The 107,035-nt window shown below is 38.4% G+C and overlaps 1 protein-coding gene across 1 annotated transcript; it reads left to right on the forward strand.

Annotated features, from left to right (window-relative positions):
- Positions 1 to 47,933: 47,933 nt before the first annotated feature.
- MEOX2 (mesenchyme homeobox 2) lies at positions 47,934 to 105,755 on the forward strand. The gene is made up of 3 exons (XM_075143650.1): positions 47,934 to 48,902; positions 88,615 to 88,787; positions 101,792 to 105,755. The coding sequence occupies exons 1-3, from the start codon at positions 48,392 to 48,394 to the stop codon at positions 102,014 to 102,016; spliced, it is 909 nt and encodes a 302-aa protein (XP_074999751.1). The 5' UTR covers positions 47,934 to 48,391; the 3' UTR covers positions 102,017 to 105,755.
- The last annotated feature ends 1,280 nt before the right edge of the window (positions 105,756 to 107,035 follow it).

Genomic DNA, 107,035 nt, shown 5'->3' on the forward strand with positions numbered 1-107,035 from the left:
TGACAAATCCCAACTGAAGAAAAAAATTGCTTCTGAATTTTTGTGACTTACTCTCTTGCTGACCAGTCTCCTGCCTAACTTAGCTCTGAGCCTTTGAGAGTGTAAGAAGTGCTAAAGAGCCTGCCTGCACTGGTAACTTATTCTGGAAAGACCCCAAAATGTGTGTGTCTCATTACCCTACACTCTTCTAGCTGAAGTCTTCACTTCTGCTATCTGCATGTAGGCAGTCACATGGTTCAAGCAAAACATGTTTCTTCCCTCCTTTTTTAGAAATAACAAAATGTTGACATTTGACACATAAGTTGTACAAGTAACAAGGAAGCTGGATGTGTGTTTTTGAAAAGCACCAGTTTTGCTTTTCCCTCTCTTTGGGAACCTCCCTGAAAATTTGACTTAGTTCCAACTTCTTCAACAATTGGCCAAGACATAATTCCCAAATTTCCCTTTCCATCTCTCCCCACTGAACAATATCCTACTTCCCCTAACGTGTCTGCTAAGTTTTCTGGGAATCTTTATACAGACCACAATAAGCTCAATATTTTCAAGATGAAAATCCACAGCAGCTTTTCTTCTGCCAGCCTCTGACCATCAGCTCTTTTCTTTTTTCTGTTTAACGCAAATGTTAATGTCAACCTTTCTCTTCCTCTGTCTGCAGCTGAGTTGTTATTTACATGCATCCCACACGTCCAGACCCTTGTGTATTGTTTCCCTCTGCTCAGTCTTCAGTCTGCATCCCTTTCCCTTTGTCCTCTATTGCCAAGATTCTGGTTCATACTGTGCTTATCTCATGTCCTAACTGCATTTCTTTTCCAGTTTACCCCTCCACACTATGCCATGAAATCATTACATATAGCCCCTGAGAAATTCTTCCTGTACTTTTTCCCGACCACTCAGGAGGAGCAGAAATCAGATGAAGATGTAAAATTCAAGCCCTTCTTTTCCATATTCCACATTTCTCTCACTCATTTGTCTTCTCCTTTGCCATATCCCAAAGCCTCTTCTGAGCAATTTTACAGAGGTTACCCTTTTAGTTATTTTGTTTCCATTTTAAAGTATTCTGCTTCACAAAATCTCCAATTATACCGCTGTAAAGGATTAGTGATTTTTCTGCTTATCTTATAGACTTGGCCCTGTTTAAACACTGCTGCTAACTTATTACAGAGATAAGATTTTTATTATATTTTGGCACAGTCAATGATGTACATAGAGAGGTCTATTTATATAGAAATCAAGTGTTTAGCTCTTAATTACCAGAGTGCATCCATCATTCATCCATCTCTGCATCCAGAGACTCCCTGTAGCAAAGTTTTTTACGAATAGGAAACAGTCATTCTCCTTTCTTTATGAATGCTCCAAAAGGAATAAGTGAATTAGCTATACCAAATTCACTTTTTAGAACTGGAATTACATTGTTCTTTAGCTATTACACCATCTGGTAAAATGACATATGAGACTATGTCATTTCATCTCCCCAAAGCAATAATGGTTTATGCCTGCTCAAGTGTTATGCTTCATGGCCTTAATTCCTAGGCAGAACTTCTGGAATCAGCTTTCTGAGATTAGCAGTGCCCTCTTGCCTGATTTTAAACAAAAATAATTGGAAAGGCACATGTACCAGCTTCCAGTTTATAAGAGTTCATTATTTGAAATCCCCTGAGCTCCTCCAATTAGAAAACAACTTTTTGACTTAATATCCTTCAATTGTTAAAAACTTGCGTCACTGAGAGATCACAGTGAAACGTAAAGGTCCCAGCACATTGGCACTTGATTGTGAGGGGATGTGATTGTTCCACATTTAGACTGGAAAGGGTTAGGAACTCCGCTTCCCAATGTGCTTAATGAATGAAAGGAAAATTGGACCCTTGAGCCAGAGGCAATGACCTAACTGAGTGAAAAATGTTTGCAGGTTAACAAGGGCAACTGTTCCTTGCTATAATTCCCACTGGAGGTGAATGACAAAAAAGGCCAATAAACCTCAGACTTCAGATTATTTATTAACCTGTTTTCTTCCTAGAAGAAAAGACCTTACTGTAGATCTTGGAAGACAGAACTGAAAAAAGTGTCCTTTTACAATGGGTAAACTAATGACCAATATGCACTGCTTAAAAAGACTAAGGTGTAATATTTAGTATCGTTGCACTCTCTGTGATCAGTCGGATTTTTAAAAAGGCAACTTCACTGGGACTGAAATGCAAGTATAGCGGAAATAAAATTTTTATTAAATGACACTAATTTAAGCCATATTAGAACAAAATGTAACTGGAAATGACATATAAGCATTGTTGACACTGAATCAGAGAAATATATTTTATATCTTGTCTTTACAAACATTGCTGCCTAACATGCTGACACAGCAAATCTGTAGCTTTCCTACAAGTACTTGGAAACTAGGGTGTGGTGGGGTAGCCAAGTGTCCTGATGCAGACTGGAGCCTCTCTAGTTGGAAGTCATGCAAATCACTTCTCACCCCGGAGGGCAGACTTGGTTTCCAATCTAAATCATTTGTCATGAAGTAATGGAAATATTCCTGTTGTCTTCACTGAGATCAGGTCTGGAGCCTAACACAGAGGCAATGGAAAAAAATTGCAGGGTAAATGCAGAACAATGCAGGAAAAGCCTTAAGACTAGTAATAACCAGTAGAGCAGCTGTCAAACTACCTCTACAAAAAATTCTCAGTGATGCCTTGTCAGGAAACAATGTAGACTAGTCGGGAGAGAATTGAAGGGTATGATCCAAAGTTGAGCTGTTTCAGTGGGCTTTGTATTGTATTAGTCCCTAACAGAACATACAAATAACATATTGCTTCCTGTATTTGAAGTGCCAAAAATGAGACAGTTGCAAGCATTCTGCAAACCATATGTCTGAATCAGTCTGGGACTGAAGCAAAAGGAAGGAATATGCATTTGCATAATGCAACTCTCTCTGCAACATAGATATGATACCCATCATGCATAGATGTATTTTCAGTAACGGGAGCTGCATTTGACTTTCATGTTAAAACAATCTTGTGTTTTTCAAAATGCTCATTCCTTACCCTGTTTTGTACCTGCAAATGAAAAGGTGAATACCGTATTTATCTATTGCTTTCCTCTCTGAATGACAGAGCAGCCTTTGTGCCCAGACCTTTTCCTGAAAATATATTATTAAATTTGTACGGTCTTTAGCTGTGTGTTTGCAAATCTCATTGACTTCAAAATGGCTAGATATTTTACATTTGATTATTAATTCTTAGCTAAATAAATCATAGAATCATAGAATCATAGAATCATTAAGGTTGGAAAAGACCTCTAAGATCCTCGAGTCCAACTGTCAACCCAACACTACCATGCCCACTAAACCATGTCCCTAAGTATCTGAGAGAAGCAGAGGTTTGCTTTCTATCCCAATGACTTTTAAATAATGCAGGTCATGATGCCTTTGTAAGAAGACAAAACTTCAGTTGGAGTTCTTATCTGCTTTCTTGTATGAATACAGAGAGAAATAATATTTTAAAGATGGATTTTTTTCTATGAATTAAAATTAGTTTTAAATACGGTGTGTTCTAGCATTAACAGTGCCTTATTTCTTTCTTTTAAATATTATTTAGCCTACACTATTATCCTTAACTTGATTCTTAAGCTGAATTTGCATTTTGTGCAGTGCCTGTCAGTCAGAAACAAAACGTCCAGTGACATCTCCTATCTGTGAGCACACTGACTTTTGCTTGTTTCGGACTCCGTATGTACTTTTCTGCCCCCTTACCTAAACCAGTAAGCACCTGAATTCTTAATATCCTTTTAAGAATTAAAAAAGGCTGCTGCAGGATTTGAAACAGGACAATCCAAATCACTGAAAACAGTTTTGTAAATAACTGAGCATGTAATAGAAGAGGCAAATATCTGTGGTAGTAACTGGGAAAAATGGATGATTTAGAGCTGGACAAAAATTTGTGTGCGAGAGCTCAAATTTAAATGTGTCTGTAAGGCTAAGATTCAGACACACAAAACAGACCTTGCAAAATGTCAGATATGTTGAGAGGGTATCTGTGGCTGAGTTAGGCCCAGAATGACTGATGAGTCCATGACTCACGTTGTCATCTTCTCCTAGACATCTGTTCTGTTCTGCAGGGTTTCACCTAGAGGAAATTAATTGCTTGCAGGAAGGTGTCATCTGTTTTGCTGTGTTTTTCTTGCCATGGAGAAGGGAAGGCAACAGTCATTAACAGTCTTGGAAGGCTATTGTAGAACCCGAGTACTGTATAACTATAGTATAAAAATTGTTGTTGTCTCTCTTGCAGTCAGTAGAACTGCCCCTGTATACTGCAGGCAGGTAAGAAGTGTGATTTCACAACCGAGCTAAACTGAGGGTCTTCAATAGTGTAATAAGATCTGCTGACTTCAGGATGCAGAGACCAGCTTGATATATAAAGGATGACAGAATCATAGAATCATTTAGGTTGGAAAAGACCTTTAAGATCATCGAGTCCAACTGTAAACCTAGCACTGCCAAGTCCACCACAAAACCATGTCCCTAAGCGCCTTATCCACACGTCTTTTAAATACCTCCAGGGATGGGGACTCAACCACTTCCCTGGGCAGCCTGTTCCAATGCTTGATAACCCTTTTGGAGAAGAAATTTTTCCTAATGTCCAATCCAAATCTCCCCTGGTGCAACCTGAGGCCATTTCCTCTCATCCTATCGCTAATTACTTGGGAAAAGAGACCGACACCCACCTCACTACAACCTCCTTTCAGGTAGTTGTAGAGAGCAATAAGGTCTCCCGTCAGCCTCCTTTTCTCCAGGCTAAACAACCCCAGTTCCCTCAGCCACTCCTCATAAGACTCGTCCTCTAGACCCTTCACCAGCTTTGTTGCTCTTCTCTGGACATGCTCCAGCACCTCAATGTCCTTCTTGTAGTGAGGGGCCCAAAACCGAACACAGTATTCGAGGTGCAGCCTCACCAGTACCGAGTACAGGGGCACGATCACTTCCCTACTCCTGCTGGCCACACTATTTCTGATACAGGCCAGGATGCCGTTGGCCTTCTTGCCACCTGGGCACACTGCTGGCTCATGTTCAGCCAGCTGTCGACCAACACCCCCAGGTCCTTTTCCTCCGGGCAGCTTTCCAGCCACTCTTCCCCAAGCCTGTAGCGTTGCATGGGGTTGTTGTGACCCAAGTGCAGGACCTGGCCTTAGTCTTGTTGAACCTCATACAATTGGTCTCAGCCCATCGATCCAGCCTGTCCATATCCTTCTAGAGCCTTCCTACCCTCGAGCAGATCATCACTCCCGCCCTACTTGGTGTCGTCTGCAAACTTACTGAGGGAGCACTCGATCCCCTCATCCAGATCATTGATAAAGATATTAAACAGAACTGGCCCCAATACTGAGCCCTGGAGAACACACTTGTGACCGGCCACCAACTGGATTTAACTGCGTTCACCACAACTCTTTGGGCCCAGCCATCCAGCCAGTTTTTTACCCAGCGAAGAGCACGCCTGTCCAAGCCATGAGCAGCCAGTTTCTCCAGGAGAATGCTGTGGGAAATGGTGTCAAAAGCTTTACTAAAGTCCAGGTAAACAACATCCACAGCCTTTCCCTCATCCACTAAGCGGGTCATCTTGTCATAGAAAGAGATCAGGTTAGTCAAGCAGGACCTGCCTTTCATAAACCCATGCTGACTGGGCAGCTGCTCTCAAGAAAGCATGGAGATTCCCAGTTCTTAGGTCCAGTCTTCAACATCATCCCTAGCACCACTGAATCAGTAGGTGTTACAGCTGTTTCTCACACCTTGAGGCCTGGTTCCACTGTAGGGAAGTCTTCTCACCATGAAGTTGTAGATACTACAGAACCTTTCTTCTATCCTCTCTTTATGCAGAGCTAGTGTTCCTAAGTTGGGTGCCTAAAGTCTTTATCTTGTGTCTTTATCTAGACAAGCCGGATATGTTTCTGATTTTAAGAGGAAATTAAGTGAAAACTTGCCCATTGTTGCTGGACATTGGCTGCAAAGTTTCATCTCTTGTCTCTTTATTGCATATTCTAGGGAACAGTGAAAGTCTGCATAGTGGATCTTTTTATTAAAAAAGAGGGAAAAAGAAGTAAAAATAATTAAAATGAGAAAATAACAAAGAAGAAAAAAAAAGAAACTGGTGGGTAATATTTAGGTTAGCAGAAAAATGCTTCTTTGGGAAAGTAGCCAAATTACTAACTATAAAAGGTTAGGAATAAAAACTTTTGGTACCATGAAAAATTCATGAGTGAGTAGGAGGTCAGAACTACAGTGACTTGTAATTCAGCTCAGTTTGTATTAAACCTGGATATGAACTTCTGAACTTGATTTTCCACTACCTTTCTAGTTTGGGATATTGGTAAGAAATTATTAATCATGAAATATATCAGTTTCCTTCTGAGTTATATGGGATGATGACTCAGCTGTACTGTTCAGAGATTTTAAAACCTTGCTGCTCTCAGTTATTATTTATAGTTCTTTATACCTATATACTTCTGTTTGTAATTTAGGTTCTTCTATATGTATCGTTTCAGGGTTTAAAAAACATAATTTTCTTCTTTAGAGTCCTTCAAACGTGGATAGACATTTTTCTCTGTTAAATTCTAAACAGGATAATATTACGTTGCAGTAAAAAGCTAAGTTACTTAATAAAATAAAGATTTTGGACACAAAATTTTTGTTTAATTTCTGCATAAACTCTGTTTCATTCTCTAACTCAATTTTTGTAGGCAACCATGCTACCACTTGACTAATGCTTTTGGATGTTCTGCAAGAGAAAACAATTGGGCACATACTTGAGATTCAAAGCCTAATCCATGTGTAGTAAATAAAGTTTTTGTATTTTTTCCAACAAAAATGAAATTTTATTTTCTTTACTGGGTACTTTTCCCAGGCAACTAGTGTGTAAACATGAACAGGCCATGAAAGTTCACTGACAGAATTCCATAAAGGTGTCATAATGACCCTAAAAGTCTACTTATACACCAATTGTTTCATACAATATTTGTAAACCTCACAAATGTTACTATACATGCTTGTATTCATATCATCATTGGCTATGATCTTGTCTCATAAATTAAATAAGGTTGGGTCTTGTCAGTTCTTGGATAGGAGACCTCCAAGGAAAACCCAGATGGTGCAGGCATTGATAGTGATTCTGTGGGAAGACCACCTACTGCGTTAGTACTAATTTTTCTTCTGGAGTGAGAGCATTGTGTTTGGAAGGAGATGCTGTTTTTTTTCTAAGGTTAAAAATTAAGAACCTCACCAAAACTAAGTATTTCAAAGCACGATAATAATAATCCTATCACACCTTGCATAAGAGTACAGAAGTGGTTCAAATATTGCCAGCTGAAATCGGAAAACTATTAGAGTTAATTGAAAATGTATTTTTCTCTTTTTTTTTATTCTCTCTTCATTCTGTGTCTATCCACCCCCTCTGTGAAATATTCGCTGATAACTAACAACTAAAAGCAATTTTTATCTTCATCAGCATTTCCTGTAAGCTTTAGTAAAAAACTCAAAACTCAAAAAGCATGACTGCAACAGAGACTGGGAATTCCCTCAGTTGGGAATTTGTAATTTGGTCCTTACCTTATTATTTCCTTTTGTGGCATAGAACAGATAAAATGTTAAAATGTGATCTGTTTTGCATTATTTCATTGACAAATGACATCTTGTCTTGTGTCTCCATTTCCCTCTATGGGCTAGAATACCTGGTTACACCATACCTCTTCGGTGGAGCGGGGCAGGGTGCAGGCATTAAACGGTGTTGCCTGAAAACTTTGGGCCAGGTGCTCTGCGGCAAGTGAAGCACTATTTACTGTGCGTTGTCTCGGTAGTCTGTATATTCTCCGTATTGCCTCCCAAGTGTTAAATTACTATTACAATGCATCATGGAAATTCTTGGTTTTGGGGATTTTTTCTCCCCTGTTTCCTCTAAAGTTCTTTATAAAAAATGAAATTATTCACTGAATGCAGGCAGTTGTCCTGAAAGAGAGTTTTAAACACAAAAATTGGATGAAAAGCAGTTAAAGTAGAAACAAAGTGTAATCAGTCCTGATACTATTCTTCCCACATGAAATTCTCATTAGACAAGTTCAGATAATTTTGCACAGTGTATTTGTTGAATATTGTCTTTCACCCTAGACAGGACTATGGTTTAAGCAACAGCAGATGTCCTTGTGGGCAAATATAGGCTTCCTCACAGCTAAAATCCGAACGATATAATTGTGAATTTCGTATGCAGTTTGACAAGATTATAACTGTTTTCTAATGCTTAGCACCTAGACTTTTAGCATGGAAAGAGATTTCCAAAACCTAGAAGCTTTCACAGTTTTAGGAAAAATGTCTTTGACATTGACAATTGGCCAATGTATTCATATCTATAAATAATGGATTTTTTTTTCACAGGGGATGTGAAAGACAGAGTTTGCCTTTTACTCTTGGAGCCCAGATGCTGTCAGTGTGATATGTCAGAGAGCGTACAGTGGAGTAAAACTTCATATACAGTTGCAAATATTCCATCTATAGTGGGTTCATTGAACTTGATCTTAAACACAAAATAATTTTTGAGTCAAATGGTATTTTAAGGGAAAGTCACAAGGAAATGACATTTTCTGAAGACACCAACAAAGAATCACAACAAAGTATGGAATAACTGTAGACTTGTAATGTGAAAGTCTCATCCTAAGATTTCTCACTGACTGAGTGTCATGATTTAACCCCAGCCGGCAACTAACCACCATGCAGCCGCTCGCTCATTCCCCCCCGGTGCGATGGGGGAGAGAATCAGAAGAGTAAAAGTGAGAAAACTCGTGGGTTGACATAAAGACAGTTTAATAGGTAAAGCAAAAGCTGCGCACGCAAGCAAAGCAAAACAAGGAATTCATTCACTGCTTCCCATCGGCAGGCAGGTGTTCAGCCATCTCCAGGAAAGCAGGGCTCCATCACGTGTAACAGCTACTTGGGAAGACAAACGCCATCACTCCAAACGTCACCCCCTTCCTTCTTCTTCCCCCAGCTTTATATGTTGAGCATGACGTCATATGGTATGGGATATCCCTTTGGTCAGTTGGGGTCAGCTGTCCCAGCCGTGTCCCCTTCCCACTTCTTGTGCACCCCCAGCCTGCTCGCTGGTGGGGTGGGGTGAGAAGTAGAAAAGGCCTTGACTCTGTGTAAGCCCTGCTCAGCAATAAGAAAACCCCCCCTGTGTTATCAACACTGTTTCCAGCACAAATCCAAAACACAGCCCCATACTAGCTACTGTGAAGAAAATTAACTCTACCCCAGCCAAAACCAGCACACTGGCGGAGGCAAAAGAGGAGGAAAAAGAAGAATAATTAATGAATTTTTCTCATAGTTTCTAAAAGTTAGAGATAGAGGATCTGAAAATATATTTTGATCTTTATGCAGGTGATATGAAAATTTTGCTGTTTGGAATTGACCTGTAGGATCTTTAGGTTCCAAGAATTCATGTTGTTCAAAACTAACCTGGGCTCCTGGAAAGTAAAATGGGAAATCTCATTTACTTTGCTAATGTTTCAGTCTTAGTAACTATCATGACAGGGATGTTAAGAATATGTTTAGTGTAAACACTATTGACAACACTAAACTTGAATAAATTAAACTCTGTCTTTTCACTATATGTCCTCTGAAAATATATCGGTAAAAATACCGAGCTAGACTGGACACTAGGTCTGGGTTTGATGGAGACAACTAAGTAGGGTGTGTTTAGGAATAATACTGGATTTCTGCTCTCCATCAAGAAGAGTGGTCACAGCTGTTGAGCTCAGACATAAGACTACTGCCTATCTTCCACTACAACTTTGTAGGATGCCAGAGGTACTTCAGAGTCAGGGAGAGGACTCAGATGAAGGAACGGAGCAGCATGACAAAGCACCAAGATGAGGGAATGAAGCCTTAAGGGAAAGAAAGGTTTTTTTTTTTTGTGAGAGAACGCTTTCTTCCAGGGTCTTGAATGAGTGTTGAGTTCCTGGGTGTCACCATTTCTTCTCTGACAGCAAACAAAACCTTAACACAAATCCTCCTGTGGCTCTTAGCTCCTCCATTAACTCCCAGTGGCTGAAGTCTGCAAAGGATCTCAGTGTTCCAACCCTGTTGTTAATCATGAGGTTGATAATATGATACCAGCTGACAGATTTTTTTTCTGATTTTCTGGTTTGCATTTTTAAGAGAAAATAACATATACACAAGCAACATAAAATAGTATTTTTGTGGTTCTGAACTTTTCAAAATTTTGGTTGTACCAGAGCTGAGGCTGCAGATAATTTATAGTAATATCTGCTGATTTCAAAGATTTCCTTTGGTGGCGGGAAAATGTGCTTTGATGCTGCTGCATGGTTTTGCTTCCCCATTTTCAGAATGAAATGCTTTGATATTTCTTGTCATCTTGTTTCTTATTTTGAATTAAATACAATATTAAAAACTACAAACTTTTAAAAGTTGAAATCAAAACAAACAGATCACCTTCAGAGAGCTTTCTGTTTTTTATAGATTTGTGGGGCATGTTCAACATTTCTTAACTGCAGAATTTCCTATGGAACACAGAGAGGTAACCTGAATTCTTCTGGCATCTCTAATTATAAAAGTCTTTGCTTACATGTTTTTCTATTATTTTAGCAAGAGAAAATTTCAGCATACAGAGTGAACTCGTTAAGGGGTGAATCAGGATTTTGTAGCAATGGGAGTCATTCTTGCTTGTTGCAGAGGCTGGGAGATGTGCTGAATGAGTCAGGAACTGCAGAAGGTAGAAAGACCATCTTGCACGTACAGCAGCTCCATGGTGCCCTGATGATCTGGGTTCTCCTCCTACCTCTACTTCCTGGGAGGTAGTGCCAGGCCACTCTATTAAAACTGGCTTCTCAAAGGCAGTCAGAAACTGTGTGCTATTTGCTTTCTGGGTGTCTGATGGCAGAGGCTATGGAGGACCAAGCTGCAGAACTACTTAACACTCACAATTGTAGCTAAACCTCATGGGGAAACATGATTTTAAAAGCTATAGAATACTTGCCATGATAGAGTTCTTTAAAAAATCATTCCTACATGTGTGAAATTGGTCTGCCAGCTCTAGCTATGTCTGTTATCTCTGTTACTTCTGAACAAGAATGTTGATGGTGATTTCCCCTGAACTTATAAGGGTATTATCATAATTTGTAGCTGATTGAAACACTATACAAACTAATGCCGTTGTGAAATCTGAGAGAATCAACACAGATTCTTTCTTCAAAGTAAGACTTAACCGTGTACCAAAATGTGACATGAAGTGACACCTTAAATTACATAGATAAAATGGAATATTCACTAGATGCTTACTAAGAATATCCCCAATGAAACAAAGACTCTAAGAAAATACAGTATGGGATCACCTAGTGCAAGACAGTAATTGTCATGTATATATTTAAGCGCACTGAATTAACATTGCTCAGGCAGCAATATTAGAAATTGTGTATTTTGACGGCTTTGCTATGAAACTTCAGTGTGCTTTCACTATAAGGATGTATTTAAGTGCAAGTATGTAATGTGTTGAATAGGATGTTTCGGTAAAAAATAATTATGGTTGGTACAGAGCTTTATTTATATTTCTTAGAAGCTGAATCTAACTGGAGTAAACTTTGTTTCTCCTATGTTGCATGTTTTCCCTTTTTCACTGCTAGTGAGTTTCCTTCTATACTTCAGCCTTATCATCAAACTATGAGGCCATTTAAGGACTGTTGAAGACAGTGTCCAAATGAAGAGTTCTTATTCCACAATCCTAGTAAATTGGGAGTAATCCACTTTTAATTATACTTACAGTCTGCTAAACTGGAATATACAGCTCAAAACCAAGCTTTTCTAGAACTTTGGGTTTTGATTCCAGATTTGTTAAGGCTTACTACCTCTGGGAGATTTTTTAAAAAGAGACTGTCTTTGCAGAGTCAGCAGAGGGGCTTATTCAAATAACACATTGATGTAATAGGAATTAGGATGGATTAAAAGCTTTGATGGCAAGGTATAAGTAGATCCACTGTGTATGATGCTCCCCACATTACCTCTTCCTCTGTTTGGGTTTCTTGGTGAGATGCCCTCTCTACTCTTACCAGAAACAGGTCCATATGACAGCCAGAATTTTCAAAAGTGATTAAAGGCTCTGAATATTGTCAAGTTCTGAGTGTTCAACATGAATTGTTAAAGTTGCCTAGTATTCAGAAAGTGCACAACACCTCTTTTATGAAAATCTGTTTCCTTTGAGCTAGATCCATAAAATTATTGGTCACCTCAGAACATATAGATCAGTCTTCTTCCTCACTAGCAAAAAAACCCCAGCTGGACAAAACTGCTATTACTTCTATAGCTTACCATGAACATCAGAGCTTGGCAGGATTTCACTACCTTCAGTTTCTTCTACCAATGATGCATAACAGCGATTAAATAAGTTCTGTCCTTCTTTGGACTATGGCCACGGTTTAAACTGCTCAGAGGCAACTGAGTCAGATCAGGCTGAGTGCTACCTCCAAGCTCAGCCCCTTTTCTCAAGCCAATGTTCCCTCCTGGCCTCTGTGGTTTCCTCTTTGCAAAAAGCACCTCTCCATATTGCATTGGTTAGCTGCTTCTGAATTTGTATGCAATATGATGTGAGGTAGCAGTTTCCCTGGCTCACAAGTTATGTAATTTTACAACCTTAAAAGGTAAATTATTGATAGATTTCTGGTGCTCCAAAAATAAGTAAGTGGAATATTTACAGAGTAAGATCTGGACATGATCTTTGCTTGAGTTTATTATTCTGCTTCTTGCTTCCCCATGCTTCCCATGCCTCTAGACAGACTCAGTTTAATATTCATCCCAGATATACTGCCATCTCCAAGCTTCTGGCAATCACTGTTATCTGTCACACTGATATGCCACACAGGAAAATTGTTTTGCATTTTTTGGTGGAGATATAAAAAGTTATTGGCATAGGTAGTTTGGAAGACAGAACAGCTTTCTTACCCAGTGAGATATTATTGTGTTCCAGAGGCATCTGAAGGGAGTCAAACCTAGTCCACACATATGTTCTATTTCACATGGTGTGTTGAGGCCAAAATTTGGGGCCAGCTGCTCCTAAGTCTTTGGCATGTGCTTTTCTTTAACCACATTGAGCGTTGCCTGTGTGTATGTGCTTGCACGGTTGTGGCCTCAGCTTCAGAGCCATATATATGTTTCTTAGCCTCTCAGTGTCTTTTTAAAAAAAAAAAAAAAAAAGCAAATACGTCATTTGGAGTTAAGTCTAGAAAAGCAGCTTGCTGTCTTTTGGCTTATTAAAATGCAGTAGTAGTACCAGAAAATATAATGTGACAACAACCGCCTGACTTTTGTGTCTATATGGGATAGACTTTAATATTGTTTTAAAACCTAGACGATATAGGAAATGAAGCCTCAGAACTCATGTATTCTTGTTGCATGTAAACTGGTACTTTTTTGTCACACATGAGGACAGACATTAAAAACAACTTTATAAAGTATTTATGAGGTTTTGATTTACCACAATTATTTTCTCTGGCTTTTAGAGTCTCTGAATAGTATCTTAATGCTAGATCATATTTTCTGACAACAGAACACCAGATACACTGTAATGATTTGGCATTCAGCCTTTTGGAATGAAGGCCAAAACTGGCTAAATAAATCTTTTCCAATAGCAAGGAGCAATGATTGCATTGTAAACTCTGGATAAATCTGTGATATTACAGAAAGCAACTGTTTTGCAATAAATTGACTTGAAAAAAAAAAAATGTATGGAAAAAATTTTCTGTACTGGAAAGATGCCAACATGGCATTATGCTACCAGAGTCTCTTCTATACTGTTGCAACTGAACATTTAATAATGTGACAGAAAGTTTTTTTCTTGATTATTACACTAAAGGTTGGGTGAGAATCCCAGAAGGGAGTAGTATTTAATAGAAATGTTAACTTTATTAATAACATATAAAACACATCGGGATCCCTAGTAGTCAATTCTACACATGCTTAAGAAAAGGCAGGTGTTCTATGAAATAGCTTGCGCTCATGCTTTGCAAGATTTCCATCACGAGAGGCAAAGGTCTGAGTTGCTTTATATTCAACTCAGTGGAGTAAGATATTCTCCGATGTGCAATTATTGCTAGTGGTGTATGACTGTCTTAGAGGCAGTGCAAGAGATCAGGGCTGTTGTGCTAAACACTCTGCAAGTGTGTAGATAGACATCATCTTCACCCAGGAGAGCTTATAATTGAAAATACAGATGCCTCAGACCAGGTCGAAAGTGAAGCAGACGTTTAAGAGAAGCGACCTATGGAAGCCACAAAACTGCCAGTGGCAGCAGAGGAAGGAGGAGAGGTCCCGGAGGCTGAGCCTCATGGTGCGAGCTGTGACTTTCAGTCCACAGGAGGGTGGGTTTGTTTGTTTTCCCTTCAGATTTTCATGCGTGGAAAAACTGTATGGAAACGCAACAGCCGCACATTGACACGACTGTGCAGCTGTACAGGTCCCTCCAGCAGCTTTGTGTGTGTGTTGGACAGGAGAAACAAGAGGGCCCCGTGGTGCTCCTCAGGTCAGGGCCTGGGAGCGGAGGGGCGGGTGCCCTCTGTGACCCCCTGCTGTATCTCTTCTTGAGAAACTTCCCTGGTTTTGCTTTAAAAAGGGCCAGAACCAGCTGAACAAATGTATGGCTATTTGGTGTAGCGTTTCCATGCAGTTCAGGTTAATAGTTCAGCTACAGTGCAAAGTCTAAATCCATGTTCTCCAGATAGGATAGCCTCTACTTCAAAAGAAATAATAATAATAAAAATAGCAACAACAATAATAATAAACATATTTTTACTTTATATTTTATTTATTTTATATTATTTTAAATTATTTTTGTAATAATAATAATAACAATTGTTATTATTATTATTAAACTATCACATTGCCGTTAAAAAAACATCCAGGCAAAGATTGTTAGCCAAAATGGAGAGGGAAGGACAAATCAGGATGCAGAAGGCCATAGTGAAGTGCAATGAAGGCTTTCGACGGCTCATAAAGCCCTGCGAGGGCAGATTTTAACTCCTCGGGCTTTATTATGACCCTTTGCATTACCATTTGGAGCTATTGCAGTAGCTGCAATCAAAATCAGAATGAAACGACGCTTTGCCCGGCCTCCCCGCGCCCCTCCATCGCCGCTGCCGTGGGGCCGTGCCAGCACCGCGCCGGGCGCGCCGTCGGCAGAGGGCAGAGCTCGGCCTCGGCCCCGGCCCCGGCCCCGGCCCCGGCCCCGGCCCCGGCCCCGGCCCCGGCCCCGGCCCGCTGCAAGCGGCAAGGCACCGCCGCCGTGAGCAGGCGGCAGCGGGGAATCTTGCAGACGGTGGCGAGGGAGGGCTGCAGTATGGACAGGCACGCAGGGAGAGGAGCCTTGGGGTCTATCCAGAGCGAAAATCTTAGAGTCTCAGCAGCTGAAAGATGCCCGACGCTCGCCTTAGGCTGCGAAGCGGCTAGCACGCTATGGGGGAGCGTGTCAGGACGAGACTGGCACCGTGGCGCTCCAGGGACCACGCAGAAAACCTTACCCTTACAGCTGTACCTTGGCCACGTCCTGAGTTACCGCCTTCGGTTTCAAACCTCACAACCCATCTGAAATGTAGCGATGTCCCAGCATGATGCACTTAGCACATCTGATTGTTTAATTACTATCCTCCCTTCCACACATGTAGAATCACAGTTTCACCTGCTCATGTGGCACCCACATGTGCTGTCCTGAACATCAGCGTGTGAGCGGCTTGGGATCACTGCCAGTCTGGTATCTTCTTCTCCTGCCTTCGTTCGTGCTCTTCATTCAAACTGCGGCTTCTGCACGCTCCTCTAGGTACCTGAATATAAATGCATTAACAAAATAATTGTGCAACTCCTGTAATACTTAGCAGAATCTTTGTTAACTTCTTTGAAAGTGAAAAGTGCCTCCTAAATAAAAATAGCTAGAAAGAATCCTTGTGCAATAGCTAACTACTTGCCAGGGAAAGTAAATACAGTTTTTGAATTTTACTGTTTTAAAGGCTTCCCATCATTTAAAGCCACATGGACTTTAATTAAGTGCTATCATGATGACTGTTCAATGAATGTATGTTCTCTCAGGACTATGTCAGAAAAGAAAATACATTTTTATTCTGAAAAATACCCACTCCAAGTGTTTTCACTGTCATTATGTAAAGAATACATCCCACTTCCTTATACTATAGCATTGTTTTAAAGTGACTAGGTGTTTAACTGCATTTCCAGTGTAAAAAAGTTGATCTGAAAGAGGCTTCAAGAAAGAGGCAGAGGCAGGAAGATGTAGGCAGAAAAAAGGTTTGAGAAAAGCTGCCAATAAATTTATGTCCAGCAAATGAATGCAGGCAAGAAGAAAAGGAAAATCCCTAGTGGGAAACATGGATAGACTTCCAGGAATCAGGTACTTGCTGTGTATATTAATTAGATTAATTTGGTCCAAACCAAAGTACACTGAACAATAATGAGAGAGGAATCAGTGATATGTTTTTGGTTCCTGTTACGGTCCATTTGCATTGTTTGGGGACTTTATGAAGTGTTTTTGTCGCAGAGGCTGGTTTCCTCCACCAGTCTTGTCCTCCCGCAGGCTGGCAGCATGGTGAAGCATGGATAACATAAGCATTGCTTATGTTCTTGTAGCAAAGGTAGGATTTGGCCTCCGTGTTTGGTGCTGTGGCTCTGGGTTCATGTTATCATTCAGATGTTCAAGGTAAGGGGGCCAGAGGGCAGACAAGCTTTTTTCCCAGCAGCTGTTAACAGGGTTTGCAATGCGTGCTTAAGATGCCACCTGACCAGAGGCAGAGTGATTTAATAAACTGAGAGCTGTCTTGGGACTTTGCATCCTTTCCTGTCTCTGCTGTTGCTCTCCTGCTGAATGACCTTTTCAGCCTAATGCCTCAGTTTCTTCAGCTGTAAAATGGATGCAGAAAGCAAGTGTTTTTCTTTCTATAGGGAAAACATGATGTATAATAACTGGGCATTATTTATTTTTACCTGGGATGTTTTAGAAGAGAGGGCAGGTTTTGTGGGGTCCCATTGTCTCCTCCTTCATCCTTGCAATACTGTAAGGATGGTGTTAGTGTGTTTTTTATGATTTCTGCTTGGATGTTTCAATCAGTTCAGAATAAATGAGTATCCATGTGCTTTTTGTCCAATTTTGAATGCTTCTTCCTTAACATTTTTTCAAAGAAGTTGAACATATATATGAAGTGAAGTGAAGTCCCTGCCAGGGCAGAGAAAGCTGGCTGGTCATAGAGCACCAAAATTAGAGGTAGGGAGTAGGTGAGAAATCTTAAGAGTCACTGTTCGGGAGATTTTTAGATATGCAGAAGAAGGAGGTGTTTAAAAAGCATTCCAAAACTTAAGTGTGCAACATTACACAGATACTTATTTTAGAAAAATAATCTTAGTAGACGGCTCTCTATTTTCATATCAATAGTGTATTCAACATTTTCAAGTGATAGCATGTCAAGAACATCACAAACATCCAGCCACTGTCTAATTGTGCTGACTAGTTATTTCTGATCTGATAATAAGCAGTGAATTGGTTAACAGTGTTGGTACTTAAGTCTGCATGTTTATGCTTCAAGGCTGACACTCCGGTAAGATGAATGGGGGAAGTTAACTTCGCTTGATGCTATTGTTTTAGCTGGTAAGGATGAGGACTCAACAAGATGAAAGTATGTTGGTTTATATTGTCAAGGCTATCTTCACAACCAGAAGCTAGAAACTTCCTTTATTATGAGAAAACAAACACATAAATTCTGGGAAATAGAGTAAAACCCTCCATTAATCTGCATGAAAGCCTTAAATCATTCAGATTCATAGATTTGCTACCTATGGTAATTTTTTTCTTCTGCATTTGGAATAAGAGTTTCTAGTGATCAGACAGCATTGTTGCTTGCATCCATTGATGGGCTAAGAAACGACAGTAATAAAAACAGATACAGCAGGCCTCTGTTTTCTTCGAAATGTAGCTTTTTGGAAATGGCGAAGAAGCAGAAAGAAATACTAATAGAATACTACCCTGTTCTATTGAAATCTGTTCAGAAAAATAAATGAGGTTCTGTTCTTGGCTCCCTTTGTCTTGTTGAACAATATAGGATAACTCATTTGATCTAACTTTACACCAGCTTCCCAACTGCGAAACAAGAATGAATGAGTTATGCATGCTTTCTAAAAATGTTGAGAATTGCAGATGAAAAATTGTTATGTAATCCCTAAGCACCAAATTGGGTGACCTTTATTCATATTGAAATAATGAGACCTATTTATAGAGTAACCTACCATTCACCGTGAGTAAGGATGACAGAATCCAGGCTGGTTTTGTCTTGGCCCAAAGAATACTTCTGAACTGCTGTTTTCGTTAGGTTTTACAGTTCCATTTTCATAAGATTAAAAGGACCTGAAAATGAATAAAATTGCAGGTTAGTGAATGATGCTATATGTTTGAAGATATCCACACTCTAACTTAATCACTGAATATATCTCTGAATACCAGTATCTCATCTGTAATATTACTACTGGGATTTTCAGAAAAATAGCATGTAATGTCAACTCTGTACTTAAACTGTAACCAACAAACCCTGGGGAGCTATCAAGTTATCAGTCTTTAGTACTGAAAACATAACACTGGTTTAAGTACAGCTACTCAAAATGGGTCAAGTTACAGCTGGGTTATGTTTTAGTGAACTAAAATTAATATGGTATTTTCAGCCAAACAGGCAAATTCATAAATGTAGGTATTTGTAACCAAGTTCCTGATTATATAAGTTCATTTTTATTTAACCCTGTGAAAATTGGTTAGGTGTACACACACACACACCCACACATGCCAAACCACCTGTGAACACTGAAGTTCTCAATTCTTTGTGACACAGAACCTCAAGCTGGAATGGAAACACCAGAACTTCCCTATTCAAAATCTGAATTGGATGCTAAGGTTTAAGATGTTTGGGTTTGGAGTTTGAACTTTGCGTACTTTAGAGGTAGATGTTATATACTCTGAGTTGAGATCTGTAGTAATTGGTAGGAAATAAGAAAAAATCTTTCCTTTCAAAACTGAGATGCTTGTGCGTCAGACATCTCCATAAACATTCTGTCTTTCTAAAGGCAAAAAAAAGAAATTAGAGATCATGACATAAGAGCTAAATCTGAGAAAGTCACTTTGAAGCAGCAGTAGAGGAAGCGTCTTTGGTGGCCTGGGTAAAAGAGTTAATGTTTGTCCTATGTACATTTTAACTAAACATGTAAAGACAACTAAAATTGAGAATTTGAAGGCTCGTGGCAGCCAGTATTTCACATTTACATTCACCGTTTTTCTGTGATTCTGTAAAGGTTATGTCTCTCTATTTTCTCTCCAGTTCCACTGGTGAATCTCCAAGAGACAGTATGGGTTTGGCCCCAAGGGATTAGGTCTTTTTTTTCAAAAAACATAAATTATTTCTGGTCCATTAATTCTGGGAAAATCTAATTCCAGTTCACTGTTGATTTTGGAAGGAATAAGTTATGCTCCTCAACCTGTTTAGCAAGGTTGTCACATGTCTAGCTATATGGACTCTTTAACACATGCTTCAGTTAAATTAAAGAACCAGACAACAAACTCTAACCTTGCTTTTTGTGACACCCATTGAAAAGTCAAAGAATTCACAGATGCATAAATTAATTACAGTGCTACTAATACAACCTTTTAAAAAACTGTAGAATATATTAATCCAGTTTTTCATAATGTTTTGAGATCTTCATACATAAGGAAAGGAAATAAAATAATCCTTAGTACTATTGGCTTTACTCATGTGTATGCAATATTTAATTCTGAAATTAAGAAGTTCAGAACTTCCGAAGTGGAACAAAGACACAACTGTCCTTTCCAAACTGTACTTTCCAAAATGCAACTAACAAAAGAACACTAGAGCCAGTTTTACGATGTTTCTGCACTTAGTCTTATGATGGATACAGATCCATTTAGTGGGTTTGGTTTTTAATCAGAGATACTTATATACTTTTCTCAGCATACTTTCCTGGTCATTGAATAATTTTGTGCATACATACATAATACCTATCTATATTAGAAAACTGTTATTTCAGTTTTCCTGATGGGAAATCAAGGCACGGAGAGACTAAGGGACTTTTTCCAGATACAGAGGACATGAGTCAGAGCAGGCTAAATGATCTTGCATTTAGGGTTAATTGCTAAATTACTATATATCTTTCCTTAGGACAAATCAGTGCAAGCAATGAATTAAACTGCTAAATGTTTGTTTGAAAACCAAACAAAACATTACTAATTTAATTTGGTGAGAAAAAAAAAACCAACAACCTGGAATATTTCTACAGTTAGCCTTATTTTGATATGTATTTTGGGGAAGGGAAAAGTGAGATTGTTATTTTTTTCCCATCAGAAATATCTATGTAGTTTGCCAATATCTGCCTTGGCAATACGTTACTAGTAATGTATATATTTTGCCTTTTAGGAAACTGGTTTCCCAAGATTGAGAAAAACCCTGAGCAAAATTATGTGGCAGGAAACATTTAAACATGAAAATATGAAATATAATTCAGATTTGATAAATTCAGTGTCAAAAGACACACTACTTTGCAATACTTAAAAGACAACTTCAGCCTAAAAATATACTATTGATTGAGAAGAAAATGAAGGCAGCAATAAAAATTCACAAAACTAAACCCAAGAGTAATAGCAGTGAGTTTAAAACTGACTCTGGGGAAATATGGACAATTGATACAGGAAGCTGAAAGTATCTTTGAAAAACTCTGTAGAAGACAGAGGAAAATAAGAAACAATACTTTAAGTATATAAAGAAAAAGTGAGATCTTAGTAATGGTTTAAATCCAGTACTCAGCAAGGATAGTAAAAACATGGATCATGATGTGCAAAAGGCAGATGTGCTCATACACATCTGTTTTTCTAGAAAAAGACAGGAAGATCTATTTCTACCTTGAAGCTAATGAAAAGTACTTTCAATCCCATCAGTAGCTAGAAACAATGCTGAACATTTTTTTTTCCAAATTGGCAGGATTAGATAATAGCCTTGATGCAAGCTAAGGTGGTTTATTTCAGTGTAGTGATCATTTTTTAATTACAGAATGCTGGGGAAATTGCAGAAGACTTAATTAATGCTGAGATTTTCAATTAAAAATCTGTTCAAAATCATACAAAAGACTGACTAGAATGAAGGTAGTAAAGAAATAAGTATAGATGTAGAATAGTCATGCAGGGAAAAATATTTGTAGTGTGGTCCTGTGAGGATCTGTTCTTTCTCCAATGCTATTCAATATCTTTAGCGAAGTCTGGAAAATGTGAAATTGTCAACAGCAAAATGAGATGACAAAATAATTTGACAATTAATGATGATGAAAGGGGGATGAGCTAATCTGGAGTGCTCATTAAGATAGATTCATTAAAACAAGATAGTTTTGCATAGCCAAACCTGAGGCCAAAGAACAAAGAATTTATATAACACTTATTATTGGGGAACTGAATCCTCCAGAGCAGATACTCTAGAAAAGACTTAAATAATTATTTGAAAGTAAGCTACCAGAATGATGCTGTGATTAAAATGTCAGATGCAATCCTTTCGTGTCTAAGCAAGGGAATACGGATGGAGAGGGTGATACTCCCTCTGTGTATGTCATTAGTGAGAGCATTCCTGGAATATTCTGTCCAGTTCTAACATTTACACTTTGAGAAGGACATTGACAAACTGGAATGGGCTCAGAAGAAAACTGCAAGAAAGGTATGAAGTCTGGGAAATGTGCCTTATGCTGAGACACTAGAGAAGCTCGATTTACTCAAAGTTAGAAGGAGACTTTATCACAGTCTGTAAGACCTTTCATGGAAAAGATGTTCTTGACCAGTTCTGTTTAGTTAACTAATAAAGTCCTTTAAATTAATTGTTAGTTTTTAATTATTGTTGTTACTTGATTGATATCCAATTAATAATAAAGATGGAACTACTGGAAATTTAATTTTGACAATTCTGAGCTGGGAACAGAGCACAAATATCGAGTGAGAGTAATTAATGTTTGGAACAAATTCCGACATAGTAATGTGCTGGATTTTCCATCTGTTGCAGTTCTTAAATTGAGCTGTAACATATCTCTCAGAAAGACACCCAGCCTAGAGCAGATATTATGGCTGATGCAGAAATTGCTGGGTCCTGTTCTCTAATTTATATAGCAGGTCAAGTTAGAAGACCAAAAGGTATCTCCTGGCTATAAAATCAGTCAGGAAAAAGTAACTAAGGTACACTGTGGTAAAAAAGACTGCATATATGTACTCCAAATACCACTATCACAATAAAAAATACAGTGGAAAGGGAAAATTATGTTAAATGACAGAAGAAGGATGACTGTTTTTAATGCATAGCTGACAATTAAAAGACCATATTTCTGATACTGAGCCTGCCTCTAACTTCCTTGCTTTGTCCAGTTCGAATAATTTTTGCTCAGTACAGTTTTTTTTAATTTGCCTTGTAATTTCTACTGATGAGTCTGAATTAATTTTAGAGCATGCAAATGAAACACAGTGACCACTGCAAAACATACTGGATTTGATATACGGTTGTTGTATGGGCCAAGGAGGCATGGAGAGTTTTTCTTCAGTTATTCTAAAAAGAGCTGGAGTGCAGATGGGTCTGACTGAAAAAAGTATACAAATATATCACATGTGTGTTTATGGTCTTCTGTCCTTCTTAAATCAGGTTCTCCACTGGCACTTCATTCTACTCCATTGTTAAATGGGTGTCTTAATGGCTACAATATTTTGCAAGGAAAGGCTAAAGGCATTAAGACTTTGGGGTTCTTTTGTTTGTTTTTTTTTTCCCTAAGAGAAAGCGTTAAGGTCTGTGATGAGAAAGTGCTTTATAGCGGCAATGGCATGTGTATTCATTTAAGAAACATAAGTCCTCTAGTGTCATCTAGTAATCTTTGGGAAGGCCCATAGATTCAAATGTGCATTATATTTTGTGTTCTATACCAATGGGCCAAAACGCAAATCTTTTGGCTCAAGTTCGTATATAATGTTATCTAATGTATTGTTCTTTCATTTCTACTGTAACAGGCAGACTTCTCTTTAGTGACCAAAACGTACATGTTTTTATGCTCTACTTCATTTTGAGACTATGCCCCTGTTTATACTCCAAGCCCTCTTATTAAAACACATATGTCCTTCTTGGGCTGGTTACCAAAACGACTTCTTAACAATCTTAGTTACAGACAATAGTCTTAGTTTACAACTTTAACAAAAAGATAGTGTTAAAATTGGAAGCTTCTTCAAATAGGCAACCACTTCACAACTCTTTACTTGAGAGCTTTTATCACTTACATTGCTTGGTCTTTTCTCTGCTTCCTCTTACGCTTCTTCTGCCAGTGTTTGGTATTTGTTAAACTTTCTCCTCTATTTAGAATATTTCTTGAGCTTGGAAACTTTCCAGGGGAAAAAAAAAAGGCTTTCCGTGAACTTTGATAAATTATTCTATTAACAGTGAAAATTTAGTAATTTCAGTTCTAAATACAGGGACTATGTGATTTTGGTTTTTTTGTTTGTTTACTTGTTCTGTTTTTACATCCCAGTAAATTATTCTGCACAGGTTTTGCTCATTTCTGAACAGATTTGGCCGCATACAGAAAGTCTTTAAGGATTCCATCTATATCATTAGAAAATACTCTGAGGGTGGGAACATCTGGAAATAAACTGTATGACCCACTTTAGCATACTTTGCACCATGAAAACTTGTATATTATTTCAGTGGCCCCTGGAGCTGCTGTTCTGGAGAGTTTTGCTCGGCCTGGACCTTGAAATGACTCATCTCTTCTACCCCTTGCTCCCCCAAAATAAATACATAACATTCAAGACGCGAGGGAGGATTGTGAGCATGTTAATATATAGATCACTTTTGGTTAAAGAATACTTTGCCCAGTATAGCCTGTATTCTTCCATTTCAAGGCTTCTGCCTCCCAGTGCAGCCATGAAGAAATTGCTTCTTCGTCTCACCAGGAGAGTCATGATGGCAAGTACCTTGCTTGTTACTTACTGCTGTATGGTGCATTAAAGGCATCTGTATTGAATCATTCATTTGTGCAGCAAATGAATGCACAGCTTAGTGAATGAAGCAGTGAGCTAATGAATGAACATTCCTACTTAAAACAGACATATATATCTTTCAAGTTATATTCCTTCATCTCGATGGTATACCTCAGCCCATTGGCTCAGTCCAAAGTAAATCCATAACATGTCATAGCTGGACAGACCTCTGATGAGATTCTTTTCAACAAGTTAGCATACTGTTAAGTCATTATTTTCAAGGTCTCTAACACAGGAGTCCCTTGTTGAACAACTTTGCTTTATTTGGCCCACTGTGTGAAGGCACGTTTGAGTGAGATTTTTAATTCCCAATTCATGAATATTATTCCAACACAAATGTAAATCTTTGTAAGCATTGGACTACTACTGTGCATTCTAATAACATATGGAAGATAATACTGTTCCCATTCTTAATCACTTAATTAAAATAATTGCTGGAACAACTTTATTAGCAATATGTAGGTCGTCTTTTCTGATAAATTTGTGTGGTTAGAATAAGTCATAGGGAGGGATTTTTACTGACTTGTCAATGGTGGTGAGTCTTAAAGCAATTACTTTAGTAACAAGACACTATATTCATTCCCAGTTGGACAGAGTCTTGAAGAAGCCAGAGTGGAGCAGTGGTGCAAGCTGCTGGCAGGGCTTGTCTAGGGATCTCCTGGCTCCACGCTGGAGAGGAAACCAAGGAGAGAGTGTTGGTTGGCGCCCTGAGCCTCCTGGTTGAATCTAACCTGTTGTATTTTTAAAACATCCAAGCGACTGTGGGTGTCTTTTGGAGGAAGTAATTGCTTTTAGCATTCTTTTCCTATTGCTTTCTGACCATCTCAGGACTTTCTTAAGGTGTTGCCATTTGTAACAGGAATGTGAACTGTACATAGGCTAAATGAAAATTACATCGCTTGTTCTTTTCTCCGCTTCCTCTTACGCTTCTTCTGCCAGTGTTTGGTATTTGTTAAACTTTCTCCTCTATTTAGAATATTTCTTGAGCTTGGAAACTTTTCAGGGGAAAAAAAAAGGCTTTCCGTGAACTTTGATAAATTATTTTATTAACAGTGACTCGGAAAATGAAAATTATCTGGAAAAACCACATTCCTCAGGAATACAGTATCATAGAGACTTGATTATTTCTTCTTGTGGAAGGGGCCAAGGTGTTTTATGATACCATACAGTTGTAGCTGAGATTGGCCTGTAGCCCAATCAACTAGTCATTCCTTTCTGGTGTATTTCTGTATTGGACTTATGCTGAAATGCCCACAGGAGATTTGGGTAACTCTCTACAAATGCTTTTGCAGGTAGTGAGTGTTAATATAATTTAAAAAATCTGTTGTTTTCCCACCCCTCTCCTACTCTTCACCTCTCTTTGTGAAAAAGGTAAATCATTCAGAGGGTGCTTTCAGCAAATACCAGTTTGTTGAATGTAGAGGAAGGGCTGCAGTTCCTCTATGCACATGATGCTTTCTAACACATCACAGGCATCTTAAATAAAAACCATAAAAAACACACATGAAAACAAACAAATTCCTTTCTTCCCAAAATATCCACACAGGAAAATGCTATGTAGCTAAGTTTGCTAAATACAACTCTACCAGTAGCTTGTGTACCAAATTATGCTCACTGAATTGTGGATATCCTTTTTGAAAATGAGGGCATAAGACTCCTTCTTTTTTCTACCAGCACAAGTTGAAAAAAACAGACATATTTAGCTGTCAGCTGCCTAAGGAAATGTCACTTACCAATGTTTAGGATGATAGATTGCGTCCTTTAGATGTACCATTCTCTCTCCTTCCTCTCCAAGGAGATCCATTCTCAATTTTTTACCCTTAAAACCTAAAAGAATCATAACAAAAGCTTCTCACTTAATTCATCACTTCCACTTCCTCCATTTTGTGAGCATTTGCATGGCATAAAATGTGGTGCTTGGGGCACTCTGCTCTTTGCCCACATGTCAGCTTAGGAGCAGCTACGCTGGTCAAACAAGCAGAACTGCTTTTTAAAAAAATTTTAAAAATAAAACCCTGCCTCAATTGCTCTTAGAAGTATGTATATGAAAAAGAGTTTGTCCCTCTCTCCCACGTATAAAATTACTTCTGAAGTGTTGTAACAAGTTTTGGATTATCAGCATTCAAAGACAAATGAGACCAGGAAAAATGAGAAGTCTAAATCAACAACTTCTTATAATCTGTGATTGAAAGGGCTGGAATGTTCAAAATTATTCACAAACCTACATAAACGGGTATTGGGAATCATGTTACGGCCAAGATCAAGTGGATAACTGTGAAGACAGCCCAAGCCCAGCTTGACCAGCTCTGAGCCACGGTAGTAAAACCCATGACCGAGGTGGCTCCTGCAGAGCTCGTGCTCTGCAGTGCGCTGCACCGCTGCGGGGCTCATCACGCTGGGGTGCAGCACCAGCCCCGGGGTATCATTTGCAGTGTGTGTGCAGTGTCAGGGTATTTGGAAGGTGAGCCTTTGAGGCCTTCAGTTTTACAGCACTGTAATCTCCACTTCAGTGTCAGCTATATTCAGTGTGGACTCAGTCCATATACACTTTTTTGCTGCAGTTTGTGAGTGCTCTCTATAAGAGAAATATGTCTGAGACATCTGAGTTGGGTCTGAGTAGCTGGGGGTGCAGCGTTATGGAAATGAACTAACACTGCTTCTGGATTTGAAGTGGCCATACAAGTAATATATCCGTGTTCGCCTACAAAACGCCTGAGCTAATTACTCTTCTGGATTCAAACACGCCAGACCTGGTCTGTCTGTGGCGATACAGACAATAATTGCCTGCAGATAGTGGTGTACTGTTATGGGCACTTTGGACATATACAGTCAGTCAGGAATGTTCCATTCATCATCTTGTTCAGAGAAGAGGAAAAACAAACTCACCTTAACTCTTTATTGCTCTCTTTTCTTTTTTAACCTTGGTGTTACATCTTCGGTCAAGTTTCCCTCACATTCTGTGTTCTGTACTGAGTGCAGCAGTGTCAACCAGAGAGAGTAGGAAAGCTCCTGAGTGCTCCCAGGCACTGCCCTAGGAGAAACCATACTGGATCCTACCATAGATTCTGCAGGTCAGTAACACATGACTGAAAATGGACAGCAACAGATAGATGTTAAAGGAAAAGTGAAGGAAAAAACCAAACCAACAAGCAACTATTTGCTATTTCCCCAAACTACTGCGTCTCCAACAGTTTGTGGCTCAGGAACTTTTTCATCCAAAGTGTTGTCTCATGCTTAATAGTCACTGGTTATTGCCATGAGTTTAGCTGGTGACCTTGGCAAACTTATAGCACCCACAACTTCTGTTGTTCCATTTGTATGAAGAGCCACCACTCCCTGATCATTTTGGAGCTGGTACCCGCTACCTTCATTTGATTCCCACTAGAGGAGAAAAAGTCATTGCTTATTTACCCTTTTCACACCACTCATGATTCCATAGATGTCTATCCTACTGCATCTTTGTTCTGGAATCTCCTTCTAATTTGAAAGTTAACCATTTTATTCTGTCTTGTCCCTTTAACCAATTAAGATATGAAGACCTTCTCTCTTATCACAAGGCTGTTTAGTTTTTTTAAAGACCTTGTCAAAAAACAAGCAAGCTTTACCTTTTTCCTTATATTTGTTTAAGGAATTCCCTATGTCATTTAAGTTTATTTATCCACCAATTTTACTGTTTATTATAGCTTTAACTCATTTTCCTGTTATTTCTAGGTATTTGGTATCACATTAGCCGTCTTCTTGTCCATCAGTTCAAAGGCATTTTTCAGAGGAGGTATTGAAGAGGGCTAATGCAGGTTTAACTCCTGTTAACATGATGAAAAGGGAATCAAACACACTTCTCACCTAGGATGAATGGCAGCCCTGATTCTGTGTAAAAGTAAGAGTGTGGGTCCTCCTTCAGTTTTGTGAATCACACCCTTTGTTTCTTTAGGTTTTTTTTTTACATATCCATGAAAATAAACTATTTTTCATCAATGGAATGCTGCATACATTGCATTACAGAGAAAACAAAAAAAAATGTATTTTGGTTCAACCAGAATCAATTGTGTTTTTCAGGGTTTTTTTTTCTGGTTTGTCTTGAAAAAATAAAATCTCTATTTGCACAGCGTAACTACTTTCCAGGAAACAGATTATAACATTTGATTCTGCTCTGAATACGTACTAAGTTTGACTTTTTTTCTTTAAACTAAATATGATGTCTCGGTTCCTACATCTGTGAGATCAAAAATGCGTAGTTCCAAAGCACTGGTTAGGAAATCTATCAAAAAAGCCCAGGTGTCTGAGGTACAGTTTGACAAGCGGAGAGACAAAAGGAACACAGGGAAAGGAACAATGTCAGAGAAGTGTGAAGACAAGGGGTCTGGAGGCAAGGTTCGTGCTCAGGGTCATAGGGGGAATAGAAACTCCACCAGTGTCAGCTTTCTCTCTGTAATGCATCTCTGTCTCAATTCATGCTAAAGAGATTGGCATGTGCTGTTGACAGCCTATTATTTTACAACCCATGTACTTTTAAAATATATTTAGATAATAGTCCAGTTCAATCCCTCAGCTAGATTGTCGATAAGATGTAATGACAATCCCCATATTTATAGATTTGTTTTATGGCGGTGTAACAGTGAGAGAAAAGTTGTCTTTTCTGGGGACTGTGGTGACAGCAGTATTCCTTGAATGGAGTGGAGAGAACTGGCCTCTTAATTGGTCTCCTCTTCTGCTACCAAAAACTGTTTGGAGATTGAGTCAGCGGAGCCTAGGGAGTGGCTCAATCTTATATAAAGTAGATATCTGCAATAAGTCATATGAGTTGTGCTTGAAAGTACCTGCTTCTTCCAATTGTAAGTTTGCATATTGTCAGTTAGGTTACAAATGGCTTAAGTTACGTGAGGTGAATCTCAGTTCAGGATGCCTAATCTTTTCACCACTAATGCTGCTGTATTATTTAGCCAGCATAACAATATATAATTCTGCTTCTGAGAACAGAAATATCTCAGGAAAAATTTAGTAAATTCCCAAATGAGCTTTATTTACACTTTGTCCAGCTTCTGTAATATTGCTTTGACTAGTTTTAAGACAGAGGAAGTTGGCAAACTTTGTATCTATCCCCCGTAACAGTTATCATGAGAGGGCAACAGCAAAAGCCAGGCCATCCAACTCGTCATTTGCAACGTCTCACTTTCAAACACCATTTCACATCACACCCTCAACATCAAGAACAGCACGTCAGGAATATGCGTGTGTGAGGGCATGTGTAGATGGCAGGTATCATCTGAGGCTTGTTTGAGCTGGGGGTCATATATTTTGTTGTATGAAGCTTGTGTATGTGTAAATTTTCCACCAAAAAAGGTGGTTTACCAATCTCTAGGCCTTGCTACTACATTATCTTTCTGTCCTGCACCGCTTTTTCTTCAGTGCATATTCCTTGTACTTCTCCAGAACTACTTCCCAATCTCCAGCCAGTCAAGTGGGCAGTAACGCAGGTGGCAGCTGCAGACTTTGCCTCTTGAACTCCCAGGTTTCCACCCTTGCCACAGAGCGGTGCAAGAGCAGAGTTCCCACAGGGCTCAGAATCGGGCTAACCGGGGTCATAGGACCTACCCATATCCGCATAACTTTCCTTGACTTTTAAATAGATTTCTTTCAAACAAATATAAGTCCTGGTATACGGGGCCTGGCTACAGTTTCAGTGCCTTGTTTGCTTTAACTAATCAATGAGGGCTGTACTAAAATAAATTTGGTTTTCGCAAACTCAAAGTCTACCCAAGAAACCGTTTTCTGTTTTTTTCTTTTTAAATCAGCTTAACTAAATAAATCAACGTTTACACTTGGTACAGACAAGCTATAGCTTCTATGTTTTCTGAAAAGATAGTAAGTTTCAGGTCTTAAGGTTATGACAATAATATTAAAAATATGATTTATGATCAAAGTTTTACTCATATGTCCATATCCAGCTGTTGAAAAATGCTGAAAACTTTTCCAGCCAAGGCCTTATGGATACCTTCATTCCATGGCTGCTTTTTTTGTCCATACTTTTTTCCAAGATGCAGTATAATTCCACATTTTAGCCAAAGACTCCAGTCTCATGCTATATAGACTGTCAGTTGATTCTTTGTCTTCCTGCTTTTCTGCAGCATGCCAACACTACTTCTTGCTCTCCAGCTTTCTTTTGGAGAGCAATTTAATTGCATTTGAATGCCTGGTCCCTGGACTGTTCTGTGGAGCCAGGTAGCTGATGATCAGGAAGCCAGCCTTTGGAGTCCAAGATTGCAGCTGGAAGCTGCTGGAACAGGCTAACCAAATAGGAGCTGTTGAAAAATAGAGCAGCAGCAGAGGCTGATAAAGATGAGCTGTAAAAGACTGTCTTCAAATTCTCCCTCCTGTGGAGGGAAGTAAGTGCCAACCCTGGCTATCTGGAAAATCTCAGATCTACAGGGATTATTATATTTTTTTATTAAAAATAAAATGTAGTTGCTTGTGGGGTCTGAGTGCTCCCCCATACAAGAGAGTACGTGGGGCTTCTTGCAGTTTTCCTTCTCCTCCCACTGAAATCAGCTGGAAATCACAGTTGATCTGGGTGGAAACAGAATCTACACAAAGTTCAACTGGCTTTTCAGCTGAAAGCTCACAAGGATTTTATCACTGGTCAAAGATTCCTTCCTGTCTTATGCAGAACTTTCTATTAACCATATAAGCTGTATTTTTCCACACTAGCATATGTTCACAGAAATATTAGAACTGCCATACCTAATCAGACCAGTGGTCCATCTAGGCTAGTATCCTTGGCTCCAGATGCCTCAGAGGATGGTGCAAGAAAATTCATAATATTATATCCCAGGGGAAGTATCTTCCTAATCTTTGGCAGTTTTTTGCTAGCTATGGCCCTGAGCATGAGTGTTTATATTCCTTATACAGTTTTATCCCATCTCAGTGTCATCTATCATGTATGTTCTATTGTTTGAACTATTCTCTACAGGTTTAGGCATAAAGGTCACAATAGGACAAAGGTCATAAGTCACAGTAGATCAAAAGCCATAGCGTGTCAAATGTTGTAATATAATTCATGCTCATGTGTACAGCATATATATAAAGTGATAGCTCATGCTAAGGCATTGCCTCGCATTGCTCTTACAGCTACAGCTCCCCTAAGAGCGTTATAATATCCTATTGACTTTCTTGTGGATTCATCGTGCTGTGAATTATTTCTGGCCAGTGGAATGCATGGAGTTACCTTTTGGGTATTACTTAAGCAGGCGTCTTGTGATTTTGCCAGAGATCTTTTTTGCAGGAGTCAAGGTGTGTATTGTTTCCCTAGATTTTTTTTTTTTTTTAAGAAAAAAAAGAAAGGGAATGAAACTGAAGATTTACACTTTGGCTTAAAGATATATTGGGTATATGAAAACAGCTCTTTTTTTTTCTCTCCCATAAAAGAACTGATCCCATGGTCTCAGCAGGGATATGTACGTGAAGCCATATTCAATAAACCTTAGGTGCCACAATTTTTCTCTATTTCCTCTTAAACCAAAGAATAGACAACTGCTACATATCCTTTTGTCCCCTGCATTCAATCTTTTTAATTTCCTACGTGCAGTTACTCACTTTTTTTCCCCCCTCCCTCATTGTTCTGTTCATCTTGGAACAAAAAAGAGATAAGGAATAAAACAAAAAGCTCTGTAAATGATCCTTTTCCTAAGGACGCTTTACTCCTTCTAACTGTTTGACTTTTCACCCTTTGGGTGCTTAGTGGAAAAGCCATTACTTGCTTGCTGAGGAAAAAGCATTTAATGAATCACAAAATCATTCAATTATTCTTAAAAACACTTCACATCACACATCTTTTTCCAAGTAAAGTGTGCATTTTTCACATTTAAATGGTGCATAACTGCCTCATACAATGTGTCCCTAGAGTTAGAGACGTTTTAACAGAAGGGTTCCAGGAGTATACAGAGCATTTTGATATATATTAGCATTAAAGACCTTGCATTAAAGATGCAGAATTTCCTCTTTCTCTTCACTGTCTTTCAACAGTATTTATGCAAAGTTGCCTTTCTGCTGTTGTGAAACGTCTAGCTTTGTACTGAGTTGAGATCTGCACGCTTTACTTATTTTGGTGTGCTGCAGTACCACACGGTAAAAGTGAAGTATATAGTAAAGCTATTAGTTAATATGAGGCAGCAAAGTGTTTAGAATGTTTTTTAAATAAAATGACAATTTATTTAGGAAGGGAAGTAGGGGTCTTCCTCAGAAAAATACATTGTTTTCAATCGTTATTGAGCCTGATGCTGAGCTCTCACCACTTTTTCTCTGCTTTTATAAGAGAAGTGCTTTCTGCAGACTGCAGTAGCTGCCATTTCCTACACAACCTTTTCTTTTTAGTTTTTTTTCCCCCTCTGAGGTTTTTTCCTAATAGACTTTTACATTGTAAAATGTTCTCTTCTGTATTTTATGAAAACGTATGTGCTTTACCCAGCAGAATCAGGTGGCCGACTTGGTTTGTAAAACCAACTTGAAGGCTGCACTTTTGCCGGGGCAAATGGGAATCAGTCTGTTTATTTGAATGCCAGTATATGAACTGTACCAGCCAAGGATCTGGCCTTGAATTTGTAAACTTTCCTGCACTTTTATACCCCTGTAATTTAAACAACTAATTTTTTCCATAGCAATGATTTAAAAAAAAAAAAAAATAATAGGAAAGAGTGGTATTTATACAACAGCTTTAGGCTAACTTAGATATCTAACTTAAGCACAGTTTTAAGAACTAAACCTAGGTGTTTGTACTTCCCTGCGTAGCTGGCAGAGAGACAGATGTGCCGGGGGGCTGTAGGGGTGGGGGGCAGCTGCAATTCAAAGCACCTAAATCAGATGCCTGAAGTAGACAGTGTGAATAACCCTCTAGATGACTGGAATTATTGGACCACATTAGAGAGAGAGGAAAAAAGTGAGGCTGGCATATGGTGAGTGTCCTACATATGGTATGTTGTTTATATGTGTTTTTTCCGTTAGCATTTCTCTTTCCTTTGTTGCTCCACCTCCTCCTGCAGTCTCTCCTAACGAGAATGTTAATTCAGAAACTTCTGTGGTTGAAGGAAAGTTTTCGGACCGACCTACGCTATTCTCAAGAGCACAAAAATCAGGCGAAATGAGTTAGTTCTCTCTCCTGTACTCTGGCTCACTTACGCAAGTGCTCTGTGTGTTTGTGCATAATTTTCTATTTCCTTTTATTTCTCTGGAGCCGATAAGGTGTGTGTGGGGGGTTAAAATCACTTTGCCATAAAATTTACCATATTTCACCCCTCAAGACAGTGTTTTGTACACACTCAAATATCAATACATTTTACAATAATTGGAAATGATAGGCGTCAATATCATAGACACACGCTCTTTGTACTGTATTAATTCCTTTGGTCCGGCCAAATCCTGGTCTTATCCAATGTAGCTTCAGGGGGAAGCTCCCTTGTGCTGCAAAAAACAGGCTCCACCTGGTTCTGATTAACTTTGCACTGGTTGGATCTGCCCAGTGATGGCGTAAGAAAATACGGAGCAGAGAAGCCGTAGATTCATGGCCTATAAAACTAAAAGGCTATTATGGTCATCTATTCAGTCTTTCCCCCTGTGTAAGGGGCACCAGAACTTTTCTGAATTACTCTTTTTTTTTTTTTTAACTATAACATAGATTTTAATGGAGAAAAGCATTTGATCTTGATTTAAACCTTCCAGTGTGTTCCTCCAACTACATCTTCTAACCACTGGCTGCTGTTATACCTTTGTCACCGGGCTGGAAACTTTAGTGTTATCAAATTTCTGTTTCTCACATAGTTATTTATAAGCTGTGATCAAGTAGCCTTTTAAACGTCTCTCTGATAACCTAAATAGATTGAGCTCCTTGAGTCTTTCATTACAAGGAATGTTTTCTAATCCTTTCATCATTCTCGTTGCTTTCCTCTGAACCTTTTCCAATTTTTCAACAATCTCTCTTGAATTACGGACACAATATTTCCAGAACTGGTTGCATCCGTGCCAAGGACAGAGGTAACACCACCATATTGTGTATTTCTCTGGTGATGTGCCCATGGGTTGTATCAGATCCGTGTCTACCCTCTTGCACTCACAGCTCTTCCCTGCTGATTATCTGCTCTACAGGCTTTTTCAGACTGATTTCAGTCTGTGGGCAGGGTCCCTACCTTATAGCAGTGACATACAGTCTTTGTTATTAGAGCAGTGTCTTATGTTTGTCTGGACCAAAATTTACAGTTTGTTTAACTGTGGCCAGTTTCCTGAGCAATCTGGGTTCCACAGTGACTTGGCTTGCTCTTTATTTACTAATCTTCCAATCATTTCAAATGCAAACTTTCTAAATATGTTTTCTTATCATTGATAAAAGAGTCACAGATAGAAAAAGATATCACAGGGTCATGCATTTGTGGGTCACCATTAAAATAAACATCACTGATTATTTTTTCCCACTTACTACATGCTTGAGACTGAGATTTGACTCTATTTAATAGCTACAATATTGATTTTAATAAATTTTTTCTTCATCAAAATATTATGATTAACAACTAAAAGACTTTCCAGTATTCCTCTGCATATTTAATACCACTAAAATTACATTTATCCTACCAAATATATACTCCTATTAAATGATATCTAGTTAGCTTTGGCAAGATAATTTTCCATAAACTTCTGTTCTCACTGCTTTGATTAAAATGAATTAATATTCCTAGAAGCCATTCTTTATTTTGCTTAAGATCAATGTGAGGTTGAAATGCCTACAGTCATTTAGGTCACCACATTTATTCTTTTTAACTCTTGACAAAAATTTTTGCATAGTTCTCTTGAACCTCCCTAGTTCTCCAAGATGTACCAAAAATCCTCACTACCCGTGCAGACAGGTTCTCTGCCAAATGTATTAAAATACTTCCATGCAAATTATTCAGGTCTACTGATTTTAAAAATGTCTAGTTTTATTAGCTGCTATTTAACGTTCTCCTGCACTATTACTGAAATAGAGCTTCATCATAATCATCTGATATGAATACATCAACTTGACTTTTTCCCAAAATTCAGAAGAAAAGTATTTGAGAATGCCTTTTTTAAAAAATATTATTACAAAAAGTCCTAGTAATTTCCATTTAATAATGGAGCAAGGCAATTGTTAGGATTTTTTGTTCATAATATAATTTCAAAATGTCTTCATATTGTCCTTATCTCTGTTTTCTCTTTGTGACCTTTGGCTTTCTTTATCAATGCTCTGTAATTCCCAGATTCTAATTTACATTAATTGCTACATTTTCCCCTGCTCCTCCCTTTTGTTTTGGTTTTTTATTAGCTGCCTTTACATGCAAAGTAATTTTATTATTTTCAACAAAAGCGTAGGAGGTTTTTCCTTGATTGTGACTTTTTTGAAGTGTCCTTTACAGTGTGTTTAGCAGATTGAAGTTGTCAATCAATTTTTTCCTTTAATATTTTCTCCAAATAACTGGTTCACACTCACTGTCAACTTTGTAAAAGCTGACTGTCTTATATCATCAAATATAAATATTGGATTTTAATTCATTTGCTCATAATGTGCACATGTAGCTATGTGCACATAAGCAATTAATTTTTAATTCTCTGATTCCTCTGTCACATCGAAGTCTAGTGCAGAATTTCTCCGTGTTGGATGCAGTTAGGGAAATTGTCATTTTTGATTTGTTTAATGTAGCCAATGTTTTATTATGGACACTCTGAGGTTTCCAGCTCATGTTAATATTATTCCATACCCCATAAGCATTTTTTCCATGTTAAGATATTTCATGACCTGTATGGAAGAAATACAGTCTTTTAAAATTATTATTTAAATGTGACAGCAATAAGAATCTTTCAAATGAGGCATAAAAAGTGAGAGATAAAATGTCAGTCTGATACAACTACAATTTGAATTATTGCTTCAAAATAGAGTGTGGTTTTAAAAATATTGACACAGTTACTGAGAGGTGTGAAAGATTTAAAGTACAGAAGCCATTTGCGTTTTTTTGGTAGGAGTAAAATGTGAACCTGGATTCACAGTGTTCTCTCATAGCTTCTGTTTATTTGCAGTATCATATGCAGATTGCTCACTTCAATGCTTTAAGCAGAAATACGTAACAGACCGAAAAGGCAGCTACAATTATAACAAATTATAAAATTCTGGAAATCGGGTCTGAAATTCCAGCCTCTTTGAAGTCAGCAGTACTCAAACTGTTAGACTTCCAGCAATTTTCTTCACAAAATGCTGTTCCGTATTATAATGATTTAACTTGCCACTAGCTTCATGGTAAAGTTCACTAACTGGACCATAACTCCCAATTACCTCACCCTCATTTAATCCCATTCTTTAAGAAGGTGAAACCTATTAAAAATGGTATTAAATAAGAATGCTTTCAGGGAATGTATCTCCTAATTCTTGCTACATGATCCCTAGAAACATTTCTAAAGAGGAATACTTTTATTTGTGTTGTAGGCAAACTATTCTTAACGACAGACCTGAACTGAATATCTGTGGTATACGTTTCTAATTTTAGGTATAGTTGCCTTACAATGATTCAGTTTCATTTCTTTTACCCTTTATCTTTCCTATTTAGATGAAAAGCTCTTCCGTTCAGCCCACAGCACCTGATGCAAAAGGGCAAAGATCTCCATAGAGATCCTGTTAAAATATTACTGATCATTCAACTGGTCCATCTAAAATTAATTAGTGAGGTTACAAGTATTTTATCAGCAAGAACACAATGTATTACCTGTTTTTAGCAATTTTATGCCAGTACCTTATGAACGTATAATATTGCTTTATGTATATGACAGTTCAGGAAGGAAACACCAAACATATTTGGAGAATACAATCAGTATTAAATGGATTAACAATAGATTTGGCTTCAATACAATAAATCCAGAGAGACTCTGCAAGCACAGGAACTAGCTACATTTTCTACACAGATGTATTTCCTACTATTTAATGTACATAAAACACATGAATCGAATTTGTTATTGGTATTCTGTACCATGAGAAGAGTCAGGAAAAAAATCCATATAACCATGCATGAGCGTAATGCTGAATATGAGAAAATAGCATATTGTGCCAATCAGACAAGTATTCACAGCAAAATGGTTATTAGGGGACGTTCAAACGAGCAGGAACACTTGTTTGATTCGGGAGAGACCAAGATTGACTGGGCCCAGTGACTAATACACCCTATCACCAGTACAGAATAGTCCTTGAGGCTACGTATCTGGGAAACTGGACTTTCTCTGCTCATGCTCTTTCTGATCAGACTTGTCTTTTTCTGGCAGCTTTTGCCAGCAATCGGATTCACTGGAAACATAAAAGAGAAAATGATTGCCGGAGTTGTGCTGAACAAGCGGAGCGTTATCTTTCGTCTTGCTCTGTTTGCCCATGTGCACAATGAAAGGAAGCTGGCGGAGGTCCTGGTCCAGGAAAGGAATTAGGGGCTTTATCATCAGACAATAAGTTGAGCAAATTGCAGACCACAAACTACTTCTCTTCAGAGTACTGCTGAAGGACTCGTGGCTGAACTCGGTGCCTTAGAAGTACTAGGAGGAAGTACAGGGAGGTTGTAAAGATGAGTAGCCAGAAAATGAGGGATGCTTGTGCAAGGTCTGCTGATGAGCAGTGGGCAAAGGAGAACACAATAAAAAAATCTAAAATTCTAGAGCCCTAGCGCCCTGGTCATTTTAATTTGTTTCAAAAGGTGCAATAATCCATCATACTTAGCCTTTCATCCTTTTCATACTTAGCCTGATCATCCAAAGCCTTTGTTGTTCACGTAATAATCTTCCAAAGGAGAGCACATTTGATGAAAGATTATGACAATATACATAGATTATGAAATACATATAATGAAACCGGTAACTAAGAGGACTATTTGTTTAACAGTGGTTCCATTCAATATAAATAAATGAAAGAAAATTTTAAAGGCAAGGAATTAAAAAACAAAAAGTCTTCCATGACCAGTGAAATAAAATCTTTCTGACCTTAGTCGTCTTTGTTATCACAGAACTCTTCCTCAAATTCTGATTCAAGGGGTACAGGGGAGAGGTTTTAATATTATATCCTGTAAAATTAAGGATCGTAAAGCAGAACATTGACATGGTGACTGAACCCCTTTGAGCTTTCGAGCTGGTCTTTGGAACCTTGGAAGGAGTCCAGATTTTTCCTAACTCTTTGTTTTCAATCCAAAATAATCTGGAAATAATAGCTGCAACAGAAATGATATTAACGTATACCTGTAATAAGGACACAAATTGGTGGAAATATGTCAGCTTAGTCTCTTCTGCTAGTGATATGAACTTTACCTTAACATGATCATCTCAAACAAATTCTTTCAAATGCCAAGTGGTTTGAGGGTCATTTAAAGGACTTTTTTTTTCCATTGTAAATTGACTCACATACAATCTTGAAAAAGATTGAGCAGAAATCTAATCCACCAAAAATCTTTAGGGGTAAATTGTTCCCCTAGTAATTGCTCAATCTATAAACACCTAAATAAGAAATCTAGAGAAAATTGTTTGAAATTCTTATAGACTCAGTACCTCTGAAGATGCTGCAAAGCTGGTCCACTAACACTGGTTAACTGGTTCATAAGGAACAGAAGAATCATGAGCACTGCTTAATTTTCTGGAGTGAGAGGTTTTCTTCTTTTCCCTACCCCTAGCTTGAGGGTCCAATTTTCCATGCAAATTGGCATGGTGCGGTAAATTTTCCCTCTGCTATTCCATATCCCTGATATTCTCTGCGTGGGGAACTGCCACTAGCGCCAAAGGGATGCTTGGCTTGTTGTGCTCTCCTGATAGCTACTTCAGAAATGCTGTTAGATTAAATAGCGAGGGACAGCAGCGTTTTAGTTGTGATCCATCAGGCGGATCTGAGAGGAGCCGTTTGCCCTGAGAGAGGATAGACTTTCGAGACATATGGTGCTATAATGGGGGGGTGGGGATTTTTCAATTCCAATCCACCCATTCCGGATGAGAGAGACTGAGCTAATACCCTCGTGTATGGTACATTGCATCTAGCTACGGAAGTAGCGTTAGGATGGAATTTATGGACTCTCTAAATTGTTTGCCAGGAAATGTTTACTAGCTATGCACAATAAATGACTGTGAAAGCGTATTCCTGTGTTTAATATGATATGGTTATTTCCTTATATTTGGGTCATACTATTATGATACCAATAAAGGAAACTTAAAAAAAAAGAAGAAGAAAACAAACAAGCAACGTATGTTCATATTTATGGGACTTCATTTGGGAAAGTCTGATTGACTACAAATTGTACAGGGAAAACTTGCTGCATGCACCCCTGGATAGGGGCCATGCCTGCCATATTAGAAATTAAATACATGACTTATTTTTAGAGCAAAATATTCTCATCGTCAAGTCAAGGTATGTTTTAAAAAAAGACTCGTTACCACAGCTGTAGGGGGTCGTACATAATGAAATCACTGTACGTGTATACCTACCTACTTTCCCAAATGGGTACGCAGATTCACAGTTTAGAAATTAAACAGGCAGCTTTGGATCACAGGCTGAAATCTTGGAATTTTGCTCTGGGATGTGACCTTTTCTTCCATACAGCTCACTGTTGTACCAGGGACTACTGTACAGTTTTATAGGGTGTGTTAGATCAGATACATTCCCAAACATTTTCCTCAGCTAGGAAGCGAAGGCAGAACTTTGTCTGGTAATCTGTGCAAAGAGCTTTTTCTGCTCCTTCACTTGCTTTAATGTGAGGCTTTCTACATCTAAGAATGCTCCCTATTATTAAAAGAAAACAGGCACTAACCTAATTTGTTTTAATCGTACATTAAGGGTTTGAGCCCGGAGGTATGCTCATATTTTTGCATGGTTGAACACCCTCTTTCAGTGTATGCATGTGTGTATTTATGCATCCAGTATGCTGTTCATGATAGGATTTTCAAAGTTTAGTAAACAAATCTTTGTAGCAATGCAGTTTCTCAGTTTCTACTTGCATTTTCTGCAAATAACAATAACTACAATAGATAGACATACTTTCTCCCTTGCTTACTATGGATATAACAGGGGAGAATAACTGATAAAAATGAATGAAAGAAAATTTAAAATCAGACGTTTCAAATTCTCTAGCAGATCATTTAACGACTTTAGTGCAAGAAAAATTTGAAAATGCATTAGTCAAATATTTTATCCACCAGGTCTCTTTCACACATGTTTGTTTTAAAATGCAATTTTCAATTTGTTTTTTTTTTTTTACCCACAAGGAACAGTATTTCGGTTTAGCTGCACTTTTTTTTAATTGCTATTACAGTCTAACAATGAAGCTGATCCTGCGAGGTCGATGGGGAAAAGAAAAGACCCAGCACTTCTCAAGGTCAAGTCTGAAGACAGTTCATGTTGTAAAACATTTAAAGGATGAATTGTTTCTTTAAAATGTTTTCAGAGTCTCTACAGTAGTAAAAATATATGAAGAATACTTTATTCCGTAATACTGCTAGAAGTAAAAAGTAGTAATAAGAAAGAGGCACTACAAATATCTTGGTGACAGCAAAACTTGTTTCTACAAATGGGAATTTGTATGTTTGGATGCACTATGAATGGATGATTCATACCATGGGATATTAGTTTTCACTCAGACCTGATTGTTTCAAATGAAAGAGCTTTAGGTAAGATTTTTTTTTATATTGTAAATATCTATCTCAGCTTAATCTTACTGCCTACAACTAATAAGATGAAAAATCCAAAATGCTTCCAAGGCAGTTTACCTGGACAGTGTCTGCTTCATTAGTTTTAATCAGAGTTGCATTGGGTATCACGAAGGAAAAGGCACAGCTTTCAGTGTAACATAGCCAAGAAGCTGACATGTCTCGTGCCTTTCTCTTCCATTAGAGACATGCTATGCCTCCAGATGCTGCAGTCTGGATTTAGGGGCATATACTGCTCTTGCACAAGTAAGAGTTGCATATGTTATGAGTTAATTCCATTTTGTTGTGTTCTCTTGCACATGGCGTTTTGAAACAGTTAAATGGAAAATATTTTTAGTTTACCATCTTGTATTGAAATATACTTGGATTATTAAATAAAATCTAAATCCCTAAGTGATACGTTCTACAGCTCAAATGCACAAATGCTTAAAGTTCATGGACAAAATGCCTATGAGGGAATTGCACAAATCCAGACAGTGTCCCCACGTGCTGTATTTTGCATTTGTGTCTCGGTCAGCTGAAAAGTATGCCAAATAACGTACCTCTTCTTTGCTGTACAGCTGAGCTTCACCGAGCCCACGGTGCTAAGCACTTTCCGTTTGGAAAACAAGGGGTAGGAATAAATGGGCTTCGCGCTTTTATTGTGGGCATCTAATTTAAATGAAATATATGAGATAGGCATCGATGATGAGAGGAAGGTGGCTCCTGAGAGTGATTCAGTGCGCCGAAGTCCGATATGTATACTTAGATGATGTGAAAGCGCCTCGAAGACGGTCCTTTACTGGAATAGTTTATTGAACTCACCCTGAGACCTATCTGCATTGTATCAAAGGACATGCAAGTGTGATGCCTAATAAAGCATAACAAATACAAATATCTTGGAAAGGTTAATTTCAAGACGTAGTATAATATATTAACAGCTCATCAATGCAGCTACCTTCTGTTTCGGGGAAATAAAACAAAAAAATTAGTTTATGCAAATGTGATTTTGGAAGGTGTCAGTCTCCTTAAGGTATGCCACTTGGACCATTCTTCAAGATAGTTAAGAACTTGCCTATTTTTTTTTAACATCAGTAGTGTCATTGACACCAGCAAACTTAAAACAGTTTCCTGAATCAGAATTTTTGAGACAGATACGATTTTCTCTTTTGGTGATGTCTCTGCAAATTAAGCTCATCTTGGCCATGTATTTTTTAGGGAAATCTAGCTTGCTTTTTTTTTCTTTTCTCATTCTTTCCCAAGCCATGATATCTGCACCTAAAAACCCTGGTTTAATCTAAAATGATGATTTCAAACAATTGTTACTTTGTATTTAATTTCTCCTATCCAGCATCTGTTGTTAGCATTATCTGATATTAGGCTTTGAGGAGCATGATGCAGCTATGTGTAAAAAAAGTACATGCAATTTTTAATTGCTATAATTAATTAAGGTTCCAATCCTGCAAATGCTTCTAGTCAAGCAAATCACCATGAACACAAAGAGGACTCTGCAAAAACACAGGAGTACTCCCACGTGAAACTGGTGAAATGAATAGAGCCTGACTCTTCAGGGCAGTGAATATCTTTCCGTTCCAAATACTAGCTAGTTAGGGGTTTCTGCTCCAAGTCCAGAGCTCATCACACTATAAATCATTAGCAAACACACCTGCAAAGTAAGTGACATAATCCCAGCAGCTATTAGAACCTAGATATTTTGTAGTTATTTATTCTTGATGCATAGATATATGCATATGTGTCTTTTTCTCACTCCAGAGCAGAGAAAATTAGAAATTACTAGGAATACACGCTGTGAGTAGTATTTTACTCATTAAAGTGTAAAAAAGGTGATGAAGATTAGTGACTTATCACTCTCCTAACGTCCCCTGAGGGAGGCAGAATTATGAAATATGCCCCCTGCTGCTGGTCCTGCAAGGGCCTGGGAATGTCAGCCAGGGGACAGTAAATATTTCAGGTAATGGTGGGTTTTTTATTCTAGTTCAGTCTTTGTAATGTAAGCATATTGCATATTTACCCAGTAAATGTGTATAAGTCATAGCGTAAAACATTTGATGCACAAAGATTTGGATCACCTGTATTTTTTTATTCTGGGTGATTAAAAATTGAAGTATAATCAGCAAAATATTAACTGCGCAGCATAGTAAGAAGTAAGCATTTTTAAAAATAGAGAGTGCTGAAAATACACTTCGCCTTTCTTCTGTGCACAACTGTGTGTGTGTTTTCAATGGGGGCTCTGGTAAAATGTCGTTCAAATACATATACAGATCAAAATCCACAATGCAAATTGTATCAAATAATAAAATGACTAATATGTAAAAATACGAGACTTTTTTTTAAATCAGTAATTTTTTTAATCAGTAATTTTAATAGGAGAATGGACTGAGTGTACTGTCTAACTGTCAAGATCTGGAGAAAACAAAATGGAAAACATATTTTTCAGGCATCGTTGACTTGCCTGCACATGCACTTCGAATACATTTCTAAATACAAATGAAGGATACGTATTATTAAAGTACCCTACAAGGCTTGTCATAACTGTTTTTTAGTTCAGCGTTCTTAAGTGGAGATAACACTAGGAAGAATGAAACAATTGTTAAATTGCAGTATAACATGCAGATTGGGAAACAAATAGTATTGTGCAAGATGGTTCCGTTTGCAAATAAATTATCTGTTTAAAACAAACACACACCAAAGTTTTGAAGAGAACTTGTTCTGGAGCTTTTGAGTATCGAATGTGGAATGCAAGTTTCCCATAGCTTAAACTCTAAAAGCATTCCTGAAACATCATAGTTCAGGTGTGAAGCCTCAAGTACATTAACCATTTTAATATTTCATCGGTTTATTTAAATTAAATAGGAAGCATAAGATATTTTACTGGTTAGAGTGGGCTGGCAATTCAAATAACTTTTAATGATGTAATGCAAACTTGTAAATCATTTTCAGTGAGGGCCTCATAGTTCAGCACAACTTTTATGTAATATACTAAATCGCTGGCATAGCTTTAAAATTTGTAATACTTGGAGATCATGAAAATTAGAACAGAATCCATATGTATACGGGAGAAGTAGCTGAAAATATGGATTCAGGCTTAAAGTTTTTATAGATATGTTGTAGTCTTTAAAGCAAAAATTGTGCCTGATAAGTGTTAAACCATGGCACATGTAAACGCTAAAAAGAGTGAAATGGAAGTACACCACAGAAATGCAATGTTAAAATTATGTGGTACGCATTGTGGTAGTGTAATTTCTCACAAAAAATGTTTTTACGGCGAAGTATAGTGAAGATACTGGTATACCGTAGGTTTATGAATGTTAAATGTGATTATCGTCATTCTTAACTAGTCAGGGATTCAGTATTTTTGACAAGTCAGTCAACAAATTATTCATTTTCTGTGCACGGATTTTCAGTTAAGGCATTCAAGCATCTCTGAAATGATGCATAATCCCCAGGCTTTATTATTGCTTATATCTGTAGGTTTCCATTGCAGCACAGGTATCAAGAGAAACGAATTATATTGCTTCTATGGGAGTTAAACAGGCAAAATGTAGGGAAAAAAGAAAAGACTGAAAATAAACATACATCTGTTGTGAATCTGGATTGACTCTAAGGTTAAATAATGATGCCTGCCTTCACCAAATTGCCATGGAAAAATACGAACTGATCATAATTACAGTACAATAAAACCTCGTCCTCTTGCTTTGGTAGACTCTTGAGTACAATAAAATCTTTGGCTAAAATAAACTGAATTCATATTTGTAAGCTTTCTCTTTGACAGTAAGGAGAATATTCTTAAATGGCATAAATTGCCATCTTTTTGCTGACTTCAACAAAGTTATGACAATTTATACCACTCAAACGGTGGTCCCCAAGTATGACTATATGTCTGATTTTACTGTAATATGCATATTGCAAATATGCAAACCGCACACTAGAAAGAACTGTTCAAGAATCCTACTTACATTCTGATAAATATTCAGGAAGATGGTGCTTTCAGCCTCCAACGTGAAAAACTGAGCAAGACTACAAAAGTCCTGAAGAGGAGGAATTGTACACTGGTTCATTCAGGTCAATTTTATATGATCTCTTTCCCCATAAATCGTAAGTTAAAAAAAAAAAACAGCACCACAACCGAAAAACACAAAGCGAATGCAAATATTAGCCCATACATGAAAATATAAATGATGTTCCAAACTGTGTTGGTTCCAGATGTTTTTATGAGTTAAACGGTTTACTGTTTTCATATATTTAAAACATTCTATTTTTTCACTTGATGTTATAAGCTTTGGGCAAACTTGCTGGCATTGATTTAAGTTATGCTTTTGTACCACATGTAGGTCAAACGCACATTCTGAAAAGATACAATACGAACAAGAATTCAATCATTAATATTGAGAGGTAATAACTGCTTACACTTTCTTCAGTAATTATTTCATTGAGAGGCTTTGCACTGAAGCTTTCTTTAACTGAAATGTTATAAATTTTTACAAAGGATGGTATCATATAGCCATAGTTATTTGATAACTCTGCACAGAAACTTTTTGAATCGTTTCAGTAAGCATTTCAAGTTGTTTATTTGCCTTACCATTAGTTGCCTATATTTGCATTCTCCTTATATAGTTTAAAATGAAAGCATAAAGCTCTATAGAGATTTGCATTTCCAGTTCTTGCGTGCTTAAAACCTCTTATTAAAGAAGCAATAAGAACACTTGATGTAGGATTTGTGTACTTATTAGGGGACTCAAGAGCCCAAGGGAGCACAGTCCCGAATATTCAGATTTGATTATGAAGCTAATGGCAAACACTTTGCCGTGCCATTATAACTTTGCTATTGCGTTCTTTTTTTTTTTTCTTCTTCACCTTTTGGAGCCTCTCTTACCTCTCCCTAAAAAGTGCTATTTGGCTCCGTCTCTTATTTCTCTTGGAAACCTAATCTTTCTCCCTCCCCCTTGCACCCTCTCACTTTCTTCATTGTGCTTCACTTATTTCACTTTTTTTTATCCTGTGCGAGAAATCCTGTGCGGCCATCCCCTAGAATTAAAAAAAGGCATTTTTGCACTGGCTTGGGTTCGGGACTTCCCCGGCCCCTTCGCAGCTGTGGCGGTGTCAGGGGTCCAGCGGCGGCGGCCCTTGCAGGAGGGGTCCTGGCATTCCTGCCCCCCCGGCCCGGGTCCCGGCCCCCCCGACGGCGTCTCGCCCCCGTGGCCGGGGCGGGCGGGCTGATAGCAGCAGGTTGGAGAGCCGCGGAGGGCAGCGGAGCGGAGCGGGGCGGTGGGGGGCCGCCCCGCCGCTCCCCGCGCTCCCACCTGGGGCCGCCTGCGCCCGGCCCCGCCGCCCGCCCCCGCAGCCCTCGGGCCGCCGCGGCGGGGAGACAGGCCAGGGCCGGCGGAGCCACTGCGGGCGCGACGCACCGCGCCGGTAACTACTACCTCGCAGTTATTGCTTCATGGCACTGCCTGGTTCTCGGGGACACCACCAGCCCGGTGCTCACAGCCCGGCGAGTTAGCAAACCCAAGAGGGGTTCAGCCATTGAGTTTTCTTTGTACTCCTCTCTTTTAATATTAGAGCACATATTGAAACGATAAACACAATGAAAAGCACAAAATATTTCATCAGTGTTGTAACTGTATATTTCCTTTATTCTGAAGAAATATCAAGTTTTGAACAGTGCACAGAGGCAGCAACTTCTGCTTTGGACGCCGCTCTCTTTTTAAAGACCGCATTGTTACAGTTAAATCTAAAGACAATTTTTAAAAAGCATTAGATGTCAGAAAAGGGGGGAAAATCTTACCGTCGAAAGACTGCTGCAGGTTCCAGCTCAGTCTGAAACTGCAGGGAAAAGTGGAGCAGCTGCTGAACAAAAGTTTTAGATTTTTTTTTTTTAGAAAGTCTGCAAAACTAATTTCCCACAAAATAGGACTCAATTTCCGTTTAAGAAACTAGCTCTTGCAAATCTCATACAATTCCTGATTTTTTCCAAAGCAATTGAAATTCATTTTATCTTTCGCACATGGACCCAAGAATTTAGACTTAAATTGCAGGAGCGCAGTGGTTTTCCTTTTCTTTCTTTTTTTTTTTTTTTTTTTTCATTTTGATTTTGGGGGAGAAGGAGGAGGAGGAAGGTAGAGCGAGGAGGAAGGGCTAAGAAACAAAACGTTTCCGCAGTGGGCACCTCTTTGGTCAGTGATCAATAAATGCGTTATCCTAATTTAAACCAGTTAACAGCCGCCTTCGAGGCTACTGGTAATTCCACTACACGCATGTTAAAAAAAAAAAAAAAGCCAAACTCAGACTCTCTAGGTTGTCCCTCCTGAGCCCCTAAAGACCGCAACGAAGAAAATGAAGATACAGGGAATAAAAATTAGGCGAGTTCTTGCTTTGAAGGGGCAGGGGGCAAGCAGGGAAACTTGTCTTTCTCCGACCAGATTTGATCGCCCGGTGAGCGCCGGTGGTTTCCTTGCAGCACCAGCCCCCTGATGCTGGGGGGACAGCGTGAGGTGCGTGCGGGAAGCCGGGGCAGCGCTGCGGCTCATCCCGGCAGTCGGGGCGGTGGGCGCGGGTGGAGCGGGTGAATGCCCCGCACCCGCGGCCGCACCGCGCTCCCCGGCGCGGGGGATGGCGGCGGCCGGCCCCGGCCCGCGCAGCCACGCACGCCGCCGCCTGCGCGCTCGGCCGCGCTGCGCCCTCCCACCTGGGCGCGCAGGTGAGGCGCTGCCCAGCGCCCGCCAGGCCCCGGGGGGAAGGGGCCGTGGTAGCCCCCGCACCCCCGCCTGCCGCCCCCGAGTAAACCCCGCGGATTTCGCTTCACGTCTTTATTGCGCTCGCCTGCCCGCTTCCCGGGGGGCGGCGGCACCCCGAGCGGCCCCGTCAGCCCCGACGGGGCGGTGATGGCCCCGCGGGGGCCGCGCGACTGCGGGGGCACCGCCGCCCCCCGCCCTCTCCCCCCCGCCGATCCGCCCGGGGCGGGGGGGGTGCGGGCGGCCCCGCCAGCCCCGGGGCAGCCCCGCCGGGCGCCGCGGCGGGGAGGCGTGCTCCCCGCGGCCCGCCCGGGGGCAGGGGGAGGCGGGCTGCGCCCCCGCGGAGCCGGCCCCCCCGCCGCTGCCGCGGGCGCCCGGGGCGCGGGCGCGCAGCGCTGCCGCCCGCTGACGGAGCGGCTCGGCGCGGGGACGGCGCTGGCGTTTTGGAGGGAGTTTGCATGTGGTCAGTGCTGTGTTGCTAAGCCAGCCCCCAGCTCACATTACACACTACTGTATTTATAACCTCTCGGAGCTGTTTCCCCCTTCAAGCAGTTCTCTGGGACCACCTTCTATTGGCTTCAACCTCTCCCACTTCTTGACATCTGAGCAGCTCTGAGAAAGGCTCATCTAGGTCCGAGTGTTTATGCAGCGGAGACTGGCCACTAGGGCTAAAGACCTGGATTATCTGAGCTCAGCTGCCTGCTGCAAAGTCTGTCGTTGCCGTTTTGGAAAAAAAAATCCCAACCCCGATCTGTTTACAGTGAAAGTTGACAAAGGGTGGTGAAGTTGGATCGTTCCTAAACTCTCCTGCCTGGAACCTGAGACTTGCATGCCATGGATCACACACTCTTTGGCTGCCTGCGCAGCCCCCATGCCACTGCGCAGAGCTTGCACCCTTTCTCCCAGTCTTCTCTTGCCCTGCATGGAAGATCTGACCACATGTCCTACCCTGATCTGTCTTCTTCTTCTTCCTCTTGCATAATAGCGGGATACCCCAATGAGGAGGGCATGTTTGCCAGCCAGCATCATAGGGGGCACCACCACCATCACCACCACCACCACCACCACCACCAGCAACAGCAGCACCAGGCTTTGCAGACGAACTGGCACATTCCTCAGATGTCGTCTCCTCCCGCCGCGGCCAGGCACAGCCTCTGCCTTCAGCCCGACTCAGGAGGACCCCCGGAGCTGGGCAGCAGCCCCCCCGTCCTGTGTTCAAACTCTTCCAGCCTGGGCACTAACACCCCCACGGGGGCAGCGTGTGCGCCAGGGGACTATGGCAGGCAGGCTCTGTCCCCGGTGGAAACAGAGAAGAGGTCCGGCAAAAGGAAAAGCGACAGCTCAGGTAACGGCTCACGCTTTCCCCTGCGGGGCGGGACCCCCGGGCGGAGGGTGCCGGGGGAAGCTGCGCTGCCGGGACCCGGGTCCCCCGCCGCGGCTCGGCTCGGCTCGGCTCGGCTCGGCTCGGCTGGCCGCAGCCCGGCCCGGCCGCGGCCGCGGCGGTGCTCTCGCCGCCCGCCGACACCGGGCTGCCGGGTCGCTCCAAACCTCAAACGCGCTCTCGGGATCTCCATCATTAAAGCAAGCTTTATTCGGGCAACGGGGGGGGGGGGGGGGGGGGGGGGGATAAAAAGGAAAAATCCAGCACGTGATAAAGCATGAAATCAAGGTGGTGATGGGGGGGGGGGGAGAGTTTCCTACAGTCAAGGAGAGAAACGTTTGTAGTTTTGGTGAGGATTTTAGCATCTGGTCCCGCGTCCCCCTCCCCCCTGCCCGATACGCCACCTCTGCTTCAAAATTCAGAATATAGCGCGTTCCTTCCCCTCCGCCCCTTCGCCGCGGAGCTGCCTGCCGTTCCGAGGCGATTGCACAACGCTTGGAAACTCTGCCTTGGAAGTGGGGATTCGGGAGAGGAGCTGATGCCTTGCTGCCCTGTAGGAGCTGGGTGCGCCTGCATCAAATCCTCAGCATGCAAGGGGCAAAATTTGGAGTCTGTAACGTGAACGGGTGAATGGGAGTTTTAGAAAGCTGCTTCACTTCAGTTTGCTGGTGGCGGGGGCGGAGGGAAGGAAGGAGCTATCTGACTTTTAAAATCACTGCAATTCTTACTTAAAGACGAGCGTAAAAACATGTAGACCTGCAGTCGTTCCAGCGCGATGATTTGGCATCACTGAGCATGCAAAAAAACTTGACATAATCTCTGCTTCTTAAAACGGCAAAGCCTGTCAAAGTCCCACTCTGACAAAAGCCACCCGGCGAAGGCAACGCGACTGATGGCACTTCCGTTAGGGCGCACGTAATCCAGGGGTCATCAAAAATATACTGAGACAGGCAGAAGGCACTTGAAAAAGAGAGGGCTCAACAGTTTGAAAGCTCAAGAGCAGGCGTAGCGAATTGTTTGTTATCGAGGAAGAGAAAGTGAAAGGCTTTTCCAGATATTTATGAAGTTCACAACTGAAACCGTGACCTCTTTCACTCAAAATGTTGTGAGCCTGGTAAAGTGGTAAGCAACAGAAACCATTTTAAAAAATAACCCTCAAGGATACCATCATTTTCTTCGTTGTCCATTACATGAAGAAACGTTTACAGTAATTCAGGATGGGTTTAACTGAATTTCATCTTACGTAGCTGGTATACAGGCTGAAAACTCTCCCAAGATTAAAAGCCGTATTTAGTTAAAACACTGGTGGCGAAATCTATTGTTGCATCTTCATTACATATTATGAGATAACAGGAATTTTCTGATTTCGTGAGGCATATGAGCAATACTAAAATTTGAGTCCCCATTACTACTGGGAAAATATCTGGATGCCTGTCGATGTAAGGATTTGTTGTATTTGTCAGTCTATTTAAAGCTGAAGGAAAAAAGGAAATCGGTCCCTTTCACTGTCAGGAAAGTGTCTGTATCGCTTTCTGTTTATTTCACTTTGCAATGCAAACCAAAAAAACACCAGTGGGGAATGTCCCAAACCTTACCCTGAAGTGACTGGAGTCTTCCACTGGATTTAGTGGACAAGGGTTTGAGCCTTTAGCCATGGTTACGCTTATCTCGCGCTGTACTTCGAATCTCGCTTTCGAAGACTTTCTGAAGATCAAGGCAGGTAACTATTTCCTCCTCCCTTCCCCTAAGAGAAAAATATTATGGCTTTCCACACAATTGTGAATATCTCAAATGGAAAATAGGCATCTTTTGACAACAACTGGGTAGCTGCTGGATCTTTGGTTTTTCTTCAGGGAAAGCCCGAGTTTTGGATTGAACATTTAACCCCACCCCTTTATTAATCCTGAACTCTGGTGCTAGATATTTAATGCCCTTCTAATGTATGGCAGCAAGAACTATTTTTAAGTCGCTGTGTTTCTATATTTGTCATCCATAATTGCCCCTCATTTGATTAAAAATCATCCCCTTTATTTCTCATTAATCTGTATTTTTAAAACAAATTACTGTACTTGAAAGAATTTATCCATGCCTTCCCCACTTTTTCGAGACATATTCATCACACTTGGAACTACTTCAATAGGCGTTTGTATAAAATCCTAATAGTAAATAACTAAGAAGTGAAGAGAGACTGTTTAAGTTTCAGTGCCAGCATTCTGAGACAATTATTAATGCTCTTGCTTATTTGCAGATATATTTCCTCTTCTTAAGCATATCACTTAAAGCCACAGAATGTTCAGTGTTTTCTTGAGCACTGAATCTGTTCCGCATTTCAGAGCTGAATTAACCTTAGGCTACCCCTTTCTTGCACTACTCTGCTTTTATTTCTGAATGTTTAAGATCAGGAACGTTGATTCATAAAGCTGAGTTTATAGATAGTTTAAAGAAAGTAAAACGTGAACATTCCTTGTATCATTTATCTCCCAAACTAGTAACTGTTGCTCAGCCATATAGATACTCTGAAAATTTACCAGCAGAGATACCCCATTTTACTTATTTGTTATGATGGCGGGGGTGTAATTTTTTTAAATTATAAACAAAAATCCAGAGGGCGAGCAAAATTTTGGACGATGGACTGTGTGTTTGTCCCTGTGCTTGCTCTTTTTCCCTGGAATTCACATATTGCAGGGGAATGGGAGGATAGAAATATTTTGCGCTATGCTCTGTTATACTTTTGTTTGGGATTGAGAAAGCAAGGTGAAATGGGCTTTCGTGGTAGTTTTATAAACTGTCTGACTTACAGTTTTCTTTTGCCCTAACCCAGGTTTTAAGCGGTTGGGGAAGTTCCCTTTGAAGAGATTGAATAGGCTGCTACAGAACAGGGTGAAATTGTCAACTGTTCTTGTTGTAAAGGACTGGGAAATACTGCTTACTTAGTCATCGACCCCTGCATGCTACAGCTGTCAGTGTTTCCAGGTTTTGTAGTCTCTCCCTCATTATCTTCAGAACATTCCTTTCAACCTGCGTAGGCCCAGAAGTGGGTCAGTAAACTAGCCTGCGAGTTGAGGAGTGATGCACACAAATCTTTAGATGTTAACATTTTGCAGTGAATAATGGCATCTGCATCCTTGCCTTTGTAACTCAGCTCTGCGTATGTCAAGGATGTAGGAGTAAAAAGACGATACTAAATTGGAGGATAGGTTGCAAATAAATTCGCTTATTTTAAAGTGCACTAATGGTCAGAATTATCTGTGTGCTAATGAGGTGCGGATGAAAACCATGCTGAGTGTATCAAAAACATATTCTTGGAGTGCTTTGTTGCTTTGTGGTACGAGTTGTTCTATATGGAATATTTTGGATTTTTCTAATGCCTCCCCTTCTCATTACTTGCCTGTGACTTTTGAGGCCATTTTATTTCTGGTTTTTATAGAGTAGGTTTTGATTCTCAGACGATGCAGAACACATCAAATGCAAAATTACTACTGCGATTGTCTAAGTTGGCTTATTCAGGTCCAAGGTTTCTTAAAACTTCAGTCAGGAGAAAAGCATATTATTGCCTATACAGAAAGTGTAATCTAGGCTTACTGAGAAATACAAAAAGAAAGTGAATCTGCTAGCCTTAAGGAAGCCTAAAATGCTATGGCGAAAAAAGTATCTGTACTATGGTGAAAAGATCAGGGGGAGGCTGAGCACTGTTGAAGGAGTTCTCCTAAGCACTACAACTATTCAAACGTTTAATTGCGATAGATAAATATATGTTATAAGTAAATTTGATTCCAGTTAAAGTCCAATGTAATTAAACACACGCGCCCAAGCATGAGAAGTTTTTGGGTTTTTTTTTAAAGTTTGACATGGAAAAATGTTTCTATATGGTGCAGATTTCCAAGGAAAGGCTAGCAGGTAATAACAACTATTCATATTTTTGACTGTATTTACAATAGTATCATATAGAAACACTGCTGTTAAACCTACAAAAACATTTCAGGAATCCAGTGTTTCAATAGCTGTTCTGCTGGTTTTTGTTCATTGACAAATCACATGAAAAGAAAACAATACTCTTTTTTCCAGTGTTTTAACATCTTTTATAACCTACCTATTCTCAACATGCAAGCAGTAAAAAGTTACATCTCCAGGGAATTTATTTTAAACACATCTAAATATCATAAATCATATGTGCTTGTTTGAAATGGTCTCTAAGAAACAGGTCATTTTGATAAATTATTATAAATACTGTGAAATCATGGGTTTTGAGGACTTCTGATTGGTTTCTGAAACACATCAGTAAGAAAAATGAGCTGCACACTTGTAGTCAAAAAGAACTGTGTAACTGATTCATCAATATGTCTGTGCTTTTCAGCATGGTTGTAAACGGAAGCAAGAAAAAATACATAATAAAGCATAGTTTTTCTGGAAAGAGTTAATTTGTTTGGTATCCAGTATCAAAGCCTCACTTACCATTAAAAAAAAACAACCACAACAAAAAAACACCTCTGTAGATTTTGTAAGTTCAAAATCCGATGAATAATAATCATAGTTTTAGGCAAAAACTTTTAAGGCTGATTGTTTAGCAAATGTTGGGATACCTAGTGGGCTAGTTGCCGGATTGTTTAATAGATGAAAATTTGCAATACGTTCACTTCTGCTCTCAGGAAATATAATCAGGAACTTTTCTGGGACTGTAAAAATTTTAAACACTATTTTACTGATACATTCTCAGAATTCTTTGCCCGTAGCCAAAGAGTAATTTTGTGTGGACAGAAATAAGTATGGCCTCTAATTATGTATTTCTGTCTGTTTATATATATCATCCAGTAGGATTTACACTTCCCCCCCCCCCCCCCCCGCAACCCGCCCTTTTAGAAACATCGGGGTCCCAGTCCAGAGGTTCACTGGAGCACAAAAGTTTTTGTGAGAAGGTCTATTGACTCTAGTGGAAGTACTGAAGTGCTCAAGGTTTTTAAGCCGTTGGAGCTTAATTCTGTTACTCTGTTTTAACTCTTTGGCACAGAAATGTAATTGCATGTTATTCTTTTATTATTTGGTATTAAGCACTATCAAGGATCCCAGTCTTCAAAGCAAAGTCACTGAGGGGTCTGGATGAGTAAGAAGTGTGGTACTAGAACCAAATGCAGAAGGAGATATGGACACATGGGGATTAAAGATCCAAACATTCTGGCAATATCTGGAGAAAATTTCACTAAAACTTTTCAAAAAATTATGGTTGTAGTTACCTTTCAGGATTTTTAAAATGCTGTTGCACGGTAGGGAAATAAAAATGCTTTGTAATTCTTGCAGATATTTATTGATAAAATATTAAGATTGCCTGATTGTTTGAGCATTGCCAATTCAGCATTATATACATAAATTGAATTTTAATTTCGTAGGTTTTAACATCCTGGGATAAAATTTGTCCTAACATATCTAGCATAACTTCTCTAGTATTTTGCACAGTAAGTAACCAGATTCTGGATTTTTTTTGTCAGACTTGTTGCCCTTTTTAGACATGCTAATTATTTAATAAGTGCTTTTTAATTGAGCCTATTAATCTGCATATAGTTTGCCGATTGGAAATACTCATTCTTTAGTGATGTGATGACTTGATATGCTGTATCTTTAAAGTCCTCAAGAGTAGGATTGGGCTCTGTGTCTTGAAATTCAAGGGAAGGTGACAACATTATCTTTGCTGCTGTCTGCTGATAGTCTGATATTGCTCACCGGATTATTGCTTTCAGCAAATACAATGTTACACGGCAGTATGAATGGTGGCTGTAGCATGTTTCTTTCAGTAGCAAAATGTATTCTACCAAGCAGTTTTGCTAGTCTCCGGAAAGGAAAATCTAAATAAATCTGGTTTCATCTGCTAGAATGAGCAAAGTTTAAATCCATCAGAAAATGTAGTTATGGTGGGGTTGGGTTCAATCCTTATTTTTGCTATGTTCTCCTGTGTCCTTGTTCTAATACACTTAAGAATGCAACTTGAAAGGACGCAAAAGGAAAGTCATATTTTTTAAATATAAATACTTGCATATGTCGCTAATAAGGTTTCTAACTAAAATAGTGTGGTGTTAGAGAAGTTTGATAAACAGTGCTTGAGGCTACTTCATTACATCAGTGCACAGCTGGGCATTGAACCCAGCCTTATGATCTGTCTCGAGCCTGTGCCCTGTCCTTTTAGTTCTGTTTCCCCAACCTATACAATGGCAAAACCAGTGCTTTCCTTCCATTTGTAAAGTACTGCAAGCTTTTATTTAATGAAAAGCTTTGTGTGCGTGTGTGTGTGCGCGCGCGCACGCTTTTTTTAGTAGGCTTTAAAGACTTACAGATCTGCATCTCCATTTCTCAAGTACTGCTGGTGGCAGGGCAGGAGCGAGATGGTGCGCAGCCACCCCGCAGAAAAAGCCGCCTTCCCATTACTCAGCAGGGCAGTCGCATCACCTTTACCAGCATGAGCTTGTGTGGCTGCGTAGGTGTGCACAGCAAGAAGTCATTTGACTTCTGGGGTGAGTGCCTGGGGTCTTTGATGACCAGATAGCTGCTTTTCTGTTGTACTTAATGAAAGTTTGAATTCAAAAATAGCCTGATGTAATTGTGTTGGATGCACACAGTCTAGTCTTGTGTGTATTTGAAGTATTTGAATCACTGAAAAAAGTTATTAAAATAAATGTTTTATAAACGTACATGCTAAGGGAAGTTTCACGGGGAAGATATTGATGACAAAACTCCCACTGATTTTTGGTAGGGCCAGATTTTAAGATGTGCATTCTTACTGTGAATGTAGCTTAGCTTGGGAGAAGAAGATAGACCAGTGAGCCGTACTAGTGCTTAAGCTTTTTGTGATACGCTCTCTTGCATGCTTCCAGCGGCAAACAGAGAAAAAGAATGCTTGTTTAAAAAAACACTGCTGCCATCAGTCTTAAGATTTCTAGCGTGGTAGAAACACATTTGTTGTCCTTGTTATGTATTAATATATATTACAAAATCTGTTTCCTTTGAGAAGTTTACCTAAACCATATTCATTTAAAATAATATTTTAACAGACAAAAGTTTAAATCACACTGATGTTATTCAATCTCTGCTATTTTTTATATGTATATGTATCTGTAATATCACTAGTGTAGAGTTGCATCACTGTATCCTAGCATTCACTGAGTGATGCAAAGTGGAAAAAAAATCATTAATATAATAGGATATAGTAGTAGACAGCTTACTGTCATACATGAAGGATTGCTTCTGAAGTCTTCTACTAAACATTATAAATAGAAAATTTAGGCTGTCAAAATTCTACTCATTAACGTCAATGATATTAAAGCTGTAATATTCATTGTAGATTAGGGAGGATGTCCTTCATTTTGAGATCTTGGATCTCCAGAAGACAGTAACATACCTCCTATTCGGAATGTGAGTTTATTTTCCATATGGAATTGTGAATTTTACAAATAGGTTTGGGGGTAGGTTACTTGACCAGAAGTCATGCACATTACTACATAGATATGCTATTATACATCAAAAGAAAAATCAGAAATCACATTTGGAAATTGGCTACTGAATACTTTGTTGTTTAATGATGAATGTAATTATTCAATACTATGCGGTCTGAAATCACTGGAGCTTCTCGCTCAATACAGAGACAAAAAGCAGTCTGAACTTTGTATTAAAAATTACCTGTGCTGAATAAACCTTGCAGTAGTAGGAAAAGGGGCCCTTAAAATACATAAACAGAAGAAAACATACATGAAAACTTAACGGTCATTTGAAAGAAAAGTTGTTTTGTACTTGAACCTATGTTTCCTTTTATCTTTCTTTTCAACAAATGAAACAAAATAATTGACCAAAAAGCAGACGAAACAAGTCTCAAAGGAATGAGTCAAATCTTTCATTTATGATGGAAGAGCATAGTTTTACTAAACCAATAAAATCCAGTGGATTATGAAACCCTAACTGGAAGCCAAGTAATCTTTTTTCTTTCTTTCTTTCTTTCTTTCTTTTTTTTTTTTTTTATGAAGCTGCTTCTTGGACTAGAGAAAAATTGGTTGATTGAACATTATTTTATAGCAAATAGGATATGAAAAACTAAAACTGAAACAGATTACTGCAGGCTTTTAAAAGTCCTTCTTCCTTCTGCATTCTCTCAGATCTCTAATAGCTATTTTTTATTTTTAGCAAGTGAGCCTGAACAAATGCTGCCTTACATAAACTGTGTTAGATGCACTTCAGTATCCTCTGCCACCATTGAGAGTTTTAATTCTCAGACTCTGATCCTATGATGATGCCAGTATGCATTTTATTTTGTATGTTGGGAGATGAATGAAATCTTGGGTGTGCTGAAGTCAAAACTAACTATGGGGTGGAGCCAGGACTTCACAGCAGAAGTAGCCGTATTACTTTGATACGAACACACCTGAAGTTAAGTGTATGTTTACACATTTTGGTGAATTGGGGGCATTAGTCACTTAAATTTACCAAGCGGAAAAAACTGTTTCCCACTTTGGTCTTTCTAAAAATAGATACTAAAAAATCTGTTGGACATATGTGGACTGACAATATAGCTCTGAAGAGAATTGAATGAACCGTGGGGTTTTCTACCTGCCAAGCAAAAAATGGCATATTCCAGAAGAATGCAATGTACCCTGAGTGTGCATGGGGGCTTCCTTGGAAGGGGGTGTTTCTACAGGGTAAGTGAGGCTCTTCAGGCACATGGATCTCAGTAGCTTTTCAAGCCTTTCATTTTCTTCCAGCTGGTGCAGAACACCAGAATGCTGTAGGCTCCATCCTTGTAAGATATGTGGACAAGCAAAACCTACTTGTTAAAATGTGCTTATTACTGTAAAAAGAATGGTAGGAACAGTGGGTAAATGTCTCCTAAATTCATGAAAGTATCAGTTGGTTTAGTGAAGGAAAAACAACTGAAGTCAGATGTGTTGATAAACCATACAATGGCATATTTTGTGAGGCTTTGCTACACTGAGTTGGTAAAAATGATATTAATGGAAGCCCGTGCGGCTACGGCGACGTCGACCGCTCGAAGATGCCTTGTAAAGCTTTGTGCTTAGAACACCAGACAGTATTTTCTGCCAGACGAAAACAGCAGTCTAGTGTGGGCTAAGGCATGTTCACTCTATTCAAATTGATATTTTTTGAACTAGACTTTAAATCCTAGTAAGAATCCGCGAGGCATACTTGCCTTACATAGGGCTTAGGGAGAACTGAGAACATTGCCTGTCCTTTGCACTTCGGAATTACTAACTTGATTGACTCCAAAGTGACACAGTAGTATTAAGCCTTTTTTTTCTCTTTTTTTTTCTTTCCATATTCTTGTTTTGGGAGAGCCACAATGACCTCAAGCTGCAGCTGTGTGTTAAGTCTTTGCGTTCCTGAAGACATTAGAACAATACACACTAATGGTCTCACTCCCGGCTCCCTCTCCTTCCCTCCCTCTCTTCCTTTTTTTACACAAGTCCATTTCTGAATGCATGCTGTATATCCTTTCAATTTCCATTTATCCTTGCAGAATGAGCACTTTCTTTATTGCAAAACAAAAAATACTGCCCTTTACCTTAATCAGATTTCCATTAGATGTTAACCTACAACAACGTAAGAACTGCAGTGATCCACTAAATAGAACAGTACTATTAGGCAATGCTAGTCTGTTAGGCAATGCAAGATGAAACTGTTATGGATCAGTGGAGCAGAGTTAGAAAAAAATAGGAGGCTTCATTAGCAGCTGTTCATAAGGCGACTTGAAGCTGTAGCATTACCTTTTCTTGTATTATTACCACTTTAATTTACATGATTGTCTAATAGATTATAATATTGGGCCAATAAAAAGAGTGACTATTGTGTCTGTATTCTTTGTTTTTATGAAATAATACATTATTATTAAAAGTAGTAAATAGAACAACTGAAATTATAAATTTTTAAAAAATGATGTGAATAAGCACAGGAGAAAAAGCTGGAGACAAGGGAGCAAATATTTTGGATTGGTTTACATTATGAAGAAATATGCTGCCAAAATTTCCTGTAGCTTTGGTTTAGCTTTGCATTTCAATTTTTTTTCTCCACTCATTCTGACCTTTTTGCTTTTAACACTTCAATACATCGCTACAACTTTATGAGGCAACCATCTTTATTGCTTTAATATGAGGGTATGTACAGAAATCTAACAGTATTCGAACCCTATAAAGCTATCTTTATTTCACTGGTTCCAAACTGAAATTTAGACATGCAGAGAAGGCGCCGATTGGGTTTGCAGTCTGCTGGCATGAGAAATATCAGAGATTTAATGTTTTTGTATTTGCAAACATATCACGAGAGCTTTGCCAGACATGACACCCAAACAAGCACTTTTTTTTGGATAGAGATTGTGTGTTTCAAGTACAGTGGCTAAATGCGTCCAGCCGTTTTGAAGTATGTTTGGTGAAATATAACTTACAGAATGACCCAATCCTTCAAAGTTCTCAGGAAAGCTGTTTTCTTCCCTCCTGCAAAAGCCACTCAGTGCTTTGCCAGTCTGTGTACTGATGATCTAATCCTGTCGAAGCTTAGGTTACTGTGTATAATTCTCTTGGAATTAACAGTATAACATTGAAAAAGTTAAGCCCGGGCATGTTGGTTGCTACTCTGTCATTGATTCCTTCAGCTTGATGGTGTGCGACTAAGAAATATTTGTAGTTCCACAACATATGGGTATATACCATAAAAATACTATTTATGGAGGCTCTGGCTTGCTTTGTGTTTTTCAAGCATGTTTCCACAACTAATTGATAGTCTTAATTCACACACACACAAGCTAAAAGCTGCGTCCATGTTAACCTTGAAACATATGGTTGACTTGATTATGTAGATAAGTGGAAAGCTTGATGCTACCCATACAGTGGAGTCTGGCTACATGTTACTGCTGGCCCATTAATTAAAAGGACCTTGTTAACGTATCAGCAGACTCGTACTACAAAAGGCGGAGGTGAAATCCACACTGAGCTAGAAATGCAAGAAGTAGTGCTCTTATCTGAGCTGTTCATATGAACCTACATGGAGCCTTACTAGTCCAGAAGTTATTTGAGTGGGGTACATGTTCCCTAAATATCTCTGGAAGAGTATTTCTGCAAGTTTGGGAATGGCCATACTGAAGCAAGTCCAAGGAACGTGTGTAGCATATTGCACAACAAGCACAAAAAGGTCTCACTAATCAGCTTTTGCACCTTCCCTGCCATGTCATTTAATGTCTCGTATATCTCTGCTCTCCATAAAGCCTAAGAGCTAGCTTTATGCAGTTAAGGTCGGTTTCTTTATAAAAGCAGACAGCATTTCCTTTCCTTCCAGGGCGAGAATGCACAGACGTAGGAAAAAAATGCTCACAAAAGAGACCAGGGGTAAGCACAAAGCATCTTTTTACAGGGGCAAAACAACTTTGAACTTGGTTTCCCCATACAAGGCCATGGGCTGCTGCTCGCTCTGAACAGGGTGAGAACTATGGTTTAGAAGATCTTATTTTGCCATGAGAGTTTGCAAGTTGCTTTTATCAATCTTCTCTTTCTCCAACATGTTTTCAGACTGTTTTGCAAATGACTTTTACACCACTTAGCAGAAATCAAAACCTGCTTTCCTGCCCTGGCCCTCTCTTGGCTCTTATTTTAATCCTGCCAAAACCAGAGCTGATGAAATGATCCTACCTTTCAATCATATCCTTTTGAAATTCCCTTCCTAGAATCCTTCTTCTGGTTCCAGCTTATCCTCTCAGAATTAAGCTTCTTTCCCTGCAAGGCATTGCCCAACTGCTGCTCAGCCGATGTTTTGGATCCTCTTTCTGATCTACCTCAATGTTTTCTCTGTGCTGTCGTAAGTATTTTTCCTTTTTCCATTCACACTCTTCTCTGTCTTCGGTACGGCTCACGTACGTGCAAGAAACATCCAGAAGCAATATTCTGTCATTATCCTATCAGCCCCAAACCATCAACTGTTTTACTGTGAGCTTACTTTTGGTAACTGTAGGTCAGTCACGGCTGTTCTGTGCATTTACGGTGTGTAAAGAAAGTGTGCAAGGCTGAGAGTAAACAGGAAAAAAAAAAAGAGAAAAAAAAGGTGTTTCGTGTGCTCTCTCTTCTCTTCTTGAGGTTTTAACTTCATAACGGTGTGCACCACAGAGCAGATTCTGTAAACAGCTATAGTGGAAACTAAGCATGACCCAGACATGACAATGCTGATGGTTAATATTTAATACCAGTGATGTACCCCGAGTTGAGCAGAGCCTTGTGTAAAAAGGGAGTATTTGAAACTAAGCTAAATGGGTGAAAAAAAATGAATCTAACTTTTTTAAAATGCACTCTTTTAATTCCAAGGTTTGAGGTAATAATTACTTGTGCCAGAAGGAATGTGCTTCAAAGAAAGTAAAGTCTCATTTTGAAGGGGCCTGTAAACTCTTTAAATAGCATTGGCAATTTGTCCTTTCACTCTAGTTTTCTGTAAGAAGAATTTTGGAAACAGTAAAATATTTTTTCTGTGATTCCATTTCATTGATATAATAGACATGAACATACATTTGTTGTGTGCGTGAGTGTGCGCATGCATGAGTGTATCAAATCTAAAATAACAGCAGATAGGGACCTGGATAGTCCACTTGATTTGACTGGACCAGCACTTGGTTGTAATGTGCTATTTTATTCCTAAATGTGTTTTAAAAAAAGTTTGGGGAAGATGAGGGAGCTGCAGGCAAGGGGAGAAAAGAAAAGGTACAGGAGTCTTGCTGATACCTTTTGAATGCTTGGGCTTGGCAATTTTGCAGTTATTTTCAATATCTAGAGTTTTTTAGTGTAGTATCAGCAAATAGAGTGCATGGTAAAATTACAGAAGATATTAAATCTGAACTCTGGAGACATAAATTCACATGAGGATCAGATCACAAGATTGGCTGCTTTCCGGTTAGTCTCCAGTGGGCTTTTTTCCATATCACAAAAATCACCATACAGTTTGGCACAACCTTCAGGCTCAATGAAGAGGGTTCTGTTCCAGGACTGAAATAGCCAAAAGCACTAGATGCCAGAATTGAGGTGCATTTGCAGTGTAGGACGGAGACGGTTTTACAGCTTTTGTCTCAACTCTTCTTTCCCCTTGCTAGGAATAAATCTCTTTGGGTTTTGGTAAGAGTTCTATCAACTTTATAGAGGAAGGAGGGAGGAATGAGATGGTAACCTTACTATTTGTGACTTTATAACTAATGAAAACCTAGAAGTGTGTTGTGTCAGTAATTCACATTTCTGCAGCACACATTAGAATCTAATAGACAGTATTTGAGAAGATTTTAAAAAATTGGTAAACAGATACTTTTCTGGTCAAAATTAGAAAAAATTTAAACAAGAAAGTTGCAGACTTCTGAAAGTGATGGAGTCCTGCTCCCTTCCCCCACCTCCCATCAGCAAGCTGATGTTTCCAGCAACTTCAAAAACAGAAGACTTCTCTGTAATCCTAAATGTACATAAGGAACAGATTAAAGTCCTGATTTGCGAAAAAATTTGAGCATATGCTTAAGAACCATTGACTTCAATGGGAGTTAAACATGTCCTCACACACGCTTCTTGAACTGGAGACTAATAAGGATATTAAAAAGGATCAAGAGGCTGCCCCCCTTCAGGAAATGCTGCAAAACTGTCATAGCTGAAAGCTTTTTTTGTCATAATCATACTGACTTTCATCACTACCCTCCTCACCTCACTTCCAACCTTCACAAAGAGGAGAAAACAACCCTTCTCTCCTTCTCTTCTCCTCTCTTCTCCTCTCTTCTCCTCTCTTCTCTACGCTACTCTATGCCAGGCTAAGCTGTCTCTGGCTCAAAAAAGGAGAGGAACTACAGACTCTGCAGTGTCCATTAGGGATGCCATTATTTCCAGTATAATGAATGTGGATGATGGTCAGATGGTACAGTGAATGGTGGTTGAACAAGCCCCCTGAGACAATTAATTACAAGATAATTAATTACATTGCTGTCTAGTTATGCAGACCTAGAAATGATTGGAAGGACATAAAATACGGTACAGGTTAAAAAAAAAAAAAAAAAGAAGGAAAGGAAACCTTGCTAAAAAGTCACATGTAATTTACCTAGAGGAATCCTATTTACAGGGAAAAAGGTACCCCCCGCCAAACAGCAATCCATATTAATATTCTTTTATTAGACGAGTGACAGATGGAGTGAAGTAGTGATGACTAAAAGGCTTGAGTGTGGGTTGATTTCTTTCAATTCAGTATGACAAAACGGGTTATGTATATGGTTTGTGAGTGTGGTACTCATTTATTAAATGCTCATTTGGACTTTAAAAAATAGCTTGCCTTCATTAGCAGTCTCAGGAAACAGACTCCATGGTGTAATAAATCTCACTTGCAGGAATTTTGGCCTGATACTCATCTTAAAATACTCCAAACTTTCTTTCTCTGAACCTTGTCTCATGCTCTACTACAGTCCTAAGTGATTCATCCCTTCTCTTCATCATCCAACTTTAGAAGGCAATTCTCATGCATACAGGATTCGTTAGTCTGGGCATGAGTCTTTGTTCTTATCTTCAAGTCATTAATTCCAAAATTTTCATTTTATTTTCTTAATGAAAACTCTTTCTACAACTGAAGGTCAGAGGTAACTTTGGCATAATGGCTGTTTAGCATAGTATCACTTATAGAAAATAATATATGTAAGAATCATAAAGCAGTAGAAACATTAAACCTGAATATAGTTTGGAAAAGTAAAACTGATGAGAAGAATGCTCATTAGGTATAGGAAAAGCTGAAAATGGGCTGTATGTTTCTTTCTGTCTCCCATATTTTATTAAATTAGCTCATGTAAATTAGTAAAGATGTTTCCTGCCAACTCTGTTTACGTGCTTCTTGAAGCAGCTTTCTTTCATTCAAGTCAGAAAAAAACACAGATTTCCATCCATGGTTTTGTGTTTTCACTAGTCGCTGTTTCCTTTGCTGCTGTGTGTGCTGTAAAACCAAAAAGAGATATCCAGTTGTTTTTTACTTTTGTCCGGTGGAGACTACTTATTCATAAACCTGCTTGAAAGTGTTGAATGTTTCGGTATTCACTGTGATAAGCCTGCAAAATTTCTGTGTTCTTAAGCAGAGACTTTCTTAAAATGTTTGAATTCGCACATTTCTGCAGAACGGGTTTTCCCATAGTGGGAAGAGGACCGGCAACGGACCTTTACTTTCCCAGGGTTATATCAGGTAATGCTGTCCATTTCCTATGTCATCTGTTTTAGTTGCAGAGGTATGGCACTACCACGTAGTTACATTTGCCCGTCTGTCTCAATAGTTGCCCTCTAACATTTAAATACAAAGTCTTATGACTACTTAGCACAGCTTTCGACCATCTTAGGTTGTATCAGGGTCCAGGCACAATGATGTATCCTGGGCTCTTGCAGAGCATTGCAGCTCCTGTATCAGGCTCCGCTCCACTGTAGGATAGACATAATTGTCCCAAGCAGCAGGAATTATGTATCCTTAAAACTTCCCTTAGCATGGTGTGGCACAGCACACATCGACTTACGTTCTACTTCCACATCATGATGTCATCTCCTTTTTGTTTTCTTATATAATTTACCTGGTAATTTTCTGACTGTTTCTGCTACTGTATTTTGTTTTATGCTGATTTTCAATCTGTTCTGTCTTCAAATCTGTGAGTTAATCTGTGACTGCTTTTTGATAGCCAGTTAAGATGGATTCATATTTTTTTAAATGTATTAAACCAAAAAATCTTGTTCCAAAAGATATTATTTTGAAAGATATATTTTTACAATGACTTTATACAAACTTTATGTCTGCTACTAATAAAAAAGAAAATATTGCAAATAGTCCCTAACTGGGCATTTTGCTAAGTTAGTGTTTTATTCATCTTATTATACTAAGGAATTTAAAAGCTAGAAAAGCTGGCATTAAACTGAAAGGGCAATGGAAAGTTGGTAGCCTAAACATTTGTTTTGATTCATATGGAAGGAAAGAATTTGGACCAGATGCTTGAAAGAGCTCAGAACCCAGCAGCCCCCATTGTTCTTCATTTAGGTGCCTAAATGGTAACAGTCGGGTGTGCAGCTTTCTTGAAAGCTGATCCTTTTGTGTTGAGGCAGCTTTTAGGCTTTAGCCTATCTCTTCCTGGCTGTAGAACTTTAACTGTAAACATTTTATTCCAGAATTGTTCCTCATCTATATCCTTCAAGCATTTGCTTATAGTTAAGAGATCTATTGTTAATATTGCGGGGCTGCAACCCCTTCAGTGTCTCCTGAGTTTTAAAAATATGTGTCCCTCACGTTGCTTTCATACTGGGGACATACTTCTCTGCATCTAATGCTTCAGTAATACATTTTCAAGAAGTTCAGCCAGCGTGTGGACTCTGAAAAATGCAGTATAGGCATATGCTTTTGTTTGCTTTAGGATGGCAAACCTGTAAAATATAACATATTTTAAAGAAACCAGAGCTGTGAACTTTCTTCTATAAAGTAAGCTCTTAGTCTTGGAAAATGTCGTGAGTCAGGCTAGTGTATAGGATGCTTGCAAATCATTATGCTTATACTTTAAGGTTCATAATAGACAGATTATCATAGTATACATAACTGCAACATTGAGTTAAATCAAGATCAAATAAGGCATCTAGTGTGCCTTCTTATAGTTAAAAAAAGATAGTAAAAATTGGGTGTTAATTTTTGACAAGTTCTGTATACATGCACACACACTCACACACAAATATAAACACTGTAAAAATACCATTTCAACTTTTATTGTGCTGTGGGCTGTATAAGATGTTGTATTTGATTCAAAAGCTCCTTTGGACTTCATTCTTGGGTTATGAGTTTTTAAAATTTAGATATAATTACTAAAAGGAGGGGACTGTTAGTAGGCTTAGAAGACTAATTTTTAATAAATAAGCCACCATATTACTCTGCACCCCAAAAGCAGAGAAGATGAGTGGCTTTGAAATAAGACACTGGAAAGAAATCAAGGAGAAAAAAGTTGAGTTTCCAACTCTGCCATAGACTTGTATGAATTTGTCTACTAGAACATTGCGCAGAAGCACCCAGGCATTCTCCAGAGCTGGAAGTTAGCCCATACAGGTCAGCATCGTGATTATGCCAGGCAAACTGCCCCTGCTGAGAAGCAAGTGCGTTATTTTGGGCAAATCACCCTGACTATACTCCCTACAGGAGTCCCTGTGTAGATCTGCCAGTTTCATTTCCTTCAGAGTAATTTAAATAATCTTTACACAGTGCTATTGTTATTCCATACTTCAGATCTTCAGTCTGTAAAATGGGCAAAACTAGCTTACAGTTCCTTATGTATAAACAGACCTAAAACATTCAGGATGTCAAGCTACACTGGGGAGTAGAAGTCAAAATGCAATGATAATTCCAGTTACTAAATGCTGGGTGAATTACTGGTCAAGGTATTTTTGAGCAGGTATGTGGCTCCAAAGAATAAATAACACTTTTTATTTTATCATCTTAAATAGAGGCATTTTTATCATTTTGATGATTTTTTGAGCCAACTATTGGCAGATGTGCTTTAGCCAACCATATGTATAGAGGTGATGTACAGATATATTTCTCTGCCTCAACAAATATTCCAGCTTCTTTCCAAATGGTGTGTTTGTTTGGCTGATGCACGACCTGAGCCAGACATTTTTCTGAAATTGAATCCAGATCAAATGGAATGCCCTGCTGACTGGCTGGATCTCAGTGCTTGCCTTGATCAGTGTTCCTCAACCTTATAGAAAACGGGCAGTTGTCAGGTTATCTGGGATTTTCAACATAGGTTCCTATATGTTATCCATAAATCTATTTTACCTTCTTTGACAGAGGCAAATATCACATCCATTTAGCATTTAAAGACTATAGCAACATTCTTGCTCTGGAATGTTTTTATTTATTTATTTTTCACATCGAGACTATGCAGTTCTCCGAGTAAGCCTTCATGCGTTGCAAACCTATCAACTGCTGAAAACCCTGTGCCTTTTTCTCTTGTTGGACTGAGTCTGATCAGCCATATTATACAATTTATATTGGGTCCCACTAAGGTTTCATATCAATTTCCATGTTTTATTGCTCTGATGTAAAATTCTCCTCCAGTAGGAGTTGTTGTGAATTGCCATATTGTGAATTGTCTCTCCAGAACTAAGAACTTCTCTTCTATCCTGAGATTTAATTGGAAGAGATCGAACACCCATTTTTTTCTTGCCTGTCACTGACTGACTCTTTGCCAGGAGGTATTCAACAGTCTGGCTCCTTTTGCTGTATTTTCAAGTCTAAATGTAGGCCATCAATATACCTGGATATTTTTCAGTACAGTGGTTATTACATTTCTGTACAGAGCTCTCGGAAATTGTGTGAAGGGTGCTATATAAATGTACAGATTAGAGTGGAGTGGATTAAATAGGACTGGATTTCTGGAATGCACATCACCCCTTACTATGAGTTCTCATAGTGTGGTTAGAGCCAGCCTGTACTGCATGAAAATTTTTTTGTGATGTCCATTTAACCAATAAATCTGTCATCACTGACTGGTCTCCATTTCCTCTGAAATAAACAAATCACTATTAGGTTCTTTGAAGCAGCAGACTGCCAGGAAACACAAAAGTCACTTTTGCTTCATCCACGGAGATAAAGTAGTTAGTAAGTGGAAATGAGCTGCAACTGAAGGAGCCTCAGTGTTCTCACACCTGCTAGAAAGTACAGTAGATTTCCACACAGCAGGAATTCAAACAAACCTCGGATCACTGTGTTCAGTGAAAGTGAGCTTGCCTCGCCAAGAAATGAATTGCAGGCCCTTAGAAACTACTTAAAGAAAGCCAGTTTCACAGGGACAGAGGAAATTTGAAAGAGTCCAGAAGCTCTTCTAGGTCCGTGACATCCATTGAGTCAGCTGTTGTTTGCCTGGTGCCATATTTCTGACCTCTACACTTCTCTGGCTCCCTTTTTGAACTAGATGGCCCTCTGCTTGCTGCACTTGGTGTTTCATCCCACAGGGTCCCTCTCTGTGCCTTGACTGCCTTTAGCACTGAGTGTTTTCACATGTAAGTTTGCATCTGCTTTTTCTTTACTCTTGAGCTGGGATTTATTTCATTGCAGTCTCTGTTTCCCAACAATCCGTGGCTTAAGCCTTATATTTTACCTCCTTTCAATGTGAAAAATTAGTCTTGAAAAGCTAGTAAAGTCCTTAGTTCATTCTGGTTGTTCTCTGCTGAACTACTTTCTCTGCTGAAAAAGGTTGTGGAAGTTAAGCTTCTGACAGGCAAGCCTAGTTGTTGTGAAGGGAAAAAAATCTTGGGTTTAGGTTCTGTAACTCATTTTTAGGTTAACTAGTACAGTTTACTTCTTCATAAAAGTGAAGGAAAATATTCTTGTTAAAAATTTGCAGTTATTTTCAGCAAAGTAGCTTTAAGCTTTCTTCCTAATAAAAACTGACTTTTGACTTGTACAAATGTCTGTGAATATGAAAACTACAAGAAACTGCTAATGGAAGCTGAATTCATGATGGCAACAATCTATAATAGAAGAAAGATGACTTTTTTTAGAAAAATCTAATGAATCTTCATTAGGGGTGGACCCCTGGCCCAGCAAAAGCTAATGAGAATTTCTAAATGGGACAGCTTTACAACATAGTTTATAAATAGTATTGAAAAACCTTTCATATTTCTTTATCCATTCCATTTTTATGCTTATTTCTAAATCATTTGATGCTTGTTAAGAGTTTTAACATCAGTATTTCCAATGACATTTTTTCTTTGTTGGAAAACAGTGTTATTACAGTTTCAGTAAAAGTTCTATCTTGGATTTGGATCCACAGCCAGTAATTTTTTTTTGCCTTTAGTCCTGTAAATAAAATATTTAATTTGTTCTTATCCAAATCCTTTTAAGTGACTTATTTTCAGACTCGTGCTGACATTCCACTCTATTTTTTATTGCTAGCAAATTTAATACTTCACATTTTGAACTCATGATAAGGTAAAAACTATTCTTGTAATTACGGCAAACATAAACACAGGCTTCAGTTATATCCTGTCTAAATGCTTATTCTAACCCCTGTATTCAGATTGTCCTCGGATGCTTTGTGTATATACTGTGGTTTATAAGTTAATATGGACTTTAAAAAAATTTTACATGTTTTTACCAGTGGTGACTTAAGGGGACATTGCTGTATCTGTCCCTTTCCTGCCATGGACTGGGTGTTTGCACGCTCCCAGCACAGTGCTGGTGTGTCTCTACCTTCCTTGGTGGGAAGACACTGGAGGGTTGAAAGGAACTGGAGAGAAAGACAGTGCTGTGCGGATCGGGGGGGCTGTGCTTCGACACACGCTGTCCTGAGCCAGGAGCTTACCCCATCACACAACCTCGTGTGAGGGTGGGATGGGGCTGCCCTTCTTCCTTTCTTTCTCATTCTCTGGACTTATAATTGATTGCACTAGTGACAGGGAGCTGTAAAAACACACCCATGGTAAAATGGTATAAAACTAAACCAAAAGGAGTATGGCACTGGCTGTGGTGCCAGATGCCAGATCTAATTTGGAAAACTTCTGGAAATATCTTGGGGCTGCAGTTGACAGTATATATTTCCTGGCTCACGTTTAATCCCATGTAAGTGGTGTTTCTGTCAATAACAGAACAAACGTGAGGAAAAGGCAGGCATGTATCTGTCTGCCATACGTATGGCAATTCAGTTCCTACAAAACACACTACTTGTTTATAAAACTGGGTTTAGTTTCCAAATTACATTTGCCAAAATATCCTAAAATGAATCAATATACACTCTGAAAAAGTGCTTAGAGATGATTTTTCAAATGTGATTTTGGTAGCTTCAAGTCCTGAAAAGGCACATTTGTTGAAACTATGCAGCTGTTTAGGTCCTGATGTATCATAGACATAATGTGTGGTCATTAGGAATAAATAATGAAATGGTGGGAAGAATTGGAGAGAACAGGAGAGATTATAAAAGTTGAATTTCCTGAAAATGTTATATTCCAAATCTAGCTAGTGAGAATGTAGGAAATATGAAGTAGAAGATGCAAAGTCTGGTCATACCTTATCTTTTTTTTTTTCTCCTCCAGTTGTCATCTTTTGTTTGTTTGTTTGTTTGTTTGTTTCCCAGAGACTTATGGTCCATCATTAACAATAAAGGCTGATGGTTGTTCACATGAAGAAACTTCTGCACACCTGTATCTTTGTATCAGTCAGGTAGCATGTAGACTTCTGCATAGATGGGAGGCCTGTTTTTGACACATTCAAGCTGATCTATAAAACAAATAGAGGGGAAAACCCCATAAGATTAAATAAGCACAGGTATACCTTAACGGACGTGTGAATAAAAATTGCATAAGGGTTCTTGGATTATGTCCTTAGATGATTTATTTATGTAACTGCTAAAGCACCTTGTTACAGGAAGAAGGAAAATTTCAGCTACTAAACGCTTAACTCTACATTACCTGAACTTCAAGGAAGTTTAGTTATATGACAACAGTAAAGAATGTTTTTACATTTTACTGAGCAAATGAGGGATCACTTTCCCGGTTGATTCATTTAATATCTCTGAAGTTGTAAAGAAGGCAGTGAAGAAACAGATTTTTTCCAGATCAAAAATAGTAGGATGAGGTAGTGCTAAAATGGGATCTTCAAGCCATTTTAAATAATCCTGGAACTCAAAACTTCTGTCTTTGGTTTGATAGCTAGTTTTGTAACAGTTAAATGTGTGGGAGTTTCCTGTTTACTTTGTCTTCCAACAAAAAATTGACCCGAAAAAAAGTATCATGCAGACTATATAAATCCAATCAGAAGGATACTTCTTTTCTAAGAATTAATCCAGTCACATAAACCTAGTTTTGGAATGATTGGGCAAGCTCCAGGTAAGCATCAAAAAAATTCAGGGGTTGGTCAGAGCAAAAGCTACAAGTTTTTCAAGGCTGGTTCACTATTTTTATTTATGCTGGTCGAGTACTCTTAGTGTGTGATGAATTGAAATAATGAACAGTTTTTAAGCTACTTTATGGGAACCCAAAGATGTCATGTTCATGAATTCTGTATTAATATGGCAGAAAAGAATTAACTTCTTCCTGTGTGTACTACACAGCTTTTGTTTGTGTTGTGTGTATGTCCATAACTTATTAAACCAGAGTTAAGAGAGCTCTGTGTCTGCTCCTGTAAGCCATGAATTCTGCAGCCACACTTTTCTTATTGGAATGGAGATTCAGTCTTGGTGGGAAAAAAGACCTAGCTCTGCATTTGTGAGCCTCTCACACACTCCTAAGTTTTATAATTGTTTCAGTGGAACACAGTTGTCTTAGAAAAGTCGTACCTTGGAGAGAAAAAGCTGCCAGGTTGCTCAAGCTATTTCTGTGGGGGCCTTTAAACAGCTAGAGAGAGACCCTGAGGTGGACTCTTTACTTCAAGGGGGAGCCAGTGCACAGAGCGGGAAAGGAAAGTGGTATGTCATGTGAATCTTCATGCTAAGCAGACTACTTGTGTGCTTATGTATCTGCTACAACTTTTTTTCAGGATGCGTGACTTAATACCTGCATATGCATTACATCAGTTAACAAATTCTGCTCATTGGTGCCTGCTTTGTTTCGGGTAGGATGGAGCATAATCTTCATCATCTGGAGTGAGAGTTAAGCGCAGTGAGAATCAATTCAAGCAAATACACAGAGGCTAGGCAGTGACAAGGGCATCTGCCTGCACGTCTTAACATCAGGAGGAGGGGGGGTGAGGCGGAAGGCATCCAGAGAGAAGGAAGCATTTCAGACAAGTACTTTGGTCCTGTCTAGAGTCAGCTATGCTTTGTCCAAGTGATGATTTGTACCGGATATAATGTTGCCATCTCCTACGTTTTTCTTAATATTGATTTAGAGTAAATGAGGAGCTGAACATCACTTTTGGCATCTCAACATTATTGCCTTACTGGTTCTTAAGTACTTTTGTAGAAATATTGAATGCTTTGAGAAAGGAATGGTATAGATATTCCAGGACATTGTATTCATAATGATTCACAAGGTTCTGGATCTGAGAGGAAAGTCTGTGTGTAATAACCCGTTAAAAATGGGATAGATAAATTTGATGATCAATAGCAGCAGAAGATGTAGAGAAATGACTAATCCGGAACAGTATTGTGGGTCATTGAAGGTCATTTTCCTTGGAAAAATGGGTACAAAAGGCACTGTACTTTTCTAAGCACTTTCTACCACTTCTTTCTTTTCACACACACATTGCTGAGAGTTGTGAAACAACTTATTGTTCATATCCTGTATGAGTGCTCTGTGGGATTGTGATTTGTAAACAGGTTTTCAGAACTGGATTTGAGCTAATGACTTTCATACACTATGTGTGTTCTTTTACCAAGTTTTAAAAATGATTTTGGTTCTCCTAAACATCTCCTGTGTGCAAAGGGAGTTTCAAAACGGCTGTTTTCTAAATATGCTTAGGAAGATGAAAGTCTAAATACTGATAAGTGATTTTACCCCTGGGCAACTTGATGTATGAGTTGCCTAGAAATAAATGTCTGATTTTCATAGCTCTTTTACTGATAAATGGTTATCTTGCACTTGCAGTGATGCTTCTATAATTTCAGAAATTGCTTCCACCCTGAAACCATTTTTGGGTGCTTGTGGCTTGTATTCCTGCTTCCTAAATATGTTTCTGGAGTTTTAGGTCAGATTTCTATGTATGAAGATCTCTTCATCTGTTTGAATTATTCATTTATAAAAGGAATAGATCATACCCACATTGCATATTACCAGTTTTTCAGGTAGAAGATAAGCTGATTTATACTCACAAAGATTGGTGCTTTCAGATGTTAAAGCATCTGAATTATCTTATAGCTCAGCAGACCTGAGTATCTGTTGACATAGCTCTCACGAAAGATTTGCTCACCTTCTCACAAAAGTCTACAAAGGTTTGCTGAGAACTATATATACGTTTTCATGTTTCTTTTGTCCTTTCATTCTTGGTTTAGACTACAACATGTTTCTTTTCCTTAGCCTTTCGCTGAACACAAGTCTGAGGACACTGCATATTTTGATCTTTTCCTATGATTCTTTAATTTCCTGCAATCTTTGAGATAAATTACACTTTTTTTTATCATAAGCATACTGTAAGGAATTTCAAGAATTGCATCACTTAAGAAGACCATTTTGACTCAGAGAAACACACTGTGTTGCCATTGCTTCTGCAGTTATACCTCAGTGAGACATGACCTATCATCTTATGCCCTGTCTGCACACTTTTGACTAGATCATACACAATCTGACTCCTCCTTGTCCTTCTTTTCTCCAGGTCTGTTATTTAAAATGTGTGATACTATTTATATACTGTCGTGGTTTAACCCCAGCCGGCAACTAAGCCCCACACAGCTGCCCGCTCACTTCCCCGAGGTGGGATGGGGGAGAGAATCAGAAGAGTAAAAGTGAGAAAACTCGTGGGTTGAGATAAAGACGGTTTAATAGGTAAAGCAAAAGCCACACATGCAAGCAAAGCAAAACAAGGAATTCATTCACTGCTTCCCATCGGTGGGCAGGTGTTCAGCCATCTCCAGGAAAGCAGGGCTCCATCACGTGTAACGGTTACTTGGGAAGGCAAAAGTCGTAACTCCCCCCTTCCTTTTTCTTCCCCCAGCTTTTATAGCTGAACACAATGACATATGTATGGGATATCCCTTTGGTCAGTTGGGGTCAGCTGTCCCAGCTGTGTTGCTCACAGCTTCTTGTGCACCCGCAGCCTGCTCGCTGGTGGGGTGGGGTGAGAAGCAGAAAAGGCCTTGACTGTGTGTAAGCCCTGCTCAGCAATAACAAAAACATCCCTGTGTTATCAACACTGTTTTGGTCACAAATCCAAAACGTAGCCCCATACTAGCTACTGTGAAGAAAATTAACTCTACACCAGCCAAAACCAGCACATATGCAAAACAATACGTAACTCTACAAATTTGGCCAGTTCTTGCCACACCTCACTCGAATAAGGATCACAGTCTTGTTCAAGATAGGAACTGTTGTTTTCAGTTAGATGAATCGGGGGACTAAGTTGAAGGATGTCACAACTGTGATGTTTTCCCTCAATCTTTCCTTAAAACCTGCTCTAGTATAATACCCAGGATGATGATAGCTGGGATGCAGTGAGCAATGTTTTCACTTGTTTGTAACCGCCATGAAGAAGTGAGGTGCAGCATACAATAAATGCATTGTCAGCTCTTGGGATTGACTTTCATTTGTTAGTATGCAGTGTCCAGTATAATGAGAAGACCCTTTAACCAACACTGCTACACTAATACTAAAGAATAATGTATTTGGAAGTTTCTCTGTCTCATTCTATTCGTGCACGCATGTCTTCATTCAAAGAAAGAGCTTCTGGGCTCTTTCTACAGCTTCTAAACCAAACAAATGTCCTCCTAGCTAGGGAACTAGCCTTCCTAGCTGACGCAGGTATTCTTCAGTCTTTGACTGAATTTTAGTCTTTTCCACGTAGTGTTATAAAAATATATATTTTTATTTATTTCCCTTTAAGGCCTAGTAGGGTCATGCATTAGTGTCCTGATAGTGTCCCTTCTCTGAGAATTAATGATGAATAATTTCAAGCAGTAGCAAACTGTCTGAAATAGGCTCCTATTATCTCTCAGTGCAATTTAAAGCAAATAAAATAAAACCAAATCAGAATTAGTTCTTAACTGATTAAAAGGCACTTTCGATGTATTAAGATACACAAAAGCAAGTGTGGGTCTATTCAGTAGCTTTTCGGGGCAGGTCCTTTTTACGAACAGGGCACCATCCACACAAATAATCCTGTTTGACTTGTGTGTTAACATATGTGTGAATTAATGCTCATTAATATGTTGAAGGAGGATGGTTAACCTGAACTTCTTATCTGGTCACCATTGATGCAATCCAAGAAGGAATGACCAGTGATTTTTTGGGTGTTCTCAGCCTTGTGTTATCAACGTCTTCTCATTTTGTCCACAAAACTGAAGATTAACTTGCGTGGCAGTTACTGCAAGACAACTTTTATTATGTCAAGGGCTTGAAGGACTGACATCATGAAAGTTAATGAAAAGGGAAAGGGGTTGATATAGAGATTTTTAATAGGGGCTAGATCAGCTCGAAAGAGGTGAAATTTGTGGAACCAGAATGGAAACTACCATTGAAAAAAATAATTTATGTATACATTTTTATCGATGTGACTTAAAAGCTAAGGGAAGTAAAATGAGAACATTCTGTTGTAATTGCATGACTATGAGATTTTTTTCTTCAGCTTTAGGTCTGGATAAGCAGCTGAATGACAGAACACCAAATAAGCAAGCAGTCTAAATCCCAAAATAGAATAAGTAGATGATGTAACCAATGAGGTCTTTTATGGTGATGGTAGACCAAAGTCTCCCTTGGAAATAAGGTAAAAAAAATATAAAAAAAGAAAAGACAGTCTTTAAAGGGTAACTACAACTCTAGGAGCAATGCACTGGGATTCTTTGGTGGGTTAGGTAAAACACATGATACAAAAATCATTAATTTTTTTTGTTTTACATTTTAAGGCATGAGAAGACACGGATGTCCTGCTTTCAAAAAGAAAGTGAAAATATATGGGAGTAGGAAGGCACCAAATTTTGTTTAGAAAAAGCTTAGTGTTCAGCTAAATGCACAGATGCATAAACTAAACACTTTTTATGCCTAAACCACTGTTTATATAGTAATGAGGATTTTCCATCCATTTCTTCAATTAAACGGTAGCTGTCTTTTTGCTGTTTAATGGAAACAAGGCAGTCTTGCATAAAAACGTCAGATATATCAGCATGTTATGCTCTTTTATCTTTTATATGAGTTCAGCATAGTTATAACCCTAACAGACCAAAATTTTAACCTCCTTTTTTTTTGAATTTTGTCTCAGATTTGTGAAATCAACTGGGTCCAATTTTGCTTAAGAAGCAAGCTGGGGTTTTGGATGATAGAGAAAGCCAATATCCAGTTTTTGTTTTTGTTTTTGTTTTGAAAAATGGAGAAAGCTTATTTATGACTAGGAACATCCGCCAAATACTCTAACACCAGCATAAGTTAACTATTTACTGAAACCCATGTTTACATCTGCGAAAGAAGCTATTGCTCCATGTTTTCAGTGCCCCAGAGGCCTATAAATCCCCTGGAAAACATTGCAACAATGTAAAACAACCCAGTGCAGTTATTCAACAAGTACCATTTTTATAGGGCTGTGCTGTACCAGAGCATGCTCAGTCCAGCATTTATAATAAATCCAGGCCCTAGTGACATTTGCTCTACTGACTGGAGTCACTAGGGACCGCAGAAAGGAAGGGAGCTGCAAGTCATGCTAGTTGGACATTTTAAATAACCAGGCAGCAAGCAGATGAATCCTAAAAGTGCTGTGTTGCTAAGGAGCTCTCAGCAGAAGAGCAGGTAAGAAAGGGAATGAGGTTGTTCAATACTTACCTTTACATCTGCCTCATGACACTTAGTCTCACAACAATTGAGATCGGATGCTTCAGTTTTGGTTTTATATCTATAGAAACTATCAGCCAGTATATCACAGGGATGGTTGTGCTAAGCGAACGGTCCCTCATTCGTAGGCGTCCCTTTTGCCTCAACATCCTGAGGAGGGATGCGAAAGGCCTGTATTCGGGGTGGTTATCAAGGGGTAAAAAAGATTGGAAAAGCTCCTTGACAAACCTTGGCATTAAGGTTTTCAAAGCTGTGCAATTTTAAAATAAGATACCCTGGATAAAAATAGTATAATGTCCAATCATCTTATTTAATTGGGCAGAAACTCAGTGACTGAGTAGTATAAAATTAGATGGAATAAAGTTTTATATTGAAAAGAGTAACACCCCAGAGCTCGTGTCTAACTGCTATAACTCATTTTGTTGGAAAGCTGCAGACCTTTATTCCACTTCTTAATATACCTCTTGAATTTGTGCCGTTTCCAAGCTGCTACATACTCTTTTTCAGAGCTGCCAGACCAGGTTCAGGAGGTATTTTTTTGAGGTTCAGAGGGGGATTTTTGTACCTCTTCCTCCTCACCCCTTTAGCACTGGCAAGTGCAGCATTCATTGTTGTTGCATGAAGTCCAGCCCTGGAATTGCTGGTTACTGGTATATATGCTGCATTTCATTGTTTCTTCAAGCCTCTGCTTTTTAGAGTACACTCCTACATCCTCCAGTAGGTGTGCTAATAATTTTATTGCTCTTTTTTCCCCTATTTCTGTGATCTGATAATCTCAAGTATTGCGTCTACTCTTACTGCAGAGCATCCAACCCTAGGTTATATGGATGGGAAGAAGAGCAAAGAAATAAAACAGCAATTTTCATTTCCTAGAAAGACGGAGTTCAACACTTCCAGAGTCAAAAGGGGGGTGATGTTTTCCCTCCAGTGTGCCAACCATTACTGGAGGTGACAACTGATCACTACAGAGAATGTGGGGACTGATATGGGTTGTTTTACAGAAGAATTAAATAACCTTTGTATTTGTTTTTGGTGTTACAACTTTTAGGATGGAGAAAAAAGTTATACCTACCCAACTTGTATCTTTAATTGTAATGAATGTTTCTTAATTTTCTTACCGCAGCAGAGGTAGGTATTTAAAATGAGCTTTGTTTAAAAGAGTAAAACAATATTTGTAAACCATATATAGGATTTACCATGCTTTGACATGCACTGTCAGACTATTTCACTAGCACATTACTTTACCAGGAAGGCCTTTCTTCTCCAGCTTACATGGAGCAAGTTGTGTGAGGTGAATGATGGAACAGTCAGGCCATATTATTTAACATTTGTGTGCCAAAAGGCCTCTCTTATTTGGGAAAACGAAAGTTTCTACTTTTGTATTAGTATACTGATCACAGAAAGACTTTCCATTACTGAAAAGGAGTTGGAAATGAAGCTGGGGACAAAATGACCTTTTGATTTGACTGTGGACTTGTGGTTTAAGTATTGGGTGCTCTTGGGTTTTGGGGCTCTTGGGTTTTGGGGGATTCTTTTCCTTTTTTTCCTTTTTTTCCTAAATATATCTGTTCTCAAAGTGCTCACTTGAGACCTGAACTTTATGTACACACTGACACGTTTGCAAAATCAGGCCCTTATTACTGTACTTTCTCTTTCCAAATTAAAAATTAAGACTATGTAAGGAATATTAACTACTTTGGAAGTAGCAGTCCATTTTAGACAATTAAAGGAGGCTTAGACCTCTACTTTAGCTATAGTATCTCTATCACAGACATATAAAAGGAGACAGTAGAAGTATGGCATAAAAGTTTGCCATCTCAAAAGCTATACTTGAACCCGTAGTTGAAGTGACTTCCCCTCTTAGATATATAGTAAATATTTTCTTGCACTCTAATCTTAAAACAATAGGAAGTACTCCAAACAATTATGTTGCGGCTTTTTGCTCACATCAAAGTTGAAAGTTTTTTTTTTTTATTGCACCCTGGCAAAGCTTTCCATTATGAGTCACAAACTTTAACTGCACAACAAGTTTGATTGTTAGCAGTCAAGAAAAATTATTCATCAAAAAGCTCTCCTAGACTGTAAAATTAATAGTAAAGTAGATTTAGCAGAAAACTTAAACCTGCACTGTTAGATTTTAATTCTTTTACAGATTTATTTCCTTTACCCAATATACTATTTAGGGAACTATTTTGGGTTTTCTGTTTAATTATGTGAGCATTTTTCCATCCTTTAACAATCGTACTGTAGTTTGAAAAAGGAAATTGTGTTAGCTTCAAACATGACAAATCCTTTGGGTGTTTTTAATGGATTCTGCCATTATGATAATTTGAGAAAACACAACGAAAGGAAAATGTGGCATGCCACTAAGTAGGAGAACTTGTAAGTCAAAAACAGCTGATAGTCAGGACTTCTAAAGTAGTCATTAGGAGGTTTTCTATCTCGTATTAACAGATAGTAATAGTTTTAAGTGAAAAATGAAACTTTCATGGTTGGTCTGAAAACCAATGGTATAAATAGTCTAAACATCTGAAAAATTTTATTTTATAACTCTTTTTATTTTTGTTTCCCCTGAAAGACAGGTAATTCCATTTAATTGCATGTGGGAAAGTACTTTCCACTGTTTTTCCGTTTTTATAGTTAGTGTTATACTTCAGCACGATGTTGTAAAGTAAACTGTGAATGAAATAGTAGAATACACCCAGAACAGCAACCCTGTTTGGTGGGAGAGTGTGCGTGTGTGTGTGTTTTTCGTTCTTAAAAAAAGTCTGGATATCTACTAAGGTATGTTATGAGCACAGCTGGGCCTGTTGGCTTCATTTTAATGCTTTCTGAGGGATAATAAGATTTACAAAACATGTCACTAAAACATATGCAGGCATATGCATTTGCACAGAAATCTATGATATTTCTTAAAGACCCAGACGGGGATTACATTTGTGCCTCATGCTGAAAGCTGTAATGCCACACTAGCTGAGCCATGTCTAAGAAGGGCAGCCACCAAGGCAGGGAATGACGATGTGAAATTGCTTGTGAGGACCGCGACACTCATCAAGACTGTGAAATGGAAGGTGATTTGTGATCCTGCAATTCTGCAAGGTGCTAGATACACTGCAGAGGCCAGTTATGAGTGTTTCAAAAGGACAGGTTTTAGAAAGAGTAAAAACATTTGAGGCAGACTGATTGGAAAAAAAAAAAAAGGGAGAAAAGGCACACTAACATAGGATTAAGCAGAAATATTGAATGTTAGATTTGCTCCAGATACTGTTTTTTTCTGTCACATGTTCAACATATATAAAATTTTCACTACATCATTAAGGAGTTCCAAAAAAATCTGTTCCATGATGACTAGAAAAAAAAAAATTAACCAGTGTAACACACGTGGAAGAATTACACTGAAAAACACCACTGAAAAAAGTGAAATGGCTTCCTGTTTCCTGTAGCAGCAAAATAATTCTTAGAAAGAGTTAAAGTAGAATTGTTGGTACCCATTTATATTTTCCTTTGTGTAACTGTATCCTGAAGACCTGCTTTGGAAAGATGGGTGAGTAAGGCAATATGGAACCCTAAAGAAACTCCAACTGTATTAAACTTCTGTAAACGTTTCAACTTTTATTGCTAAGTATGGAAAACTAAAAGCCTGGATTCTTTGGCTTATGTGCAAACTATTTATTTTTTTGTTCAGACAGGAGCTCATGCAATTGCAATAAAATTTTTTTAAAAAGCAAACTTAGAAGTCAGCAAGATTTTGACTGTAAGTTCTGCATGTATATATTGAGAAAATATATACGTAGGAGCCTAAGAAAATACTTTTCTTTAACCAGCTCAAGACTTCTCATGATCATACACGAAGTAAACTGGGACTTACAATGGGATTAAAATCGGCTCTGACACCCTTGTGACTGAGAAGTGATTCCACTGAATTCTTGAGCTTGCCCCAGCTTGCCCCCAGCTTGGCCTATCCTTAGAAACTGGCCCAAATGGCACACACTTTTGTAGGCCATTTGCTCTAGTGAAGTACATATTGTGGCGCGATGGTGTGGCCTGTTACAAGATCTACAAGAATTACTATAGATTCTGGCTTTTACTTTTTTTAATGTAATGTCTTGTGTGTGAGGAGTGCGGGCAATGGCACTGTCTATATATAGCACGTCAGCTAAGGAAGAAAGAGCATAAGGCTATACACTTGGTGAAGTCTGGAAATTGCACCTTGATTTCAGCAACCTTTGGATAAGGTGACTATAGTGACCATGTGTAAAAAAATTGACGTCTATTTGCATATGGATAAAACACAATGATTAGTTATTAGAAGGATATTTGGAAATCTTCAGTGAAGATTTATTGTAATGAGATCTGAAAACTAAATAATTGAGATCTTTACGGGGAGTAACCAAGTTTGTAACACCTCATTAAAAGTGTTTTACTCACAGATTCGAAGAATAATATCCACAAGGTCTGAACTTTCTAAGCAACAGAATTATTAGCAAGAGCTGACTGCCATTTGGGAAGCAGACATGGCTAGTCTTGTGGTGGAATGTACTGCTGCTTTAAATGCAAGGGACTTTGAATGTAAATTTGAAAATGTAAAACTAATGGCCATTTATATAAAGAAGTTAATATAGAAACAAGGTTTGTAAAATGCATTGCTTGACATATGTTCCCATCCCTACTGTACTTTGGATTCTTAATATTAACAGTGGCAGTCTGGCTTTACAGAGAAAAAAATAATTTAACTATTTTCACAATATCTAAATTCTAGATAGCACATGCAGGATACATACCGGTGTAATTTCTCTATATATTTCTTAGCAGCAAGTCACTGCAACATATTTTTCCATTCCTTAGCCTCATCTCTGTTTTTGCTGGCAATATCTTAAGCTAAGTATTTAGTATTTTATGTCATATAAAGTGGAGCAACCTCAACTATATTTCAACTATGACAAAGAGGCAAATCTACATATACTTGTAAGAAGGCAACTCCTCAAAAAGCTCACTGGCCAGAAGGATTAAATCATCCAGAGTGCATTCTTTATCATTAAAGTGTTTTAGTTTTTTTTCTTTTTCAGGCAGGAATTAAATACGGCCTTTTGTTAAACCTGAGCCCCAGAACACTGCCTGTGTTGGCTGCTCTAGTATTTTTGGCAGGACAAAATTTTGCTTCACAAAGCTAAAATGAAAACTACAACCCATCATTTTAGGGAGATAAGACTTGTTGAGAGGTGATTATCTAACTAAGTTCTGTGTGTCATATGCTCTTTTCTCTTCTTAAGCAGCCACTTCCCTACGGTTTGTAGTGCTTTAGCTCTTTCATGTACCATCTTTGAAGAAAAAATCTATTTTCCTAAGTATTTTTATACAATAAAGTACGGCCAAAAGGAGTATTTTAATGCCTCCTTGGAGTTCTGATACAGCTGCTGTCCAGGGAAGGGCTTTCATCAGACCGATGATGATGACTAAGGCACGCACAGTGCTCGGGGTGGGTTTGGTTGCTCTTCACATTTATTCTGATTCCTTCAGGTAGGAAAGAGCCTCTGTGGGAGATGTCTAGGAGGTGAGACCCAAGGGAAGGAAGATTGTATAAACTCCTATCTTAACTACCGTTTTCTCCACTTGGATGTCTTTGTTCTAAGAGGCTTCTGCACAGAAAACTTCCTGGGTTAATTTTGTAGGTTAACGCTTACTCAGAAGGACACACTGGTAATCTGCGGGGAAATCGTGCTGGCAGTACTCATTTAATGAAGCTCTTCTACATGAAAGCAAATTATAAAAATGGTTCAATAAATAGGCAAACAATCCCCACGTGTATGTTATTTGATGCTGCATGTAAGAGAGGTATCTCCAGAACTCCAGATGGGAATTGGAAGTCCCACTGGATAAAGTCCTATTAAAATGCAGCCTGTAAAGTTTCCTTAAGGGAAATCCTTAAAGATTTCCTAACATAAGCTGTAATTATACAAACATTTGGGACTGAGAGTAGCGTCTTCCACATGAAGATCTACTAACTAGTGTAATTATTCCTATGGGAGAATTCATATGTTGTCTTCCATATTTGCATGGTTTGAAGAAGTGACATGCACATGCTATATAGTTAGATTGATCAGATGACCTGGCAGAAGCACATCTTTTCCAGCATAGGTATCTTCAGGAACCTGCAGCATTAGCTATCACAGTGTTATGAATCAGTGTTTCCGACACTGCAGTATAATTCCTAGACTTGTACTTTCAGGAGGCAGTAACAACAAAAAAATTTGGCAGCAACAACTAGTAGGTAATGATTTAGAATGGTATATAGTGTGTTTCAGAATACCCACAGGTTTTGCTGTGCCAGTTCATGTTTTTTTTGGGAGTGGATATGAGACTGTTTTAAATTGTAAATTGTCACAGACTGGGTTAGAAAGCATTAACTCAATAAGAAAACAAAAGTTTGCTTTCATTAGAATGAAAAGAAGGATTCATGCAATTTTGATGTCGTACTTGCGCTACTGTGCAGCTTTGCCCATTTGCACATGCAGAGTTATGAATTATGGAAATGACGATGCTGTTTGTTCCAATTTTCAGAAAGAATTCTCTAAATACATTTAGTGAATTGCAGCTCCAGAAATACTTTTAATGACATTCTCAAAAGAGGCACTCAGATTAAATATGTTTCAGTGATTTTAACTGAGCAAAATCTTCTAAGAATATTATTTAAATGACTTTAAAGAGAAGAAAAATTATGGAAAAAAAAAAAAGATTAATTAAGTCTGCAGCATTTGGTTGCATAGTCTCAACTGGTGCCAATAAGAGTAGGTGCATCAAAGTAAGCATAACAATGTAGTTTTGAATAGCCCAGGAGTTAACTAATTTTTTTGGTACAAAGGTTATACAAAAAGTAGGGAGTAAGGATTTAAATTAGGATCCTGCAAAGCAATGGGCAATGTTGTGGACACAGGGTGAGTTTACATACAAATCCTGAACAACTTTGAAATGAAAATAGAAAAAAATGTCATGGAAAAACTGCATAGTATTCTCTATTAAATGTCAAAAATGTTTGAAAGTGACTATTTCTGGGTAAATCTTGTTCTCACACTTAGTTGCTGGCAAAACAATAGGAACCATATGGAGACCTTTATGCCAGCTCCTTGCTTGTGTCTCAGCGAACTATTTTCTCAGAAAATAATTAGATTAGTCAATTGAGCTGTATACCAGTATGTACTTCTTACCATTAAAAAATATAGTTGTCCTCTCCATAATATCCCTTTGCAACTGTAATAGTACAAAGTTGCTTAATTTCTTCATATGTGTAATTCAGTTTAATGATATTGTGCTAGATTATTGCTTTGATGCTAAAGTACTTTTCCCTAAGTTCATATTGCCAATATCTTGAAAGAAAAAAAAAAAAGAAAACCATTTTGTATTGAATCACATATCATTGTTGTGTCCTATTCATGTTTAGAAGCTCTAAAGCTTTTGTTTACATGTTAGTGATTTAAACAAATGTAGAGGAATTAAGTTTGAAAGAAATGCTCTTTCACGCAACATTAAACTACTCAGAAGTAACAAGCTTTTTGCATTGATTACTTTGTACAGATTGCTTCATTTTAAAGTAAATAACTATGTAGTAGTTGTTCTCTGCAAACACTTGAACATTATTTAGAGGAAGTATGCAATTAAGAACATTTAATTTAGCCTAATTCACTATAAATTTATAGTGAAATAAATTTAAAAACGGGTTGTTCATGTTAGAGGCTTTCTGAGAATAAGTGTTGCAAGATGTGACTGAAAGCTGAAAACCTGAATGTTGAATAACAACTCTAGGGGTGAAATTCCGATGGCCTTTTTGTCATAAATCATTAGTGGTTATTGTCACTACTCACTGTCAGGATGGATATCAGGATCTGAAAACCACCCTGCAACTGCTAATAAAGCACTACCAATCTGACTTATTTTTGAAAATTCTTGTGTGGGATCTTCCATTGCAGGTATTAACTGAAAGTTCATTTCTGTCTGAGAAATGAAGGTACATCAGCTGTTGAATTAATCCAAGAAAAAATAGCAGGTGCTTCTTGCACATGTTGCCTGTGATTCTGAACCTATCCAAATAGCAGCAGATCTTTGTATCATGGATATTCTGACCGGCCTCTTTTTCCTATTCTGTGATCAGTCTTTTTTTTCCTAGGCATGCATCAAACGCAAAAATACTAAAATGACCACTTTTCATATTCTACACATAGGAGTTAGATCCTGTGTTTGCCTGGTATGCGTCACATCTCAATGATGGAGAGAGAAGGAAATAGGAACTCTGGCGCGACAATACAAATATTGGGATTAACAGCAATCCTTTCCTTAGAGTAAAGTAGAAGTAACTTTTGAGGGTGGGGATTAGTGCAATTAGTAATGATTTATAGTAAAAAAATTGAGCTATTATTAAGCTCAGGAAAAATCTAAGTCTCCAAAGGTCTGTAGAACAGCCATTTATAGCTTTGAATGTCTTTCCAAATGGTGTTTTCTACATCAGTTACCAACAAGCATTTTTATCTAACAGGAGATACTAAAGATGCTGCCTGGAGTTTTTGAAAACATAAAAACAGTTCTGAGAAAGAGGTATGACCTGCATCCCTCAAAGCAGTGTTTAACTGCCTACATTACTTGACATTCAAAGAACAAAGGTTTGCAAAGGAGAGACTGATAAGGTACTAATACCTGCATGTAGGCTACATCTGAGAGTGTGCCAGAATTTGTCTGGGAGAAGGCGGAAGACAGACAATATAGATTGCTGTATTTTTCATCAAGTGGTTTGTACCATCTGTATATATTTTACATGTGCCTTTTGAGAGGTAAGGAGTGTAACTTAGATCCCCCTAGGCTTTGTTCTCTGCCTCTACACCTACCATTTGGCATAAGATGTAGCCAGTAGAAGAAAACTAAGGTTGTTGGGACTTTTTTCTTGTCTTAGTTGCAACAGCTGCTAAACAGATGTACGGGCTGACATGAGTTCTGCCAAAAATCTCTTCCAAGTCTCCCACCCATTTTCCACCAAAGAGAAGCTAGTCAGGTGATATGAACAGAGACCTGAAGGTCAGAAAGAGATGGGAGCTCCCAATCCTGGCTCTATAGAGACTGTTAAAAAGAAACAATCAGAAAACCTAAATTTACCACTTTACAAATTAAAACAACCAAAATTTCTAAAATTATTATTATTCCGAGTAGTATGATGTCAATAGGAAATAAAAGGCAACCTGTACATGAACCACAGCAGAGAAAGTCAGATGACAGCAAGAGTTCATAACTGGCGTTCACCTAACTGGCATCTACGTAAGTCTCTTTTTAGATATCTTTTCAATATCTCAAATGCATTAAGCAAAATACCATTGTCTTGCTGGCCAGATCTTTGCTGAAACAGATTTCCTAGGATTACAGTTGTTCTGTTGCATGAATCTCAGTGCTGAGAGGGAGTAAGCTTTCTGTGTACCTGTCTCAGGTTCCTGCGTACCTCTCCAACTTTTGCTTTCAGCAATATTTGAATATATCGTGGGTTTTTTCAGAGTATCTTGACTATTTCATATGCATTCAATGACATTCACAACAAATAAATAAAAACCTGAAACTTTTCCACTGAGTCAGTCTGCTGGTGAAATCATACTGCTGACAAAACTGTGGCTGCCAGGCATTTACTCTCCAGCATTGACTTAAAGGTAGTATCCAGCAATGGCAGAAATGTCTAAATAACCAGTTGTCCAAGCATGCTTATATTAGCACAAGATCTGTGTGGGCTAGCATTGCTAGCAGTGCTGAATCCTCTATGCTGACAAAGATGAAGGACAAATATTACTCGTGCAGTTACATTTCCCTTTCCTTACATCAGTATCCCAGGAACCTGGAATTTAGATGCTAACCACATTTGTAAATTGGGAATTCAGAACCATGAGTATTAACCTGAACGATGACTTGGCTCATTATGGTTTTACTGGCTGTACGGTAACTCTGTTTTCCTCATTGAACCATCTGCTTGAAGAAAAATTTCTTGTGTTAGAAGTTTCAGTCACTTACAGAGATCAGTATCCTCCTGAGAGATGTTTGGATGGGTAGTCCTGAAGTTTTTCCCTTTGACCATTCATAATAGCAGTAGCTACCAAGTTTTTACACCTTTGACCCCACTTTCTGTTGCATTGCCAGGCTTATGTCTTCATTTCTGGTATTGAATTTTCAATATGGTGTCAGTGTCATCTGTAGGTGCATTACTTTCATTTAAGGTTGCAACCTTTAGTTTGGAAACCAAGTGAGCCATGGATCTTTCTTACAGAAAGTACTGACACGGGAAGACTTCTTGGCTCATGGCCTCACATGGGCACAGGTTTACCAAGATAGTTAAGAGGACTTTAGCAATGACTTGCATGCTACACGTTTCTGTGTTGTACTCCAGATAAGCAGTATGCACACCCACCTGCTTTCAAACACGTATGAAACACGTCTCTGGCGGTATAAGAATGGTAAGTCCAAAAGCTAAGAAAAATGAGCTAGGTATCTCTCTTCAGTGATTCATTGGAATGCTGATATAGGGGTTTAAGTAAGTTCAGGTCATCTACATAGTATTTGGACCTTATGATGAGGCAATTTCAAGGAAAAAAGCAACATGCAATGGAAAAATGTAGAGAGAAGTTATAGTGACTCTAGTTTGCCAACTAGTATGAAGGAAGAAATGTGAACTTCTAAGTTCAAGGTGGTTTTGATCTGTCAGGTTTTCTATGTTGAGTTTGCATAATGGACCTTGGCCCCACACTGTAGTCAATGGGTGTGCCATTTAATGGGGTCCTATCCTAGAAAATCCCTACTCCAGTTGTGGCTGAACAGTTCCCAAACCCACTCAACAACATTGGTGGATACCCTCAGTCATACACACCAGCAATACAACCATGTCTGAAGCAAAGTTCTGTGTGTCATGTCAGCAAAAGTTAAGAGGTTTGGTGATTTGAATCCATTAGCTTTAAAACATTTAAATTAATGACTATAGCACTGAGTCAAACATCAACAGTTCTCATTAAAAAAGAAAAAAAGTTCCCTTGCAAGCAACAGAGTAACTGACAAAAAGTGGAAACATAGATAGCTGACTGTAGTTTTGAAACCAGACCCACTGGCCAGTTGGACACTCTCAGGCATGTCGATGATTCATCTGACAGAATCCCAGGGAGTGATTTCTTGCGGGCCTGTTCATTTGGATGTTGATGCAGGTTTCTATTTAAATCAGCAGCTGAAGTGTGAATTTATCTGTGACATTTTTAAGATGATTCATGAGGCCAGAATTTGACTAATGATACTCCTACTGATCTCCTGCTAATTTTGGATTTATAGGTGTTGTATCATACCCAAACTTATAAATGTCTGGTCTTTTTTTTTTTTTTCCCTTTCCGCTCTCTCTTTCTCTGTTTTCTATTTTTTTTCTTTTTTTTTTTTTACAGTTTGATCTCTTTTCATTTTTTTAAACAGACTTCACTGACAGCAACAGAATGACTGTCACTGAGTTCAGTAGTTTGGCTCAGGACCAAATGTACCTGTGTCTGAGAGTAAAAGGAATGAGGAGGGTGGTAATGAAACTTTCGGCAAAGTTCCTCTGATTGTGTTCCTTAGGTAATGAGCTATAGTGGTAGCAAATTTCCTATACTGATACCAGCTGTGGCATAACCCCCCTACCTGCACCTTGGCATAAGTAGGAGGAGATCCCATTATCACATGGGACGTGCTTACCGATTTCTTTTTGATATGTGTTGAATTTCCTATGCTTTGTCTGTTACTTTTCCCTGAAAGTGTAACTGGACTAAACCTTAAAGTGTGTTCTTTAAAATAGAGCTGTGGCTTAAAGTACTAGTGAAATGATAGGAGAGAGAGATTCTTGAAGTACTACTCATTAAGACACTAGTCAAATGATACACATCCTGTACTGGTTGGATGCACTGAGAGTTGCCAGAGTTGGGAAGGAGTTGAAGCTTTGCAGAAACTCTACAGAGAACTGTTAGGAAATGAAACACTGCAAGGTTTTAAGCTAAAGTTTGACGTGCATGAATGGAAGCAGCAGCTCACGTCTGTCAGAATTACTGCTGCTTTCCAGTGAAGAATCCATAGGTATGAAAGCAAGGGTATGTTTCTGAGAGAAGAATGTTTGAAGAATGTAATTTAAGTTCGTTGTTATCTTTGGGCTTGTTTCCTATTTAGCTGTACACTTGTCATTACTTCCATTTTTTTATCTTTTTTTTTTTTTTCAGATTCCCAGGAAGGAAACTACAAGTCAGAGGTCAACAGTAAACCCAGGAAGGAAAGGACAGCTTTCACAAAGGAGCAAATCAGAGAGCTAGAAGCAGAATTTGCTCATCATAACTATTTGACCAGGCTGAGGCGATATGAGATAGCAGTAAACCTTGACCTCACTGAAAGACAGGTACTGATGCAAAATAACGGAGTTTAAATGCTTGCCCAATATTAGTAGCTCCTCACAGTAGAGCTCTTGTTTATGTTACTAAAGATATGTTGATATATCAGATTGAATGTTTATAGCAAAATGATATACACTTATTATCTCTCTGTTATACAAGTAATTTATATTTTTATATGTACCAGCTATGGATTAGTTTCATCTAGTAGGCAGAGATGGAAGATAAAAGCACGAGTAATATATCTGTTAAACTGGTGCACATCTTTTCTAATCTGTCTACACTGATGTGGCTGAAGAAGTGATAAGTCCCAAATACCGCATGCACAAGCAGTTGATTTGCCTGCATGCAACAAATAGGAGCATCTTGGTTTAGTCTATTAAATATATGCAGTTGCCATTTGTCCAGAGTTTCTGAACATCCTGTTTCCAGATGGCAGCAAGAACGGGAACACCAGCAAAACTGGAATACAGGCATTTTTAACCACTTTATCTTACCCTGCGCTGTGAAAGCAGAGGAGACAATGGAATTTCTTATCACTGTTACTGGTTTCCTGCTCTCCAAACCCTGGTCCGGGAACCACTTCTGCACGTGCTCAAGTTTCATCATGCATGTTGTCACATTGATTTCTAATGGAAATATTCATGTTAAGCATGTACTGAATTGTTTCAGAATCTCATCCCAACACACTAAATAGGTAGTCAAGTCACATTTTAAATAATAATTACATCAACATACACATTTAAAAAATGTGTTTTAGTAAAGACATTTAGAATACTGGACTCAAGTACACCAAATCTGATGAAATGTTACCTACAGTTTTATCATTAAAATTGAAAGCTTTTTGCCCACTGATAGACAGCCTTTTTTCAGGAATCAATATTAGATTGAGGGATTGTTTTAGATACAATCAGTAAGATGATGATATATTTAAGGGAAGGTATCGAAATAGCACCGTGATTTGTTAACTCTAGAGATGAGAAGTTTTGCTATTTTATTGAGTTTCATTAACACCTGCTATAAGTAGATATCTCAGTGAAAATCCAGCCTTTTCTATACATATAAACACATATTTACTCACACAAGCAAATGAAACAGTTTTTTTATTTAAAGACTTCTAGACAATGGCTGTCCCTTCCAGCTTGTCAAGAAGCAGCCAGTAATCTCTCTTGTTTGACTTGAACATGTTGCCAGGTTCCACTGGGGTCATTTTCAGTTACTTAAATATGTTTGTTATATTTGTAAAGCACACCATTTTGTATCAAATAATTGATAAAATTTTGCCTTTTTCATTTCCGCTGACTAAGGTAAGCAAAGAAAATTAGATTAACTTCCACACCTGATTTTGACATCTAAGGGGAGGAGGAATGAATTATTGTCTCAGTGACAAAAGTAGAGTTGGTGTGGAAATGAGCAACAATAAATAAATTTTAAAAAATATCTGCTGGCCATTGTGATGGCAATCTGTCAGCTGGATTCAAAAAAACACATCCCCATATTTAATAATGGTGAATTTGGTCTGGAATTTAACTATTCTCCCTGATAAATTCTTTATTCTTTTCTTCAAAGATCAAGTGGAATAGTACAACTAAATGAAGAGACAGTTCACTATTCTAAAGGAAATAGTTAAACTAAAAGCTTTTAACATACTGAAAAGGGACAGATACATATTGAATATTGTCTCTGGAGGAGAAAAGGCAGCTTGTGCTACAAGTGCAGAGAATTCATTTAAGTCATGGGAGCACTTGCTGTTTTCTAGCTGTCACATAATGTCAGTTCTAAGCATTCTGCTGATAATTGTGATAATTTCTATAGAATTACAATTAGTCTATCTAATTATGTACTCTAATTCTTCTCTGCTTCCCCAGATTATCACAGAGTGACAACTGAGCTGCTAGAGATAACTCCCTTCCTTCCTTCCTTCCTTCCTTCCTTCCTGTCTTCCTGCTTAAAGCCACCTTTGCTTAGAAAAGGAAAGCATTAAGATTTTTAGCTCGATAGAGTCCGGTTCTGTATCTTGCCACAATAAAATGGTCTGAGAGGAAAAAAAAATGATAGCATAAAAACTGTGTTGTTAATTGAAAACAACAAAAAAAAAATTGAGAGGAAATTTTGGACATATTTTTCAGTTTCTGAATCATAGTAAGCCAAGTAATGATGTCACTTCCAATGTTGTCAATTAGAAATGTCTCTTTTTTAAATCAAATATATTGCTTTGATGGAAAAATGGTCTAAATAGGCATGGAACTGGGTGTGGGTTTCCATGGAATATGGCAGTCTTCAGAAGTTGAATGCAGTAAATCAAAAGGCTTAACTCTTCTTGCATACTTGTTTTACATCAGTATTCCTTCAGTGACTTAAAAAAAATACTCCAGGGTGAACCTGGAGTGACACTAATATTTCTTTTTTTTCCAGTTAAGAGCCTGAACTGACATTCAGGACCTGTCTTTCCATCATTAGCAGAATGAGTGATTATTCTTGAGTGGGATAACAGCACTTATTTGCTTACTCACTACTGTTATTACTTTCTTTTACTAGCTGTCCCAACAGAGGAGATCATATTTGATACCTATCTTAAACAGATGCAACAAAAACAGTCCTTTCTCTAAAATTATTATGACTGAATTAAAATATATTGATGGAATTCCAAAAAAACACTCTCCAGTGAGGTAACATTTTTAGAAAATTACTATTTCTGGAACAGTTTTCCTTTACTATTTTTCCCCCCAAAGGCTTCATTGCAGGAAATGGTACTGATAGGCAGTAGTTACTTTGTTTGCAACAAATGAACACACAAGTGATAAACTCAATCTCATCACAGGCTGTAGACCTATTTGCGTTGGAAGCTCTCCTGATCGCTTATGAAACACTGAATTGGCACACAGAGAATTGAAACTTGCTTCAGATTATACAATGACAAAAACCAGCAGTGGGTATCGGGTGAACTAACGTATCTGCTCAGAGAATATGTTTGAGAGAAGACCTAACCCCTGATGGAATGAATTGTTTAGCATAATTGTTTTTACTAGGTTTCTAAAAAATGACAAGCATCATATTATTCAGAGGGCAGAAGAACACAAAATAATCTGGGGAAAGTATTGTTGGGTCATCCTAAAGTTACAACTTTCAGTTCTTTCCCAAGATGTGAGATAAATCACGGAGCTTATTATCTTAAGAAAGCTCTATCTTCCTCTTGACTACAGTGATAATTTCAACCATACGCCACAGCTTAAAAGAGGCACTAACCAACTAACACTTCATAATTACCTTTCTGGCATTTAAACAAGCTGTAGAAAAAAACATATGTCTGGCCATATTTAAAAAGCTGTATAAGGGTATTAAGGTTTTCTACAGTCATCAAAGTAAGGCTCCATTTGACTTTTGAAACAACTTACAAGATCAGTTCAAACATAAATGACTCATGGAAGGCCATTTCACAAAAATAATAATGAAAAAAACCCCTCACAACATATGGATCAGGAGAAAGAAGAAATCCTATCGCTCCCTAAAAAGGAAACCTGAGTTACAAGACAGGAGGATGAAATGAAATAAGTGCCTCAATTGCCTAGATATTAAGAGTGCACTTTGAGAGCATTATAAGCACATCTGGTGGTAGGATGGCTCTATTATGGTATCGTAAGAATTCCAGCAGTATAGGTACATATAATTCCTGCTCCATCTCTTATAGAGTGCACTCACAATCCCTGCTCAGCCAGCAGTTAATAATTTTCAGCTGGCAGGCCTCTATTATATCTTGAAGAGCCAGTTAGACTAAAAACTATCTTAGCTCCCTAGATATTTGCGCATTCTTGGCTTTTTTGTACATCCAGATAAACTTGGAGAAGGTTCCATGCAAACTTTTTAATATCTCGCTGTGGGATGAGGAGAGGAAGCAGCTGCAGTGGGGTATCAGAGGCGTGGCACAATGGACATTTTTATGGAGTTGGTCCTGCCAAATATAGAAAGAGTAGGAGATCTTTCCACCTCGCAAGATCTTTTTGCATGGAGCTAATCAAAAGAGTAATGTTGCAGTTCTGCAGGCTAGCTAAGGTTACCGGAATAAACAGTCCAAATATGTAATGCTTCTGTTTGCCAACATAAACGGAAAATCCCACCTAGTCAGATTAAATTCTGCTGATGGCAATGAGAAGGTTTATTTCTTCTTAACTTTAATTTCCAATACCCGCCCAGAAGCCACCAATCATTTATAAAAGGCCTGAAGCCATTGACTTTGCATAGACAAAGGGCAAATTTTTGTCAAAATGAAGACTGCTTTTGCATCTGCACACGGGATGAGTGACAAAGGAAGAAGCTTTGTAATGTCTTTTTCTACCAGAAAGAGAAGAAGGCAGCATTATTATTTAAATGCCTTTGGGCAAAGTTGGTATAGTACATAGGGCAATGGGGCCATAACCCACACGGTAGCACTGCATTGTTATGACTATACAAATAATAGATGAAGGTTTCCATTAGAAAAGTTTCCTCCAGACCAGGTTATCTCAATCCTTCATCACAACTGACTTCATTAAAATCCTTTTCAGCATCGCAGAGCTCAGGGGAGGCTAATCACTGCATTTTTTAGACTTGACTGGTAAGGTAAGAGTAGCTCCCCTTAGTGACCTGGGTGAGAAACCAGAGAGTTGAGTGTTCCTCAATTAGGTGTTTGTTCTGAACCACCTCTGGAAGAGTCAATGTCTCTCCGTGCATCACACAGTATGACTAGTTTCCTACTTTAGGAAGCTAGATTTCTAAGGTTAGGTGGTGAGATTATTCCCCTGTATACTTTCAAACAAAATCAAACAATGGATTGATAGGACAAGCTTGACCATATCTGCGTGATTTATTGTGCTGTCACGTCTTCCCTGAAAGGCAGCTGCTCATTCCAAGTTTCCATGTGTTAAGCACTCTCTATACACACTATAATAATGAGCCTGTGTGGCTTGAAATCCTTTGGATTGCTTGTTTTATTTAAAGTAACACTCTTAATAAAATAAAACTCACTAATACTTTTATATTTGTCTTGAGCAAGATAAATACCAGCAGTAAGAGTTACTGTGCTAACTCAGTTTGTTCTTTCTTAGGAAAGAATGCTCCTGGCAAACTTAATTATAACTCGTGCATAATTTTGATCTATACGATAATTCTTTAAAAAAAAAAGCACATGGCAAAACTTCAAACAGCGTATTTACTTTTGCAGTATTGATTGAATTCAAACAAGCAATTCCATGTGCAAAGATCCAAGTGCCTCAAGCTGTTAGCTGTGAATGGACCCTACACCTGCAGAGAAACCCTGTGGGGTTCAGGGTGGGGAGAAACCTCTGTCTGTGCCAAGCTGCATATGTGACATAGACAGAAATATTAGCAGCTCATACGGCTGCTTTTACAAAGTGTGTAAGGCTCTGCTGTCCCCTACCCCTACCCTTTCTTAGACACAAGTCAGGAAAGATGCGGCTTCTTCTGTCACCTGTTTAAGGAGATAGGAGTTTTTTAGGTTTGTCATTTATGGTCACTTTAAAAAACAGAGAGAAGAAATCAGTGAGGAAAAAACGGTATTGCAGAGGTACAAATGAACATCTAGAATAAAGGAGATATTTTTTCATGCAGGGCATTGAAAAATGTAGAATCTCTTTCTGGTTTCACTAGTTCCTTCTCCTCAAGGCAGGCCCTGCTGAAAACAGCTGCAGCTTCTTGAGGCTTACTAGCTTTAAAACTGGATGTTGATTTTGAGGCAAGTCTACCATCAAAAGACTCAGGACTAGCTTGTTTTGGAAGGCAAAAAGGTCCCTCCAGATTTGAAGTCATGAACTGTGGAACTAGTTTAAGTGAATACGAATGAGGGTGCTTCTTACTTGGGCAGGGAGATGGCTTCCATAGCCATAGAGCCCTAGAGGATTGTCATGGGCAGGTTGTTTCTGCCGAGTCCCGCTTCTTGACATTTGCCTTTCTTCGTACTAAAGTAGTAGCAGAAAAAACCATCAACATACTCAGCCAAAAGCCAGCCTTGATTACCCACTGTCTTTTAACTTTCACACTCAGTTGACCTGTGCAAAATGGGTGCAGAATGATGCATGTTAGGATTTTTTTCTCATGAAATAAAATGCTCTACATGTGAGTAATTCATGAAGGTAAATGCCTATACAAAGAGGCAAAGTTTAGCTGAAGGCGATCTTCCCCACAAATTAGTTTTACACCATGTGTTTCTTTTGTAGATTTCTATATATATGCAAAGAAATTGGATGAAGGTAGACTCTAAAAACATATATTATAGGAGAATAATTAGAGGGAGTTCTAGCAGCAGCCCCACAGATTGCCTTTCTTTGCCTCTGGACAAAAAAGAGAGACTAATTTTATAAAAAATACTCCCTTAGATTATGTACAACAAGCCAGTAGGAGGAAAGAACCTGAAATAGTGTGTCCCATTCTGCTCAAGGTATGTTAACGCTGAAGCCTAGTTAAGAGAGGTTTTTGAATAGGGAAGGTTAGCTGTTTGACCATGAAATTAATTTTGAAGATCACTGGTGGAGAAGGTGGCAGTTCTTTGGATGGAGTAGAGGGAGGTAAACTGAGTGCTCTCAAAGACTTCTGAAACTGGAATGAAATACTCCTATCACTGCTCTCCTCTGAAATATAATGTCTATTCCATCTCTGTCTAAACGTGGGAGGTAGAAAGGAGAATGTATCACCTAAGCAGTACCCAAACCTCAACTGACTTCTATGTAACGAAAAACCAGAACTCACTCCTACACCTTCCTGGGTGCCAAAAGCTCCAGCTGTCCTTTGTGCACCTGCCAAAACCTCCCCTTTTTCTCAACAGCTGCTGCAAAGTACTTGTGCACATTCAGTGCAAAGTCCTGTAATGTAACACGGAGCAGATTGCTTTGAATCAGTGAGCAGGTGACTTAAGCAATTTTGATCAGAAGGTTCTGGTACCATTCATTAATTTCCAAAGAAAAGTCAATTTTCTCCAATTCAGGTATTTTGGTACTATTTCATAATAACTAAGAAGACATTTAATACTCAGATTTATTTAAACTGGTTTTAAGATCAACACATATTTAAGATTTTTAAGAGGGTTTTTTTTGGAATAGAAATTGGAATTCCTTTAAATCATATAAGGAAAAAAATTAAGTTTAATTGAATAAAACTACCTTAACTTACTCTCCCATGTATCCAGCATGACTGAAATCCAGCTGAACTATTTAAAATCTTATGTTATCTTTAGTTACTGAAGTGAACTGATAACTCTGACTACCATCTCTGCAAATATTTTAAACTAATAGATTTGATTCTTCCAACCCTTATATTTATTCATAGTCTGGAACAGGAAAAAAAACTTTCCTGGTTTTACATTCCTATTTGCTTTTATAAGTTTGTTGAACAAATTATCACAAAAATACTATTTTTATACATGCGAAAAAGGTAAGTTTCAACTGTATAACACCAGTGATTTCTGTAAAGTTCAGGAGTTTGACTTTCTTTAAAACTTGGCAGCATACGTGTACTATCTAAAAATAACAGGAATATTTTCAGAGCCAAGGAAAGTTGAGAAGTAAACTTTTCAATTTTTTTACTTTTGAAAAGTCAGGGTTATTTTTTGTTATCCATATGTTTGTCTGCATTAGAGGAAAGTAAATAGACAGATTAAAAAAAAAAAAAAATTTAAAAAATGGACAATGGCTGACCAGGGGCAGTATGCTTAAAAGGCTTGGTGATGTGGTCTTTCTGACACATCATTTAGGTATAATAAAACATGGAATTTGGGATACTGACTTCAAAGACTTATACTTAGAAATATGCATCCCTTGTAGCAAAATAATAGTTTCAACTGGCACAGTGCTCTTGTTTCTAATTTTTAAGGTTTGTGAGATATCAGGCCTCAAATTTTAATCTCGTTTGGGACTTGTGCCACTAAAATCTGGAATAGAAAACCTAATTTTAGGAAAGAATCTTTCATTTCAGAAAAGAGCTTTTTTAAGAAGAAATGTTTTTTTTCTTAAAAGAAGAAAGACAGCAGGCGGTGCAACTAAGGTAGTTTGAATTCAGTCATGCTTTCATTTTTCAGACAAGAATGTCTTTATTAAGAAATACTCATTAATTATAGAAGGTTTCTGTTTAGTTTTTCTCTGTAAGTACAGAATTCTAAAATCAAAAGGAAGTATCTACATTCTATAAAGCATGGTAGAAGTCAACTACTCTTAAAGTTAATGTGACTGAAGGTCTCTGTTGAAGTAGTATTAAATCAAAAGTTTAGGTGATATGCTCATCTGGAACCAAAATGATGCATTGATGTCCACATCATGAAGTTGTGGTTGACAACTTATTAAAGATAAGTATTAAAGATATACATGCAAGAGAGCATATAATGTGGCCCTTAAGCCTACTAAGGACCTATATATCATAAGTATATAATGATTACTTTAATAATGTAGACACTAACAATGTCAAACCCCTAGTTTTGAATCTCCTCCTGTGATTCCTACAGAGTAGACCTTAAAGCAAATTGGTCACAGTAAAAACATTTCTCTTGTACATCAGGAGATGCGCAATGTGAAATCATTTACTCGTATCTTAAGTAACAGTCTAATCATCAGATGTGGAGATGCAGATGCTAAACAACTTGTTGACTAAGGGAAAAGAAACTGTGCTTTCGTGCCAGTAAGCAGATGTGCTCAATAGACTGGCTCATAAGTGCTGATTTAGAAACAGCTGTTAATGCTACCATCGTCTTTAATATAGTTCATTTCCCTCCACTTCCTTTGTTTTCCATGCATACATATGCTTGCTCTATACAGTTAAGTGTGCTAGTCAGAGGGTGGAGCAGAGGGAGTGCATTTTAATAAATAATAGGCAATCAGAACCTGATTCTGGGAAGTGGTGAGGACTCTCAGCTCCTGCTAGAGCTAATTTAGTCTTGAAGAACAGCATAAAAAGGTTCATAAAAGCTACGGTATCAAGTTTGTCATAGTAGATCTTTAAACTTCTTTAGAAGGAAATAATTTTTTGCAAAAGTTGTAAATGGCGCAAGCAGGTTCTTTCACTGGAAAAAAGTTCAAGAGTTTTTCAAGTTCACTTCAGTAAGGGCTTTTTCTCTCTCCTTTATTTTTATTTTAATTTTTCCTTTATTTTTCTCTCAGTCGTTCTGTCCTTTCTCGCTTTCTCTCTTTCTTTCATTCTCTCTCCTCTTTCTTTCTCCTCTCTCCTTTTTGTTTCTTAGGGTGTTTTGTTCTGATGCACGTTTTGTGCAACACCTGTAAGTTTCAAATGACTTGTGTGTTTGAAAAGCACAGTTTTCCATGAATCCAGATAAACTGACACTCTGAAGTACTTCACACAAAGTTTGCTTCACTTCCTTCCCATTACTAAAATATAGATGGATCGCGTATCAGTAACAACTATATCCTCCATAATTGACTCTTCAGCTCCAAAGGAAGTTCAGAATTCCAGTACCTGAATTCGATCTCTAGAGGAAATAACAAGTGAAGGACCTGTCTCATATTATTAGCATATGAGCATTAAAGACTTCATCTACAGTCCATTGAACTCGATGGAAAAACTCACACTGACATTAGTGTACTTTGGATCAGATCAAAAGTGGATTTCACTACTTTATAATGGAGGACATAAGAAATATATATAAAAAATACCTAACATATTCCCTCATATAACAGTCCCTCTGTACATGAATGCACCAAATGACATCAAAATAAATGTATAATGTTTTCAATAACAAACTTTACTATAATTGATTTCTAGCTTTTGAAAATAATCTTTCACATAACAGATAAAGAAATTTCTTATTTGATATTCTCTAAGTAAATCAGATGCAGATTATTTGAAGTCATTAATAAAAAGGCCTAAAGCTGGTTTTTTACTTTTTTTTTTACCTTTTTTTTTTCATTTTAAAATTGTTACTATTTTCTCTTTATGGGAAGCCTGACAGGCTATATGCCAGTCAGTAGTATATATTCTCCTATGGGAGTGCCAGGGTTATTCTCCTTCCCCTACACTCAAGAAAGTGCATGCAAAGGTAGCTGGAGTCCTTTTAGTCCTACTTTCCTTAAATGCCGTGTTTCCCACACAGTGGGTCAAATCCTCTGAGGAATTTATACATGTATCTTGCACTTGTTCTTGAAAAGGGAAATCATTGTCCTTCAATTGATTTATATAAATTAATATACAGACACTGATTTGTATCAATTAATATACAGACGCTGACCTAGACTCGTCCCTGGTGCAGGCATTTCAGGGCATGGTCAGATGAGCTAGTCTGAAGGCAGATGATCTGAATGAAGAGATACTCCCCAGCCTGTCCTCAGCTACTCATTAGCTGGAAGCTGGTGCCACTCAGTTCTCCTGGGTTTAACACTCAAGGAGAGACTGCTCTCAACTGTGGTTTTGTGAAGTGACCTGAATTAGAAAAAGCAGCAGCAGCAAAATATTGTAGAAAAAAATGGAAAACAAAAAAGAACAATTTATTAAATTGGACTCAAAAAAGTCAAGCGAGCAGATGTGAGAGTTTAGCTCTGTCTGTGATAGGAGAACAGAAATGAGCACCTGCATCAGGAGCCAGGCAGCAATCATCCTGCTCACATCTGTCCCAGCCAGAACAGTTTCTGACAATGACTGTAGGAGTATTAGCTTCAGTTTCTCAAGTATCCAAAAATGAAATGGATGCATCTGGAAGGTGGTTTGCCTGGATCTCTCCTGTTCCACTAAGTTAAAGTGGGTTGAATCCATGTCGTGCATTGAAATTTTTGCTTCAAATGCATCACTGTTATTTTTCTTGAAATCACTTTTTGTGTACATTATTATTTTGTTTTAGGCTTTCAATGCTGTGACTTATTCCATGAATTTTCAAGGATGTAAAGATATCCAGAGAATTGCTTAGCCCTTTTAAACATCACTCCAAGCCTGTTATTTCTTCTTATTGAATAAAATTCTCTGGTCCCTTATTTCAGAAGAAGAGTGATAATATTCTGTGGTACTGGGTTGAATCCAAAGTCTATTATTTTTGATGTTTAGATTATGACTGCAGTTGCATCTACTGCACTGTCTGCACTTTTACAAGAGAAACTTCATTGTCTTAAAAAACAAAAATAAACAAAATGACATCTTAACTTCCCCCGGAAAGCTGCCAATGCTGTACTAATGCTGTACCCTTTTGAAGACACTGTTTCCATGGACACCTCTGATACGTGACCCGCGTATGATAATTCCCAACATCACAGCAGCCAGTAATAAATACCTTCCCCTTTACGCTCATTTCACTTTACAAGCCAGATTCTTTGGCTCTGATGAGTTGACTAAAGGAAAGGAATTGCTGTGCTTTGAGGCTCTTAACTAACCTGAAATCATTTTGTTCTGTTCCCAAGTGATTGGCTTTAACAGCTCACATTGACTTTAACAGGAATATAGAGTACAAAAAAATAAATATACCTCTCTTCCTTCCCACATACGTACATACAGATAGTGACGTTAACTATCAGTTCAATTGTAGTAAAATTTTAATGTAAAATTCAAAGTGATAGTAAAGGTTAAACACTGCAATGTTTCCTGGATGTATAAGACAGATTCAGCAAAACAGCATTTTTGTGGCTCTATTACTCATGTTGTACAATATGTCCTGCTGTGCCTGTTCCTTGCTGTTTCTTTTAAAACTCTGAAACATATTCTGCTAAACGCAGCAGAGGATACACCGACATTGCAAGCTTTCTTGCTTTCTTTTCAAGTGAAAAGTTGCAGACATTGTTTATTTTTCTGTGGAACCTTCATGTGAAGATCTGCACAGACAAACACGCATGAGATTTTTTAGCAACTTTAACTCTAAATGGATCAAACTCAACAATCCTCTATTCATACTGGTTTCAGTGACAATATTTTAAGTTGATTTGAAATCAGCCTTTAATCTGGTCTAATATATTTGACAGATGCTATGAACGTCTTTTTTTTTTTTTTCTTTTCTTTTGGCTAGTGAAAAAAAAGTCCTTGTGGTTTGCAGTGCTGGTACTTTAGAACCGTGCAAATAATTTAGGTTTACTTCCCCCCCCCCATATTTATATACAGAGAAGGGAATGAGGGGAAATGAGTTTCAGCTGGAGTGAAATCTTGGGGTTTAATGTGTCTTAAACACAGATACATTTTTAACCTTTCATGCTATGAATTTCTTTTCCATTCTCATCTGAAATTATTTACTGATTTTGATTCAAATTTATAAACGTCTTGTCCTCTGGCTTTGGGGCTATTTGTTTGTCTGAAAAATTTGACCAGGGTCTATGGCTAAATGTAGTAAAATTGAGGATCAGTCAACTAGAATCATTTAAATACATTTGTGAAATAGACAGGGAAGTTGTAAGTTTTGACAGTAAGAAGTGCTCTTTCAGATACTTCAGCAAGTTAAAAAAAAAAAGGCTTTTAAAATGCTCCACCTGAAACTTACCACCGGTTTACAGAAACAAACAGGCAGAAAGCAATGCAAACTCTTCAGTGCAAGTTCCTTTCCAAAGTAACTACCCTCCTTTGAAGGGTAATTAATAGCAGTATAAGCACGAAGGGCAGTAGCATGGATCTCTGCCAGCAGCCTGGGCTCTCTGTTACACGAGAGGTAGGTTCTTCTGTGCGGTCCCTTGATGGGTACCATTTGGCCTCTGTTTCTCTGCCTGTGAAATGGCATTAATACGTTTTTCAAGAGTATGTTAACTTTTTAATGTTTTCTAAAGGACTCTGAGACCTTCCTGTGGAGCTATCTGCTGCAGATAGCCTGGCTGCCTTCTTTCCCTCCTTTCCCTCCTTTGCAGTCATTACCCTTGCATCCCAGGGTTCACGTCCTATCCAAAACTGGATCGCCTGCTCCTCAGGGAAGGCTTGCTAAGCTTTTTACCATACAGACAGAAAGGCAGCGTGTTGCACATTGAAAAAACAGAAAAAACTCAAGTGCTGTGCTATAGCTAGGAAGATCATTATTCCCTTCAATGACCTCATCTTTATTTTCTTGTTTTGTCTTTCTTCCGCGAAGGTAAAAGTTTGGTTCCAGAACAGACGAATGAAGTGGAAGCGGGTAAAAGGGGGCCAGCAAGGGGCAGCAGCCCGGGAGAAGGAACTGGTGAATGTGAAAAAGGGCACGCTGCTCCCCTCCGAGCTCTCTGGCATCGGCGCAGCTGGTCTCCAGCACACGGGGGACTCACTAGCGAACGACGACAGCCACGACAGCGATCACAGCTCTGAGCACGCACACTTATGATACACAGAGAGAGTGTCCCAGCTCCGTTCTCAGGAAAGATGCTTTGCTGGCAAGCCTTACACAGGCATCGTTTACGTATGCAAGTGACTCTGGCAGTGATTTTTAAAGTTGTTATGGAAAATTCAGGCTTATTGTGTCTGCTTTTCTTGATTTTTAGATGGTTTACAGTAAGTGCCATGTCTTAAAGGTGCCTCAAGAGTGGAGAAGTGGAAGACAAACTTACTTTGAACATTCCAGATTTGTTTGTCATGTTTATGACAGCGGGCAGGTATTTTTGCTTTAGCTTGCACTGAAAATTACATTGCTCTCAACAGACGTTATATTCTGAAAACCACAGTGCCACAAAATCACTATCTAGTGGATAAGAAATGTATTTTAACTCTGTATATATTTACCTTACAGCATTTTCCTGTCTTCACTAATTTTAGCAATGCATTCATATTAGCTGATGGCAATAGTCACTCATGACAATAAATGGCTTTTTGTCTCTTTATTTTTGTTTTGTTTTTCCAAAGACATACAATACATGCAGATACTTTTGTTCAAGTAGAGAACAATACAATAGTGTCTGCTAGGACACGTCCTTGTATGACAGACAAAACAAACCTTATGTTGCATTTACTATCAACTGCTGCTAATAGGGTATTATTAAACTTACCTAGCTCCTCAATTCTTCTTATCTTATAACTGCAAAAATGATTTTTAGGATCATAAGGATAGTCCAGTAACCAGCCAAAAAATGTCATGTTCCACTCATGCTCGGTGGAAACTTCCCAAAGGATTATTCATTTCTACTTTGTCATAATTGAGTACATTGATAAATACTGACATTCTGCAGAAATATTGTCGCTTCATCTTCAGTTTAAAAAAAACCAGCAGATAAGCTGAAAGTTATTATCAACAGCTTATGTTGGTAGAAATCAAAATATGAAGGTAACTCAGTATTGTGTCCCATGTGTAAAATCAAGACACATTTTCTGTTATAAGCTTTTGTGTACATACAGGCAAATACCAAAAACCAAAATTTAATGCAAACCATTGATTGTACTTTGTAAAGAAATATGTTTAATAAATAATCCTTTTTAAATAATTCTGGTCTCTCTGCAGTGATTTCGTAGGATACTTAAAGTGTTTTTTGTAAAAGTCCTAAGCAGCTCTGCCTTTTTCGGGTCTTTTGGAACTTTGTCTGTCTGTGGACAACACAAAGCTATGTTTTCAAATTTAGGCTTTTAATCTTGGATAAGCCTTCTACCTTGATCCATTTGGGAAACTCTTTCCTTTACCAGGAAAAATGTATCTAGCAGCTAATGATGTCTTCAGCCAAAAACAACAAGAGTCTGTTCAACCATTTTTCCAGATTTAGAGCAAATATAAAGGGTTATTTTGTTGGACCTTGTTGAAAGGGAATAAATATCAGGAAGGGATGCATACTTATATTATCATGCCTTTGTTCAATAAAGCTGTTCAGGAGAAAAAAAAAAAAATCTCCAAAAAAATTCAGAGATGAATTGGACTGGGTAGTGTGATAGAAGGAGCTGAGTGAAAGAAAGAGCGAGCAAGAAATGCGCATATCCTAGTAAATGCTTGTGAGCATTCACTGGAGCTCTGCAATGTGGAGCAGTAGGACACCATAAAAGTTAAATGCGATCAAGAACTCTGTGTCTGTTTTCCAAATCCTTTCCACTATAGGTTTGATCTTTCTTGCACATTAATTGTTGTCATGATCATTTTAGTTTAAGATATCCAAGCAACGGGTAATTCATTTCTTTAAAGACTTCAGAGCATTTTATTGATTCCAGCAGTTAAGGGGTTTTGCATTTGTTTCTCAGTTCTTTTTCAAACGCCTTTGTCATACAAAATTGCTGAGAATGAGAGTAGGATAGAGAAGTAAGCCAACTGCTTGAGAATACTTGATATTTTTGATTTCATGGTTGGATGGGAAAGTTTTTTTGGGTGGTGGTGGCGATTACCAAAACAGGAAAAAAACCCAGTGATTCAGTCTAAAGCTTTTTATGCTTGGCTGTTTTTTCCTCCCTTTTAAATGAAATATAGCTAAATTTCAAAATGAAAAATTAGAATGAAAAGTTGAAAAAAGCATCTTGAATTTTCAAATAACCATTTTTAACAGTAGAGATTTAGTCAAATATAATGTGACTTGTTTTGCTAGTAAAGAGGGGAGAGAAGATTATTGTCTTTCAAATGCTCTGTTTGCCAAAAATGCCTTTTCAGGTTTGCAGAATTGTTTGTTGCTGTCTTTCACAAAAAATTTTAAGACTGAATCTGAAAAGGGATCATCCAAGTTTGAGTTGACATTTTACAAAACAAATGGAAGTGCTTTATTTACATTACCTGAAATGCTCCAGCAATGTGTTCCTAGCCCAAGGCATTTTGAGGTGTATTATTCTGTTAGCAGCACCGTGATTTGACTGGGATACTTGCCGTGAGGGACGAGCCAATATGTGTGATGATGGCAACCTGTGAGCCATAATAATCTCATTACCAGGAGTAATTTTTTCCTATTGAGAAAAATAGTCTTTTTCCATTTTCCTAGTTTTAACTGAGTCTGTTGAGAATTAAAGCACAGGTTGAAGAGCGAGAAACCCGTGCAAACGGATTTACAGTGCTAGGAGAATTTTTGTTTAGATAATTCAATGAACCTTCAAACAAAGGACCAAATTATATAACTTTATATTACAGAAAAAAAAGACAACTAACAAAATTGATCGTTTCCCATGCTTTAAAAACAGCTCAGACTTTGAATTTGGCTGTAAGGTGCTATCTGTATGTAGTAGCCTCTCAGATTACTTAAAGACCTCTGATGGCTTTAAACAACTCTTTTGTGGGTACATCATTGGTAAGTGCAATATGGTGCAGAGAACCCACACTGGCAGAAGTTGAAGCTACGAAGTCTAAGCACAGTGAGCTTCCTACCATGGTCTTGAAGGAATTTACTTACAAGCACAGCCCCACAGAAATACAGACATGCTTCTTCCAGATTTCAGCTAGCTCATATTCAAGCTACACATAGCAGCAACAAATGCCCTGTGCGTTAACTCCACTTTGTGGGTAAGTGGGTCTGCTCAGGACTCATCAATGCAGAGGATGTCTCATCTTGTTCTGAATACCCCAATTACTCAAAAACTGTCTTATGGAAGCCCCCGGGATCAATCACCTGCTGTAACATACTATGACTTTGTACCAAAGTTTTTTAGCATAATTTTGTTGCTGAAAACAGCTATGGATAAAGGCTTTTGAACTATAACTTGAAGGGTTTTTTTAATCTTCATTGGCTTATATCTGTCTGCAGATTAACAGAGGGTTCTTCTACCAATCTAGCCATATGGTATAGCTAAGACTATACCATTTAACAGATGGACAAAATCAAGCCCTAAGATTGTGATTTGCCCAAAGTTGTGCAGGCACTTGGTGGTAGAGTGAAATGTGATGAAACCTAGTTTGGTTTATTTATCTTTATTAGTTCCTGTTATTAAATAGTGGCTAATCACTTTTCATGACTTATTGTCAGTGAATCCTGCTTCTGAGGACTAATGATGTATTTTTGGAGTTACAGTAATTTTGATATCATATCTGTCCAGAGTTTACCTCTCTTTGATGTTCTGTTGTTAGCTATTGCTGAGACATACACAGAAATGTGTATTCTTAGGAAATATACACAGAAAATAAAATTGACTGTAAAAATGCAGTGATGTTTAACAGTTTAATTTTCAACATGATGGATAACAAGAATGCTTTTTTCTGCTGTCTCTGGGGTACAAGGCTATATATTATTTGCAGGGTTTCTTTCTCCTCCCTTATGACTGTTGAGTTTTTATTCAGTGATTTTGTTTAGTATGGCTTCATTGTTTTCAGATTTATGTTGAAAATAGCAGTTGAAGAGGTGTGGTTAAAATAACACCATTGCAAGCTGGCTGAATCTATTAAATCACAAATTGGAAGTACTTCGGGAATTTAATTAAATACTTACCTTTTCTTGACTTTCTCTTCTTTTCATCAGATCCAAAAATAGTCAAAAAAGGAGCACAAGAAGGAAAGACTCTATACCTATGTCTTTCCACCACAGGCCAAGTTTCAAGGTAGTTTATGTATCCTGCTTTCTTAAATGAAGGCTCTGACTGCTGCAATAATATTATTTGTACAAATAAAGAAAGAAACACCATTAGGACGTGCACTCTTAGTAGCTATGAGGAAACATAGTTATATAAGTTAGGGACAAAATGTCAGCTTGAGCCTTCATTTAGAATTTCCTGGCTTCAGTCAGTTTATGTCTCTTGGGTGAGGTTGTATTTAATAGAGTACATGCAGTATTTAAGATTGGCTACAAGATTCAAGAAATTTTAAAGAGTAATGTTTAACCAATTATGTACTGTAATTTAATATCGTTATGTAATACATGTGGACTGACAGGGAGAATTCTGTACACAACCTGCTGTCTATATTCATTTAAAAAAGGCAATGTAGCCAATAGCTGGCAGTAACTGGCACAGGGCTTCAGTGATGATGCACATTATTACCTCAGATTAATAAGGACTTACTAGAGCTCATTTGCTTTTATATATTTCTATTCATTTTCATTTTAAGCCCATAGTCTTTTGACATCATTTACAGCTGAAAGCTGCAGTGTAGGAAACAATTTCAATGTAATTTAAGGCCCCTGGCTGTTAGTCAGGGCCTCCATATGGCATAACAAGAGGTTATCACAGTCATCTGTACAAACTGCAAATGTATTAGAAGTTTCTCAGCCATTTATTACTTCTGTCCAAGTCGTGCATGCAGATCTGTTAGCCATTGTCCTTTTTCTGGCATCTGAACTGTCATGACTCCTATCTGCGGAAATTTGGTGAAACTTTACTTTCATTCAGTTGAAAACAATCACCTGGGCAGTAGACTTGGTTAGTATCAACAGAGAAGACCCCGAAAAGTGTTGTAAATGAAGAGCTTGTTAAATAGTAGTTGTAGTAGGAAATAGTCATAGTTCCCTTTTTTGCAGTGCTTTTCTGT

The sequence above is a fragment of the Calonectris borealis genome, chromosome 2 (assembly GCF_964195595.1).
Source record: "Calonectris borealis chromosome 2, bCalBor7.hap1.2, whole genome shotgun sequence".
Classification (NCBI taxonomy): Eukaryota; Metazoa; Chordata; class Aves; order Procellariiformes; family Procellariidae; genus Calonectris; species Calonectris borealis.

Excerpts from the sequence above, each read along its gene's own strand:
- MEOX2 (XM_075143650.1), top strand. The coding sequence starts at position 48,392 with ATGGATCACACACTCTTTGGCTGCCTGCGCAGCCCCCATGCCACTGCG. Across the intron at positions 48,903-88,614 it reads AAGGAAAAGCGACAGCTCAG|ATTCCCAGGAAGGAAACTAC; the intron begins GTAACGGCTCAC and ends TTTTTTTTTCAG. Across the intron at positions 88,788-101,791 it reads TTGACCTCACTGAAAGACAG|GTAAAAGTTTGGTTCCAGAA; the intron begins GTACTGATGCAA and ends TCTTCCGCGAAG.